The 144,179-nt window shown below is 44.7% G+C and overlaps 4 protein-coding genes across 4 annotated transcripts; 3 read left to right on the top strand and 1 right to left on the bottom strand.

The window, feature by feature from the left end:
• Positions 1-27,432: 27,432 nt before the first annotated feature.
• On the top strand, positions 27,433-30,644 carry SNU13 (small nuclear ribonucleoprotein 13). Its single transcript, XM_063427411.1, has 3 exons — positions 27,433-27,558; positions 29,327-29,447; positions 30,068-30,644. Exons 1-3 carry the CDS (start codon positions 27,556-27,558, stop codon positions 30,328-30,330), a joined length of 387 nt encoding a protein of 128 aa, XP_063283481.1. The 5' UTR covers positions 27,433-27,555; the 3' UTR covers positions 30,331-30,644.
• Positions 30,645-40,258: 9,614 nt separating this feature from the next.
• On the bottom strand, positions 40,259-97,548 carry XRCC6 (X-ray repair cross complementing 6). Its single transcript, XM_063427412.1, has 13 exons — positions 97,486-97,548; positions 94,520-94,613; positions 90,629-90,738; positions 86,904-87,039; positions 85,342-85,596; positions 84,988-85,171; positions 74,810-74,996; positions 73,550-73,718; positions 54,525-54,686; positions 51,609-51,738; positions 44,693-44,793; positions 42,010-42,123; positions 40,259-40,896 (listed from the first exon to the last, which is right to left on the bottom strand). The coding sequence occupies exons 2-13, from the start codon at positions 94,599-94,601 to the stop codon at positions 40,694-40,696; spliced, it is 1,833 nt and encodes a 610-aa protein (XP_063283482.1). The 5' UTR covers positions 94,602-94,613; positions 97,486-97,548; the 3' UTR covers positions 40,259-40,693.
• LOC134568611 (hydroperoxide isomerase ALOXE3-like) lies at positions 61,922-73,211 on the top strand (the record flags this gene model as incomplete). Its single annotated transcript, XM_063427259.1, is given in 4 exon segments — positions 61,922-62,411; positions 71,798-71,803; positions 72,677-72,934; positions 72,937-73,211. Coding segments are annotated over 4 exon segments (1,029 nt in total), but the record flags the coding sequence as incomplete, so codon positions are not given.
• A 171-nt stretch (positions 97,549-97,719) lies between the features above and the next one.
• On the top strand, positions 97,720-113,304 carry DESI1 (desumoylating isopeptidase 1). The gene is made up of 6 exons (XM_063426366.1): positions 97,720-97,947; positions 99,916-99,937; positions 101,578-101,647; positions 103,044-103,153; positions 110,070-110,192; positions 111,309-113,304. Exons 1-6 carry the CDS (start codon positions 97,857-97,859, stop codon positions 111,400-111,402), a joined length of 510 nt encoding a protein of 169 aa, XP_063282436.1. The 5' UTR covers positions 97,720-97,856; the 3' UTR covers positions 111,403-113,304.
• The last annotated feature ends 30,875 nt before the right edge of the window (positions 113,305-144,179 follow it).

Here is a 144,179-nt window from a genome sequence, read left to right on the forward strand (position 1 = left end):
TTTACCACTCAGAGTAGAAGGAATTCATTCTAGAAATCAGAATGTGATTAGATATATAATTACAAATATAGAAACCGTGTAGAGCAGTGGTAGTCAACCTTTTTTTACCTACCGCCCACTAATGCAACTTTTTGGTTGAAAAAATGTCCTTACCGCCCACCAGTTTTCGCGCAAATGCAGAATATTTTTTAGAAAGGAGGGTGTTTTACAAAAAATAAATGTACGTACATTTATCTTTTTATTTCTACTTAATGCAGGTTCATAAGGTTTTTAACTTTATAAAGTTTAATGAGAAAACAATTGAAATTGAAATAACCTTTACTAGTGATTAATGAGATCCTTGAGGTTGATGCTGCGAGACTAAATATTTGATATCTGGTTCGATTTTCGTAAGGAACAAACGAAGGTCTCTTTCAGTGATATTCAGACGACTTCTCTGTTTGCGCATAATATGATTTCTCATATTATCTCTCTATGATTTTTCTTGTGCGTCAGCTCATCTCCTCTCCCTCCTCAATTCCCCTCCCCACCTTTTTTTACCCCTTTTTTATATTTTTTAACCTTCCTTGTAGCAATGCCCAGTAGGAAGGCTGGGCTAGGTAGCCCACTTACTATATAGTCCACTATAACAGACAGACACACGTACAAGACACACATACAGACACACATACGACACACATACATACATACATACACACACACGACACATACACACACACGACACATACATACATACACACACACGACACATACATACACACACGACACACACACACACACACACGACACATACACACACACACGACACATACACACACACACACACACACACACACACACACACATACAGACACAAATACAGACACAGATACACACACACACACACACGACACATACAGACACACACGACACATACACACACACAGACACACATACACACACACACACACACACACACATACACAAGACACACAGGAACACAGACAGACACACATACACACAAGACACATACATACAGACACACACAAGACACACATACCAACAGACAGTCACACATACATACACACACACAAGACACACATATATACAGACACACACACACACACACAAGACATACATACAAAGACACACACACACACACACACATTATATTTAAGTCACCCTCCTGTTTCCTACCTTTTAGATTCAGGAGGGTGACTTTCCCTGGGGTCCAGTGGTGGCTCAGGTGGATGGGAGTCAGAGTTCCCACTCTGACTCCCTGGTCTTCCTCCCGCGCGGCTCTCAGGGTTAGCTGGGAGGAGTGATGTGCAGTCACTTCCTCCCAGCTCTGCGATGTCATCACAGGGGGCCCGGTCGCGCTGTTTAAGCGGCCAGCGCTGACCGGGCCCCCTCACAATCCACATCCATCGGGTGGCCCTGACAGCATGGGCCACCCGATGGACCCCTCCATATGCAGCCCCGGCGGTTTGCCGCGCGGGCCGGAGCCGCAATTTGTCACGGCGGTACCCAGTCGCAGGGGTACCGCCGGCTCGCACCCGCCCGCCCGGTCGTCAGGTCGTCAAAACCTGGAAATCCCTACCGCCCACCTGAAATCCTAAAACGCCCACTAGTGGGCGGTAGGGACCAGGTTGACGACCCATGGTGTAGAGGCTAGCTTACTTGAAACAAAGTAGCTAGTCAAATGCTACATCCTGATAACATTGTATATTAATTGAATGCAGCAAATCTTAATTTGTTGCTGGGCTGGATAAATTGTGAGAGTCAATAGTAAAGTGTAAAGGTTTCTAATAGATATTACCCTACATCACTTACTTAGAGGGACACTATAGTCACCTGAACAACTTTAGCTTAATTAAGCAGTTTTTGTGTATAGAAAATGCCCCTGCAGCCTCACTGCTCAATCCTCTGCCATTTAGGAGTTAAATCCATTTGTTTATGAACCCTAGTCACACCTCCCTGCATGTGACTTGCACAGCCTTCCATAAATACTTCCTGTAAAGAGAGTCCTATTTAGGCTTTCTTTATTGCAAGTTCTGTTTAATTAAGATTTTCTTATCCCCTGCTATGTTAATAGCTTGCTAGACCCTGCAAGAGCATCCTGTATGTGATTAAAGTTCAATTTAGAGATTGAGATACAATTATTTAAGGTATATTACATCTGTTTGAAAGTGAAACCAGTTTTTTGTTTTTTTCATGCAGGCTCTGTCAATCATAGCCAGGGGAGGTGTGGCTAGAAACAAAATGATTTAACTCCTAAATGACAGTGAAATTGCAGCGGAATGATCTATACACAAAAATACTGCTTTATTTAGCTAAAGTAATTTAGGTGACTATAGTGTTCCTTTAAATCTACTAGCTCCTAAGTATTGCTGCAAATAAGTCAAGATTCACAGACATGTGCCCGTATATGAATAGCTTTTTTGAATGTCTTAAAAAGTGCTGGGGGCATTAGATGAAACATATATATATATATATACACATAAATAAATTAATACAGGAGATCAGAATTCTATGGAAGTTCCATTTCACACGTCTATATAAGTGTTACTTAAAGGACTCATTTAGATATTATTAAATATATACAAATGACATCGGACTTAAAACGGTCAGAAACGCAACTAGAATTACAAGTTTTATTCCAAAAATGGGGTATGCGTAAACCCTTCATTGAGGCCTAAGGGTGCTAAGATCTTCAACCTATATATCCAATAGCATTCCCTTTTCTTAAGGAGGCGATCCAAGTCACCTCCTCTTTGATCAAGTTACACGTGTTCAATCCCTGCAAAATGTAGGTCCTAGGATGAACTTTGCTATATACTTTTGCTATAATACTATAGTCTTGTCATATCCGGCAGAAACGAGAATGGATGAGTCTTTAGACATTTCACAGGCGCTGATAGATCCTTCGTGAACTCCTTGAAGTATATTTGGCCCTTGATGACGAAATTCCCCCATATTAATATTCCAAAGTTTCAAGCTTTTGTCCCAGAAAGCTGTGCACAAGAAGTGACCATTTAAACTGAAGTCACAGTCCAAGATGACACTAAAATATGCTTGTGATGACTGTAGGTTGTGCTGCCAAGTCCCAAAATTCTATGGTGCCATCTGAAGACACTGAGGAACCCTCCGAATCTCTCTGGATCGAAATGATACCTGGTTATGGTGCTATAGTGGTGACCTGCTGTACTCTAGCTGTTTGTAAGCCCCACCGCCCCAACTTGGCCATCCAGAAGGCGTGACCGGCTCGGCCAGGGAGAGGAAGCGTTGTTTCATACTGTGAATCAACTGCTCGGACAGACTTGACGGTGGGTCGTCGAGCGCTGACATGTTGGCTGGTTCTGTGCCGTGCTCGCCGGCCAAATCTATCTCCTCTTCCTATGCCAGATGTAGGACTGCCCCAGGACTGGAGCTAAAACTTTGCGTTGGGTCTTGTGTGGTAGATACTGAGGTGGAATTCCCCTTTGTTCCCATTTAGTAGGTTGCTGCCAGAAATCTGTGAAGATTGCATCTAGTGAGGACGGAAAGGCAATTTTCTCTCTGGCATAGGCTGCTGGATTTACGGCTTCAGCCATTTTGTTGGCAACTCCTAGTTTGTGCAGCACTATGGTGGTATCATTGGGTTGTGGAGGCTCAGTCATGGTAGGGACCATGGGGTGTGGACCGGTATAACCCTCGCTGGTCCAGGGGGGGTGAACAGGGTCAGTTTCATATAGCCTTGGAAGTCCAGGTTGATACAGTCGGGCAGGATAGCGGCCGTCAACCCCACTCACCACCTGAGTAGGCCTTGTATAGAATGATGAAGGGTATCGCTCCAAGGGACCAAAACTTGGTGTGCAAGCCTCGCCTCGGAACCAGTACTCCCTTGTGCACAGGACCACAGCTTCTAGTTGCCAGGTAGGTGCAAGATCAGCTTTAGTTGGCTTAAAAATGAGTAGATTGCACAAGCTGCTCTCTCATGCGACTGTTCAACATGGTGGTTCCCCCCCGAGGCCTTTCTGAATTCAAATATGTGTATTTTATTGCAGTAACATCCAACAGTATTAGGACATTCACAGTTGAATCGACACGCAGAACTTAAAAAATATTTTTTTTTTCCCAATTTCTCACACTTTTTAAGATTTTAATCATATTACATTATGTTTCATATATAAATATTTGATATGAAATTAAAGCCCTGTTTCTCCCGAACAAAGTGATATATAATAAGTGTGTGTGCACTTAAAGCGGCACTGTCATGCCGAACTTACATTTCCTCAATCTTGGGACCACTAGTCACCTTGATTGGGGGAGGGGGTGTTTCATTTAGGTCCCCCACCCACCGCTCAGTGGTGGGGGCCGGGGGGGAGGACAGTAGGTCCCCCCCCCTTATTGTTTTATTAGGCCCCCCCACCCACTGCTCAGGGGTGGGGGCCGGGGAGGACAGTAGGTCCCCCCCCATATCTTTATTTATGGCCCCCACCAAGTCTATAGCTGCTCACTGTAAAATACAAAAAACCTAATAACCCTCCCCCCCCTGCGCGGCTGGTGTCCTGCCCCCACCCCTGCGCGGTGGGTGGGGGCCCTAAATAAAGATGGGGGTGGGACCTACTGTCCTCCCCCCCCTGCGCGGTGGGTGGGGGCCCTAATAAAACAATAAGGGGGGGGACCTACTGTCCCCCACCCCTGCGCGGTGGGTGGGGGCCCTAATAAAACAATAAGGGGGGGACCTACTGTCCTCCCCCCTGGCCCCCACCCCTGCGCGGTGGGTGGGGGCCCTAATAAAACAATAAGGGGGGGGGCCTACTGTCCTCCCCCCTGGCCCCCACCCCTCAGCGGTGGGTGGGGGCCCTAAATAAAGATGGGGGGGACCTACTGTCCTCGGCCCCCACCACTGAGCGGTGGGTGGGGGCCCTAAATAAAGATATGGGGGCAGACCTACTGTCGCCCTCCCCCGAGCGGTGGGTGGGGGGCCTAATAAAACAATAAGGGGGGGACCTACTGTCCTCCCCCCCGGCCCCCACCCCTGAGCGGTGGGTAGGGGACCTAAATGACGCCCCCCTCCCAATCAAGGTGACTAGGGGTCACAAGCCCCTAGTCACCCCCACCCCCCCGCCCCACCCCAAAACAAACTATGCCCTACCTACCCCCCTCACCCTAAAAATAGTGAGGGGGAATAAAATAACTAACCTGTAAAAAAAAAAATTAAACTTACCATTTAACGTCTTCTTTTTTCTAAAATCTTCTTTCTTCAGCCCCCAAAAAGGCCAAATAAAAATCCATCATACCCGTCGCACTTAAAAAAAAAAAAAAAAAAAATAGCGCAAAAAAAATTAATCCTTGTTCGCCCTTCGAGGGCACGCCGCGTACTGAGCTCCGCAGGGCGGGTCAAGGCTTATAAAGCCTTGCCCCGCCCTGCAATTAGGCTTAGAACACTCTGATTGGTTGGTTTAAACCAATCAGAGTGCTCTGTGTCATTTTACACAGCGTGGGAAAATTCCAAAGAACTTTCCCACGCTGTGTAAAATGACACAGAGCACTCTGATTGGGTGGCTTGAAGCTCACAGTGCTCTGTCATCCAATCACAGTGCTCTGTGTCATTTTACAAGCGTGGGAAAATTCCAAAGAACTTTCCCACGCTTGTAAAATGACACAGAGCACTGTGATTGGATGGCTTGAAATCCATCCAATCACAGTGCTCTGTGTCATTTTACACAGCGTGGGAAAATTCCAAAGAACTTTCCCACGCTGTGTAAAATGACACAGAGCACTCTGATTGGGTGGGGGCGGGTTGGGGGGAGGACAGTAGGTCCCCCCCCTCATTACCATTATGGCCCCCACCCGCCGCCCAGGGGGGGGAGGACAGTAGGTGCCCCCCCCCTTATTACCATTATGGCCCCCACCCGCCGCCATGGGGTGGGGGCCGGGGGGAAGACAGTAGGTGTCCCCCCCCCCCTCATTACCATTATGGCCCCCACCCGCCGCCCAGGGGTTTACGTTTACATTCGTTTACCATTTTTATTTTTATTATTTTTATATTTTTATTTTCATTTGATCCAGAATCCTTCTCTTTGCTCACCCTCTTATTCTTGCACACCTTTCCCTTTTGTTCCCTTTTATCACCTCATGGTTTTCTATGTTATCACTCTTTTTGTTAGTCTTTTGCCCACATTCAAAGGAAGCAATAGCCATTAATGTAATATTAATTATGTACTATGATATATGTGGGATACTACTGCACAATAAGGATGGTGTATGGACGCACTATATGGGCTTACACTCTGTATTCTGCGTTCTATTTCGATCCTTTATGTGTACTGAAATTTGATTTATGAATGACATTGTTTAGAGAATATATAGAGAGACAGCTATTGATGAAACACCTCTGATTTTATTTTATTTTATTTTATTCCATTTGTTCCATACATGCTTTTCACTCCGGGGACTTTGTGGTTCCTGTGAGATTCGTGGTGAATGAAGTGGAACGCATTGGCGTTCCAGTGATATATGGGACTTCCGCATGGCCGACAAGAATGAGGACACTTCCGGGTTGGTGGAACGCATATGCGTTCCATTGACGTTTTCCGGAACTCCCTATATGGAGAGTGAAAACGGACTTTTAAAAATACAGCTGATCGGAATCAGCTGATAGAGGAAATTGACCCAAAAAAACGGCGGGAAGCCCTATAAAAGGAAGATGGAGTCCACAGAAGATTTGAAGCATCTCATCACTCCTGAGGAAGTCTGGAGGACAGACGAAACGCGTAGAGTGAGCTGTTTATTTGTCACTGCATTTTATTTATTTTATTTTATTGTGTACCTGTTTTTTTCCTGCTGGATATTTCTTTGAGGGTTACCATACTCTACAGCGATGGGACAAACAGATTTGTACTGATGGGCCTTTTTATACCTTTTACATTGTAAGTGCAAACATTAAAAGCTAATTTTATACTTTAATACAGTGCTATACTATGCCATTTTTTATCTTTTTCATGATACACTCATCATTCTAACTGTGAGAAAGTCGTGAAGATCCACGTATTTGATGTGCCTGAAAACCACTTCAATTTTGTGAGTGAGACTTATTATTAAGGGGCAATTTATGTTTTGACGTTAATCCCCTATGAGCGCATTTTCTTTTGTTTTATAGGCTTAGGTATATCCTGTATTTTCTAAAGTTGTATTGAGGATTGAGAGGAATCCTTTTGCTATACCTATACCTAACAAAAGGGAAGTAATTATTACATTTATTTTGTATACTGCACCTGGGTGGTCTAAAACCTATATTTCTCAAATAGTACTAAACCATTTTGACAGGTTACACTGAGAAGACTGGACACAGGGACTGGGTCCGCCAAGCAAGACAAAGGTTAGTTGGTAAACTGCTCTAAAACGGTTTGATTATTTAGTGTGGAATGGTGCCTGGCTATAGTGGTTATGTGTTTGGAGTTTATCACAATTACTGTAAATTTTCTATGCATTTAACAACTTTTTTTTTGCTAACGCCTAATCATCAGAGAACATTATAGAATGCACATTTTGCACACAGTATAGCATTTGTTTAGCCTTGATAGATGTCCTTATTTCTGAAATAAATCTGGCATAGGTTTTACCTAGCAATGTCCTTATGAAGTGGCTACAAACTCTCCGATCTCTGGTCAATATTTCTGTGACCTCAGAAGCCCTTGTTTTCACAACCATTTGAAAGATGGAAAGCACATGTTTCTTACGAACAACCTAAACAGGAAAAAAAAATGCAGATTAAACTTTCTTGATATAAAATCAATGTAACCAGGCATAACATTTATTACAAAGTCTGCAGCTTTATTCTTTAATATATACTTTTTTTTCCACCAAAGTGTGTTGTAATTGTCAAGCATCATTTTTGAGATCACCCACCTCAGTTATGCCTCATTATTTCTTTGAATATGTAACCATAAAAAAATCATCTCTTAATTTATAATCAGAAGATATCATTAAACATTCCTAAATACAAGGCACTGTTGCCACCAATAAGTGCAAAATCTGACATAATCGGCATATAAATGCAAAAGAACAACACCCCAAACAAGCAATGGGTGTGCCTGCACAATCTTCCTCAAGGGTCTCTCACCGCTACACTCCCGTCCTCTACCATCTCAATGACACAAGCCAGACACACAGCTTGGCCCTCGTGTCCAGAGAGCACCCAGTAGGGGTCATGGCGGTAATGGACCCGGTCATATGCTACCAGCTCTGCCATGAAGCCAGCAGTCTGAGACCCGATTCGAAAGTAGAACGCGACACAGTGAGGGAACAGCGCCTTCCAGAGCCAAGTCTTTCCCGCCTTTTTACCTCAAGCTGTTTCTCGGCCGCTGATTGGTGGAAACAGCCATAAACGTTCCAAGTCTAGTGTCTAATTAGGTTCACTGGGGGAGCAAGTGCTGTCAGTATTCACCTGGGAATTCTTTTCGTTTGGGTTTACAGGGCTCCTGGCTAAAGGGACGACAGGATGTGTGCATGGGTTGTATTGGGTTTGAGGATAGTTTGCTTTTAAAGTTAAGATGGTCTTTAAGTTTTTAGGCTGGAAATGTTTGGGGGTAGTGGTCTTCAGGATTTTGTAGTAGTTGGGTTGTTTAGTTTAGAGATTTGGGCTGTTGAAATTCAGGGGCTCTTCAGAGTTGATGGGTATTTCGTATTTGGGGTAATGGTTAGATGTGGAGGGTGTCTAGGGTTGGGGATTTTCATGGTTAATCAAAGAGTGTAAGGAAATGTGTGCTTAATTTAAATGTATATAAAATATGTTTTTTGTCTTAAAGGCACACTATAGTCACCCACACCACTTCAGCTCAATGAAGTGGTCTGGGTGTCAGGTCCCTCGGGTTTTAACCCTACACGTGTAAACATAGCAGTTTCAGAGAAACTGCTATGTTTACATTAGGGGTTAATCCAACCTCTAGTGGCTGTCTTCCTGACAGCAGCTAGAGGCGCATCTGCGACGCTGGCTGCAAAATATGCATCCAACGTGCAGAACGTCCATAGGAATGCATTGAGAAATGCTTTCCTATAGACAGTTTGAATGCGCGTGTGGCACTTGCGGAGAGGTCACCAGCGCCAAGGGAGCTCGGCGCTGGATTAAGGTAAGCATTCCCTTTTCTGTTATTTTCTTTGTTGTACTTTTTACTTTGGATTGTAATGCAAGATATTTCATTTCATGTGCTAATACATATTTTTTAAAATACAGCACTGAGATTATTCCTTACTTTTTAGCTGGTTAGCGGTTTTCCAGTGGTGAGAAATGTTTATCTGCTCTGTACTCTAGAGGTTTAACCCTGACGGGTCATGCTTGTCCTACCGTTAAGGACACAAGATGGAAAATTTCCATATTTTACTAATGTTAACCCCACTTAAAATCCCACCCCCTTTACTCATTTTAAATAAAAATGAAACCCTTTCCTGTCATCTGACCACTGACTACAGTGATCAAAATACAGATCACAGTATTTCACTGTGATCTGATTTTTTTTTATCCCCTAAGGGTAAACTTTTTTTTTTTTAACCAGGTGTTTATTTAATTAATATTTAACCAGGGGCGTATTAGCCGCGAGGCAAACAAGGCATTTGCCTTGGGCGGCATTTTCCAGGGGGCGGCAAAAAACGCCGCCCCCAAATGCCCAAGGCAAATGTCTTGTTAGCCTTGCGGCTAACAGACATGCTGGGCTGGTTGCTGGTTGCTGGGCGGCCGGCGAGGGAGCTCTTCCCCTGAGCTCTCTGCTCAGCTCCCTCGCGCGCCGCCCGCAGAGTGAGACTGGGAGCCGGAATATGACGTCATATTCCGGCTCCGCCTCCCAGCCTCACTCTGCGGGCGGCGCGCGAGGGAGCTGAGCAGAGAGCTCAGGGGAAGAGCTCCCTCGCCGGCCGCCCAGCCTGCCCGCCAGTGCCGCCCTGCAGCCACTGGATCACCAGGGAATGGGAGAACCCCCCCACCCCCAGCATTCCCAAAGGTAAGGAGGGGGGGGGGGGGAGTAAATAAAAAAAAATGTGTTAATGTGAGTGTGTGTGTCTCTGACTGTGTGTGTCTGACTGTGTGTGTCTGTTAGTGTGTGTGTCTGACTGTGTGTGTCTGTTAGTGTGTGTGTGTGTGTGTCTGTTAGTGTGTGTGTGTCCGACTGTGTGTGTTTGTTAGTGTGTGTGTCTCACTGTGTGTGTCTGTTAGTGTGTGTGTGTTTGTTAGTGTGTGTCCGACTGTGTGTGTCTGTTAGTGTGTGTGTCCGACTGTGTGTGTTTGTTAGTGTGTGTGTCTCACTGTGTTTGTTAGTGTGTGTCCGACTGTGTGTGTTTGTTAGTGTGTGTGTCCGACTGTGTGTGTTTGTTAGTGTGTGTGTCTGTTAGTGTGTGTGTCCGACTGTGTGTGTTTGTTAGTGTGTGTCTCTCACTGTGTGTGTCTGTTAGTGTGTGTGTGTCCGACTGTGTGTGTTTGTTAGTGTGTGTGTCCGACTGTGTGTGTTTGTTAGTGTGTGTGTGTCCGACTGTGTGTGTTTGTTAGTGTGTGTGTGTGTGTGACTGTGTGTGTTTGTTAGTGTGTGTCCGACTGTGTGTGTTTGTTAGTGTGTGTGTGTCCGACTGTGTGTGTCTGTTAGCTAGTGTATGCGTATCTGTCAGTGAATGTGTGTGTATTTAGAAGACGGGGCAGGGGGGAAGGGTTGGGTGGGGGTGGCGGGGGGGGGGGGGGTGTCTGAGTTTTGTCCTGCCTAGGGCTGCACAAAACCAAGATACACCACTGTATTTAACCCCTTAACACCGCAGCCAAATGTACAAGTTGTGAACAGAACAAAACGTAAACAAAACCTGGCATTTGCGCTATATGTCTGTCCAACCATAATTCACCTATTTCATATTAAATGCATCCCCCCTTATTATATATCATTTTATTCAGGGGAAACATGGCTTTCATTTAACATCAAATATTTAGGTATTGAACATAATTTAATATAAAAAATATATAAAAAAATGGGAGAAAAAAAGAATTTTTAAATTTTTTTTAGTTCTATGTGACATTTTAACTGTGGATGTCAAAATACTGTTTGCTTTTACTGCAATAAAATACACATATTTGGGGCGTGGCCTAGCAGCGGAGCGGAATGGCTGCCTAATCTCTGAGCTCCTCCGTGCTCGCCCTGCAAATCACTAGAAAGCTGCCCCAAACGCAAATATGGGGAAACACACTAAGACTGGGGGTACCCCCAAACCATCGGGCACCCGCCCACCTGCAATCCAGGCGTCGGTCAGGCAATATATGACCACACAGCCGGACCCATCATCCCAGGCCTCCGCTGAGGCCTTCCTGTACTCGGAGGCCTCATCCATGAGCCCGAACTCCCAGGTCGGCGAAGCGAGCGGAGAGGCCACAGATCACCCACCGGCAGACTGGATGGCCCTGCTGAGAGCACTGCCCACCAGAGCCGACTTGACCCAAGCCACATCAGCCCTCCATGCCTCGATCCGGGCCGACCTCCAACTGATGAGAGCAGACATGCAAGGTATGGCAGACCGCATGGCACGGCTGGAAGAGGAACAAGACAACCTCACCGTGGCCCACACAACCACAGAGTCTACGCTTCACGGCCACACTGCCCACTTGCAAGCCATGGCTCGCCATGTCGAAGATCTCGACAACAGGGGCCGCAGAAACAACCTGCGGATCCGAGGCCTACCTGAAGGCGAAGAAACCTCAATCCGGCTCACTGACACACTTACCATCTTATTCAGAGGCGGCTCTCTAATTAGGCGGTCGCCTAAGGCCTCGCGCTGGCGGGGGCCTCGCAGCCGCCTAAACCGCCTGTTGGCAGAGTGTGTCAGGTCCTCGGTCACTGACCGAGGACCTGACACCAGGAGGGGTCCCGGCGGCTTGCCCGGTATGCCGCCGGGTGCGAGGCCCCTCCTGGCTGCCCGGCCACCATCGCAGACACTGGTCTGCAGCTCCGCAGTGTGCAGAGCTGCAGACCATGTGACTCGCGAGAATTGGCCAATCACAGCGTTGCCGCGGGTTACCACGGCAACGCTCTGAAATCTCGCGAGACTACACGGTCTGCAGCTCTGTGGAGCTGCAGACCGGGAGCAGTGGCCACCGGACCACCAGGGAGCCCACTGGACCACCAGGGAAATCAAGGTAGGCTCACCATAACCCCCCACAACACTCAGCCTCACCCCCCCAGTCACCATCTCCACACCACCTCCCACCACCCTCACCATCATCACCCCTAGCCCCCACCACCCTCAGCATCACCCCCCTCAGTCTCACCCCCACCCCCCCCTCAGCCTCACCCCCCACCAGCCTCACCTCCCACCACCCTCAGCCTCACTACCCCTAGCCCCCACCCCCCTCAGCCTCACCCACCCTCACCATCACCCCCCACCACCCTCAGCCTCACCACCCCCACCACCCTCAGCCTCACCTCCCACCACCCTCACTACCCCTAGCCCCCACCACCCTCAGCGTCACCCACCCTCACCATCACCCCCCACCACCCTCAGCCTCAACCCCCCCCACCACCCTCAGCCTCAACCCCCACCACCACCCTCAGCCTCACCCCCCACCACCACCCTCAGCCTCACCTCCCACCACCCTCAGCCTAACTACCCCTAGCCCCCACCACCCTCAGCCTCACCCACCCTCACCATCACCCCCCACCACCCTCAGCCTCACCACCCTCAGCCTCACCCCCACCACCTTCAGCATCACCCCCTCACCATCACCCCCCACCACCCTCAGCCTCACTACCCCTAGCCCCCACCATCCTCAGCCTCACCCCCCACCACCCTCACCATCACCCCCACCACCATCACCCCCACCACCCTCACCATCACCACCCTCAGCCTCACCACCCCTAGCCCCCACCACCCTCAGCCTCACCACCCCCATCAGCCTCACCCCCACCACCCTCAGCCTCACCACCCCTAGCCCCCACCACCCTCAGCATCACCCCACACCACCCTCAGCATCATCCCCCACCACCCTCACCCTCATCCCCCACCACCCTCACCCCCACCACCCTCAGCCTCACCACCCCTAGCCCCCACCACCCTCACCATCACCCCCCACCACCCTCAGCCTCACCACCCCTAGCCACCACCACCCTCAGCATCACCCCCCTCAGCCTCACCCCAGTCCCCCTCAGCCTCACCCTCCACCCCCCTCACCCCCACCCCCCTCAGCCTCACCCCCACCCCCCTCAGCCTCACCCCCACCACCCTCTGCCTCACCCCCACCCCCCTCAGCCTCACCCCCACCCCCCTCAGCCTCACCCCCCACCCCCCTCAGCCTCACCCCCCACCCCCCTCAGCCTCACACCCCACCACACCATCCTCACCCACCTCACCATCACCCCCACCACCCTCAGCATCACCCCCACCACCTTCAGCATCACCCCTCACCCCCCACCACCCTCAGCATCACCCCCCACCACCCTCAGCATCACCCCCCACCACCCTCAGCATCACCCCCCACCACCACCCTCACCCCCCCACCACCCTCAGCATAACCCTCCCACCACCCTCAGCCTCACCCCACTCTCACTCTCACATTACCCCCCCTCTCACTCTCACATTACCCCCCCTCTCACTCTCACATTATCCTCACTCTCACATTACCCCCCTCACTCTCACATTACCCCCCTCACTCTCACATTACCCCCCTCACTCTCACATTACCCCCCTCTCACTCTCACATTATCCTCACTCTCACATTACCCCCCTCACTCTCACATTACCCCCTCTCACTCTCACATTACCATCACCCCCCTCTCACTCTCACATTACCATCACCCCCCTCTCACTCTCACATTACCATCACCCCCCTTTCACTCTCACATTACCATCACCCCCCTTTCACTCTCACATTACCATCACCCCCCTTTCACTCTCACATTACATCATCCCCCTCGCTCTCACATTACCATCACCCCCTCCCTCTCACATTACCATCACCCCCCGCTCCCTTTAACCAACCCCCCCCGCTCCCTCTCACCATCACACCCCCCGCTCCCTCTCCCCATCGCACCCCCTCTCACCATCGCACCCCCTCTCCCTCTCACCATCGCACCCCCTCTCCCTCTCACCATCGCACCCCCTCTCCCTCTCACCATTACCCTCCCCTCTCCCTCTCACCATTACCCTCCCCTCTCCCTCTCACCATTACCATCCCCTCACCCTTTCACCATTACCCTCCCCTCACCCTCTCACCATTACCCTCCCCTCACCCTCTCACCATCACTCCCCTCTCACCATCACCCGTCTCTCCCTCTCACCATCACCCCCCCTATACACACAACACACTTCAAGCAGCTACCCCATACACATAGGGTCTCAGACAAAAACGCAAACATGCTCACAGAGACATTCATTCACACACAAGGATACTCTCTGTCAGACACACTCTCAGGCACATACACAGGTAGACAGTGCATCAATGTGTATATGTGACACTTTTTTGTTAGTGGGGCCTCATGTTTGCATTTCGCCTAAGGCCTCATAAAGTCTAGAGCCGCCTCTGATCTTATTTAACGACCTTCTGGGCCGTCCTGCGGACACACCGATCGATTTTGTCAGAGCCCACAGGGCACTAAGACCCAGAGGCCCTGAAGGAGCGCCACCGAGGGATGTAATATGCTGCTTAACTATCTTCTCCCTCAAAGAAGACATACTACAGGCGGCTCGCAATGAGGGACCCATCACTCATGAAGATCACCCTATCCAAATATTTCCTGATCTTTGCCCGGCTACATTGGGCTACCGCAGGGCTCTGAAACCCCTCACTCGAGCCCTGACAGCACAGAAGGTGAGATATCGATGGACTTTCCCGACCGGCCTAACTGCTCACACTCCTAGCGGTCCCATGCCGGTACGCAATCAACAGGACCTACGGGATCTCACTGTCGAGCTCCAGCTACCACCCTTAAACATGACTTGGCCTGACCCGCTAGACTTCTACACTGGCCCACCCAGGCCGGCACGAGACGACCCGCTGCCACAAAGAAGAACCAGATCCAGAATGGAGACAGCACGACCAGCCGGCAACCCCCGTTGAGTTCCGCGGCTCCTGAGAGACTCTGAGACCCACCGATCGGGGTATCTGCCTATAGACTATAACCTGCTGGGGAGCTTACCATAAGGTACCTCACTAACCACACCGAACTGCCAGACCCCCTCTTTTGTTTCACTTTTGGGCGGGGGGCTTGAACGGGGGATCTGACGACCCAGCGGCTTACGCTATGCTCCGACCACCACTCCGATAGGGAACATACTCTTAACCAGCCGAGCTGCCGTAAGGGGACTGACTCTGCCACACCACCAAACACGGGCCACAGAGACGTGGAGACTCGATGCCACCGACACATCTTGAGAACACTGGTAACGGAGACATTGAGTCTTTGTCGGAGGGCCCAACCTCTCCCTTTATAGAAGTGGATGGGAATATAGCATGAGGAAGGGTAGGCAGGAGAGGGACACAGCCACCACACACACACTTGCCGCTAGAGCTCAGGGCCACATCACGACACACCACCTAACTAGACACGCCATGAAACTCGCACACACACACGACTCATAAGGCTTGACGCCTGGTTCGCACGACACACACAAATTTTAAGATACCCCACTCACAGGACCACGGATAACCTAGGGGCTAGAGTACTCTTTGGGCGGGGCAGGTAGGGGGACGCTAGACGGGCCTTCCACGTGGGAGTTTTTGTCACCGCTATAGGTGACCCCGCGGGGAAACACCCCGTCCTTTTCTTTCTTTTTTGTCTCTCCCCTCTCTGAACCGCGACCCCGGAGAGGGACCGTGTACACCCGAGAGGCATTTGGTAACCAGTAGGCCACGTTCCCACCTGGCCGGGGTGTCAGGTAGAAAGGCAAGGGGACTCGACCGAACCGCTAGTACGGACGGGACGACTCCACCTCGGCCTACACCCGAGCCATTACTTTGTATATTGTTGTTTATTGTTTGACTTGTGTTTATTTTATTTTATTTTGTCTCTGTACCTACTCCTAGGCACTAAAAGTCCGGCTGCGGTGTCCGCGAGGGGATTCGGGAAGGGGCCTCATCAGGGACCACCCGTCCAGGTAATACTCTCTCCCTACACCCCCGAAACGCACCTCCCCTGAACCCACCCAACACCTGGGTAGTACCACAGCCCGTAGGCCCACCACTTATCTGTCCCTATTACCCCTGACAGTGAGGTAAACCGGAGTTGCGTCATGCAGACCCCGAAACCGCTAGCCAGGGCGGACATCAACATTATCTCTATTAACGCCAAGGGCCTCAACCAACCTGAAAAACGATCACAGGCGCTCCGCCACTTTCACAGCCAAAGAGCCCACATAGTATTTATACAGGAGACCCATTTTAAGGAAGGTCTGACACCTAGAATGACTGACAAAAGGTTCACCCAATGCTACCTCAGCAACAACCCCATAGGGAAATCCAAAGGTACGGCCATCCTCCTTCATAAATCCCTACATTTTACACCTACAGCAACCCTGAAAGATGACTGGGGAAGGTTTATATGCGTTAAGGGAACGATAGCCGACCGTACATACACGCTAGCCAACCTGTATGCTCCTAACACTGCTCAACACCGTTTCATGACTAGATCGCTGAAAGCCATCATGGCCTTCACGGAGGGTTGTCTGATCATGGGGGGAGACCTTAATGTGGCCCTACAACCAAGCCTAGACACATCTGCGGGCACCTCAACGATACCCAGACATGTGTTGACTACTATCAACAAAACCCTTAGAGACCAACGCCTGACAGACTGCTGGAGGGCGATACACCCTGACGACAGAGACTTCACCTTCTATTCCAATCCAAACAAGACGTACTCCAGACTGGACTACTTTTTCATGCAACACTACTACCTGACAGATGTTAAGTCAGTGACGATTGGAACCGCGACATGGTCAGACCATGCACCACTCACTATGACGCTGACATCTCCCCTCTTCAAACCGACGTGCAGCAACTGGCGACTGAACGAAGCCTTACTTAATGACCTAACAGTAACCACGGAATCCCGAACCAAACTTACTCAATACTTCACAGACAATGTTACCCCAGACGTGACACCCCTCTGTGTGTGGGAGGCCCACAAATGCGTTATACGAGGCTACTTCATAGCTAAAAGCGCAGCCATGAAAAAGGAAAAGGCTGCTAGAATGGCGACCATAATCGCGGAGATACAGGTGGTGGAGGCCAGGCACAAACTAACACGGCTCCAGAGCGATGGTGCCAAGTTACTGACACTACGCAGGGAATTGGCATCCATCATGAACGCAAACCACCAAAGGGCACACCTGCGCACCAAAGCTTTCTTTCATACACGCCAACAAATGCGGGGCCTTGTTGGCCCGTATGATCGCCAAAAAGAGAGCAGAATCCTACATACCTAAAATTCGCGACAAAGACGGACGACTGAAACAACTCCCGGGGGACATGGAAGAGACTATACGGGAATACTACGCGGGGCTTTATGCCATACACCCCGACAGGGAGCCACCGCGTCCGGGAGACATCCTACCAGAGACCAGACAATACCTACACACACGCATACATAAACGACTTCCCAAGGAAGCCACGAGTGCCCTTGACGAACCGATCACACCACACGAGCTGGCCTGGGCCATAAAAGAGTCGAAATTGGGCAAATGCCCGGGCCCTGACGGTCTTCCCACTAGATACTATAAAAAGTTTGCTGACGTATTATCCCCACACCTCCTGACTGCCCTTAACGCCCTACGGGACGGAGCCAGCCTACCCACACAGACTCTAGCGGCCAACATCTCCCTAATCCCAAAGGAAGGTAAAAACCCGGAACTCTGTGCAAGCTACAGACCTATCTCCCTGCTAAATTGTGACCTTAAACTCTTCACAAAAATCCTAGCCCGCAGAATACAAACCTACCTCCCTGATCTCATACATAGGGACCAAGCAGGGTTCACGCCCCAGAGAGAAGCGAGAGACAACACCATCAGGACACTCGATCTCATTCACAGGGCACAATGCAGTCGAGAAGGCCTCCTCTTGCTCTCCACAGATGCGGAGAAGGCCTTCGACCGCATAGATTGGGGCTACATGCTAGCGGTATTAGAAGCAATAGGTCTGGGCCCGCATATGATGAGCTGGATACGAGCCCTGTACTCTAAACCCACAGCAAGGGTATGCGTGAACGGGTTGTTCACGAACCCGTTCCCCATTCGGAATGGCACGAGACAGGGATGCCCTTTGTCCCCACTGCTGTTTGTACTGGCACTGGAGCCCTTTCTTAACTCTGTCCGGGACAACCCGGCCATAGGAGGGATGCAAATAGGGCGGACGAGACACGTAGTGGCTGCCTTTGCAGATGATCTGCTGTTTTATGTCACCCAGCCTGAAACGTCAATGCCAGCAATCATGGCAGAGTTCCAGCTCTACGGCCAATTATCAAACTTCAAAATTAACCTCTCCAAATCTTCAGTTACATAGTTACATAGTTAGATAGCTGAAAAGAGACTTGCGTCCATCAAGTTCAGCCTTCCTCACACCTGTTTTTTGCTGTTGATCCAAAAGAGAAAAAAAAAAAAAAAAACCCCAGTTTGAAGCACAATTTTGCAACAAGCTAGGACAAAAAATTCCTTATTGACCCCAGAATGGCAGTCAGATTTATCCTTGAATCAAGCAGTTATTACCCTACATTGAAAGATTATATCCTTGAATATTCTGTCTTTGCAAGTATGCATCTAGTAGCTGTTTGAACATCTGTATGGACTCTGATAAAACCACTTCTTCAGGCAGAGAATTCCACATCCTGATTGTTCTTACAGTAAAAAAACCTTTCCTTTGCCTTAGACGAAATCTTCTTTCTTCCAGTCTAAACGCATGGCCTCGTGTCCTATGTAAAGTCCGGTTTGTGAATAGATTTCCACACAATGGTTTGTATTGGCTCCGAATATATTTGTATAATGTTATCATATCCCCTCTCAGGCGACGTTTTTCTAAACTAAATAGGTTTAAATTTGTTAACCTTTCTTCATAGCTGATATGTTCCATTCCTTTTATTAATTTTGTAGCCCGCCTCTGCACTTTTTCTAGTGCCATGATATCCTTCTTTAGAACAGTTGCCCAAAATTGCACAGCATATTCAATATGTGGTCTTACCAGTGATTTATAGAGAGGCAAAATGATATTCTCGTCCCGAGAATGAATGCCCTTTTTCATGCATGACAATACCTTACTGGCCTTGGCCACTGCTGATTGACATTGCACATTGTTGCATAGTTTGTTGTCTATAACAATTCCCAAGTCCTTTTCGTGTGTTGTTATCCCTAATTCGCTTCCATTAAGGGTATACCTTGCTTGTGTATTCTTTACGCCGAAGTGCATAACTTTGCATTTTTCAACATTAAATTTCATCTGCCATTTGAGTGCCCAGTCCTCCAGTCTATCTAAATCCTTCTGCAGCAAAGTAATATCTTGCTCACATTGTATTATTTTACAAAGTTTTGTGTCATCTGCAAACACTGAAACATGACTTTCAATGCTGTCTTCAAGATCATTTATAAAAATGTTAAATAGAAGGGGTCCCAGAACAGACCCCTGAGGGACACCACTTGCCACCTCTGTCCAGCTTGAAAATTTACCATTAACGACAACTCTTTGTATTCTGTTTTTAAGCCAATGTTCTACCCAAGAACAAGCATTTTCATCGAGACCGATTTCGTCATATTCTTCTCAAGGAATTCTTGAATATTATCCCTTAATAACCTTTCAAATATTTTACCAGCCACAGAAGTTAAGCTCACAGGTCTATAATTTCCAGGCAAGGATTTTGAACCCTTTTTGAATATAGGAACCACATCGGCCTTCCTCCAATCCTCCGGAACACTTCCTGAAAGAAAAGAATCTTGAAAGATTAAAAACAGAGGTTCACTTATTTCTACACTTAGTTCCTTAAGTACACGTGGATGGATACCGTCAGGCCCTGGAGCTTTGTTTATATTAACTTTCTTTAGTTGCTGCAGCACATTGTCTTGAGTTAACCAATTACAATTATTCTGCAAGTTTTTAGTAGCAATCATTTGCACATCTATTGCCATGGGTTCTTCTTTAATATATACGGAGGAGAAATAGTTATTTAGAATTCCTGCCTTTTCTTGGTCTTCATTAACTAACACCCCCGTTTCAGTTTTTTTTTTTTTTTTTTAAATTCTTTATTTATCATGTGCTCAGATTAACAACAGGCGCGCAGAGCCACGACAGCGTCTGCACACATTTTCATAACAGTTTACAGTGTAGACAGCACATTTTTTTTAAATATATATATATATGACATGAGGAATACAGGTAAATAAACAGAAAGATAGAAGCGTTTAGCATGCTAGAGTGAACGTGCATTTGTCTTGTCTAGTAGCGCTGAAGTGTGTATGTCCACGATATTGCTTCACCAGGAATGACAGCTATAATGGTAGGATATATGTTGCACATTATGAATTATTTATGCAGGCTTAATAAACATCATATTGAAGCGTAAAATATTAAACGAGTGAATTATTAGGCGAACCCCTGTGTCGATGTAAGATTATTTGGGAACAGGCTATCTAAGCGCATGCCTAATGAGTGCTGTATAAGATTATAAAAACATAAAAATGAGTGTAATACAGTGCTCTATCTTACTAGTCGGTCTAAATTAAAAGTTCAGTTGACAAACTGCACTTTTTCATTAGTCTAGTAGTCGTTAGAACTGCCTCTTCACATATTAGATGCGCACATAAAATGTATGAGAGTTAGAGAAGCTTAACATGCCACAAACCGCATCAGGTATTAAGGGAAAGTAAATGTATAGGCGAGCAGTGTACAATTTGTGCAGTCAAGGTAGCTGAAACTGTTATAGGCAAAAAACATATGAGTACACTACATTATGTTCTCTGATGCGTCAGGGATCATCAGTGGTGACTGTTGTCCGTGCTTAGTCCCATAATGGCGTTTCAGCTTTAGGCAGCAAGCTTGAGTTCAGCCTATTCCCAAGGATGGGAAGCGTGAGTCCTGTGTGTGGAGGACGAGGGCGGCTGCAGCACTCTGACGGTTCTGTTGGGTATCCCTCCAGCCCCAGGCCGGTTGATAGGCCGGCATCTTCGTGCCACGGACTTGGGGACTCGTGGGGTCCCAGTCCTCCCCTCTGGGGGGTAAGCTGGAGGCTGTGGTGGTAAGTGGCCGCTTGTAGCGCATGATCCTCCGCCTGTGTGGACGATGCCGCGGGATTCTTCCCCTAGTGGCCCTCGGCCTAGGTGATCTCTTGTGGAGGGGTTTGTGTGGTTTGGGTGCTTGGGTGATCGGAGGGGGCCCACTCACCATCCGGCCCTCAGCCTCCCGGTCGCCCCCTTGATGTTGGAGCTTTGGTGCGTTCAGTCGTGCCTCCAACCTGGCCCAGAAGTGGGTGAAGATTTCATCCAGCCTCCTGTGGGTGATCAGAGCTGACTTTAGAGGTTCCGGCTCGGATTGCTGGGAGTTAGCGCCTGTCAGGGCTAGTCTGGACGCCATTTTGTGGAGTTTTGCTGGGGCAGTGTCTCAGCAAGTCAAAGTGAGTAGCTTTGTTTGATGCCGGGTACAGGCTAGTGCGGACCGGGATAACCCCCGCCGGTCCAGGGGGGGGGGGGAGAACAGGGCTGTGTTGCAAGCTTGGGAGGGCACTAGGTCGCCCAGAGCGGGGGATCGGCCGCCTCACCCGTCTGGCGATGCTGCTAGGCCTCACTCCCGTCACCCTCGCTTGGCGCTCCGTGCACCCGCGGGCGGCAGACCCGGGGCACTGTGGCTGGTTCCTGGGGTAGGTAAGGCTTAGTTCCGGCGTTTGTAAGGGTCTGGGCTGGCTGGTGTGCAGTTAATCAGGCTGCATGGGAGGATTGAGCTCGGAGCTCACACGAAGCACGTCCAGCCGCCATGAAGCCCAGGCCCCGCCCCCCCCGTTTCAGTTTTAAGTGTACCTATACTTTCATTTTTGGGTTTTTTGGAATTTATGTACTTAAAAAAGGCTTTAGGGTTGGTTTTGCTCTCTTTAGCTATCATTTTTTCATTTTGAAGTTTAGCAAGTTTAATTGCCTTTTTGCACGCATTATTTGCTTTCTTATATCTTTTATAAGATGCATCTGATTTGTCTGATTTAAATGCTTTAAATGCCCTTTTCTTATTTTTAATCTCTTGTTTTACTTCTCTACTAAGCCACATTGGTTTTAATTTGTTTCTTTTATACTTATTTCCCAGTTCTGAATGTCTCGATCCCACCCAGTAGAGTAGAAGCCTTGAAACACACACTCCCATTCCAATGGTCTGACACCACTATAAGATACTTAGGCACCTCCATACCAAGAGACCTGTCACAAATATACACCGCTAATTTTCAACCCCTCCTGACCACAATACGCAGAGACCTGGAGGAATGGACTAAAGTCCGTCTTTTCTGGTTTGGACGCATTGGAGTATTGAAAATTAACATTCTACCCAGGCTGCTCTACCTGTTCCAGACACTACCAATCCACATACCCAAGGCATATTTCTCAACGCTGCGCTCCATGGCACTCAGATTTACATGGCACAACCTGCAGGCACGGGTCAAACACGACACACTCACGCTACCAAAACGGAAGGGTGGCCTGGCCCTCCCAGACTTCCAGGTCTATTACAAAGCAACCCATCTCCAGAGGGTGATGGAATGGTCCAAATCGGAGGTCCACAAGTTGTGGAAGGAAATAGAGTCAGACCAGATAACCAGACCGATAGGGCTCTTACCGTGGCTAGACCACCACCAGGGCAGACAGCTGGCTAACCCACACCCACTAATTAGAGCGACCTTAAGGGTTTGGCATAAAGTGGGGACACCCTCCTCCCTCACCACACCCATTTCCCCACTCCTCCCCCTGACACATAATGACGCCTTCCCACCCGGACTAGACGCAGGCCCGTTTCAACAAATGTTAGGAAACTTGCTACCTAGACTCTGCCACGCTACCGCCAACGGCACGATACGGACTCTTGAGTCCCTGTTGCCCGTGGAGAGACCAACGTTCATGATGCAGTTCAGATACAAACAACTATTAGCCTACCTACTAATAATCACCAGGGACGTTCACGCACACAGGCCACTCACAGACTTTGAAAGGCTCTGCCACGACCCAAGCCCACTGGCCAGGGGGCTGTCCACACTATATAGCCTCCTCATGGACGCAAGGAGACTTCCCCCACCGAGCTTCATGAGTAAATGGGAAATGGGATCTGTACCCTTTCCCTTCACTGTGCTACATCAAGTGGCATACAAGAAACGGCCTATAAGGTACTATCCCGCTGGTACCGCACGCCACTGGCCACCCATTCCTACGACCCAACCGCCACCAACAACTGTTGGAGATGTGAGAAAGCTCTAGGCACTCTCCTTCATATCTGGTGGACATGCCCCTTGATACAACCCTACTGGGCAGCGATCCACACGATCATCACGAAATTTTCTGATACTCCACCCCAACTAGACCCAGCAGCCTTCCTCCTACACCACACCTCCGCCCGTAGCTCATCTTATAAAAAATCCCTAACGATCAGGATATTAAACACAGCTAAGAGCCTAATTCCCTTATACTGGAAACAAAAAACCCCACCACCTGTGTCTGCCTGGTTTAAACGCATGGAAGAGCTCAGGGCGCTAGAGGAACTTATCTCACACGCAGAGGGGAGAGAACAGTCGTATATGACGACCTGGACACACTGGATACTGACTACGACGAAACCCGACTTCCAGACACTTATCACAGACTGAGTAGACATCAGTGGACACATAGCCCGAGACGAGGGGTAAAGGTGACAGGGAATGACCACAAAGATAGCGCACGTCGTACACGGAGCCACCACAGACAGAGACTAACGCGATAGTCTTAGCCCTGACGGGGACGAGGGGCCACACAGACCCATTGGGCAGGGATGACGCTTCCCCAAACGCTGAAGATTCCCCCCCCCCCCTTGTTTTCTCATCTCCCCTCCCCCCACCCCACCCCACCCGGGCGAACTTGAGGGCCACGCAGCCGGACCAGGATACAGCGGACCACAGGTATGCCATCAAAGGCTTAACTTTACATGCTTCGAACTGGAAACCTGTGCGTTTCCCTGCATTGCTGTACCGATACTTAAGATTCGCTAAAACTATACCTGATAACTTGTACGTGCCATTTACTGGAAACCTGCGTGTTTCACCGAACCACCTCTGAGACATCTACTTTTATTATTGTTCGAATGTATACTCTTGAAAACCTGAATAAAATGTAATTCACAAAAAAAAAAATACACATATTTGTATTCAGCGATGTCTCACGTGTAAAACAGTACCCCCTATGTACAGGTTTTATGGTGTTTTGGGAAGTTACATTTGAAATTCGTCAGATTGGTTACGTTGCCTTTGAGACTGTATAGTAGCCCAGGAATTAAATTTACACCCATAATGGCATACCATTTGCAATAGTAGACAACCCAAGGTATTGCAAATGGGGTATGTCCAGTCTTTTTTAGTAGCCATTTGGTCACAAACACTGGCCAAAGTTAGCGTTAGTATTTGTTTGTGTGTGAAAAATGCAAAAAACGCCAATTTTGGCCAGTGTTTGTGACTAAGTGGCTACTAAAAATGTCTGGACAAACCCCATTTGCAATACCTTGGGTTGTCTACTATTGCAAATGGTATGCCATCATAGGGGTAATTTTCATTCTTGGGCTACCATAGGGTCACAAAGGCAACGTAAGCAATCTGGCGAATTTTAATGTGAAAAAAATGAAACACAAGCCTTATATTTGACGCTGTAACTTTTGAAAACACCATAAAACCTGTACATGTGGGGTACTGTTGTACTCGGGAGACTTCGCTCAACACAAATATTTGTATTTCAAAACAGTAAAAAGTATTGCAGCAATAATATCGTCCGTGTAAGTGCTGTTTGTGCGTGAAAAATGCAGAAAACGTCACTTTTACTGGCGATATCATCGTTGTAATACATTTTACTGTTTTGAAACACTAATATTTGTGTTCAGCAAAGTCTCACGAGTAAAACAGTACCCCCCATGTACAGGTTTTATGGTGTCTTTGAAAGTTATAGGGTTAAATATAGTGCTAGCAAATTAAATTCCCTATACTTTCGGCATGGGTTGTCAGGCAGGTCCCGCTAATTGTAATTAATTAGGATACCTAATTATGTAAAATTATTACATAAATATATGTGTAGAATTAATATATGTATATATATACATATGTGTATATATACGTATATATATATATAATTTTTTTTAAATATTTGTATTTATATATAGGTATATATAGTGATATATACGTATATATTTATGTATATAGATATATATATTATGATATATATATTATTTTGTTCTATGTGTATTTTGATATATATATATATATATTAATATCACAATACAGTTAGAACGAAATAACACACATCTATATATTTTTTAATTATTTATTTTTAAATATTTTTTTAATTTTATTTTTTTTACGTATTTACATATATATTTTTTATATTATATATAAATATATATATAACAATAATTATATATATATTTAATCAGTATCAGTCTACATGTAATTTGATATTAATATATATATATATATATTAATATTTAAATACACATAGTGTATGTGTAAATGTGTGTATGTGTATATATATATATATACTGAGTGAATATTTATGTGTGTATCTGTCAGTCAATTTGTGTGTCTGAGTGATTGTTCGTGTCTGTCAATGTGTGTGTGCATCTTTCAGTGCGTGTCTGAATGATTGTGTGTGTCTGCCAGATTATGTCAAATCAGTGAGTGTGTGTATGTCAGTGTATCTAAGAGTGTGTGCTTGTCCGTGAGTGTGTGTCTGTCAGTCAAAATGTGTGTTAGTCTTTAACAGGAAGAGGTGTAGCCTTGGCAGGGAGGGGTTGGGGAAATTTAAATTAGGGGGTGGCCGAGTTCCGCGATGCCTAGGGCAACACCAATCCAAAATACACCACTAGGCATATATCAAGTGTAAGAAATACCCAGCAAAAATGCAACATCTATGTTAAAATTTGAATTTTTTTTTCCTCACCACAAACATTGACATAAATTGGTGACAAAATGGTGACAAGTTAAGGCACAATATATATGCCATATAAGATATCCTGAAGTGTCTGCTTTCTAAAATCGAAGCCCTTTGTGGGGTTATTTGAACAGTCACACTGTTATAATGTAACAAAATGAGACATAAGCCCATCAAATCCATCTATGAAAATTCTAACTATAGAAACTGTAATAGCCTTGTCTCTTATATGGCATTGTAGCTTCACAGATAGTGCCAAAGGCATACAATGGGGGTATCGTTATACTCAGCAGATGTAGCTGAACACAATATGGGGTTCTGTACAGGGATAGCACACACCAGCTTTACGAAATACACATTACAAAAACCTTGTTATATGTGTATATGCCAAAATAGAGAAAAACACAATTTTACTCCAATATTTAGCAGAGATTGGCGATGAAATGGCTACGTAAAAAGTGTCAGAATAACCTTAGGTAAATAGCCTGTGATATCTACTTTATATAAACACAAACAGCAAAAATTGCTTGTGTCCTTAAGGGGTTAAACTATTTGGGCATAAGTCATTTTATTTTGTTGGTTTAATGCTTTTCTGGTTCACTTTGCACTAAAAATTTTATTATGTTGTACTTTTTTTGTTGTTGTTTCTACAATTACATTTTTTTTTTTTTTTTTTAAAGGATCACTATAGTGTCAAGAAAAACACTATGTCATCCTTGGGGGACCCTTACTCTCAGGGTCCCCCTCCTGTGGCGCTTTAGCAGCTTAACTTAATCCAGCGCCGGGCTCCCTTGGCGCTGGTGACCTCTCCTCCCCGTCGTCAGCTACTGAGTGGAGCGGAATGCACATGCGCGGCAAGAGCTGCGTGCGCATTCTAACAGTCCATAGTAAAGTATTTCTCAATGCTTTCCTATGCATGTTCTGCGTGCTGGATGCAAATTTGCATCCAACGTCGCAGAAGCACCTCTAGCGGCTATCAGGAAGACAGCCACTAGAGGCTGGATTAACCCTGCAATGTAAACATGTGAAGGGTTAAAACCTGGGGGAACTGGCACCCAGACCACTTCATTGAGCTGAAGTCGTCTGGGTGACTGTAGTGTGGCTTTATTTACATATTATTTTAGTGGTCATAGAATAATCAGCTGCTAAACTCCAGCTGTGGGCTAGATTTCCCACAATGCAGCTGGCCTAAGGAGTGCGCGCCAAAATGCCACCCGTGAGAGCAGCGCATCGTTCCAGCCGCATGCCCGCAACGTCACGTGTCCCACTTTCTCCTTGCTTTACTCCCACGTGATACCTCTCGCCCAGTACGTTGGCTGAGCCGCACAAAAGGCGGGGCTTCCTGTTTCCCTCGGCGGAAGTTCCCAACACGTTGTCGAACAGCTCGCTCATTCAGGCTTCATTTTCTTGTCCTCCGTGAAGCTTCCGGGCAGAGAGGACCGCACACCGACCGAACTAGCTGCAGCCATGGTGAGTGCTCCGGGCAGGGTGTCATGGCGGCCTGGATACCAGCAGCCATGGCTCTGCCACAGTCTTGGGGGGGTTAGTGTGCTCCTAACACGGGCGGCCTCACAGTCTGTTAATATGGGCCCTGTATCGCGATTACCGTGCTCGGTGTCTGTACCCGGCTGGTTAGTGTAGCTTTAGATATTTTATCACTAAATGGATCAGCCACTCCACGTGCTGCTCCCCATGCCGGCATATCCGGGATGGTACTAATAGAGTTCCCTGGTCACCGTGCGGCAACTTCACACGTGGGCTCAGGCTACAAAATGCGAACCCTTTCATTGCATTCTGTATTGTCTCCTATAACGTGCTCTGAGAGTCCTGGAGCTCGGTAAATCCGTGTTTGGGTGTATTTTTTTGTATTTCTTTTAGGTATAATTTGCGTACTACATTCCAGACTTTTGAAAAGTCTGCATATAGAAGGCTTTCCCCAATGATACATGTTAAAAAAAAAAAAAGCTTATGACTTATTTCCTTGGTAATTTTGTAAAACTAAAAAATACTAGGAAAATTGATATTTGAGCAGATAAAACCCAATAGTACACGGGTTAGGAGTGTAGCACTGTTTCATAGACTTCCATAGTGATACACTTTGGTAATTTTATGACGTCTATGACCAGAGCATGAAAGTAAAACGAACTTGTGAGACAATGGGTAAATATTGGCGACCTTATTGCAAAGGATTGGGAGGTGTGGGGAGAATGTGGAAGTTAATTCCATTTGTTGTTTAATCACATATCAAATTATTAAGGAATTCCAGAGATCCTTGCTTAGTACATCTCCCTTCAAATCAGGCCATCTCCTGTGTCCCATGGAAAAGTGCTAATCGACTACCTGAGACAGTTGCACTGCAAAATATAGTTTGGATAAAGCAACACCTCTTGAGGTTTTGCATTAAACCATGTGTTAGAAGCTTAGAACTGGATAAGCTCGGCTCCCTTTGTTTCCAGTACTTATCATTGAAGAAAACATATGCTATGAACTATGAATTGATTGAGGAAAAAATGAGACTAAGCTTGATAAGTGGCTTCCTGATTCAAGCATCTAACTGCAGATATTGGTATAATGATATGGTGCCAGGCTCAACATTTTGAGGATAGACTATACACTATAGACATTATAACTACTGCAGCTTATTGCATTAGTTCTGGTGAGTAGCATCATTACCTGGGGCTTTTTTCAGAGAAAAGGCAGTATTTACATTTCAGCCTAGGGATACCACCACTGGCCACTCAGTCTGCATGGAGACACTGTGCTTTCCTCATAGAGATGTTTTGTTTGGCTTGTGCTGGCTCTTCCACTGATCTGCATCCTTGACAAGCTAAGCCAACCCAGTGCTTTCCTATGGTAAATCATTGTGATTGGCTCAGATCATCACTTATGTCTGCGAAGAAGGCAGATCATGAGCATTGCCTGCAGCAGAAAGAAATAAAGGTATGACTTTAATATATGGAGGGAGCTAGAAGGTGGTTTTAACACTATAGGGTCAGGGTCCTATAGAATGTAAGCTCGATTGAGCAGGGTCCTCTTCAACCTATTGTTCCTGTAAGTTTATTTGTAATTGTCCTATTTATAGTTAAATCCCCTCTCATAATATTGTAAAGCACTACGGAATCTGGCGCTATATAAATGATAATAATAGGGATGCATGTTTGTGTTTCTTTAATTATTTGGCTTTTTTGAATTAATATGGAAAATACTACATTCTCATGTATGCCAATTTGTATTTTAGACTGAACCAGAAGTGAATCCTAAGGCCTACCCACTAGCTGATGCTCAGCTTACCAAGACTATACTGGACCTTGTGCAGCAGTCTGCTAATTATAAGCAGCTTCGTAAGGGAGCTAATGAAGGTAAGTTGTTCTATGAAATGTGTATATCAAAATATGCTTCTCTTGGGATTGCATAATACAGAAAGCATTATAAGGGTAAAAATGCACCTTTTGTGTGAAGTTTTGCAGTGATATATATATATATGTGTGTGTGTGTGTGTGTATATATATATATTTTTTTTTTGTTTTGCGGAAGTCTTTAGCTCCAACACAATATCATGTTGCCATCTTTCTGCTATAGGGTTGGCACAAATGAGGTGGCTTGGCTAGTAAAGTAGATGCTGGTGTTTTCACTCTTGGCAACCTACCTGGGGCCTGCATTTGACTTTATGTAGACTCTCATAATATAAATCCTGCTGTGCAGTTCAAGCTTGTTTGCGGAGTATGTCATCACTCTCTGCTGATGAGCGGAGTCCTGCTGAGCTTGGCTCAATACAGATAATTTCTGGCTTTTTGTAGAAGTGACAGCAGACCCATGCAATTTCTCAAACAGACTATATGGGGAAGGGAGCTTCTGCCACCATAACCACTATATTGCACTTCAGTTCTGTATGTGTTTTGTATTTTTAATAGTTGTACGTGGTTCTATGTGTTCCTTGCAGTTGAACTAAATACACCTGACTTTCTTTGTCTTTACACAGCCACAAAGACTCTTAACAGAGGTATTGCAGAGTTTATAGTTATGTCAGCTGATGCAGAACCTCTGGAGATCATCCTACATCTCCCCCTGTTGTGTGAAGATAAGAATGTTCCATATGTCTTTGTGCGCTCCAAGCAAGCATTGGGAAGAGCATGTGGCGTATCAAGACCTGTAATTGCTTGTTCAGTGACCATCAAGGAGGGATCACAGCTGAAGCCTCAGATCCAGTCTGTCCAGCAGGCTATTGAGAGACTGCTGGTGTAATACACATGCGCCTCCAGAATACTGGCCTAAGATTTAATTTTTCATCCATATAACAGATTTACAAATAACCATAGCTAACTGTTCATAGAACCAAAATATGAACATCATGCAGATTTCTTTACATTTGTTATCCAAGAGGCAAACTGTCTTAAAACATTGGTTGATGTTTTTTTTTTTTTTTCCAAATTTCAGTTGTCTTAATGTTTTACAGTAAAACTCCTGAAAAATCTACAATTTAAAAATGTCAGTCTTTTTTCATTACACTGGCTTGTATTATATGTATTTTTAATAAAAACAAAAACCAGTAACTGGAATTTTTCAAGTTGATTTTACTAAAGCAGATGCTTGGAGTGCAGAGTACTGTTATTCTGCTGCAGCCATTTGTGCAGTCAATTTAATAAACATATTGGTGGTTTAAAGAGAAGGTGGAAAAACATGTTAATGCTTGTAATCATTACAGAATGTGTTTACTGAAATTTCATAAAGTAGCACAAATGACTAATCTCCAAACTTACATTTATCAGATGTGTAGGTTTTATAGAAATGTGTTTAACAAATACATGTTTAGTGCTGTAGTTGTTAAAGGGACATTATATGCACCCAGACCACTTCAGCTCACTGAGGTGGTCTGGGTGCAGTGTCCCAGCATCCTTAACCCTGCAAAGGTAATAGCAGGTTTTAAAAGGAATCTCCAGTGCCAGGAAAACAATCTGTTTTCCTGGCACTGGAGGGTCCCTCTCCCACCCCCAATCCCTGGTTACTGAAGAGGTGAAAACCCCTTCAGTCACTTACCTGAGGCAGCGACGATGTCCCTCGTCGCTGTCTCCTCCTCCGCGCCGCTCCTCCTCTGCATTGCGTCGGCCGGTGGGCGAGACTGATCCCGCCCACCGGCCGAGGAGACCTAATGCGCATTAGCGCACCCCTTAGGAAAGCATTGAAAAATATTTTCAATGCTTCCTATGGGGAAATGAGCGACGCTGGAGGTCCTCACACAGCGTGAAGACGTCCAGCGACGCTCTAGCACAGGTTTCCTGTGCTATAGACCAGAAAGTGACCTCTAGTGGCTGTCTAATAGACAGCCACTAGAGGTGGAGTTGCAGTTTATAAAAAAAACTGCAATAATTACACTTGCGGACTTCAATGGGCAGAAGTGGTCTGGGTGCCTGGAGTGTGCCTTTAACACCATCCCCACAGGAGAGCATAATAATGCCGCTGCCCCCCCCCCTGTTAGGGGGGTGCTTGACACGAGGGGAAGCTATTGTGCCAAGAAAATTAGTTTGTTTTCCTGGCACAATAGTTTCCCTTTAACCCCTTAAAGCGGCACTGTCATGCCGAACTTACCTTTCCTCAATCTCTTCCTCTTCTCCCCCTCTCTCAGGATCTGTTATTCTTTTCTTCCTGTCTTCTTTAGTTTTCTTTAAAACCATAAGACAAAGTAGGGACTCTTTGTCTTATGGGATTCCTCCGCTTGACCAGCTCTGACCAGCGGAGGAGCAAAGTGTGCTTCATTTCCGCTGGTCAGAGCAATTTTCCCATGATCCCTAGCTTTCCTCCCAGTTCCCACAATGCTTCCTGTCAGTATTGCCGAACGTCCTGTCACTTAGACAGAACGCCGGCAAAACTGCCGAATTGCATCCTAACAGAATGAGAAGAGTTTCTCCATTGGTGTTAGGATGCAATTCGGTACTTTGTTCGGATCGGAATTTCATTCAAATGAATGAAACTCCGATGCTATTCATTGCTGTGGCTGCATCTTGCAGCCGCTTAGTAGATAACTCCCTAATTCCCACGGTATCAGGGAGCTATCTACTAAAAGGCTGAAAGACCTGAATTGGTCTTTCAGCCAAATTTACTAACACCAAGTAAAAATGACTTGGTATTAGTAAATAATATGCCCCTACTCGCTATACCGCGAGTAGGGGCATGTCTAGTAAGCAGTGAGCAGCCTGTGGCTGCTCACTGTAGAAAAAAAATAAAAAAAATATTGCCCCCCACCCCTAAATGACGGGTGGGGGCCGTAAAGTAAAATAAGGGAGGGAGACCTATTGTCCCCCCCCCCCCCCGCCCCCACCCCTGAGCGGTGGGTGGGGGCCATAAAGATAATGAGGGGGGGGGACCTACTGTCCTCCCCCCCGGCCCCCACCCCTGGGCGGCGGGTGGGGGCCATAATAGTAGTAGGGGGGGGGACCTACTGTCCCCCCCCCCGGCCCCCACCCCTGGCCGGCGGGTGGGGGCCATAATAGTAATAAAGGGGGGGTGGACCTACTGTCCTCCCCCCCGGCCCCCACCCCTGGGCGGCGGGTGGGGGCCATAATAGTAATAAGGGGGGGGGACCTACTGTCCTCCCCCCCGGCCCCCACCCCTGGGCGGCGGGTGGGGGCCATAATAGTAGTAGGGGGGGGGGGGACCTACTGTCCTCCCCCCCCGGCCCCCACCCCTGGCCGGCGGGTGGGGGCCATAATAGTAATAAAGGGGGGGGGGGGGACCTACTGTCCACCCCCCCGGCCCCCACCCCTGGGCGGCGGGTGGGGGCCATAATAGTAATAAGGGGGGGGGACCTACTGTCCTCCACCCCCCGGCCCCCACCCCTGGGCGGCGGGTGGGGGCCATAATAGTAATAGGGGGGGGGGGACCTACTGTCCTCCCCCCCCGGCCCCCACCCCTGGGCGGCGGGTGGGGGCCATAATAGTAATAAGGGGGGGGGACCTACTGTCCTCCAGCCCCCGGCCCCCACCCCTGGGCGGCGGGTGGGGGCCCTAATGGAAAAAAGGGGGGGGGGACCTACTGTCCTCCCCCCCGGCCCCCACCCCTGGGCGGCGGGTGGGGGCCATAATAGTAATAAGGGGGGGGGATCTACTGTCCTCCCCCCCCCCCGGCCCCCACCCCTGGGCGGCGGGTGGGGGCCATAACGATAATGGGGGGGGGACCTACTGTCCTCCCCCCGCCCCCACCCCTGGGCGGCGGGTGGGGGCACTAAGTAAATTCCCCCCCCCCCCCCCATCAAGGTGACTAGGGGTGCCCAAGCCCCTAGTCACCCACCCCCCACCCAAATAAAAAATGCCCCTACCTACCCCCCTCACCATAAAAAATAGTGAGGGGGGAATAAAATTGCTAACCTGTAAAGTAAAATTAAACTTACCATTCGACGTCTTCTTTTTTCTAAAATCTTCATTTTTCAGCCCCAAAAAAGGCCAAATAAAAAACCATCATAGCCGTCGAACTAAAAATAAAATAAAAAACCCGAGCGCAAAAAAAAAAACCCGACGAAAAGAAAAAACCCGAGCGCACAAAAAAATAATCCATCTTCACCCATGGAGGGCTCCGCGCAGACTGAGCTCCGCAGGGCGGGGCAAGGCTTATAAAGCCTTGCCCCGCCCTGCAATTAGCCTAAGAACACTCTGATTGGTGGGTTTAAGCCAATCAGAGTGCTCTGTCATTTTACAAGCGTGGGAAAGTTCTTTGGAATTTTCCCACGCTTGTAAAATGACACAGAGCACTGTGATTGGATGGCTTGAAAGCCATCCAATCACAGTGCTCTGTGTCATTTTACAAGCGTGGGAAAATTCCAAAGAACTTTCCCACGCTTGTAAAATGACACAGAGCACTGTGATTGGATGGCTTGAAATCCATCCAATCACAGTGCTCTGTGTCATTTTACAAGCGTGGGAAAATTCCAAAGAACTTTCCCACGCTTGTAAAATGACACAGAGCACTGTGATTGGATGGCTTGAAATCCATCCAATCACAGTGCTCTGTGTCATTTTACAAGCGTGGGAAAATTCCAAAGAACTTTCCCACGCTTGTAAAATGACACAGAGCACTGTGATTGGATGGCTTGAAATCCATCCAATCACAGTGCTCTGTGTCATTTTACAAGCGTGGGAAAATTCCAAAGAACTTTCCCACGCTTGTAAAATGACACAGAGCACTGTGATTGGATGGATTTCAAGCCATCCAATCACAGTGCTCTGTGACATTTTACAAGCGTGGGAAAATTCCAAATAACTTTCCCACGCTTGTAAAATGACAAAGAGCACTCTGATTGGCTTAAACCCACCAATCAGAGTGTTCTTAGGCTAATTGCAGGGCGGGGCAAGGCTTTATAAGCCTTGCCCCGCCCTGCGGAGCTCAGTCTGCGCGGAGCCCTCCATGGGTGAAGATGGATTATTTTTTTGTGCGCTCGGGTTTTTTCTTTTTCGTCGGGTTTTTTTTTTGCGCTCGGGTTTTTTATTTTATTTTTAGTTCGACGGCTATGATGGTTTTTTATTTGGCCTTTTTTGGGGCTGAAAAATGAAGATTTTAGAAAAAAGAAGACGTCGAATGGTAAGTTTAATTTTACTTTACAGGTTAGCAATTTTATTCCCCCCTCACTATTTTTTAGGGTGAGGGGGGTAGGTAGGGGCATTTTTTATTTGGGTGGGGGGTGGGTGACTAGGGGCTTGGGCACCCCTAGTCACCTTGATGGGGGGGGGGGGAATTTACTTAGTGCCCCCACCCGCCGCCCAGGGGTGGGGGCGGGGGGAGGACAGTAGGTCCCCCCCCATTATCGTTATGGCCCCCACCCGCCGCCCAGGGGTGGGGGCCGGGGGGGGGGTAAGGACAGTAGATCCCCCCCCCCTTATTACTATTATGGCCCCCACCCGCCGCCCAGGGGTGGGGGCCGGGGGGAGGACAGTAGGTCCCCCCCCCTTTTTTCCATTAGGGCCCCCACCCGCCGCCCAGGGGTGGGGGCCGGGGGCTGGAGGACAGTAGGTCCCCCCCCTTATTACTATTATGGCCCCCACCCGCCGCCCAGGGGTGGGGGCCGGGGGGGAGGACAGTAGGTCCCCCCCCCCCCTTTTTTCCATTAGGGCCCCCACCCGCCGCCCAGGGGTGGGGGCCGGGGGCTGGAGGACAGTAGGTCCCCCCCCTTATTACTATTATGGCCCCCACCCGCCGCCCAGGGGTGGGGGCCTGAGGGGAGGACAGTAGGTCCCCCCTCATTCCCATTATGGCCCCCACCCGCCGTCCAGGGGTGGGGGCCGGCGGGGGAGGACAGTAGGCCCCCCGTCCCCCCCTTATTACCCTTTTTTTTTTTTTTTTTTTTTTTTTTTACAGTGAGCAGCCACAGGCTGCTCACTGTTTAGTGGACATGCCCCTACTCGCGATATAGCGAGTAGGGGCATTGGGGAGATTTTAATCTCCCTTGTGCTATTATGGGGGTCATATTGACCCCCATAGAGTGAGGGGGGGGACCTGGGGGGCTTATGAAGTGGTGGGGAGCTCTGCTCCCTGCCGCTTCTATAGTTACATATTACAAGGAGGGAGCTGCACGCCGGTAGCTCCCTCCTTGTAATAAACCGAACGAACAAACTAACACTGATACACAGTGTTAGTTTGTTCGTCTGATTTTTTCTATTCATTCATTCGTCTGTCTGATGAATGAATGAATAGGTGAAATTCCCGTTCGCATGTCCAGGTGTTTCACTGGGCATGTGCGGGAATCTCACAGTCTGTGTAGTGTGGGTAGATGACGTGTCCCATAGGGACTTCACCTACCCACACAAAGATGGCGGCGCCCTGAATAAAGATCGGGCAGAAAATAAAGAATAAAAAATAGGTAATGTGGGGGACATAGGGGCATTTGGGGATGACTAGGGGGTCGATTGGATGTAGTTGAGGCGGGAGGGGGGTTAAAAAAAAAACGGAATTCGGCATGACAGTGCCGCTTTAAGGACGGCAGATGTGCTATGCCATCCTTGGGGATCTGGCTCTAAACACCAGCGGGTGGCATAGTACATGCCCGCCGTCCTATGTACTTGCTCGCTGGCGATACCCAGCTGGCCGTTGCAATGGGGGGGACTTGGACGGAATAGCTGTCCACAGCGGTGCCAGCAATGACAGTCCCCCTGCTGCCTGTAAAATGTAAAAAATGTTCAATTAAATATATACTTGGATCATATTTGGTCATATTAATTACAACTTGTAGGACTTGCCTGACAGCCCAGGCCAAAAGTCCATGGAATTTAATTTGCTAGCACTATATTTAACCCTGTAACTTTAAGACACCATAAAACCTGTACATGGGGAATACTGTCTTACTCTGAAGAATTCACTGAACAGTGTTTCAAAACATTAAAATTGTCAGTGAAAATATTTTGCATTTTTCACACACAAATGGCACTTACACTGTCTATAATTATGTTTTACTATTTTGAAACACTAATATTTGTGTTCAGCGAAGTCTCCTGAGTATAACAGTACCCCTCATGTACAGGTTTTAAGGTGTTTTCAAACGTTAGTCAAATATAAGGCTTGTGTTTCAGTTCTTTTCACATTGAAATTCGCCAGATTGGTTACGTTGCCTTTTAGACAGTGTGGTGGCCCAGGAATAAAAATTACCCCCATGATGGCATACCATTTGAATAGTAGACAACCCAAAGTGTTGCAAATGGGGTATGTCCAGTCTTTTTTTAGAAGCCACTTAGTCACGAACACTGGCCAAAATTGACATTCAAATTAGTTTTTTGCATTTTTTCCACACACAAACACTAACTTTGGCTAGTGTTTGTGGCCAATTGGCTACTGAAAAAGACTGGAAATACCCCATTTGCAATACCTTGGGTTGTCTACTGTTGCAAAGGGTCTCAAAGGCAACGGAATCAATCCAGCGAATTTCAATGTGAAAAAATTTAACGTGCTAGATTTGACCCTGTAATGTCACAAAACACCATAAAACCTTTACACATGAGACATTGCTGAATACAAATGTGTATTTTATTGCAGTAAAAGCAAACGGTATGACATTCAGTTAAAATGTCATGTAGAACTAAAAAAATAACGTATTTTTTCCCCTTTTATATTTTATTCATATTTGTTTCATAGCTAAATATGTTAAATGACAGCCCTATTTGCCCTGAATAAAATGCTATTAAGTGCACCCACATTTATTATATAGCAAGAGGTGAAATAGGGTTGAATAGACATAGTGAAATTCCAGGTTTTGTTTTGATCATGTGTACATTTGGCTCAGTCCTTAAGGGGCTAAAGGGACACTATAGTCACTAAGCTACTGTGTGATTACACAGTTATACACAATTGCAAATCTTTGTCATTTTTATTTACTAGTAAATTCGACTCCATCATTCAACATGCTTCACGTCAGGATACACAAATATGTGGACTTTGTCATCTGCCTTCAGCAATAAATTTGCATACACTCACTTATTGCTCCCAGCAGAAGTAAACATACATGGCAGGTTGAAGAGCAACACTTTTTTTTTTTTTAAAGGGAGAGCAAGGTGTATGACACCGCTTTTTTTTTTGCATGGTGTTCCATGGCTCAAACATTAGATCCACCTCTACAGCGCTCCATATAAAATAGAAGCATATACAAAATGTTTATTTCAAAACATTAACAAAATGAGTCACACGAGAGGTTTCATTTTGAAATTAATGAACAGTGAAAGACCACTACAGCACAGGTGTGACCTACATCTCCCTAATGCTCTAACAGACCTAATACTGGCAAAGCATCAAGGGAGATGTGGTCCACATCTAGAGGGCCAAAGGCTGCCTATTCCTGGACTACACGCTAACTTGCTTAAATGAAATGTTTCTTTGGAGTATAAAAATTAGTAGTTTTAGAACGATAGAGAAATTTCTACTGTAACCCTATCTAGCTTTTTTTTTAATAAATGCACTTGTGGTTGGTTATCTTTGCATTTTCTTCTATTAAAGATACCATGACTAGCACAGTGAAATGATGGCTTGAATGCTACCATTTCATTGCTGTAACTATTTGATATTGCTGCTAATATATGAACGCATAAGCACTATTGTTTACCATGAAACAATCGTACATAAAAAGGTATATGTTTCATTCTAATTAGTTTTGTTTTTAACTGCTCCTGGAAATGTTTATTTTAAAGTCTGAGCTCATGGATAAGATACAGTTGCAGCCACGTTGGGACTACATGGGAAAAAGCAAATCCTTTACTAGTGGATACAAATTTCTGGAAATAGCACTACAAAAAGAATCCACCATGGAGGGGCGGAGCCTGGCAGGGTGGACGTGCTACACGATAGCTCCTGCAAATCAGCCACAAAAACGGGGGATATACCCTGAATCACTGCACACACACCGCTGGGAAGGTGACTACAGAGTGGGGGAGACCCAGGAAAACGTTTTGATACCACACATGTACCCACAACTCACCGGGTCCCCACGATTCCAGCTTGAGGCCTAACTGCAATCGAGCCAGGGACAGGCGGCCGCTCTCCTGGTTGGTAACCTTGCAGATGACAACCTCACCGTACTCACCTCTAACCACCCCCCCCATCTGGACCGGCGGGGGTCATCCCGGTCCTCGCTGGGGACGATCACCCCCATGCCACGACCAGCACAGGAGACAAGACCTCAAGCGAGCCGAAGCAGCCCAGGCCCAAACATGATGGCAGCACAGACACAGTCTATAAAGAACCGCACACTCAACAAGCCTCCCAAATGCACAGGAGAGTTCTATGACAGGCTATGTGCCAGTCTGTGGACTAAGCTTCACACCCGGAGACAGGTCTTCAAGAGGGCAATAAAAATGGTAACGGCATGGATCCGCCCGGCAACACGGCGCAGAGCGGGCCACAACACTGACCGGGAGACAGCACAGCACCACACCCGCTGGACACACATGCGGAGGTCCCCCTCACAGCCCAAAGGAAAGAAAGCATGGACTATTGGGAGAGAGGTGCTACCAATAAGACCTTCACAGCGGGACTTTGTGCTGACCTTTTGCAAACTCACCCATGCTGACCACTTACCACGAACCGGCATGGGCTGAGACAGACTGCTTCCCAGACACATGACCCTCCTTAAGCGTAAAAACTCTTAACTGTTGGAATATCTTGCCCCTTATTATAGCCTCAGCATCATTTGCCACAATTTATTCTATAATACCAGATCAACCTGCTTGTATATAGGTGTATCTCCCTATCATTGCCATAACTACACAGTTCCCTGCTAACGGCCTCCCGTCCCTGGGTATCGGCTGACGTTAATATTTTATTTTACCGGTCCCTTTGCCGGCAGATAGAACGGGGCTTACTTAGTGTATGTACCGACATAGTTGGACGCCCACATAATGGTATTCTTGTTTACCTCCCTACTAGACTTGCCGGTTACAGCACACATAACACTGCCCCCAAACGGTACTTCTCACTATGTTTTATTTGCCTGTTATGCTTGATACTTAACAAAGCGAGACTTTAAGCTATTTAATATGCATACACATCTTGAAATACTCACCTTGGCTAATCATTCACATGCTGTCAGCTAGCATCTTTTACTTATATTGTTTTTATGATTTTTATTTTGTACACCCTCTTAAACCTTTGTAAGTGAATAAATTGCCTTTGGAGTATTCCTTTTGGTTGCTGTTTTTTGGATCTTCTGGCTGACCTGGATCCCCTATTGGCTACCACTTGAGGAGGGAAAATTAAAAGAAAAGAAAAAAGAAAAAAACATTTCCATCGAGGGGAGGCACCCATAATACGCTTAACCTTTCTGGAATATGTGAGTGCATATCAACCACTGAAAGTTTTATAATAATTTTGTAGCAATATTTGTTTTGTCCTCTATTATAGGTATACTAGCAGAAACCCAAAATAGCCCATCAATTACACTGTCAGCTAGCCTAGCCTGTTTCATTATTTACTGACAAAAGCTTATTGTGTCTAGCCTAGCTGTTTTTTGTTCTCTGTTTATTACTTCTCTTTTAATGTAAACTACACTGTTAATCTTTGATAAATAACAAAAAATGTGCCAGACTAACTAATGCCACACATTGTAAAGCAAATGTCTGCCAATTCATCCAGGCGTCGCTGTTGTGGCGCGCCAAGGCTACTTGTTCATTTTGTGCACAAAAAAAATAAAGAATAAAAAAAAAAAAAAAAAGAACCACCATATACCCGCACATAAAGTAGTGGTACAAGACATAAATTACCAAATTCTCAATTGCCACTGTTCCAAAATTATATACTGGCATCTTTTTCACATACGTGGAAGGAAAGTAGCACAGAAAATTACATTTTAATAACTGGGTAGAAAGGCAAACCTAAAATGCAATTTTTAATTTACAAAAAAAAGCATGGCACACTGACAATCAAACTTTTAATGACATGGCTAGCAAGAATTCTTACTTCCATAGCAAGCAGAGTTCATAAGACCTGCTCATCCACATACTGATAGCTTCCAGTATGTAGGAAATGTGATCTTTTTTTAAACTCCAATAATGGTAAAGAGTTGGATGATCAAAGTAATTATAACAGAAGGCTATTTGAATCCGCATATGCTTATACAAGATTATCTCTCACTGACTGAACAAGGTGACTAGTTCTTTTTGAAGTGACCTACAAGGGCATCAACCAACTCCTGTTTCTTTGCACCCTTCAGCCCATACATTCGGCATGCCTCTTTTAACACAGGCACAGTCAGCTTCCCTAGTGTCCCATTCTTTACAAAGTTCCTCAGTTCTTCTTCAGAGACTGAAATGTCTGCTTTGGCTCTTTTCTCACCAGGGCCATCTCCATCACCTGTAAAGATAAGAACATAAACAGTTTTTGATAATCAGATTCCCTAACGATGACTACCTAATGTCAGTAATGCTCTGGCTAAGCATCAAGGCAGTTTAAAAACATTGCAGTTTTTTTTTTGTCTACATTGCAAGGTTAAATACACATCCAGTGCCTGTTACACAGACAGCAAATGGATGCAGAACGCACCGATTTAATCCTTCCTACGTGGAAGCTAGAATGTACGCGTGGCACTCTCTGCACAACGGGTCCTCACTAACTCCTTAATGATGTTGCGGGAAAAAGTAAGAAGCACCAAGGGAGCCTCGGCCACGGAAAAAGGTAAGAAAAACTTTACTTTTTTTTATTACATGTTTATATTCCTTAAGCTGTAGTGTTCCTTTGAGCATTAATCCTGGCTGGGGCCTGCTTTAGATAAATGGGAAGCAAGATGTGAGATTTCAGGAAAATTATACAGAGGTGCTCACTGAAGTATGAATACTTGGGAATTCAAATCATAGACCAAAGTGACAAATATATCTAAATTTTTCCACTTGGCTATTGTGCCCTAAAATTTGAGTCACTTTGAATTCCTGACAAATCACACTTTATTGAATAGTCGTGGACAGTTTAACAGCGTTGGTAACCAGGTAGAGAGAAGTGCACACACTAAGGGTGGATTACTTTTTATCAGGTTCCTCCAAACAGCGAGTGCAGTTCCCCAAGTATCCAATGGATGAGAGGACAGAATGTCCAGGCACATCAGGTAATTTTTTTCTGGAAAGGCAGTCTTGATTTTGAATTAGGAAATAAATTCTCACAGAGGAGCCAAAACGTTATATTTTCAATTTCCAAATAAAGACTGCCTTCCAGAAGAAATTACTCTGAGTGCCTGTACTCTATTCCAGTGTAAGAGTTATTGAGAGTATATATATATATATATATATATATATATATATATATATATATATATACACACACACACAAAAAGACATACATATAAACACAGATATATACATATACTGAAATAGGACCACTCATGTTTTTTTGTAAAAAAAAAAAAAAAAAATTGGAGATATATTATCTCCATCACAAAAAATGAATGCCATTGTGAGTGATGCATATCATACATACCTTGTTTTCTTTTTACAGGTTTGCCCTCTGGGTTGTACCCTGCAGGGTAAACCATTTCCTTAAATTCATCCACCAGAGAGCCCACACGATTATCAATCATTGCCACCTTTGGCACTAGATAAACAAAGATATATATTCAGATAAAAAAAACAAGCTATGTAACTGAAAAGTGAGAATTGAAAATCAAACTCAATTTCAAATCTAAGTAACCAAACTGGAAGCAAAGCAGACTTTTTACAGTTTTACTTTAACAGCCTCAAATATGAAATTCACAATAAATTCTTGATCATTATCACTTTAGTGAATAACCCAGTACCAGTCCCTTTTCAATACATTTCTACATAGGCCCGAAAACGTAAATTTTTAAACAGCAGGAGCTCGTTGAAAAGTCTCTTAGAAGGAAAAATTGGGTCTTACATTCATACTCCAAAAACCCTAGATGAAGCAGAATGCATGCTACCAACCTTGCAAACCAGGAAGTCCTCCAAACTCATTACACAGCTTCCTCGGAGACATCCAACACATTTTCTGCTCTTTGTTCGGACATTCTACAACTTATAGTAGACATTACATGTGAACTCCCAGGTATCTAAGCTGATCTGATGAAAGGATACTGACATCACCTTTGCTTGTATTCATGAGAAGCATACTGCTCCTACATGAGTGATCGGTGTACTTCGTAAATTAGGCGGTTAGAAGATTATACGTGTAAATTTATTTGGGTCTGCTTTGGTGTTTTTTTTTTTGTTTTGTTTTGTTTTTACAGTCTAGATCAGTGTTTCCCAACCCAGTCCTCAAGGCACACCTACTAGTCCAGGATTTAAGGATTAGCCAGTTTTGTCTAAGGTGTTTTTTCTTTTTTTTTTTTCTAAAAACACCTTAGACAAAACTGGGTAATCCTTAAATCCTGGACTGGTAGGTGTGCCTTGAGGACTGGGTTGGGAAACATTGGTCTAGATGACTAAAAAAAAATGAAGTTACATGAATTTTTAATATAATTTTGTAATTCTATCACCCTACTGGTGTAATCTTGTTTGTTATTGAACTAGCATGTAAGCTCATTGAGCATGGCCCTCAACCCCTCTGTTACTGTATGTCCATTTGTCTGGTTACAATTACGTGTCTGTTAGTCCACCCATTGTACAGCGCTGCGGAATGTTGCTGGCGCTATATAAATAATAAAATAATAATAACTATACAATAGTAGATTATGCTAATGTAGTGTGCCTATAAGAGGGTGTAAAAGGCCCTCACCACAACTCATCTTTCTTTGCTGCTACTGCTAAAGCACAGGTCAGAGTATTTTGTATTTTTGATTTATTCCAGTGTTTAGCTAATATACTTATTAATTTGTCATATTTGTGTTGTCTCATTACTTGATGCTGATTTTATTTAGCCCCCACTACTGTCTACTGCCTTTTCAATACCTTATTTATACTTTCTTTCAGCCTTCCATATAGCCTTATGTTTTCCCTACACCTCAGGCTAGAGCCTGGGGATTTCCTGGCTCTCTCCCCCTCACTCTATTCTGTTTGTGGCCTCTATTTAGAGCTTATCAAGGGATTCTGTGAGTGTTGGGGGCAGCCAGCACTAGACTCATGATAGTCAGCGGGCCAGCGAGCACTGTTATATTACTGCCTTCAATGTGTGCCTTTACCCTTACACCCCTCTGTCAACCCACCTTTTAGTGCCCTTTCTGTGTCATCCCTACCTCGGTGCCTCTTATTTCTATCAAAATATACAGGTCTGAGCCTCTCAGCCACTGATGATCTGCTTTGATTTCTTTGCGCTTTGTGGCAGTGGTTGCCACGATCACGATATTTTATGATGGCTTGTTTTCCATCCAGGGAAACTTAGGTAGGGTACTGTGGGTGAAAGGGGCATGGGGCGCACTGTGTTTGCTCCGACGGGTCAGCGTTTTGGCACAAACAGCGGCCATCTTGGTTCTCGCAAAATCCTCAGCAGCCATTTTAGTGTATTCAGATTTTGATTCACACGGTCCTAAATGGGGCTGCGTTTCTTTTCTCCAACTATGACTGATCATCCATATATTTATCTACTAATTGCCCTCTATTGTTACATTATATAACACTGTTATATTGAAATACTCCTGCAAGTCAGATGCTGCACTTATTATTGATTGTGAGAATCACTATCTACCTAAAAGAGAAAAGCATCAGTTTCTTGGTTACCTAATAAAGCAATTACTGATGTATAGGGGTGACCCCCCCCTGCATAGTGCCAATATATGTTTCAGGCTTTACCATTGGTGGAGTTATTGCCAATATCTAGTTGTACCACATGACTCCTATACAGGGGTATGCCCCCTTGTTTGTCTGCCAGCTGATCAAGTAGCTGCATAATAACAGGGTGACCCTCCTTACCAATGGGCTGAACCCAGACTCAGGCATTTTCTCATACTCAAGGGTGTCCCCCTTTTGGATTACATATATGGATTGAAGCCAGACTTCCTGCATCAACAAGTCACTGTATAAACTTGGTATCACAGAGGTACAGCTCCGCTGAGCCTCCACATTCATACGCCCTGACCTCCTGGTGGGCTGTTCATAGTGGGACACTAAAGGGTGACCTCCCTAAATGATTTATGAGACTGTTATTGAACTGTGCAATTAGTTCTACGCATCTGGTCGATATGTATTACAATGAAATAAACAAATCTTACATGTCAGATCCTCAATGGGCTCTGGTTCCATCATATCCAAAGCAAGGGCCTCTAGGTTACGGAAGTGCTGCTGAAGCGCAGGGTTCTCAAAGGCATCACTCCTAAAAAACACAGGAGGAACAGTTACACCAAGCATGACAGAAAACTATAACCAGACAGGCATCTGCATCCAGAAATATGTTCCTAGTGTATTACAATGTTATTTAAGCTGACAGATTTTGTGTGTTTTCTGTATGTGCCTGTGGAGTACTAGAATCACATCTAGGAACAGATGCCAAAAACAACCACTAAAGTCACTCAGGCCACTTCATCTCAATGACTTGGCCCTAGGTGCAGTGCAATGTTTACATTGCAGTGTTAAATCCTCCCCTAGTGGTTGTCCTACTAACAGCCACTAGGGGGTGCTTCTGAGGCATTGACAGAGTAAAACTCGACCCCCATAAGAAAGCATCAATTAAACGCCTTCCTCTGGAAAAAACTTTGATATGTGCGCGCAGGCATGGCGTGAGAAGTTGCGGGTGGCGGAGAGTTAAGCTGCGCCAAGGGAGCCTTGGTGCTGGAAAAGATAAATAATTTATTTTAAAATGTCAAATGGATATATAAAAAAAAAAAACATGTAACAAAGTGTAAATGCTCAACGATGCACTGCATCTTTATTTTCAATGTTGGCACATTGTACTAAGTGCACATTAGACAAAAGAAATAGAACAAAAATATGAAGTTGTGAATCAGAATTGTGTGAACAGATCATTAGCTTTACAGCACAGGATGGTGGTTGTTCAAAATGTGTTTTATATTCATGCCAGACCAAATCATTAATAATTCATAAACAGATGTTAAACCACTCCAGGAGCAGGCATGACCGGTCCATTTCAAATGTGTATTTCTTACGCTATAATGTAATGTATAATGGAAGTCAAACATTTCCAGGAATACTAGAACTGGGAATGTATACTGCCTTTAGCAGTACAATTCCTGTTCGACACAGAATCTGGTGTAAAGTGTACAGGTTTTAAACAAACTCCCCCTCCCCCCCATAAAACTTGATAACATAATGCATACGTATTAAGCAATGTGTCTAGAAAAACAAACACAATCCCACCTGCTACCACGGATTTTATTTCTATGAAATTCATAGATGCATTCGCAAACACTAAAAATCTCTGAGCTCCTCAACAATTTTTAGATAGGCACAAATGGTAGCTAGTTGAGCTCCCGATTTTTACTCTCTCATTTGATCTTTAGAATATCTTTGTGATCGAAATAAAATATTTTCGACTAAAGGTCATAATTGCAGGGTACTGGCATTTAATTTACCTTAGAGATAAAAATGATGGCTTTTTGATTTCCGAGGCAGACAAAGAGTTTGTTGATACAAGCCACTCTCCTTTATAGGGAGCCAAGTCTCAGTAGAAAATATGGAAAGTTCAATGCTATACAGATGATCAAAGCACCCCTGGATCTGAAGAGTTAACCATGTGAATAAAGTATTTTGTAGTGTTCCAACCAAGCCTTCAATGTAATATACTTTGATAAGCTTTCCAAATATTTTGTCTTTCACTTAATGACAACGGCATTTTTTGCATTTTTTGCTATTCGCGTTCAACTGCAATTTGCATTTTACTAATTTATTGCACCGACACATATTATATACTGTTTTTTAAAGGACAGAAAGGGCTTTAATTTGATGTAACACATATATATATATATAAATGCTTATTTATTATAACAAAAAATACAGAAATATGCAAAAAAATGAATTTTTGTGTGTTTTTTTTTTTTTACAGTTTTTGCAATAATAATGTGTACATAATTAGTGCAGGTTAAGGAAAGTAATTAAAAATAAATTCATTTAGTTGTTCTGAATTACAGAATATATAATGTTTCTGGGATTTTAAGTTTTTTTTGGTAGTTACAGGTCACAAAGCACAAGGAGTAAAATAAACTTTTTATGTGGAGCGATTTTAGAATTTGGTATGTTTGTCTTGTAAGCCTAATAGCCATAAAAGAAAACAAAATTGCCACACAAAAGTATATATTTATATAAAGTAGACACCACAGGCTATTTACCTAAGGTTGTTTTGACACTTTCTACGTAGCCATTTTACCGCCAACCTCTGCTAAATATTGGAGTAAAATTGTGTTTTTTGGGGGTTTTCGCACACAAACTTATAACAAAGAACTTCTCATGTGTATTTTGTAAAGTTGGTGTGTGCTATTCCTGTACAAAGTTTTATTATGTGTTCAGTTACTTCTGCTGAGTACAACGGTACCCCCATTGTATGTCTTTGGCACTATTTCGTGAAGCTACAGTGCCATATAGGAGACCTGTCCTTTTCAGTATTCACAGTAGAATTTTGAGAGACGGATTTAATGAGCCTATGCTTCCATTTGGGGTATTATAGTAGTTTGACTGTTCAAAAAAAACCCACAAAGGCCTACCATTTGTAAAAGTAGACACTCCAGGGTATCTCATAAGGTGCATATTGTGCCTTAACATGCCCCCATTTTTTTTACCATTACATGCCAAAGTATGTGGTAAAAAATAATTTTGTGCATTTTTTACATACGGATTGCATTTTTGCTGGGCATTTTGTATATTTCATATGTGCCACTAAGTTCAAACCCCCCAAATTATGCTCAGCTAAGTCTTCTGAGTAAAAGGACACCCCCATTGTATGTCTATGGCACTATTTTGTGAAGCTACAGTGCCATATAGGAGACCAAGCCATATCAGTTTTGACCGAACTTTGAATTTTGACGCCGGGCCTATGTGCAATTTCCAAGCATCTTTGCAGGTTTTAAATGTTTCCACTAGCGTGTACCAGGTGTAGTGGTTATAAGCGTTTTTTTCTGCCTTTTTGACACACAAAGTGAGTTTGCACAGTATATTTTGCAAACCATATGTGTACTACCACTGTATAATACTTCATATTTTGCTCAGCTATGTCTGCTGAGTACAAAAATACCCCCGTATGTACCTTTGCCAGGTATATGTGGACATCGGAGGGGCACATTTGGGACACAGCCATTCCATTTTTTTTTCAAACTTAAAATTTTTACGCTGTGCCCATGTCCCATTTTAGAGTATTTTACCAGGCTATATAATCCAAATACCCCATTAAGCCATACCATTTCTTAAAGAAGACATCCCAGGGTATTTCAAAAGGCATATTTTGAACCTTAGCGTGGGATCATTTTTCCGCTAGCTTGTACCAGGTGTAGTGGTAATAAGCGTTTTTTCTGCCTTTTTGACACACAAAGTGAGTTTGCACAGTATATTTTGCAAACCTTATGTGTACTACCACTGTATAATACTTCATATGTTGCTCAGCTATGTCTGCTGAGTACAAAAATACCCCCGTATGTACCTTTGCCAGGTATTTGTGGACATCGGAGGGGCACATTTGGGACACAGCCATTCCATTTTTTTCAAACTTTCAATTTTTACGCTGTGCCCATGTCCCATTTTAGAGTATTTTACCTGGCTATATAAACCAAATACCCCATAAAGCCATACCATTTCTTAAAGAAGACAACCCAGGGTATTTCAAAAGGCATATTTTGAACCTTAGCGTGGGATCATTTTTCCGCTAGCTTGTACCAGGTGTAGTGGTAATGAGCGTTAATAAATGTATTTTTTTACTTTTTAAAACTTTTTTTACTTTTTAAAACCATTTTTTTAAACTTTTGTTTTGCTTATTAATTTTTTTAAAGTTTCCTAAACTTTCGTAAAACTTTTTTTTACAGATTTAACATTTTTCTAAGCTTTTTTTTTACGTTAACCCCTAACTAGCAGTAAGCAGCACTAACAGTAAATTCCCCATTTTCCCATAACTCCCACCCACCCCAGCTAGCAAAATATTTAATTATACAATATTTAAATTAGTTAAATAAATTTAACCCCTGAGGGTTAAAAAATAAATAAAAGTTAATCGTCAGGGGTTAAAAAAAAAAATTAGATCACAGTATAATACTGTGATCTGTATTTTGATCACTGTAGGCAGTGATCGACTGGCAGGGAAGGGGTTAATTTTTATTTGGACTGGGTAAAGGGTTTATTTTTTTATTTTTTACTTAAACGTTATTAAAACCTTTTTTTTACTTAATTTTTTTACTTTTTAAAGCTTATTTTTAAACTTTTTTTAACGTTAACCCCTAGTTAGCCTAATACTAAATCCCCCCAATCCCCCACTAACTTCCACCCTCCCCAGCTAGCTAAATTTATAATTTTAAAATATTTAAATTAATTAATAAAATAAATTGAACCCCTGAGGGTTAAAAAAAAAAAAAAGAATTAACCCTCAGGGGTTAAAAAAAAAAATCAGATCATATTAAAATGTAATCCCTGCCAATTAATCACTGTAGTCAGTGATCAATTGGCAGGGAAGGGGTTATTTTTTTATTAAAATGGGTAAAGGGGGGTGGGATTTTAATTTGACATTATTTTTTTCCCACCAGTGGGCAGGATCACTGAAGATCCGTCTCCCTGCACTTCACACTGAACCCGGAAGTGCAGGGAGGCGGAGGTGAGTATACACAGCACATGTGCCCGCTCTGGCATGCTGTCAGAGCGGGCACATGTACTGGGACAGCGCGGGTCGGTGCTCCCAGTCTGCCTCTAATGCAGAGGCAGACCGGAGCACCATTAACCCCACGATCGCCGCAATCACGGCGATCTGGGGTTCATTTTAACGGGTGACGGACAAGGTCCGTCACTCGTCATTAACGCATTCCCCTGAGTGACGGACCTCGTCAGTCACTCGTCGTTAAGGGGTTAAAATATCAAACATATGGGGCGGAGCCTGGCAGCACAACTGAATAGACGCCATTTCTATAGCTCCGTGCGCTGATAAACCTAATCCGTCAAATATCACCAGCATCCTGGCGAAAACTAAAGAAACAAGGATAGATCTTACCGATGCCATTTTTACATACCCCGGGCAAAAAAACTCCGACCCGCGGCACTAAGGCCTACCGCGCTATCCGGCACGCTCCAGCAGCCTACGGTGGCCTGCTAGATTGGGACGACCCCGACTACCTGAACCTATCAACGGGCAGCATGGGGAGAAAAACCCAAAGGCCAACTACGTCCACGGCTAAGCCGCAGCACGACATAAGTTACATGTTGCAACAACCGACGCCGGCGAAAACCCCGTTGTTACGTGAGCCCTCACCCACCCGGGAACCCTCGCCCGTAAGGGAAGGCAGCGGGACCAAATGTCAAGGCTCGATGCTGACAGATAGAGGGGCACTAAGCCCAAAGATAGCAGACGCACCGGCAACCAAACGAGAGCTACAAGAAATGCTCACTGGACTTCAAAACAACCTCAGGTTGATGTGGGAGGCGGACCTGCTGAGGCGCACACAAGCCACCGAACACAATGTGACAGACTTGCAAAACGGCCTCAAAGAATTGAGCGACAGGGTGCTCCACATCCAGACCCAACAAGCTGAAACGAACAAGCAATTGCTGATACTGGACGATAGGTGCAGGAGGAAGAACATAAAGTTGCGGGGGGTAGCAGAAACCGTACCCCTAGAAGAACTACCGCACTTCATAAGAAGGTTAGTGGCATCACTACTCTCAGCCAGAGAGGCTAAATATTTATCCTTTGATAGGGCATATAGAATAGCCAAATCCCCAAAAGCCCCCGCGACTGCACCACGAGACATCATCCTTAGGTGTCAATCGATGTCTAACAAATTAACCCTGCTAGCAGCGATGAAAGGGAAGACACCATATGACTTTGAGAACTGTAAAATTTAATTTTTTCAAGATCTCAGCAGAGCCACAATGCAGTGGCGCAAAGCCATGCAACCCCTCACACAAGTCTTACAGAAGACAGGCCTAACGTACAGATGGGCGACACCACAAACACTATGGATCACCAAAGGGGGAAAGTACTATAAAGCCACAGACCCAGCGGACATTCCCGCGCTCCTGACGGCCCTGGACCTACAACCACAGCGGGGCTCAGCTCAAGACCTACAGGACACACAGCTCCTCACGGACATTGGCTCAGACACGTCTTCCTTGGAAATTGGGGCCGCAAGGAGGCCAAAGACCTGAACGGGCCAGCGTATCCAAGTGTCCCAAGCAGCAGTGACATTTATGAGAACTCTTTGAATTCTTGACCTAAAGCAATGTTTAATGTTTACTATTTCATGGTTTACTCTTTTCAACTCACTTTCATGTACGCCAATACCTAATTACACACTCACATAACTCAACCGAGTGGCCCAATGGGCTCACACAGCGCACACAATAAGCTCAGGACATCCCCCCCCCCCCCCCCTTCTAGCCACACCAGGGAGGGACCGATTGGAGGTCAGAGGGACACACAAAGTTGCGGAGTACACAATAGCAACCACCACATAAGACCGGCTCCTCCGGGGATTCAACGATCAACCCTCTTACACACTCTTAAGGAGATTCAGAACCCGCATACCTCACTGGTCCACACCTCACGCGACACTACACATAGAGGGGGCTCACAAACCCAAACCTATCGAAAGCTCAACTCAATACAACCTGACAGACCACCAAACCCCACAAAATGTGCAACATGCCAGCTAGAGAACACAACTTGTGATGTTATACATATTGTTTGACACTTTACGTATATATATGAAACACTTGTATCAAATGGCTTGCAAGCAGTGTATAACCTTCATGCAACTTGCACCAAAAATAAAGATTTATAAAAAAAAATATCAAACATATATATAGAAAATATATCAATACATCAAAAAACCATCATAACATTTTTCACAATATTAAATCGTTTTAAAAGTTTATCCTACCATATTACATCCTTTGGAAAGCTTATCCAATAATATTAAAAGGCCTAAATTGGTAGAAAATTACTTTATCTCAAATCCATCAACTTTATATCTATTAAGGGTAATATACCTGTATTTAAATCTCATCTTTTGCACAATTTCTTTCATTTTATTGACCTGCTCATCACTAGCAGTAATCTTTTCTGGGAAGTCAACTTTTCGTATGTCATCAGCAAATGGTAGGAAAATAAGACTGAAACCTGAATGCAGGAAGAAAAAAAAAAGAAACAAAACATTTTAAATGACTACCGTTAGAAAATCAGAGGCACAACATTTTTTTGTCTTGCATACTGTAAAAGCAGTGACCGCTGTTCTACGGACATACTGGTAGGGAAACCAACAAAGAGGGAAATCATTGCTATAGTTTTTGAAAATAAAAATTACGAACAGTCATCTTCTGTCTATGCTCAATTAGGGCAAATATGTGACACTCGGGAAAGGGCAGTTAAGAGCCACAACATAAACATTTTGTCACGGCGAGACTTACACTGTGAGCTGACAGAGGGAGCTGCACGGACGGCGCGGTGGAGGAGAGAGCTGACAGGAGCTGCAGGACAGGTGAGTTACAGCTCTGCCAGCCCCCCCTTCCCCCCACTGAACTGCCAATGCCACTGGACCACCAGGGAAGGAGAGCCCCCCTCCCTGCCATGTATCAAGCAGGGAGGGGGGACCGAAAAAATAATAATTAGTAATAATAAAAAATAATAATAATTAAATAATAAATACAATAATAATAATAATTACATTAAATAAATAATAATAATAATGAATAATAAAAAAAAATTAAATTAATAAAAATTAAAAAAAAAAAAAACACCCACCCCCCCACCAAGGCTCTGCAACACACACACACACACCACTCATACACTGCACTCATACACACGCTGCACTCATACACACACACTGCATTCATACACACACACACTGCATTCATACACACACACTGCAAATAAATATTCAATTAATATATATTTTTTAGGATCTAGGATCTAATTTTATTTAGAAATCTACCAGTCGCTGCTGCATTTCTCACCCTAGTCTTATACTCGAGTCAATAAGTTTTCCCAGTTTTTTGGGTAAAATTAGGGGCCTTGGCTTATATTCGGGTCGGCTTATACTCGAGTATATACGGTATATATATTCTAAGAAAACCAGTGATGATGAAGGTTCTGCTAAAACGATATTACATTCTAACTACTAGCTGTTTCTAAATTGACAAGTAAAACATAGAGCTATATTTACTAAACTCAGCTTTGTTGCAAATTAAATCTGGATGGTAAGTTTTTTTTGTTTATTTTTTTTCCCTAGGTCAGCTATTTTTGTCTGTTTTCCATTAACATTTATTTTGTGAAAATTTGGAGTTTAGAGAATAATCCTTATAGTGTTCTTTTATTTTACATTTACAAATCTTGTTTTAAACATCCAAAGTGACATACATTTTTAAACAAACTTAATAGAGATAACAAAGAGGAGTCAAAAAGAAAAAGAGGAAGGGTGAAGGATTACAAAAATATGTTATATATCTATATATATATAAAACATATTTTTGTAATCCTTCACCCTTCCTCTATATATATATATATATATATATATATATATATATATATATATATATATATATATATATATATATATATATATATATATATATAACATATTTTTGTAATCCTTCACCCTTCCTCTTTTTCTTTTTGACTCCTCTTTGTTATCTCTATTAAGTTTGTTTAAAAATTTATGTCACTTTGGATGTTTAAAACAAGATTTGCAAATGTAAAATAAAAGAACACTAAGGATTATTCTCTAAACTCCAAATTTTCACAAAATAAATGTTAATGGAAAAACAGACAAAAATAGCTGACCTAAGGAAACAAAAAATTAACAAAAAAAACTTACCATCCAGATTTAATTTGCAACAAATCTGAGTTTAGTAAATATAGCTCTATGTTTTACTTGTCAATTTAGAAACAGCTAGTAGTTCGAATGTAATATCGCAGAACCTTCATCATCACTGGTTTTCTTAGAATAACCTGTACTGTATCATGTATTTACCCACTGTGCAACACTGCAGAACATATTTCTTATTTGTAAATTATCTCAGTGAGCTTGGATTGGCTTAATAATGTTATGGTTAACATTAGAGTGACAGTGAACTGTATCATAGAACACATTGTTTCATCGTGGCTGCTCTAATATAGGACATCTAAAAGTAATACTTTATGTAATGTTGCATATTATGCCTATGAGAAGAGAAAATAAATATATTTCTAATTTGTAATAAATCTGTCAATTTGGGGATTACAAGTCATTAACACAGGAGTATGAGGTATTTGGTACATACTGATGCCATTGTTTAATTTGCATACATAAACATCATTAAGAATGAAATCTAGAATACAACATAAAATGTTTTTTGTACCTGGTATCATTAAATGTATGAAAATGGTCTAGCGGTGTTATGATTTCAAGGTTTAAGTTACGAAGGAATTTTCCATCTTTTGAAGAATTCACTAGTTGTACAGTTTGTGATTTAAAGTGGAAAGATTATCCATTGATACTATAAGTAGTTTCCCCTATTATTGGTTAAGGACTACTGAATGAAGCCAAGGTAGCTAGAGATACAGTTGACTTGTGTTGACAAATTTTTTTATTTTTTTTTACTACACCTGAATAATCCACGAAAACTTGGGCAAGAAAACATACTTTAATGCAAACTGGCATCTTATCAGAAAGAAAATAGCCTAAATGTATTAAAATTCCATCAAACTAGCCAAGAAAGCTGATAATCAAAAACAAATAGGTCTGTGAACTGATCATCATTAACACCAGTAATTAGAGACATTTTTGAATAAACCTACCACCTCCTACAACTAGGCTGGTTCTCAGATTATGACCCCTATATATAAGCAATACACTGACATATCATAATAGTCACCAAGTCTAAGTAACGGTCATAATTTGTTGCCAGGATTACAAAGGTCTAGCTCACCTGGTGGTTTGATCTGCACATTGTTATCATCCAGTACCTCCTCCTGTGGGATCAATGCCACAAACCGAGGGGGTGTATTTCTGCGGGGTATATACCTGCAGACGGCCATAACCTTCCGGGACTGGCACCTGGTCAGCAAAGCGTGAAACAAAGTACTGCTCCCTAAAAGATGAATGACACAATTCTGTTTTATTTATAATTTTGACAGTAATGAACAGTGATTAGGCAACACTACTGACTTTGATAGTAGTAAATATAGATACACACAAAATACAATTATGGATAATATTGTGGCTAGCTGCTAAGTCTGCCGCTAGCCAAAACAGTAACATAGGTTTAAGGAGCACCATTTCTAGAAAGGAACAGGATGGGAAGAAACATACGGTTTTGCATGGATGACATGAAATTGAGAAGTATCAAAAGAAAGAATGTACTTTCACAAAATCTAAACTAATTCAGCAAAGGCAAATCCTAGTAGGTACGGGTTTATTTATAATGTTGAAAAAACAGGCCTTATGTGTGAAAGTGGACCAGGTGATGAAAGCACAAAAACACAAAACAAAATACAAATAATGCAGAAAATTAAGTTAATACACCTGTATGAAGGGGGGAACTAGACAAAACCTCGAAGATTAATGAATGAATTTTGCGTCAAAAGCAGAAATTAAATAAAATACCCACTATGGTTTTAAAAGACTGGATGTAGGAGCAAAAAAGAACTAAACCTCCCCTTCAAATTTAGTTATACACTGCTCAAAAAAATAAAGAGAACACAAAAATAACACATCCTAGATCAGAATGAATGAAATATTCTTCTGAAATACTTTGTTCTTTACATAGTTGAGTGTGCTGACAACAAAATCACACAAAAATAAAAAAATGGAAATACCGTATTTATCGGCGTATAACACGCACTTTTTCTCCCTGAAAATAGGGGGGAAATGATGGGTGCGTGTTATACGCCGATAACACATATTTACTTACCTGTCTTGAAGCGTGGGCCGGTGTTCAGCGCGCACCGCGGTACTGGAACTTCAATTTCAGGTTCCGGTTTCCGGCGGGACTGAAAGGAAGTGTGCACACTTCCTTTCAGTCCCGCCGGAAACCTGAAATTGAAGTTCCAGTACCGCGGTGCGCGCTGAACACCGGCCCATGCTTCAAGACAGGTAAGTAAATATGGGACAAGAGGGAAAGTGCACTAGGGGACACTATGGGGGGGAGGGGGGCATTATGGGAGGGGGTGGAGAATACTATGGGGGGGGGGAAATACTATGGAAAGGGGGGGAACACTATGGGATGAGGGGGGGAACACTATGGGAGGGGGTGGAGAATACAATGGAAAGGGGGGGAACACTATGGGATGAGGGGGGGGAACACTATGGGATGAGGGGGGGAACCACTATGGGATGAGGGGGGGGAACACTATGGGATGAGGGGGGGGGAACACTATGGGATGAGGGGGGGGGAACACTATGGGATGAGGGGGGGAACACTATGGGATGAGGGGTGAGAACACTATGGGAGGGGGTGGAGAACACTATGGGAGGGGGTGGAGAACACTATGGGAGGGGGTGGAGAACACTATGGGAGGGGGTGGAGAACACTATGGGAGGGGGTGGAGAACACTATGGGAGGGGGTGGAGAATACTATGGGAGGGGGTGGAGAATACTATGGGAGGGGGTGGAGAATACTATGGGAGGGGGTGGAGAATACTATGGGAGGGGGTGGAGAATACTATGGAAAGGGGGGGGGACACTATGGGAGGGGGTGGGGACATTATGGGATGAGGGGGGGGAATACTATGGGAGGGGGGGAAATTTCCTGGAATTTCCTTCTGAAAATGAGGTGCGTGTTATACGTCGGTGCGTGTTATACACCGATAAATACGGTAATTTTTTTTTTTTAACCCATACAGGTCTGGATTTGGTCACACTCAAAATTAAAGTGGAAAAACACACTGCAGGCTGATCCAACTTTGATGTAATGTCCTTAAAACAAGTCAAAATGAGGCTCAGTAGTGTGTGTGGCCTCCACGTGCCTGTATGACCTCCCTACAACGCCTGTGCATGCTCCTGATGAGGTGGCGGATGGTCTCCTGAGGGATCTCCTCCCAGACCTGGACTAAAGCATCTGCCAATTCCTGGACAGTCTGTGGTGCAATGTGACGTTGGTGGATGGAGCGAGACATGATGTCCCAGACGTGCTCAATTGGATTCAGGTCTGGGGAGCGGACGGGCCAGTCCATAGCATCAATGCCTTCGTCTTGCAGGAACTGCTGACACTCCAGCCACATGAGGTCTAGCATGGTCTTGCATTAGGAGGAACCCAGGGCCAACCACACCAGCATATGTTCTCACATGGGGTCGGAGGATCTCATCTCGGTACCTAATGCCAGTCAGGCTACCTCTGGCGAGCACATGGAGGGCTGTGCGGCCCCCCAAAGAAATGCCACCCCACACCATTACTGACCCACTGCCAAAGCGGTCATGCTGGAGGATGTTGCAGGCAGCAGAACGTTCTCCACGGCGTCTCCAGACTCTGTCACGTCTGTTACATGTGCTCAGTGTGAACCTGCTTTCATCTGTGAAGAGCACAGGGCGCCAGTGACAAATTTGCCAATCTTGGTGTTCTCTGGCAAATGCCAAACGTCCTGCACGGTGTTGGGCTGTAACCACAACCCCCACCTGTGGACGTCGGGCCCTCATACCACCCTCATGGAGTCTGTTTATGACCGTTTGAGCAGACACATGCACATTTGTAGCCTGCTGGAGGTCATTTTGCAGGGCTCTGGAAGTGCTCCTCCTGTTCCTCCTTGCACAAAGGCAGAGGTAGCGGTCCTGCTGCTGGGTTGTTGCCCTCCTACGGCCTCCTCCACGTCTCCTGATGTACTGGCCTGTCTCCTGGTAGTGCCTCCATGCTCTGGATACTACGCTGTCAGACACAGCAAACCCTCTTACCACAGCTCGCATTGATGTGCCATCCTGGATGAGCTGCACTACCTGAGCCCCCTGTGTGGGTTGTAGACTCTGTCTCCTGCTACCACTAGAGTGAAAGCACAGACAGCATTCAAAAGTGACCAAAACATCAGCCAGGAAGCATAGGAACTGAGAAGTGGTCTGTGGTCACCACCTGCAGAACCACTCCTTTATTGTGGGTGTCTTGCTAATTGCCTATAATTTCCCCATGTTGTCTATCCCATTTGCACAACAGCATGTGAAATTGATTGTTACTCAGTGTTGCTTCCTAAGTGGACAGTTTGATTTCACAGAAGTGTGATTGACTTGGAGTTACATTGTGTTGTTTAAGTGTTCCCTTTATTTTTTTGAGCAGTGTATGTAATATGTAATATGTAATAACACCCTTTGGATGTCTTGCTCCGATATCGTTAAAAAAAACAAATGAGCAGTACACAAAGGGTTAACAGTGAATTCAGGATTCTTTTCCCTAGCAAATATTGCCCTGTTTACTTCATATGGAACAAAAAGGTATGTTTCCAAACGGTTTCATGTTATTAAATACGTCATTGTGTATATAAATTTGTTTCTAAACAAATAAACAGAAGAATCAAGCGTTAATCAGTGACATTGTTTTGTCCTCATGAGTTAAACATGCTACTTACTCATAGACACATATAGAAGATGTTAAAGGGACACTATAGTCACCAGAACAACTACAGCCTATTGAATTTGCCTTTTGCTGTAAACACGGTCTTTTCAGAGAAAAAGCAGTGTTTACATTACAGCCTAGTGATAACTTCACTGGCCACTCCTCAGATGGCTATTAGAGATCCTTCCTGGCTCACGGCTGCCTAAAATGCATCCAAACATTCAGTATCTCCTCCCTCTGCATGCAGACACTGAACTTTTCTCATAGAGATTCATTGATTCAATTCATCTCTATGAGGAGATGCTGATTACCCAGGGCTGTGTTTGAATTGTGCTGGCTCTGCCCCTGATCTGCCTCCTTGTCAGTCTCAGCCAATCCTATGGGGAAGCACTGTGATTGGATTAGGCAACCACTTCTGATGATGTCAGCAGACAGCTTGTTTTTCTGAGGCAAACAGCATGCAGAGTTACAGCTTCAGGCTTGAATACAAGTAAGATTTTGCTATATTTATGGAGGCATGAGGGGCCCAGGGCGGGCTAGATGGTGGTTTTAAACCTATAGGGTTCGGAATACATGTTTGTGTTCCTGACCCTATAGTGATCCTTTAACTAAACAACACTCTAGGTTGAGACTTTAGAATCTGATAAATATTTTGTAGACCATTGAACTTGGATAATAATAATTCACCTAAAGGAAACAAGGAGTACTCAGACTCACAAAAAGTAATATAAAGGGGGCGGGGCCTGATCGCTGAGCCGAGCAGCCGACAGCCTCAAGAGCTACTGCAACAAACTGTAAAAAAGCAACCTTTCGGGGGGCGGAGCCTGCGCCTGAACCGGAGCGGACGCAAATAACATCAGCTCCGATAAAATACTCGGCAAATACCCCAAAATACCCCAAAAAAACCCACTCAAGCAGGCGGAACACCCACAAGCACCGAGGGCGCAACCCCGACACGCCACATGCCGTTCTTCCAAGCGGCCAAGGCGCCACGGAAGAAACGGAAAACCGGGGCCTACTACACCACCCAAGGCCTGGACCTGGCAACTCTGTTCGGCGCATACTCACCGCCGGGTGCGATAGGAGACAGGCCGACACCTCAGGTCGCAACAGCCGCCGAGATGGGACGCAGGTCCCAAAAATCGCCCCCACACACACCATCAGGGGCGCAGAATATTGGAGATATGCTCCAGAGGCAGCCTCTACCAAAAATGGCGCCGTCTGGGAGCAACAGGGCCGTGGATGCACAGGAGAATCCTCCACTGAGCGAGACCAACACACAGCCTGCCCAGCCACATGCAGGGCACACCACACAGGCTACAGAAGAGGGATCAGCCCCAGTCACCCAGAGGGATTTTCAAAACTTGGTGGGAGAAATTAAAACCCTGCTGGCGGCTAATGTGGCAGTTATAAAGGCAGACCTGCAGAGGGTCAATGACAAAGTGAGAACAGCAGAGGGAGACATTGCAGACCTCAAACAAGGTATGACCACAGTACAGGAAGCCATCCAACAACTACAAACCACGCAACAATCACTCTTAATACACCAAGCCACGCTAGACGACAGATCAAGGAAAAACCATCTTAAGATAAGGGGCATCCCAGACACGGTAACCCCAGAGGAACTCCCACACTATGTGAGGCGATTGGTGGCTACCATCCTGCCAGCTGCACATGCCAAAAAAGTCTCCCTGGACGGGACCTACCGCCTGCCGAAGTCCAGCAAGGCCCCAGCAACAGCCGTACAGGACGCCATAGTGAGATGCTCACACTCCCACGACAAAATCTCCATGTGGTCGGCGGTACGGGGTAAGACGCCGCTCATCTTTGAAGGCGCTAGCCTCACCTTCTATCAGGACCTCACGAGGTCCACCCTGCAGTGGCGGAGATCTCTACAACCACTCACAAGCCAGCTAAGAGCAGCCGGTATTAAATATCGCTGGATGTCCCCAAGACTACTAGTGGTGGACCATGAAGGAACGTTACACAAGCTTTCGTCGCTGGCAGACGCCCCGACCCTCCTCATAGTACTGGGCATACCACCCCAGACGATAACCACCGACAGACGGACAAACTCACAGAGCTGGAATCCCTCCCAAGTTGCCCAGTTTGTTCCAGGTGCCAACCCGGCAACTCACCCAGGGACTTGAACCCTTAAGAGACTACACCTGCTCGCAATGTGTTATGCCAGAGCCTGTTATAAGTAGTCTGTAGATATTACGTAGATGTTACATAGGTGTTACAGCACTACACACACGACAGCCCCCTCAAAGGGAACCTACCACCCCTTGACCCACAACACCTGGAAACAGGGCACTACATGGCAAGAGACCGTCTCCACACGGGCCAGCCCTCTCCCTCCCCCCGCTACCCCCTTGGTAAGGGGTATTACCTATGGCGGGCCAGTTCACCCACCTTCATTACATGCCACGATACGATAGCTCCAAAACGAACAGCCCGACCCGACACATCCACACTACCAATCCAGAGAAATCACTGCACAATCTCAGAATACACACTCGCAACCACTCCTATAACCCATCCCAGCTACACCACAACATACACAATCAACCAATTAAAAAGTGCAAAACAATTATCGTAATGACTGACTTTAACCATACAAATGCTATATGTTGTTCAAATCCCGCTGCAGGTGTTGGGGCAAAGCGGAGAAACATGTTGGATGTTACCTTCAATATGCACGAAAAAAAAAATAAAGAATTTAAAAAAGCAACCTTTCATGACCCAAGCGTCGACAAACCATGCCACAAAGGCCAACAATCGAAAGGGGATAATAAGAGGAGCACAATGACACCCCTCAAGCGACAAAACGAGCAGCATCTACCAGACAAGCGACTGAGGCCTACTCGAAAGGCGGGAGCGGGAGGGACGGCCGCTCTCCCCCTGCCTCAAGTGGAGACCACAGTGAAGAAGGGTCCCAGTTCCCCCCCCCTCTGGACCAGCGGGGGTCATCCCGGTCCGCCAACCCACGGAGAGTACCCACCTCTGGGACACACCTAAGCACAAATCTGGCCTAACGGCCCCACGAGGCCAAGCAAAGATGGCCGACGGCGGGGCTGCCGACCAGAAACAACAAACCACTGATGAATGGGCAGCAGCCTTCATGGCTAAGTTCGAAGCTGTATGCCGGAAATTTTGGGAGCGATTGGGGGAAAATAACTCACCTTCTTCCCCGACATCAGCCACAACGACAGAGCACAAACACGCACCCCCTCACAGGCAGCCGAGATGCCCGATCAAGACACGGGCGCCGCAGAAGCGGGTGAATGGAGCCGCGACTCGGCAGAAGAAACTACGAAAGGGCATTATCCGCCCAAAACAAACGAATAGAGCCCGAGTACTGGCGCCAGAGACACACACTAAAGGCGTATTCAGAACCTACTCAATTCCAAAGGGTCATCACAGCACACAACAAGCATGGCACCACCACCAACGTGGCCGCCGACAAACATCAGCAGCCCATCGCACCGCTAGCCTCACCAAGACGGGCCTGAGAGGACTACAGCCACTCACCTCGCATCCAGTCACCAATAGCTCCCCACTACAGCTCGGACTGGAGTCATCACAGCTGAACAGCACCCGAACACACATGGTCCAGCACTCACAGCAAACCTACAAGATAGCACAGGAGATCACTGATGCACCTCCAGAATGCACGAAGTACCTGCCAAAAGCCGGAATCGGATGAACCCCCTCCACAGTTGGGGTCCCAGAGACTGAAACCTCCAACCACAGAGGATTCAGTAATGACCAAAGACTTCACTCTTAATTGGGCCAAACTCCTGGACCAAATAACCCCATCTTCCTATCCAGTGATCCAGAGTGGGATTGGACCCTTGCCAAAATCTGGGCACGCAACTCAGACTTTCAGGTGCATGAAATTGGACCTCATCTACTTCGCACCCATCTCCTTGCTGAGGTTTTTAATATTGCTACAGCCAGGCAACTTCCAATGGGACATCCTCTGTATAAGCTCATTGTTCCTCATCTCCGCTATACTTTGGAAATCAATGTTTTGGCAAGAAACCAACTCATAGGCCCTGGAGATCTCTTTGATGAGGCTTTTGTGACTGGAAATGGAGGTGTACCTGTTCTACTAAAGAAAGCCATGGATGAATTGACCTACACCTGCCTCTGCATCCCTGATGACATCAAAGAACGAGGAATGGAGTCTGTTCCCAATTACTATTACAGAGAAGATGGGATGAAGGTCTGGCTGGCAGTAGAGAGACTTGTGTCTGGCATAGTAAATTATTACTATAAAGATGACAAAATGGGGGGCGTGGCTTGGCAGCCGAAGAACATGGCCGCTTAAACTTTCCCGCCGCCCGGGTCCCGACTCCTGAACCGCAACCTACCCGCTACACTGCCGACATGGGGAGATCAAATAGAATCCCACAGACCGGGAAGACCCCAGAGCCCAAAAAGGGACACCTCACCTCGTCCCTGCGCCAGTTCCTGGTGACCCCCGCAGACCTCACGACGCAGCCGTCTGGCGCCGACGGATTAATGGCGTCGGAGGAGTCCGCGCCGTCCTCACCGGCATCAGACATGCTCACGGGCGGCACAGAACGGCCCCCGTGGTTGGACCTCCTGAGAGCACTGCCCACCAAAGAAGATCTCCACTCAGCCACCTCAGACCTGGGAGCTACCATCAGACAAGACATCCAGGCACTGAGGGCTGACATGCAGGGCCTGTCAGACCGCGTGAGCCACATGGAGGCAGCCTGTGACAGCCTGAGGGAAGCACAGAATACATTAGCAGAGGCTGCAGAGACCTCCTCAGAACAGGTACGTGGCATGGCCCTACATATTGAGGACCTGGACAACAGGGGGCGCCGCAATAACCTAAGGCTGCGCGGCCTCCCTGAAACTGAGGATTCCCCCCAGCAGCTACAAGAAATTCTCCTGGAAATATTTTTTTTTTTTTTTTAATTCTTTATTTTTGAGTGCATAGAGAAAAAACGGTTACAAGTGCGTTTGCCATGCCCCAACAGCATGTGCTCGCTATTTAACAGTTAACATCGGTAAACAGAGGCATGGCATGGAAATACAATGCACATTTTTATATATTATGACATGAAGGCTAGTTGTGACTATAGATGGTTATGAGTTGAGAAAAGTAAATGTAAATGTAGATAACAACTTAATATGTAAGTAGTTAGCATGATACACAGATTATACCAGTTTGATTTTATGTATAGTAAGATGCCTGTCAGGTACAGCTGTCTAAGTATTAACAAACTATAGGCTGGCATATGCAAGAAAATAGGTTAAACAAGGTAAAACAATGTTTCTACGATGTCTACATGTTAGTTGCATCGTTTAATGTAAGATTGCTATGTCTGGGCAAATATGGAGAACAAAGAATCATCTTAGCTTAATATGGCTACGGGTTGATGGGATTGTGAAAATGAAAAACACTGAATTGGAGGTAGGCTGAACATGAGATGAGAAGTAAGAGCATAGTGTCAGCAGTTCAGGTAGGGTTTGATGCATGTCAGTTAGACAAAATAAATGCATAAAATAAAGCAGTAACTGAAATACAGAAAAGTTCACCCTATCCCCAGTTTCGTCTTCCATCCTCCTTGGCTGTTGAATGTCCCAGTGATCCATAACTTGACACTCTGTATGCTCCAGGCTTCATTGGGAACCCGGTTCAAGCTTGGCAGGCTGCGTGTATCTCGGATACCGGTATGTCGATGCGGTTTGGTGTTTGCTGGGACTTGAGGTTTCTCCCTCCGTAGGTGCGCTTTGTGCTTTGGGGGACACCCCTTTGATGCTCTCAGTTTCGTTGTGGTGCGGTGGGTGAGCAAGTGTAGTTGGGGTCGGTTGTTCGCGCCCCTGGGCCTGGATTGAATCTCCCGTGAAGAGGTGGGTGTTTGCTTGAGGTTGGGGATCGTTTTCTGCGGTTTCCTCCTGCTCGCCGCTTTGCGCAAGAGGGGAGCGTGCTTACTTCGCCGTTGAGTGGTTGTAGGCCCCGTCTGAGCTGCAAATCCTGTCAATGCTGGACAGGGCGCTTAGTGGTCTTGCATGGCTGTCTGCTGGCCGCCACGTGGTCTCCGCCATTTTAGGTTGGCCGCTCACCTCTCCAGCCCATGTCTCGGTTGTTTCTCTCGTGTTGGAGGGGACCCTCATGGGTGGTCCGGGATTACCCCCACCGGACCAAAGGGGGGGGTTGCGGGGTGTCCGCTCGTGGCAGTTGGTCTCCGGTTGGTTCCAGGCTGGGAGATCGGCCGCCTCTCCCGCCCGGTGCCCACCAGGCCACATGTCCTCACGGGTGCATTCTGCCGTCTGTAGTCTGCTCACAGGCCGCATCACCGGTTTCCTGTAAGGGTAGAGGACTGGTAAGTTGCTTGGGGTCCTGTGGTGTGGTTTGTAGCGGGACAGGGGTGCCCTCTCAACCATTTTTCCAGGATTAGTGCGGAGCTCTAGTTAGGCACGTCTTCCCTCCATGACAGTCAGGCCCCGCCCCCCTCCTGGAAATATTTAATGGGATACTAGGCCGAGACCACCAGGCACCCATAGAATTTGTAAGAGCTCATAGAGCCCTCCGTCCTAAGGGCACGCCAGATAGCCCACCCAGGGACGTCATATGCTGCCTAGCAAATTTTGCCTTAAAGGAGACTATCCTTCAACAAGCACGAGGCCGGCAATCGCTCACCTACCGGAACCAAGACCTGCAACTCTTTCCAGATTTATCACCGGCTACCCTGACCTACCGACGCGCTCTGAAACCACTCACGAGGGTACTGGTGGCCCAACAGATCCGATACAGATGGCAGATGCCCACGGGACTGCTCGTCCACACGCCGAGAGGTCCGTTCCTGGTTCGCACACACAGCGACTACATAGCACTGGGCACGGAGCTCCAACTGCCCGCCATCAACATGAGATGGCCTGACCCATTGGACATCTATACCACCGCAAGAAACCCCTACCCGAGACCGGCGCTGCCGCAACGCACTAGAAGGGGACGCCAGGAGGCCACTAGGCCCACAGGTACCGCCCGTTAGAGGGCATGACTTTCCCCCCTTCCCCCCCACATTGCGCCCAACATCAGCCTGGCCCTCTCCAGGGCACAAGTAGCCCCGTTCCTGGACATAGACACTGCCCCCAGATACGAACTTAGCCAACCTACCGATTGGACATCCCACATTGGCACCCCGTCTCTCCACCCCACAAAACTGCACCTCTTGCCGGGTGGACAGTTGCACCCCAACTACAGCCAGGCCACACAGAAGCACGACCATGGACATGAGGGCCCTGTCTGCCCCGATGGGGTCGGGTGGGTCGGGGACTGTAGTACATGGCAATGTCCGCCAATGTTGATACTGGCCCGCTGGGAGCACCTCCTGCACCGTGTCTCTGTGGCACCCGCGCCCACGCATGCTGCAACTGCCCACCGCTTTTGCGCCAGCGCATGCCAGAATTATCCACGGCGCCGCATAACATGCGCACGCACAGGTCACAGCTACCCCCACCCCCTGCTGCACACCACTGTCTCTGCGCTCGCCACCACTAAAACTGCTCACTGCAGAGCGGGTACCATGGCATAGACACCCACACACGCCACAGTTGTCCACTGCATTACACTGACCGCTGTAAACGTGCCGGCGCAGGCTCACATTGCCCCATGGCTGGCGTATAGACCCATATGCACGCCCGCGCAAATTGGCCACTGCATTGTATATAACATGAGATGTCTTTCCTAGGAGCTGTTCTCAGGTCTCTATTTGTGGGGCTCCCTTTTGGACATGCACCTCTAGTACCTTTCATTGTTTTATCTCTGTATAATATGGTATATGCGCCTAATCCTGTTGGCCGTGTCTCCTACACTACTTGAATCAATGTGTATTTATATATTATGTATATATGTGTAGATCTGCCAGCGCAGGCCAACAGTGCTCCCTGGTGCACATGTCACCCTCACCTACTGCCAAGCCACACAGAAGCGCGACCATGGACATGCGCTCGCCATCACCAAAACTGCTCACTGCAGGGCGGGTACCATGGCATAGGCGCCCACACACGCCACATTTGTCTACTGCAGTACACTGACCGCTGTAAATGCGCCGGCGCAGGCTCATGTTGCTCCATGGCTGGCGTATAGACCCATATGCATGCCCGCGCATACTCAAATTGTCCATTGCATTGTATATAACATGAGATGTTTTTCCTGGGAGCTGTTCTCAGGTCTCTTTATTTGTTGGGCTCCCTTTTGGACATGCAACTCTCGTACCTTTCATTGTTTTATTCCTGTATAATAAGGTGTATGCACCTGCTTCTGTTAAACTTGTCTACTGCACTACTTGAACAAATGTTATATAATGATATATTGTGTATATAGGTGTAGATCCACCAGCGCAGGCTAACAGCGCTCCTTGGTGCACATGTCACCCTCACCTGCAGCCAGGCCATACAGGGGCGCGGCCGTGGGCATGCGCCCGTCACCACCAAAACTGCTAACTGCAGAGCGGGTACCATGGCTTAACCGCCCACACACGCCACAATTGTTTACTGCATTACACTGACCGCTTTAAACATGCCGGCACGGGCTCGCATTGCTCCATGGCCGGTGGGTGGACGCATGTGCACGCCCGCGCACGCTCAAATTGTCCATGGCATTGTCTATAACATGAAATGTTTTCCCTGGGAACTGCTCCCAGGCCTCTCTATTTGTGGGGCTCCCTTTTGGACATAGCACCTTTCATCGCTTTAGCTCTGTATAATATGGTGTAGGCTGCTTCTGTTAGACTGGTCTATTACAATTCATGAACCAATGTGTATATATGGTGTATATATGTGAATGTGTAAATATGTGTAGACCTGCCTGCGCAGGCGGACAGTGCCCCCTGGTGCACATGTCACCCTGCGCACACACTAGCACACGCTTCTAACACCATGGGACGGGGCACAACACGACATATGCTCCTGCACGTCCCACACCTGGCTACTACTTATACCGCAGGGTCGGCACACGCGCAAGTCCCCAGGGTTTAGGGGCTCGCATGCAACACTGGATAGGCACCTGACCACACTACACCAGAGTACAGTTCTATATGCAACATAGTATGAGCGCCCGCATACACAACCAGAGAGACGCAGAGACGTGCTGCAACCAGAGGGACGCAGCCCAACACCACACAGAAGGGGGAACCAACGAGGGGGTCCGTTAACCGGGTTACCCTCCGGGGGGACGTAGGCTTCCCATAATACTTTCAGGGACGGAGGAACAGCACCACGGGGCTACACTGATGCGCATAGGGGGAATGGGAAAGGGGAGGGGGGATCCACCAACAGCCTAAACATCCGCACGGTAGAAAGGGGGTTACGCCCTGTGTAGGCTAGTGCATCTTCCCTTTAGATAGGACAACGTCGGGACCCGGGGGCGAGTCCTTGCAGACACGCAACAGGTTACAGTTACAGCTGGAACCCGACCATACCCTGGGAGACTCGCCCCGGGGGCGTGACACCAGTTTTCACAAGTTTAAGTTACACCCGTTGGTGTTCTGTTTTGACCCACAACCGCCACTGTTGGCGGGTTGACAAGGCGCCTTCCTCTCCCCGTGAGGTCGGTGTCTATTGCATAGGGGGGGCTATCCCCCACTCCGGTCTCCGGGCCGGGGGATCTCTACCCCCCTGACACCGGTGCCTCGGTTCCATTGCGGGGGCGGCCCCCTCCCCGCTCCGCCGCGCGGGGATATCCGCTCCCCCGCCCTGCTTCCCCCGGACTGGGCTCTACCTACCTGGGCCATCACCCGTCCCCTCCGACCGGGGCGACTAAGACACCCGCAGGACTTGACATCATGGCTACACCCGCAGCCAAATACGTACTGGCCCCACTCAACTTCCTATCCCTAAACGCTAAGGGCTTAAACTCCCCCGAAAAGAGGTCACACGCGCTACGCCTCGGCCGGAAAACCAGAGCCCATGTGATCTACCTCCAAGAAACCCACTTTAAATCCAACGCAGCTCTGAAACTCTGCAACCATATATACACCCAAGGCTTCTACAGCAATAACCCGGATGGGAAATCTAGGGGGACAGCAATACTCCTACACAAATCCATACCCTTCGTAGCTGACTCGACCATGACTGATAACTTGGGCAGATACATATTCGTCAGAGGTAAAATCCTGGACGAAACCTACACCTTTGCCAACATCTACGCCCCGAACACGCGACAGGACAGATTCCTCCGGGACACACTCCGGGCCCTTCACGACTTCACGACGGGCTGTCTGGTCCTGGGCGGGGACTTCAACATCGCTCTACACCCGACGATGGACGCATCCAGGGGCCACTCATCGACACCCCCCCACACACTGCTTAAAATTCGTAAACTTCTCCACCAATACAGGCTTACAGATTGTTGGAGGGCGACACACCCGACAGCTAGGGACTACACCTTCTACTCGACCCCGAATGACTGCTACACACGCATCAACTATTTCTTTCTGCCATACTACTATCTACCCAGACTGCGGGACTCTGCCATAGGGGAGACAATGTGGTCCGACCACGCACCACTCACAATCCAACTCACATCGCCACTACACAAACCCAAAACCATGACATGGCGGCTACACGAAAACCTCCTATCCAACCCGCAGGTGGCCCAAGACGTACAACAAGCCCTGACGAACTACTTCGCTGAGAATTTACCGCAGGACACGTCCCCCCTCATGACATGGGAGGCCCACAAGTGTGTGATAAGAGGGGTCCTCATCTCACACTCCTCTGCCCTGAAGAAGGCACGGGACCACACGATCCGAGAACTAACGGCCAAGATAGGGACCCTAACACAGGCCCACAAGCGAACACTAGACGACACACTTCTCAGGGAACTCACAACAGCCCGTGAAGAACTAGCACGGACCCTGCGGCAATCGTACACTAGGGCCCTCCAGCGCACTAAATCATTCTTCTACACAGAGGGAGATAAGTGTGGTAGGTTGTTGGCCAGAATGATCAACAAAAAACGATCCATGACATATATTGCACGTATGCACGACACCGCAGGCCAACTACACCACATGCCAGATCAAATCGCTACAGCTGTAACCCGCTTCTACACGGACCTTTACGCGATCCCCCCACACACTCCTCGGTCGGACCCTAAAGTGGGAACGACCCACAGGAACGCATACCTCTCTAAATACACTAAAACTAAACTCTCCTCAGACGCAACGGAGGCTCAGGAGGCGGCCCTTACGGAGGGGGAACTGGCCCTAGCCATCAAATCCTCGAAGACCGGCAAAAGCCCAGGCCCAGACGGCCTCCCCCTCAAATACTACAAAACCTTCCTGGCCACTTTGTCCCCCCAATTTATCTCGGCCTTCAACTCTATAACAGAGGGAAATACTATCCCCCAGCAAACACTAGCGGCCAATATCGTCCTGCTGCCAAAGGAGGGGGGAGATCCCGAACGGTGCACGGGCTACCGACCAATATCGTTACTTAACTGCGACCTACGCCTATTCGCTAAAATACTAGCTACAAGGTTGAATCCACACATATCAGACTTAATCTCACCGGACCAGGTGGGATTCGTCCCCCACAGGGAAGCCCGGGACAATATACTGTCCGGGCCCTCTCCCTGATGCACCACGCACAGCGCACCTCGGAGAGCCTTCTCCTCCTCTCTACGGACGCGGAGAAGGCCTTCAATAGAGAGGCGTGGGACTACGTGTTCTCGGTACTGGAACACGTTGGCCTGGGGACCCACATGCGCCAGTGGATAGAAGCCCTCTACTCGTCCCCCACGGCCAGGGTGTGCATAAATGGGGTTTATACAGATGCATTCCCGGTCAGGAATGGAACCAGGCAGGGCTGCCCTCTGTCACCGCTTTTGTTCATCCTGGCCCTGGAGCCCTTCCTACAAGCGGTAAAGGACAACCCAGATATCTCGGGGGTGGCGGTGGAGGCAGACAACCACAAAATCGCAGCATATGCGGACGATATGCTATTTTTTATAACTAACCCAGAAATCTCCCTCCCAAACCTCATGGCAGAGTTTAAGACATACGGCCAAATCGCCAACCTCAAGATAAATTACGCTAAATCCTCTATACTTAACATTGGCTTCCCCCGGAAGAGGGCAGACCAAATTCAACAACATTTTCCCTTCCAATGGCAGGATGCCGCTATCAAATACCTGGGGGTGAAGCTCACGGCCGACCTATCCAAACTTTACCATATGAACTTCACCCCACTGATGGCAACACTACGAAAGAACCTCACGGAATGGGCCACACCTCACTTTTCCTGGCTCGGCAGGGTGGCCATTGCCAAAATGAACATCCTCCCACGGGTACTTTACCTATTCCAGACACTACCACTCCAACTCCCTACCACATTCTTCTCCGCACTCCGCACCCTCCTCATTAAATTTATCTGGAAGGGCACTAAACCCAGACTCAAATACACACAACTCCCACTCCCTAAAACGGCAGGAGGCCTGGCCGTTCCTGATTTCAAACTGTATTACCAAGCATGCCACATGCAACGAGTCCTGGAATGGGCAAAAGAGGGGATTAGCAAACCCTGGAAGGCCATCGAAACACACCACGCAGGCAGGCCCCTTTCAGCCCTCCTATGGCTGGATCCATCGATCGGTAGGCGGCTAGTCCACCAACAACCCTTCACCGCCGCCACCCTAAGCGTATGGCACTCACAAGCGAGGAAACTACGCCTCTCCTCCTTCCCATCCCCGCTACTACCTCTGGCGTACAAGCCGGAGTTTGAACCGGGGGTAACCCCGGTCTTACCCCCGGTTCAAACTCCGGCTTGTACGCCAGAGGTAGTAGCGGGGCCTCCGCTGCGTCCTCCCTCAAACCATACCCAGACTCCGAGACATGACCGCCAATGGGAAAATCGTGTCCCTACAGACGCTCACGGACACACCCACCCAGCCCTTCATGACAACGTTTAGATACACCCAAATTAAGACCTACATCACCGCTATACCACAACATCCAGACGTATATAGGGACCTTACGCCATTCGAACAACTGTGCCAGGACCCGGAGCCCATGCCCCATAGTATTTCCTACCTCTACTCCATGCTACAACGACAACAGGGACACCCCCCACTCCCCTTCATGTCCAAATGGGAGACCACCATAGGGGAAACATTTACCGAGACCCAGTGGCACAAGATCTGCGACCTAGTACACCATTGCGCAATCGCTAGCAAAACCCAAGAAACTGCCTACAAGGTTCTCACACAGTGGTACCTGACCCCAGAACGCTTACAGAGAATGCATTTGGATGCGGACGGCCTCTGCTGGAGGTGTAAGAGAGGGACAGGATCCTTTCTCCACATATGGTGGGAATGCCCACTCATAGTACCGTTCTGGGAGAAAATAGCTGCCATGGTGGCCATGTTCACGGACAATGTCCCACCCTTCCAGCCCGCCCCGTACCTCCTACACCACACGACAATCCCCACATCACGCTACAAACGCTCCCTGACCATCCGAATCCTTAACGTTGCAAAACACCTAATACCTTTGCACTGGAAAAAAGACACAACCCCAACACTCTCCCTGTGGTTTACTAGAATGGAGGAGTTACGAGTCACGGAGGAGATCTGGTATTCAGCCCAAGACCGAACACAGACATACTTAGACACATGGACACCCTGGTTGGCACGGGTGGGTACAGAGGCATTTCGGACTACGCACTTGACCATGGGGGGAGGGACCGACAATTCCCAGGAGGAGACGCTAGGAGACTAGCGGGGCGACCTACACCTGGCCTAAAACGCGATATCCCACTCCCACACCACGTCGGAGCGGGGTGGGGCGCGTGTTCGGGGGTCCCTGGGGGCGAGGGCCGACCCCGCGGGGGCGTGCGGCGGGGGCTGTGACGCCATCTGGGGTGAGACCGCCTGTGGAGCCCGGGGCGGCCTGCAGCCTCGCTAGCGAAGGGGGTGGAAGTGCGCCAGTTCTGTGAGCGAGAAAGCTCATTAGTTTGGAGGGAGTCGCAGGATGCCCCTTAGGTTATTCCCATCAACACCACCTATACCGCTGGGCAGAACCGAAGCACACTAAGGGAGGGGGCCATCATCTCACAATATAGCCACTCAGGGCCCTGGACACAGGGTCACTGGGGGGCTGCGCGTCCTGAAGGGACCATGCACACCAGGTGGCCACATGTCTCACTACTGCCTAGAGACCACAGAGTAGGCATGGGGAATAGACAAACAAAACACAACAACGGTGGGGCAGGCAAAACCACTCAACGTAGAAATGGTATATATCGAATATAACAGAGTACTAAACACCACCATGTAACACCGGACCTGCGAGTCCACAACGCACATGCTATTTACTCATGAAAGCGACCTGCGAGTCGCCCAGACATGTATGTCATAACATGCCTTCCGATGTATAAACTTCTGCGAATGACCAGAGGGACCTGCGAGTCCGCATTTCTCCTTTCAATGTTGCAAAACCAACAAAAAAAGAAAAAGTTTAATAAAAAGATATTTACCAAAAAAAAAAAATAAATAAAGATGACAAAATGGTCAGCAAAGATCTTGAGCTTCAGGCCTGGGTGGAAGAAATCTTCACAAAAGGCTTCTTGGGACGTACATCTTCAGGAGTCCCTTGTTCTCTGGAAACACGGACAGAGCTAACTAAATACCTGACCATGGTGATATTCACATGTTCTGGTCAGCATGCTGCAGTCAACAGTGGCCAGTTTGACTTCTACTCTTGGCTGCCCAATGGTCCATCATCAATGAGGAAGCCACCACCTATTGTGAAGGGTGCTGCCAGACTGTGCTAGATGCTTTGCCAGAAGTAAACACAACCACGAATGCCATTGCTGTTGAGTGGCTGCTTAGTCATGAACCAGAGGACAAGAGACCTCTAGGTAACTATCCAGACAAGCGTTTTACAGAGGAGACTCCACAAGCCATGATTAAGGAATTTCAGGAAAGTTTGGAAGGGATTTCCAAGCAGATCCACGAGAAAAACTCTACTATCCAAGGCTTGACCTACCTATATCTGAATCCAAAGAACATTGAGAGCAGTGTGTCAATTTAACATCTCCTCCAATGCTTCTAGATCTTACGAGCATCTAATCTATGCCTCACGGAAGATGTTGATGGCTTGACACATATTAGATCACTATGCAATAACTTATGGCTTCTGCTACACTTACTAATCCTCAATGTTGCCAGTGTTTCTATGCAAATAAAACCAAAGCATTGCTTGTACAACTAAAAAAAAAAAAAGGAATATAAATAACTGTCACATGGATGATCAATATCAATAACCTAGATACCAGTTCATTACCACCGACAACTGTTGTCACACACTAAATTAGAGTTAATCTTTAACTCTAATTAACTGTCCACCATGGAAGGTATATTTGTGCTTACCAGTGACGAGGGACTCTTCTGGGTACACAAACTGTGCAGGTTTTATGAAATGATGCTTCTTTAATAGGTTTATTGGTTTGAATCCAATTAGCACCAAACTAGGATCATCAAATCGCTTCAGTTGCTCAGTCTCCTCCTTCTCTAGAACAATCTTACGATTTCCATATGTCTGCATACAAGTGAAAGGAAGAAAAATTAGTAACAACAATATAGTGCTCTTTGGTCTTTTAGGGTAGCATATAATACTATTAACAATGTAGTTTATGCTGACTCTTGCCTTTAAGTACACACAATACAATAGGAAGTTAGCGCTAATTAACAGACAATATGTAAATGGAAAGAAACCCAAACGAAGGAAACCCCTCAAATCTTTCAACAAATCAAGAAAGCAATACGAAGAGATGGCGCAGTCCAACTCCATCTCTTCGTATTGCTTTCTTGCCTTTAGATGTACACAATTATTAATGTAGATGCACGTATATCATTCAAGTAGGAAAGAGACTGTCCTGTATTCAAGCGGTACAAGGAATACTGGTCAGCATTACAGGTAAACACTGGTGGAAAGATGCTGGAAGCAGAGATTGGCTTTACATAGGCGCACCCTTTCTTCTAAATGTGACCTCTTTATGTGCACTATATAAACTGTATTAGAAATATATGAAATAGAATGACTTCCTGCAAATGTCTATTTATGGAGGTTTTACACTTGATTAAAGTGCAATAGTTTAATGGACCTGATTGGCAGTACAATGTATGTGAACATCATATTATTCCTGCTGCAGTCCATGCACCGATGGAAGCAAATGCTGAATAATTAATTTGTCGTTACAGGTATCCCTGTAGCAATTACGGTAATTCTTTTACAATAAAATAAGTACCACTCTGCACATTAATTCAGGTAATTTATTAAGTTTTAATATAAAATTATTTATGCATGTGTTACTTAAAGTGGCAGGCTTAGCACCATAGCAATTGAAACCCAGTGTTGTGGCTATGGTGTAGAGAGGTAATAGGCAGTGGCACCATCCCACAGTGTTCCGTCAATCCATAACCCAACAAATCTCAAGCAGTGTTGGCACAGAAATGATATCTGTCATGCAAAAAGTGTAAATTCTGTATTATCAAGTCAGCTGAAGAATAAGAGATTTCTGGGTGCAGTGGAGAGTGCTAGTTTTGTCAAACTATTTCCAAACAAATAAATGTAGTGTTTTAGTGGTTATCTAAAAATATGCTTTATGTTATGATTTGACATCTTTGCACCTGAGATCGTTTTGTATCACTGGGAAGAAGAAGACTTCCTGTTTCCTTGTTGAATGTTCGTGTCTTTGTCTTTACCGGTTCATTGGACTCACGGTACAATTTCACAGGGGCGGGTTTCACGGCTTTCTGAACCAAGTTAAATACCCCCACTGAGAGAGACACTTCATTCCCTAGTTTAAAGATAAGTCTGCCAAAAATGGAGGGGAGGAGAGAACACAGATTATAAAACCAGTAAGGAAAAGTAAAAAGAACAATAAATCCAAACATGGAAAAATACAAGCTGAGAGTAGTTCATGACATGACACTAACAGGGAATTGATGAGGACACTTACATTGGTCATACTGTATCAGGAACATTTTGTAACATAGCAGACAAAGCCATGTAAATAGCAGATTATATTTGGAAATTGTGTAGCTGATATACATGAATGTATGACTTCTGTTATATCTTACTGCTCAGCTAAGTTGTAAGTTTAATAAAAAATAAAATTAATAAATAAAAATGGGAAGTGATTTTAACATATATAATTTAGGTCCTATCTTGGTTAAAATGCATGGCCATTAACAATTAGCAGGCCAAAAGGTAGATCCCCGGATGTTTTGAAACTAAAGTTTCCATGATGCTTTGTTATTCTAAAGGCAATCTAAAGACATGCAAAGGATCATGGGAGTTGTAGTTCTACAACATCTGGGGATCTAACTTTTGGGCACCCTTGCTGTAGGCACTAGAACTATTTAATCTAATTGAATTGGTTATAGTGACTGGAGTCCCAAAGCGCTGTCCCTCCACTCCATGTTAAACTACTATTCAGCAGACTAACATTGAATGAGGGTTCCTGGCTTTACATAGCCCCATCTCCACTGAAGGTCTGGCCAAGGCAGATATAACACTTCCTTCTAGCCATACTGATTCTTACCATAATTATTCATACTGTATAGGCTAAATGAGGTCAGTTGACACTATTAGACAGTAACTGCTGCCCAGGCAACATTTTCACACAAAATATTTAACCACTTAAGGACGTAGCTTCAAAAACTGGACTTACCCTTAAGGACACAAGCCATTTTTGCATTCTTTGCGGTTTGTGTTCAACACATATTATATACAGTTTTTCAGAGGGCAAAAAGGGCATTAATTTGATGTCACATATACATAGACAAATTCTCAATTATAAAACAAATGCCCAAAAAATTAAAAAAAAACATTTTTTTCAAGTGTTTTGGCAATAATAGCGTGTGCATAATATGTCCAGCTTTAAAAAAGGAATTCAAAATCAATTCATTTATGTGTCTTGATTTATAGAGTACATAATATGTATAGGATTTCAGCTTATTTTGAAAGTTACAGGTCACAAAATAAAAGGGCTAAAATAAAATTTCGGGGGCGGGGCCAAGCTGCAGAACGGAGGGGTCGCATGGCACTACAGCTCCAGCGATTCAAACTCAAAATACCCTAAATTAACCTAACCAAAACGGCCACAAACCTAAGCCATAACAGAGGAGCCGAGATGGGACGCAAAAATAAGAAACAGAAGACTGAACAGCCCAGACCTGGCCTCGATATTGGAGCCATGTGGAGACAGGCAGCGACCGGGCCCAAGATGGGCGACTTCCCAGACACTTACTCCGATCTGTCAGACGACTTCTCCCAGGGGGAGGACGCACATAACCCCCCTGGCCAACCGGTAATACCTACCAAGTCTCTGGACCCCAATAATGCACCCGTCACAACAGCGGTGCTCAAGGCGCTGCTGACAGGCCTGCAGACTACGCTCCAGATGGAAATGGTGGGCCTCCGCACGGACCTCCAGGGCATAACCAGGAGACTGGGCAACCTGGAAGACACCTCCGCCACTGCAGCGGCCCATATTACCTCCATGCAACAAGAGATAAGGAGTCTACAGAGCAAAACGGAGCGGCGGTTCGCCGCACTGGAGGACGCACTCCGAGCGGCCAACTTAAAGGTACGAGGAATACCAGACGACATGCCGGCGGAGGAATTACCGCACTTTGTGCGACCACTCCTGGCAGCGCTGCTACCACCACAGCAAGCTAAAGCCATAAGCCTAGCCGGCGTCCACAGAGTCCCCAAACCGGCCAAAGCCCCAACAGCGGCCTCCAGAACACCATAATCCGCTTTAAGCGGAGGGAGGACAGAGCGGCAACTATGGCGGCAGCAAGGAACCATGCCTAGTACTGCTTTGAATACATGTCACTCACCTTCTTCACGGACTTGTCTGGCAGTACCTTGGCATGGAGGAGATCGTTTAAGCCAATCACCATGCTCCTTCAACAACAAGGCATAACATACAGATGGCGCCCATACCGTTCCCTGCTGGTAACAAAGGGTGAGACCACCCACGAGGTTTACGATCTGCAAGGAGCATAGGACTTATTACCCAAGCTGGGCCTGCCTCAGGAGGCCACGCACCCCACGGCACACCCCGAGGCCACCAAGCCACGACACAGGTGGGATCCTGAAAAGGCGAAAACTTTTGTCCCGCGACGACTCGGACATGGCTCCCCTCCCGACAACCCACCGTGACAGCTCCCAGAGACATTCACGAAAAATTAATGGCTGGGACTATTTGACCAAACCACAAATAGTGGTCACTTGCCATGACCCCACGGTTGTTTATGTTATGGTAAATTTACTTGCTTATTTAGCCTAATTAGCCTGTTTTGCTTAATGTTACACTTTTTAGCCTCTCCTCACTACCACACATACGGATGATGCCAGATATCCACACGTAACACACTCACGCCTCTGCCACCCACCCGATCAATTACCTCCCCCTCCCCGTCTGCCCTCAGCGGATGCCAGACGATGCATACCCCCCAAACTGTGGACAGACGGGCATAACTCACACCCAGCAACCAGATACTTCATAAGCCACACACCCACTTACACAGCTACAACAAGAAATCCACATCCCATCACAGCACAATACACTGCCTTACTCAGCCTTCTAACTTTCGGAACAGCCCACTACAAGCATAGTGGGGTATACTTATTGGCACATACACGAACAGCGCAAACTTAACCGCTTAGCATGCCACACATCAATTATCAATTGGTTATTCTAAAACCTCTATCATACTCAACTTTCAAGCACACATAGGTTAACCAGCCGATGTTATAATTAACCTGCTTCACCATGTGTACATATTCTCTTTAACGAACCTACATGTTACTAGTCTATCTCATCAAAATATAAAATGTACAACATCTTAGCTATGCCAAGAAATGCTATGTAATTGCTCGCACTCGCTGTTGTGGCATTGCAAAAGTGAATGTAATCTTATGCACAAGAAAAATAAAGAATTAAAAAAATAAAATGTCAATGTGAAACAATTTTAGAAGTTGGTTTGTTTGTCTTGTAGGTTTAGTAGCCATCACAGAAAACAAAATTGCCACACAAAAATATATATTTATACATAGTAGACATCACAGGCTATTTACCTAAGGTTATTTTGACACTTTATGTAGCCATTTAATCACCAATCTCTGCTAAATATTGGAGTAAAATTGTGTTTTTTCTCTATTTTGGCATATACACACATAAGATTTTTGTAATGTGTATTTCGTAAAGCTGGTGTGTGCTATTCCTGCAAAGAACCCCATATTGTGTTCAGCTACATCTGCTGATTTTAACGATACACCCATTATATCCCTTCAGCAGTATTCTGTGAAGCTACAATTCCATATAAGAGACAAGGCTATTTCAGTTTCTATAGTTAGAATTTTAGTAGATGGATTTGATGGGCCTATGTCTCATTTTGAGGTATTATAGTTGTTTGACTGTTCAAATAACCCCTCAAAGGGTTTCCTTATATGGTATATAGAGTGCCTTAAATTGTCACAATTTTTTCACCAATTTATGTAAATGTTAGTGGTGAGGGGGAAAAAAAAAAGTGATTTTTACATACATGTTGCATTTTGCAGAGTATTTCTTACACTTGATATGTACCACTGTCATAAAATCCAACAAACTATGCTCAGTTACATCTTCTGAGTAAAACAATATGCCCAATGTATGACCTAGACACTATTTTGTGAAGTTACAGTGCTGTAAAAGAGACATGACAAGTTCAGGTTTAAGAGTGAATTTTCATGGAAGATTTTAATCCGTGTACCACTTTGGAGGACTTGAGCAGGCTACATATTCCAGCTACACCATAAAGGCCATTTCTTAAAGAAGACATCCCAGGGTATTTTAAAAGGCACATTTTGAACCTTAGCGTGGGATAATTTTTCCGCTAGCTTGTACCAAGTGTAGTGGTAATAAGCATTTTTTCAGCCTTTTTGAAACACAAAGTGAGTTTGAACAGTATATTTTGCAAACCTTATGTGTGCTACGGTTGTATAATACTTCATATGTTGCTCAGCTATGTTGTCTGAGTACAGCAATACCCCCGTATGTACCTTTGCCAGATATACCGTATATACTTGAGTAGAAGTTTTTTGTGCTGAAAAAGTCCCACTCGACCTATACTCGAGTCACTGTCTGTATTATGGCAACTTACATTGCCATAATACAGACAAGAACCGCCGGGCTCATTACAAGCCCGGCGGTCCTTTTAGGGGCTGGCAGAAAGCTGTAACTAACCTTTCCTGCAGCTCCTGTCAGCTCCCTTCTCTCTCCTCCGGTCAGCTCCCCTGCAAGTATCGAGGGTTAGAGACTTGCAGGGGAGCTGACCAGAGGAGAGAGAAGGAAGCTGACAGGAGCTGAAGGAAAGGTTAGTAAACGCTTCCTGCCAGCCCCCTCCTACACAGTGCACACCACTGGACCACCAGGGAATGAGAGCCCCTCCCTGGCCATGTATCAAGCAAGGAGGGGGGGGGGGGGGGACGAAAAAAAATAAATACAAATTTAAATAATAATAAAATAATAATATTAAAAAAAATAATAATAAAAATGCCGACTCCCCACCAAGGCTCTGCATCACACACACACACACAGCATTCATACACACACAATTTACCAGTAGCTGCTGCATTTCCCACCCTAGACTTATACTCGGGTCAATAAGTTTTCCCATTTTTTGGGGGTAAAATTAGGGGTCTCGACTTATATTCGGGTTGACTTATACTCTAGTATATACGGTATGTGGACATTGAAGGGGCACATTTGAGACACAGCCAAACTTTTTATACTGTGTCCAGGTTCCATTTTGGAGTATTTATCCCAACACCAAATTACCCACTAACTTCCACCCACCCCAGCTAGATATAGATATAGATATATATATAGATATATATATAGATATATATATAGATATATATATAGATATATATATAGATATATATATAGATATATATATAGATATATATATATATATATATATATACAGGGAGTGCAGAATTATTAGGTAAGTTGTATTTTTGAGGATTAATTTTATTATTGAACAACAACTATGTTCTCAATGAACCCAAAAAACTCATTAATATCAAAGCTGAATATTTTTGGAAGTAGTTTTTAGTTTGTTTTTAGTTATAGCTATTTTAGGGGGATATCTGTGTGTGCAGGTGACTATTACTGTGCATAATTATTAGGCAACTTAACAAAAAACAAATATATACCCATTTCAATTATTTATTTTTACCAGTGAAACCAATATAACAGTTCAACATTCACAAATATACATTTCTGACATTCAAAAACATAACAAAAACAAATCAGTGACCAATATAGCCACCTTTCTTTGCAAGGACACTCAAAAGCCTGCCATCCATGGATTCTGTCAGTGTTTTGATCTGTTCACCATCAACATTGCGTGCAGCAGCAACCACAGCCTCCCAGACACTGTTCAGAGAGGTGTACTGTTTTCCCTCCTTGTAAATCTCACATTTGATGATGGACCACAGGTTCTCAATGGGGTTCAGATCAGGTGAACAAGGAGGCCATGTCATTAGATTTTCTTCTTTTATACCCTTTCTTGCCAGCCACGCTGTGGAGTACTTGGACGCGTGTGATGGAGCATTGTCCTGCATGAAAATCATGTTTTTCTTGAAGGATGCAGACTTCTTCCTGTACCACTGCTTGAAGAAGGTGTCTTCCAGAAACTTGCAGTAGGACTGGGAGTTGAGCTTGACTCCATCCTCAACCCGAAAAGGCCCCACAAGCTCATCTTTGATAATACCAGCACAAACCAGTACTCCACCTCCACCTTGCTGGCGTCTGAGTCGGACTGGAGCTCTCTGCCCTTTACCAATCCATCCATCTGGCCCATCAAGACTCACTCTCATTTCATCAGTCCATAAAACCTTAGAAAAATCAGTCTTGAGATATTTCTTGGCCCAGTCTTGACGTTTCAGCTTGTGTGTCTTGTTCAGTGGTGGTCATCTTTCAGCCTTTCTTACCTTGGCCATGTCTCTGAGTATTGCACACCTTGTGCTTTTGGGCACTCCAGTGATGTTGCAGCTCTGAAATATGGCCAAACTGGTGGCAAGTGGCATCTTGGCAGCTGCACGCTTGACTTTTCTCAGTTCATGGGCAGTTATTTTGCGCCTTGGTTTCTCCACACGCTTCTTGCGACCCTGTTGACTATTTTGAATGAAACGCTTGATTGTTCGATGATCACGCTTCAGAAGCTTTGCAATTTTAAGAGTGCTGCATCCCTCTGCAAGATATCTCACTATTTTTGACTTTTCTGAGCCTGTCAAGTCCTTCTTTTGACCCATTTTGCCAAAGGAAAGGAAGTTGCCTAATAATTATGCACACCTGATATAGGGTGTTGATGTCATTAGACCACACCCCTTCTCATTACAGAGATGCACATCACCTAATATGCTTAATTGGTAGTAGGCTTTCGAGCCTATACAGCTTGGAGTAAGACAACATGCATAAAGAGGATGATGTGGTCAAAATACTCATTTGCCTAATAATTCTGCACTCCCTGTATATATATATATATATATATATATATATATATATATATATATATATATATATATATATATATATATATATATATACATACATACATACATACACACACACATTTTTTTATTTATTTTTTTTAATAAAAATGTAAAATTAATAAAATACATTTAAAAAAATAAAAGTTATGGGGTTAAATTTTTTTTTTTTTTTTTTAAATCAGATCACAGTAAAACATAGTCCCTGCCAATTGATCACTGAAGTCAGTGATCATTTGGCAGGGAAGGGGTTGTTTTTATTTAAAATCGGTAAAGCGGGGGTGGGATTTCAAACTAACTATTTTTTTCACAGAGGGAGAAGATCTCTGCTGATCCATCTCGCTGCACTACACACAGAACGCGGAAGCACAGGGAGGCGGATCACAAGTCCCTGCAGCACACGTGCTCGCTCTGACAGCCTGTCAGAGCGATCACAGCTGCAGAGACTGTGCGATCGGGTGCTCCGGGTCTCCCTCAAATACCGAGGCAGATCGGCGGAGCGTTAACCCCGTGATCGCGGCAATCTGGGGTTAACTTTAGTAAATTATGAAAATTTTCCGTCATGCGTCGTTAAGGGGTTAAAGTATCATGATCAGAAAAGTAAACAAAATGTAGAATCAGCAGCCACACCCCATTGATTTTTTTTTGTAGTGTTGCAGCAGTTTTCTGATCAGTAGACTTTGATAACTCTCCCCTAAAAAGTCACATGAAGGGGGCGGAGCTTGGACCTGAAGCGGAGCAGTCGCCATTTCTGCACGCTCCCAAAACTCCTGATAAAAATCTAGAAACACCCTGAGAAGAGACGGACGGATCACCAAACTAACCCCAAAAACGGCTTCTGGGGGGAGAGGCGCACACTTTCATGCCTTTTTTTCAAACCCCACGATCTGGCAAGGTGAAACGGAGGCTTAAGGCCTATCCCACGCCCAATATCACCGGACTGGAGTATTTCCTCAACGGGATCTTCACCCGAGGTGAGCCAGACCCAGCAGACAGCCCCCAGCCGACCCCCAATACTGCCCCAACGAACATGGGGAGGCGCACTCAAAAACCACAGCAGGGACGGCGGCGGAGCAAGCCGACATCGGAACCCTACTGCAGAGGCAGGCGCAATCCAAAACGGCCGCGGAGGCCTCATGGGCCCCGACACCATCCCGCTCTCAACCCCAAACACCTGTACATGCAGAGGGGGAGGAAGAGCATACCTGGACACCAACCCAAGTGCCACCAGATAACACTCTGGCCACTAAACAGGACCTACACAACTGGGTACAAGACATAAAACAAACGCTGGCCACGGATGTGGGCATACTTAAAGGAGACTTACAAATTGTGACAGAACGAGTAAGGGGGACGGAAGAGACCATCACAAACCTGATAACAGACATGACGCAAATGAAAAAAGAGCTTCATCAAATGCAGATCAACCAACAGGGTCTCTCCCTACAAATGTCGACCCATGAGGACCGTGCCAGTCACAATCATATAAAATAAGTGGGATACCCGCCAACGTCACACCTGACGACTTGCCCCACTATGTGAGGAGGCTTCTAGCCACCATCCTACCGCCCGCAACAGCCAGGAAAACCACCCTGGATGGGATGTACAGCCTTCACCCAATATGCCCAACATAAACTCCAGAGACGTCATCCTGCGCTGTGCCACCTCACGAGACAAAATCAACATCATGTCGGCAATACGGGGTAAATCTCCCCTGGACTTTGAAAGTGCACAATTACTATTTTTTCAGGACCTAACTAGAGCCACGCTCCAGTGGCGCCGTACATTGAACCACCTCACAAGCCAATTACGCACCGCTGGGGTGCAGTACAGATGGGGCACACCCAGAGTCCTCCTGATCACCCACAACGGGACTACCCACAAGATCTCCTCGGACAAAGAAGCTCCTGATGTGCTCGCCAAGTTGGGACTGCCAGACAATGGCCACTCTGCACGTGCCCCTACACAGACATGGGACCCAGACACCATAATACCATTTACTCTGCGAACAACGGAACCAGTAAACCGAGTCACCTGACTGACCACGGCGAAAGAGAACCTACCAAAAGTCCACGCGGACCTTGTAGAAGCCTAGGATAACGTTGACTCTTATTTTTTCCTTTTTTCTTTCTTGTTCTTTTGTCCTTTAGTAATTTTCATGCATGTACATAATTATTGTTTTGCCAACCTACGAGTTAAGCACACCCGAATAAGGTTCCTACACTTGTCAACACATAAGACAGCCTCACCTTCCGGAGGCCCAGCAGATGTCGTCAGCTCCGCTGACCTTACGAAGAAGCGACAAACCCCCCCCCCCCTGGTCAGGGGCAACTAACCCCCTTTGGTGACCTGGACTACTGAATACTTTGGTGCCCAGTTTCCCAAAGCATCCCCACCCGAACCAACCACGACTTATTTACTCACCTTGAACTTGTCTGAGATATCTTGCCACAAGACCTATCCCATGAGTTAGTCTGCGCTACCACACTTCATCTTAAGTTGACATCCTAGTTCACATATTTCCTTGAACCACCACAAAGAGTAGAGCTCCCCAGACTAACACACCCACTTGCCTATCCTGCTTAATATGACACATAACTTACTTCAACATGCATACACCTGAACAGTCAAATTTGGCAACTTGGACACACAACCCTGATGAAACCTTATGCCTGTCTTGTTAATAAACACATCTTAGTTGAAAGTTTAACCACGATACAGAAAAACAAAATGTGCGTAAACATCAAAATGTCACAATGCTATACTACTTGTACTGACGGAATGTTTAAATGCCTGCTGTTGTGGCAGAACTCACATGTATGTAACTATAAGCACAATGCAAAATAAAGAATTAAAAAAAAAAAAAAAGTCACATGAAATGATTCTAAAAGGTGCCCATCTACATGGCACATTAAGTTTGTCCTCAACATTTAACACCTTTTATACACAATAAAGTGTATACAACATACAGCACAGATATGCACCTATACCCCAACCTTATGGACATACTCACTATTTTAATAACTTGCAAGTGTAATAAACCTAGTTGCTTACCGATTAGGATTTAAACTTTAAATGTGAAATTGCAGTCATGATCCAATAAAACCACATATGGAGTCATTTGAAAGAGCCTGTCAGTGCTAGTCAATTTTGTACCTGTATATCAACATATTCTGAATTTCCAGCACCATTTAACGTAATGATTCCCTACTTGTTAAAAGCTACATAGGTTGATTAGTAAGATCTGATATTGTACCTGGTCAGTGCCCTCTTCCTATTTTCCTTGGCCCGCACTTTTCTCATGAGATCATCTAGCTTTTCTGAAGCTGTAAACTGCACCCCCAAATCTTCATCATCATCGATGTTTATAATGTCACGGTAAAACAAGGATATATCAAAGCCACCAGGTTTCTCCAGATGCAACAGGTCAAGAAAGATTCCTTAAATAGAGTCATACAGTGATGTTTTACAGAAACACAACACACACACAGCTCCAATAGAAAGCACTGTGAATAACCTATATAAAGTGAACACTTACTTAGGTAATTACTGTCGAATGTTGTTATATATCTGAACAATGGATGCATACTATACACATTTGTATGCTTACCCATTTCCCGAAGATCTTTAGCTTTGGCAATTGCCTGTGTGATCTTGGCAGGGTTCTTGGAATGAGGGTGGTCTTCATTGGTAAATAGCATGATGCGTTTATGACTTGTTTTAGTTTTCACATGGCTAAAGAGGTTTGAGCACTGCCAAAGTGCATCCCCAAGAGAGAAGTCCTCGCTATGTCCTATTGTGTCAGAAAACAGAGATCTCCCCTTCTCATCCTTGTACTTGTCCAGTTCTAAAACTCTTTTTGAACCTGAAGAAGAATAGGATTTGGTTTATAAAATAATTTTTTGTACATTCAACTTGGACTTAAGACTAGTTGGTTCACAATAACAAATATATAGTTAGGGATTAAAAAAAACACAAATAATTTCTGTGAAATCACGTTTTGGTATAAGCACAAAGAGTCAACTCTTGAACTCTGGCTTTCTTATTCTTCCAGACAAACTGATAGTTATCCAATTTTAATAGGTGTTAATGAGTAAGATACACTGTCTCAATGAATCATAGAACATAGCACAGAAACAGACTGACCATAAAAAAATTGAATGTTCAGTGAAAATTAAAAATCCAATTAGCACAAGTACAAAAAGTGTCTCAGTCCAGTAGGCTGTACATATTTGTATGTTGATGCATTGAGAACAGTTAAAGGGACACTACAGTCAACAGAACAACTACAGCTAAATGTTTCAGAGAAAAGGCAGTGTTTACATTACTGCCTACTAGAGGTGCTTCCTTGGTCAGTGTGGCACAATGTGACATAGAATGTTCCCCATAGAGATGCTAATTGGCACAGCGCTGCATTTTTCCGTGCACCTGCAATAGCCCCCCCAATGCTTTCCTATGGGAAAGCATGGGATTGGCCAATATCATCAAGCTTCATGATATAATCCAAGGAGGTGAAGCAGAGACCCGCACAGCACAAAAAAAATAGGTGAGTAAAACCCCTCTTTAACAAGTGGGGCCAGCCACCTAAACAGCATCATTAAAACTATAGTGTCAGGAATACATGTTTGTATTCCTGACACTATAGTGTTCCTTTAAAGTAGATTTTCATTTACTACAGTCATGTCAGGCTGGTACAGAAATAGTTTTGTTTCAACTGCGAGTAATTAAAACAGTGTATACTACAAAAATGTTCGTTGACCTGGAGATGCAGCATATTATTTACCAGTTGATCCCTTATAAGCCTTGCAGTAATAGCTAAAATGTAATCCCCTATCACTGCCTTAAACATGACAAAATGACAAAAATTCCTCTGTATGCTCAGCTTGTCATCAATGCTCAATCGAAATATTTACATGTCAATAGATTTGCATGAATTTCAGTTTGCTTTTATTGGGGATATTAATGTTACACATTGAAATGCTAAAATATACTACATGGCCAAGAGACATAAACCAACCTTCATGACTATACTTTGAAATATACCGTTTTATTTTGTTACAGAAAATACTACAGAACAAAATCTAATATACTGCAATTACATGGTCATATATACAGAAAACAAATACATACGTGTACTTTACTTTAGGGCTAATATTGTGTGCATTTCCCTACCTGGGCTTTCCAGATCATGAAGAACATAGATATGTTTGAAAGCATCAGACTTGCTCTCCTTGGTACCAAAGAACACCACAGATAAGAGGTCTTGCGCGCTGCTTATGATCTTAGTGGTGTAGACGTTACGAATACACTGGTTAAAAAAAAAATACAAAAAATAAAGGACAGTTCACAGCAATGGACTTAAGTTTAATGACTGAATTTTTACCTACTAATATATAAAAATTAAATTTGTACATTGGTGCTAACTCAGTCGAAGCAGGTGTATCGATTAGGAGAGAAACCCATTTAAAAAGAGAAACCTTCCATGACCAGTTCGCGCTAAGCAAAGCACACAACAACCAATAAAGAAAGTTAATCTTAAAACTGAGTTATATGAAGAAGTATGGTTTCATGGTATTTATTGTTTTAAATGACAATACAAAAGAGAAAAGTTCCAAATAAATATAGAGTGTGCAGATGATCATATCTCAAAATGATATTCTGAGCTCCAAAACAACTAGCTTAATGAAGTAGTTTTGGTATGTAGATAAAGCCCCTGCAGGCTCACTGCTAAATTCTCTGCTGTTTTGGTGGTAATAGCTTTGCTTGTGCAGTCCAAGTCCCACCTCATGTAGCTGTGATACCCGCAGCCTCCATGGGAAAAAGAACGGTTTTCAATCAGATAAATAACCACTTAAGGACCACATGACTGTCTTTGCCAAAATTCGGTGCGGGGCTTAAATGCCTGCTGACAGCACAGAACGACATATTAAAAGTACCAACAGTGTTATACCTGGCAGTTGGTATACAGAGGCTCTTTCTGAGGTACACTAAGTGTTGATGATGTTCCCGTTTTCCCGCCGTTAAGCTTTTACAAAAAGTAAAAGTCATGTATTAAAGAGTACTTTGTACAAAAGAAATGGATCAGCGCTGATATATCAGGGAGTAGGCAGCAACCACAACTAAGGGGATATTGTAGGTATCGCTCAGTCTTTTGGATTAACTGGAGCTGAAACGACAATATATCCCGAAGTGGGGATTGTACCACTACCAGCACTAGATGCTAGAGCTGGCTATAGCATATTTTAATGTGGTTCTCAACGTGCTAAATTTTGCTTTAAAACATTATTTCACTCCTTGCAATATTGATTTTAAAACATCTAAAAATTAATTGAAATCCTAGATATACTGCACATTTTAACAATAAGGACTAAGTGGTGAAACTATTTTGGGTTGTTTTTCTTTAGTTGAACTTGTGTAGAAATGATTACATGTAAAACTAAGGAAAAATAGTTTTTAATATTTCATACTGTTACAAATACATATAGGGCATAAAGAAAAAACTATTTCCCATTCTAAAAATATATAACATGTATGAGTGTACCTAAACAGGTTGAAATTCTGGTAGAATGCACGCATGGCAAAAATGCAAAATAAAAAGTCCATGGTCACAAATGTTTAGGGTTTCAAGAGCCTTGGTCCTTGAGATGTTAAAGCATGTTGTATTTAGAAATTCTTATTGCCTGCTCGGTTGATTGAACTTTAATTACACACAGGTGGATAGAAGTTCTAAGTTAAAGGGAAACTCCAGTGCCAGGAAAACGATCCGTTTTCCTGGCACTGGAGGGTCCCTCTGCCTCCCACCCACCAATCCCCAGTTACTGAAGGGGTGAAAACCCCTTCAGTCACTTACCTGAGGCAGCGGCGATGTCCTTCGTCGATGCCTCTTCCTCTGCGCCGCTCCTCCCTGTGCTTCCGCCGGCCGGTGGGCAAGACTGATCCCGCCCACCGGCCGAGGAGACCTAATGCGCATGCGCGGCAATGCCATGCATGCGCATTAGCGCTCCCTATAGGAAAGCATTGAAAACGAATGCGCGGTAATGCGCGGTAGTGCGCTCAGGACTTCAGAGGGCGGCATGAATGCCGCCCTCTGAAGTATGTGCGCATGTGCGGCGAAGCCGCGCATGCGCACAAGGGAGCAATGACGCTTCCAAATGGAAGTGTCTGATTGCTCCCTGCTCGCGCCCGCCTATTTCGTCATTTTGACGAAATAGGGGGCGCGGCTTCACAAGGCTCCCGGCGCTGGAACCAGGTGAGTAAAATTGCTTCCCTGGAGAGTCCCTTTAATATATATATAAAAATAGCACAAAACAGAAAAAATATATATATTTATATCAAAATACACGTAGAACGAAATAATATATATATCTATATACATAAATATATACGTATATATCACTATATATATATATATATATATATATATATATATATATATATATACACACACACACACACACACACACCTATATATAAATAAAAATATTTTTAAAAAAAAGATATAGATATAGAGATATATATATATATATATATATATATATATATATATACACACACACACACACACATATATTAATTCTACATATTTATTTATGTAATATTTTTACATAATTAGGTATCTTAATTCATTACAATTAGCGGGACCTGCCTGACAACCCATGCCGAAAGTATAGGGAATTTAATTTGCTAGCACTATATTTAACCCTATAACTTTCCAAGACACCATAAAACCTGTACATGGGGGGTACTGTTCTTTCGGGAGACTTCGCTGAACACAAATATTAGTGTTTCAAAACAGTAAAATGTATTACAACGATGATTTTGCCAGTAAAAGTGAAGTTTTTTGCATTTTTCACGTACAAACAGCACGGACGATATTATTGCTGCGATACTTTTTTTACTGTTTTGAAACACAAATATTTGTGTTCAACGAAGTCTCCCGAGTACAACAGTACCCCTCATGTACAGGTTTTATGGTGTTTTCAAAAGTTACAGCGTCAAATATAAGGCGTGTGTTTCATTTTTTTCACATTAAAATTCGCCAGATTGGTTACGTTGCCGTTGAGACCCTAGAATGAAAATTACCCCTATGATGGCATACCATTTGCAATAGTAGACAACCCAAGGTATTGCAAACGTGGTATGTCCAGTCTTTTTTAGTAGCCACTTGCATTTTTCACACACAAACAAATACTAACGCTAACTTTGGCCAGTGTTTGTGACCAAATGGCTACTAAAAAAGACTGGACATACCCCATTTACAATACCTTGGGTTGTCTACTATTGAAAATGGTATGCCATTATGGGTGTAAATTTCATTCCTGGGCTACTATACAGTCCCAAAGGCAACGTAACCAATCTGGCGAATTTCAATTTCAAATCTAACGTGCTATATTTGACCCTGTACCTTCCCAAAACACCATGAAACATGTACATGGGGGTACTGAGACTTTGCTGAATACAAATATGTGTATTTTATTGCAGTAAAAGCAAACAGTATTATGACATTGACAGTTAAAATGTCATGTAGAACTAAAAAAACTAAAAGAACTATTTTCTCCCATTTTTTTCATATTAAATTATGTTTCATATCTAAATATTTGATATTAAATGAAAGCCCTGTTTCCCCTGAATAAAATTATATATAATAAGAGGGGGTGCATTTAATATGAAAGAGGTGAATTACGGTTGGACAGACATATAGAGCAAATGCCAGGTTTTGTTTACGTTTTGTTTTGTTCACAACGTGTACATTTGGCTCAGTCCTTAAGGGGTTAAATACTAAATGGCAGAGAAATAAACAGTGAGACTATCACTGTATATCTATGAAAAAGCAGAAATATCAGAAAAATTAAAAAGGTGGAGCAAAATATTATTGTAGGAATGTTGAAATATTTCACCTGAAGAGTAAGGTCAAATGGAGATAACCCATCATTGGTGAGGTGGTTAAACATAGACTTAGAGGCATCAACAAGGAATATTAAGCAGTCTCGACCGCCAAAACGATACTCTAAAAATAAAAAAAGTCAACTTTATATTTGGAAGAAAAAAAAAGAAGAATAAAGAAAGGAAGACAAGTTAGGTTTAACTTTTCTTGTAATACATAGTTTTGGTTTGTTTTCGAGTTACGTTTTAATTAAAGATTTTATACACATACAATCAAAGAATAAGTTGAAAAAATATTACAAAAATAAGAAATACAAATAAAGAACCATGAACAGTTCACACACAAAAAACAACGGCTTTACATTTTACAAGGCTACTCAAAATCACCTATCCTAGTAAACATGGCTCATGTGGGCTTGACACAATGTGGCCATATGACCTAGTTCAGGGCTTGACAAATTTGTTTAGATTCTAGGAGCCAGTTTTTTCAAATTAATTTTAAGTTTAGTTTTCAACGAGAAAAATGCAATTCTTAAGTGACACTATAGACACCAGAGTTATTCTGGTGTCTATAGCCTGTACCTGCAGGCCTTTCAATGTAAACACTGTGTGCAGCACCAACGTTCAGCGTCTCCACACTCTGCATGGAGGCGTTGAATGTTCCCCATAGAGATCATTAATTAAAAACATCTCTATGAGGAGATGCTGATTGGCACAGTTTTGCTGCGGATGCGCAATATCCTCCCAATGCTTTCCTATAGAAAAGTATTGGCTTAGCAGAGATCATAGATAGATGATCTCAGCCATGGAGACAGGACCAGCCACGGCGATAAAAGGAGAGTAAAAGGGGCACACACAAACACACTCTCTGACGGGGCGCACACACGCACGCACTCTCTGACAGGGGCACACAAGCACACACTCTCTGACAGGGGCACACAAGCACACACTCTCTGACAGGGGCACACACGCACGCACTCTCTGACAGGGGCACACAAGCACACACTCTCTGACAGGGGCACACAAGCACACACTCTCTGACAGGGGCACACAAGCACACACTCTCTGACAGGGGCACACAAGCACACACTCTCTGACAGGGGCACACAAGCACACACTCTCTGACAGGGGCACACAAGCACACACGATTACGATTTTCTTTTCTTTGGTTTTTACTATATATTGGGGCTGATGTGTGTTGTAGTCCTTGCTGCTCAAGCGCAGGACTTCTCTTTTTGTATTTGTATTTACTTTTTTATCACACAGCCTTGTTACAATGCTGCTACCCATCCCATGTGTTCCCTATTAAGGGTTAATAAGTATAGGGGTGTATATAAAAAATACCCCTTTCTGTCTCATTAGAGATATTTTTGCCAGAAGCTCAAGGAAGCAGGCTGAAGGGTCAGTGTTAGGACCCGCTTAGGGGGGTCTGCCTTGACGTTGGCAGGCGGGCATTCCCTCCAATGGCCATTGGAGCAACTAAATTACCTCCATTTGTCTAAATATACATAGGGATTAAGGAGAAAGCGCAGGTAACGATTTTCTTTTCTATAGAAAAGTATTGGCTTAGCAGAGATCATAGATAGATGATCTCAGCCATGGAGACAGGACCAGCCACGGCGATAAAAGGAGAGTAAAAGGGGCACACACAAACACACTCTCTGACGGGGCGCACACACTCTCTGACAGGGGCACACAAGCACACACTCTCTGACAGGGGCACACAAGCACACACTCTCTGACAGGGGCACACAAGCACACACTCTCTGACAGGGGCACACAAGCACACACTCTCTGACAGGGGCACACAAGCACACACTCTCTGACATGGGCACACAAGCACACACTCTCTGACATGGGCACACAAGCACACACTCTCTGACATGGGCACACAAGCACACACTCTCTGACAGGGGCACACACACTAACATTTTTATTTTAAATAAAAAATCCACACAGCCTACCTATCTTTGGGAGAGCGGAGTGGATTTTTTCCCTGAGGACCCATGGGGCTACTGTTCCTGCATGAGAGAGAGCAGTAATCTACCTGCAGCTCCTCTCTGCTCCCTCATGTTCTCTAGAGTGATGCAGGGGGCCAGAGTGACATCATATACCGACTCCCGGCATCATTAAACAGTGCGCAAGGAAGCAGAGAGGAGCTGCAGGTAGATAACTGCTCCTTGCACGCCGCCTACAATGCTCCCGCGGGCGCCACGCTGCCCCAGTCATATAAAGATATGGACAATGTAACCCTGAGCACGGATGCGGCCAGCTCCAGTGTTCCCGCCAGCTTTAATGCTTAATCGGGTGGCCTCCTTAATTAAAGGGCTGACATCCAAGGCACCAGGGCGAAATTTCTAGTCGCCATAGCGACCTGGCGCCTGGGATTTGTCGAGCCCTGATCTAAGTGAGTCCCGTGCTTGTTTGCTAGGATAGGTGATTTTGGGTAGCCTTGTAAAATTTTAAACTATTCTTTTTGTGTAGCGCTGTTCCTTGGTCTTTATTTGGTCTTTGCAGTGTACCAATTCTGGGTTGTGGCATTTTCCAGTTGTGACCCCAATTTCCTTTTTTCCTGTAAAAAATTAGAAATATGTCATGATGTGGGGAGGGAGGGGGGTGCACTTGCGTTCATTTGCTGCATCCTTCTTAGTGGATATACTTAAAAAAAATTTGTCTAAATGGTGGGTATAGCAACACCTAAACTAGTACTGAACGCACAAAAACAGTCTTATTAAAGTGCTTGTGACAGAGCTGCCATACTTTTGCAGATTACCTCTGCCAAGTCTGCTTCCTCGCTGCTTTAAGGAACCCTGGAGCACTTCAGACCAAGTCGCAAAAGCTTGACTGAGATCTCTGAGGGTCTTTTCCACCCTGGACCAGGCTACTGTGATTCTATCTCTGGAAACCCTATCTCCAGCAGTGCAGTGATCATAGCTCATTTCCCAAACACCAGGAAACACTTGGTGAAGATTAAAAACAAAAACCACCTTTATAGAAAACAGCAAATCTATTTACACCCCCAAGCCTCATTTACATACAACAGAATTCAAGTGGTACCTAATAGCAGTAGGACATTTCCAAAGTCAACCAATAACAGTATGGACTTTGGATATCAACCAATCATACTACAAAGCTTACAGCCTGTGTGAATGGAGCACTGTAATTTCCAGGAAGGCTGGGGACATACAATAGCAAGGGTTGAGCACCACATGATTTAAAGTAGTGGCAATGCAATCAATTAGAACTGGTCTGAAGGCGTCCCTGGAACAGTGCCCTTCTGAGAGAACAATAAGACAAGAATATGGTAGAGAGGGAAAGGCATATACAACCTGAACAATCAATACATTCAGTTTAATACACAGGACCAAATTATATTGGGGAACATACATGCATTCATAGTAACACAATAAAACAACAGACAAAGGGTCTCTGGGTACTGGGATTTGGATGTAATACAACAAACATCCAGTGCCCATTACCCACAGGGACAACAGCCGCTTTCAGGGGCTTCTGGTACCAGGCCTATAGTCTGTGGGCAGTAAGCTAGTCTTGACACCTCTCCAGAAGGCTGTGGCACGGGAGCTTTCCTCACAAGGCCATTTGTATGTGTAAATACAAAATGGAGTAGCTCTGTGCATATAACCGATATAAGTTAGGGGGATTGCACAGCAACATACCCCTACCTCTTATGAATACATATTTGCAGGTCTAACCTAAACAAATGTGATTAAAAAGTTGCCATGTGTCTTGTCCCAAGAAGATCTCAACTTTTCATCTTAATCAGGAATGGATTTTAATAGCTTTTTTGTCTGATTCTAGAAGTTGTAATGAAGCTATATGCAATAAATTACAATGAATATATATATAAAAAAAATTTTAAGCTATGCCAACATTTTCACACATACCATTAGTTTCTGCTTCTCCATCTTCTTGTTCCTCTTCTTCATCACCCTCCTCCTTGGAATAATAAGACCCCCATTCAGGCATGATTTAGGAGTTCTGCAAGAGATAAGAATATTAGCTAGCCTAATCTGCAAAACTCAATGGACAGACATTATAAAAACAAAACTGCATACACAAAAAGAGAATGCAAATCACATAAAATGCTAAATGTTTGGGGGGCGGGGCCTGACCGCCGAGCTGGCTGGACGTGGGGCACCTCTGCTCCTCAAAGAATCCCCAATATCCAGCGCAAAACACCCTAATCTCTCCTGAATACCCGAACAGCTGCTACAAGAAGGCGAGGGGGGACCCGAGCACAACTTAAGGGGTGAATACTGACCCCCGTCCTGCCGGCAAGGATGATCGCTGGATGGCTGGGATTGTGGCCTGTCGTGAGGCTCTGGCGGGAGATGCGGCCGGTCTCCCGTGCTTAGTCCGGCGGGACCTCCCATGCACTTAACGAGGGCCCCGTTCACCCCCCCCTGTGGGCCGGGGGGGTTATCCCGGACCCCACCGGGGAAGCAGCAATCTCCTATGTAGCCTCAGTGACAAACGGCGCAAATAGGGACCGCATGGCGAAAAACAAAATGGCCGCCGCATCAATCACCAGCGGCAGAACAGGAGACCCACAGGCACAGACACACTCTTGCTGCACACCAAATAACTCTAAGGAGGAAACGCTCAGAAAGTAAGGAAGGCTCACACCTGCATAACATGAGGCAATCTCTCACCATGGTCACCGGAGGATCAGAGGGAACTCAATCGGGACTCTAACCCTGCTGTGTCACAAGCTCCCTCTCTCAAACACCAGAAGCTGCAGCTAGCACAACAAGAGATTAACCCCTCCCTGGCAAGAGACCTGACTACATCAAGGACACTGACCGATCCAGCACAGAGGCAGGGAGGATCAAGCGGAGGCTAATTATATATTATATGTGCCATGTGTATATGTATGTATAAGGTTGTGGACTATGGCAAACCCTGTGTTTCAGCACCTTACCTTTACAAAAATCCCGAGTGTAAACTGCAGCTGAATCTCCTTCTGTAATTCCCCATAGAGAGCAAATATGAAGCGAGACCATGTGGAAAACCTAGCGCTCTGCTGCCCCCTGGTGGTTAAATTTATTTAAGCATACAGAAATACACTCTTGATGTTTACTTTTATAGCCTGTACTAACAATCTAATGTTCACACTACTTAAAAAAAAACCAAAATGTGCATTGTTACACATGCCTCACTAACACTGATCTATGTTAAACGATCTCTCGGCAACAGCTGTTGGGGCATTGCCAGATTATTTGTACTGTTTATCCTATGCACCAAAAATAAAGAATTTAAAAAAAAAAAAAAAAAAAATGCTAAATGTTTACCAAAATGATTTTAGATTATTTTCTTGCATCTAGATTTTTTTTTTTAATCCTCTTTAAGGGGTTACTCCAAGCACCATGTGTGTTCATGGTGCTTAAAGTCTAATTTGTAAACTTAATTTTCTTTTAAATGGAAGTCAAATTTAAATTATCTCTCGGGTTATTTGGAGGTCATGTGAACAGCCCCAAACATATACTTTACTTGCTTGATAGCTAATGTGTATTCCTGTGTATTTGCACATCCATTCACTTTTACCACTAAGTACATAAAAATGTAAGGTATTCTATAGGGCAAGGATTACAAGGTCGTTTCCTTCTGACCCCCAATGCTCTCCTATGGGGATTTTACTGACGCTGGATGTCCTCTTGCAAAACGTGAGGAATTCTAGAGTCAGTTAGGCGATAAAAAAAAGTCGGTTAGCCACTATGAAGTGCCTCTAGTGGCTGTCTGATTGACAGCCACTAAAGAAAGGCTTAGTTTTGCAATGTAATCATTGTAGTTTCTCTAAAATTGCAATGATTTACATTGCAGGACTAAGTGGGACTGAGACAGTGCACCCAGACCACTTCAATGAGATGAAGTGGTCTGGACGACTATACTGTTCCTTTAAATGTCTTGTTTAAGTTATTATTTTATTTATTTTTTTAAATGATAAATACACACAGAAAATAGAAGGCTGAAAGAATTAAATTAGAGCTTGTTTTGGCTCCAAATAATGGAGACATGATCTGAAAAAGGGAAAGAGGTTATTTCGCAGAAATAGAAAAAAAAAAAAAACAAGGTAGTTTATTTAATTGATTTTTTAGTGGGTTATAGTGGGGAATGGAGAAATCTCCTTGAGAATACAAATGCATGCTTAACTGGTAGCACAGGACGAATACGTTTTGGAGCTAAACCTGGCAGCAGAGAAAGGTTTAAATGAATACTGCAAGCACCATAACCAAAGTCTGGTTACCCCTCCATTGTACGGAGTCACCTAATTAAAATGCCAGCCACTTCCTGCCTCCACTACTTTACAAAAAGAGTGTGGGAAGATCTGTCTGAGAATAAGCATTTCAGGGCATAGCTCACTAGCTGAGAATGATCTCCTGACACTCTTAGCAAATGCGCAAGCTTAGCACAAGACAACTGATGGTTCTAAACTTCTAAATCTCTGTCAGAGGTAGTGGAGGCGAGGAGCAGTATCTAGTTAACTCCAGGTCAGACGTCATGGCACACTGTAGTGGTTATGGTGCTTGTTCTTCCTTTTAATCACAATTGAAACCTTGTGAGTGGCTGCACTCAGCAGGTGCTTCTAATAAAATAGGCGAAAATAAGAAATTACTCGGTTTCGATGTAGATAATGCCCCTGCAGTCTCACTGCCAAATTATCTACCATTTAGGAGTTGAATCACTTTGTTTATGCAGCCCTCGTGACGTTTTCCCTATGTCTTATTTTATAAAAGTGCCCAGTTCAGGAATGTAGAGGTTCATTCCCTCAGTATTAGCAGTTTCTCTTGTCCTTGGCCAATACTGAGTGCTTGCACGCTATACACAGCATCCTGTCACTGGGCAGCGGTACCTGGGATCCAGCCACTGCTTCTTACTTGGCGCTCACAGTCACTTCCGCATCAGAGAGCGCCCGCGTACGTACAACGACGTCACTACTCGTCGCCAGAGCTGATGGGCGGGGCATGATGTATCAGCAAGTTCAGTGGATGACACTGCAGCTTCCTCATTGGTAGTGACAGTGCAAAGAGGGCGTGGCCTGCAGCCATGTTGCGTTTTGTTGTTCCATGTGTGGGCGTGACTCGGACCGCTCTCCGGGCGGTGATTGGACAGCCTCGCCGCAGTGGGCGTGTCGCTCGCACGGTGAGGCTGTGCAGTGTTTCCGGACTGTCAAACATTGGCTGGCGGAGCTCGGTGTCTCTGCCGGTATCGCACTGTGCGTGAATGGAGTCAGCGCAGAGCACCCGCCCGGTCCGGCTCTATGTGTACGACCTGTCCCGGGGCCTGGCCCGCAGGCTCAGCCCTGTCATGCTCGGTAAGGGGAGGGAGGGGGTCAGACAGTGTCTGTATGGACAGTATGTCATTCCTGGGTCACGGGCCTCAAGATATCACAGCGAATGAATAATGTATAGAATAATAAAATATAGAATAATAAAATATAGAATAATATATAGGGAGGGGGAGCCAGAGGGACACAGGCTAATGGTATGTGTGATAACAAATTGCAAAATTCAGGCTAAAATAGACATAGATTTGTAGAAACTTCCCCCCAAAATCAACTATTCTGGCCTAAATTCACAGTTTGTCTGTTAAAGGAACACTATAGTGTTAGGAATACAAATAATGTATTCCTAACGCTGTAGAGCCCTAGTCACCTAAACTGTAACTAGTGCCCCGTTCTGTGGCGAATAAATGGTTTAATTAATTGGCATTTAATTCTCTGAAACTGCTATGTTTTCAACTGCAGGGTTAAAACTGTTTGGACCTGGCACCCAGACCACTTCATTGAGCTGAAGTGGTCTGGGTGCCTGTAGTGGTCCTTTAATGTAACACTATGCTAAAGTGTAGACAGTGTCTATCAGATAGACGGCCACTAGAGGTAGTTTTAATGGTCTGGGTGACCATTCCAATTTTATATTCACTTTGAATTCCTGACAACTGTCACTTTAGTGAATAACTAGTCTCTATAGACAGTGTGTTGCATTACTGAATCTGTTGCTGTAATGATATTTAGCAAAGCTCTGTGCTGCATGCACTAATCCACAGAAATACACAAAGCAGTTGTGCCACAGGAATACAATAAAATACTGTTATCAGTAAGCAAGTGAAATAGTCCAAAATAAAAAAGGAATACCCCTTTAAATTAAATATAAACTCTTGGGTAGATGGAATGGATGGATGGTAGATTATTCTACTGGAAAGTAGGTTTCTTGGTAAGATCCGTATAAATATAAAAAACGGGGAATCCAATAGTGCAATAAATCAATATAAGCGTGGTGTATATAGTAAAACAGCAATATCTTAATCACATTTAATGGAGCTATGACCAGCTCCAGTTGTAGTAGTGTACAGTGGTATAATCCCCACTTACGGGATATGTGGATAAGTGTCCGAAGGAGAGGTAGTTTTGTCGAACCCAGAACACCTACAGTAAAGTGCCACTTTCATGCCTAACTTGCCTTTCTCTATTGTTTTCTCTTCCTCTCTCAGAATCAGTTCTTCCTTTCTTTAGTTCTGATCTAGTTTTCTAGTCTGCTCCATTTCCTTTGGTCAGAGACATTTTCCCACAATAATCACCTCTCCTCCGTGATCTTCTGTTGCTTCATTCGCCATTCTAATGTCCTGTTATTTAGACAGGGTGACAGCGAATTCACTACATTTCCTCTTAACAGAATGTCGAACGTTTGTCCATTTGTGTTATAACGAAATCCGTGCATTTTGTTAGGTTCCTATTTGTGCTGCGACTTGTCTACTAAACAGTCAGCAGCTGGCAGATGGGGTCCTAATTGACAATGGGGGGGGGGGAGGGTTGTAATGTCTCCCCCCCTTTGGAATGGACTTAAGCTCCTTCTTTGGAGGTGTGTTAGGCCTCGGCAATGTAAACCTTCTGATTTACACTGCGGGAGAAAAACCACAGGAGCACTGCATGAAGAACACGTCATTGAGAGTTGATTGAGTTTGCAAGTTATGTCTAGGCAGAAGCATTACTAGCACACGAAATATTGATCAAACTGCACGTTTATAGATGTAAAATTGTGCTGCACACTTATAAGGAAAATTTGGACAGAAGTTTATTTTTGTGCCATCTGTACTAATTTTAATATTATTTTACTACTTTAGAAGGTTTAAAAAGTGTTGAACATTTGTTTTTATATGGTTAAGATTTTTTTATGGTCAAGAAAGTGAGTTTCAGAGGGATTTGTAATAGGAAAGAGTGAGAGCAAATGGATGGATGGTCACAGTATGAATGTGTAATAACATCTCTCGTTGTTTTCTTGTCTAGGTAAACAGTTAGAAGGAATTTGGTAAGTATAAATCTTTTTCCCATTTGATAATGATATGTAAAGTGTCCAACATTGGGTTGGAAACATTTTACAGCTTTTAAGTGCCTCTCCAGCTTGGAATATACTAGAATTTTAGATTCATTTTATAGATGATCCATAGAAAAAAATATTCTTTGTGTATACATAACTTGACTTGTATTTGTATGTATATTTTGTCCCCCCAAAACTTTGAATAAACTAATTAAAGTACAATTTCAATCATCATAACCACTACCAATTGCACTGTACTGTTAAAGATCCTATTCTCCTTTCAGGAAGAGGAATTCAAATATTTTGACTCTATCCCTATATTAGTGAAACTACAGTTCACATGATGCTCTGTATGCTTTTAGAATGATAAAGCATCATGGAAGCTGTAGTTTTAAAACATTTGGAGATCTACCTATGGGGCGCCTGTGCCCTAAATTGTATATTTAGCTCTGGCCCAATTATCCAAGAAGATTATTTTCCTGAGTAAGCTGCTAGGTTAAAGGATCACATGGTCAATAAGGCAGAAATCTCCCTTCCAGGCAGCCAAAGTCTACCAGACAGCCACTGGGGGCGCTTCCGGAATCCAAATGGATTTTTGGTCCGTTATCTGACGCTGGATGTTCCCACGGACCTCCAGCTTCAGTTTTTCCCCCTAGGAAAGCACTGAATAATGCTTTCCTATGGAGAGGTCTAATGCGCGAGAGTGGGCAGAACCTGGGGGGGTGCTGGATTCAGGTAAGTTGCTGAAGGGGGTGTGGGGGAGCTATTAACCTTATAGTACCAGGAAACCGGCTTTGTTTTCCTCGCACTATAGGATTTCTTTAAGTAAAATAAATGTGTCTACCAATCGACAAACTAGAGAAAATCCAAAGGGTGACCTGATGCGTGTTTTTTTTTTTTTTTTTTTTAAGGGGAATTGTTAAACTAAAAAGCCATGAAAGCTCTTAATTTATTAACAAAACCAACAGTCCCTAGGCATATTTAGATAACATATTTTTGTAGTACCAGTGCAGAACCATTAACTTATAACCTGACCTGCCCAGGCAAACCTAGGTCAGTATTACTCTACCAATTCTCCTTGCTGATTACAGCAACAAGGCAAGATCTTGGATGATACAGAAAAGAGTATTTTTGTTTCAAATGTTTTTATTCATGGGGTACAAGGTTTCAGTATAAGGGTATTCTAAAAGACATAAATAAAGATGCAGTCCAAAAATATCATAACCACTGTATATGTTCTAGCATGCAATATACCGAGGAATTTTTACGAAGCTGTGGGAAGAGAGTTGTGTGTGTGCAAAGGGAATGACACACATTCTCCACAAATTAATGAAAACTTTGCAGATAAATTAAAACTGGTTGTTTGTTGGTACAGAGCAGTGGGTACACATGCTCCTGTGTCTTCACTCCGTAAGAAAGTTAGTGATGTAAAAACAAAAATCTATGGAGAAAGCATTGGTGGAGTCCCATTTATAAATCATTGTTAAGCAGATATGTGTATAGAAACTGCTTATTCGAATAATAAGTAAAGTAAATAATAAGTAAATGTTACGTTGTTACGCATATGGTATACAGTCTATTCATGTTCTAGTTGTATGTATGTGTATTTATAATATATCTGGATTTCACAGGCACACCTCCATTATAGTTTTTGAGGAAGAATTTTTCTATGGTGGTGGGGGAATAACAAGTTGTCTGCCGGTAAGTGGCTCATTGGTAAACCTATTCTCCATGACTATCACTTCTTGACGTCTACATGGAAACAAGCCAAGGCTCCTAAAAATAACACTGATTCAGCTGAATATTTGAGTTTGTTGAATACATTTCTTCCTTTATTCCCTACAGTTTTGTTTCAGAAGGAAATGCATCTTTGTCTACCCTCTCTTTATTTTCAAAATACAGTGTCCTTTACTTTAGCCACTATTACAACTTTGCACGATACACTGTACCTACATGTTCAAATATGAGTAATTATGAAATAGTTTGTTTTTGTTTTTTCTAGTTTAAGAGTAAACTTATTTTAGTTCAGTTAGTTTGTTTCATCACCATCTATTATCTATTATGGAGATGATCGATTTTAAAGACAAATAATGCTCTTCTTAGAAAAACTCCACCAGAGCACAAGACGCACAGTCAATGGAAAAAATATTTGTATGGCAGCAAGTGATAAGTTCAAATAACCTTTATTAAAGGGACACACCAGGCACCCAGACCACTTCTGCTCATTGGAGTGGTCTGGGTGCCAACTCCCACTACTCTTAACCCTGCAAGTGTAATTATTGCAGTTTTTCCATAAACTGCAATAATTACCTTGCAGGGTTAACTCCACCTCTAGTGGCTGTCTACTAGACAGCCACTAGAGGTCACTTCCTGGGTTCTAGCACAGGAAACCTGTGCTAGAGCGTCGCTGGACGTCCTCACGCTGTGTGAGGACCTCCAGCGTCGCTCAAAACCCCATAGGAAAGCATTGAAATGATTTTTCAATGCTTTCCTATGGGGAGACGTAATGCGCATGCGCGGCATTTCCACGCATGCGCATTAGGTCTCCTCGGCCGGTGGGCGAGATCAGTCTTGCCCACCGGCCTATGCAATCACAAGGAGGAGCGTCGCGGAGGAGGAGGCAGCGGCGAGGGACATCGCCGCTGCCTCAGGTAAGTCACTGAAGGGGATTGGTGGGTGGGAGGGAGAGGGACCCTCCAGTGCCAGAAAAACGGATCGTTTTTCTGGCACTGGAGTTTCCCTTTAAAGAAATGTCATAGATGTTCCCAAAAACAAAAAAAAATCTGAAAGCTAATGACAAGTCACAGTACTGTGGAACTTGCGCAGTGTCCACTTCATTTGTCCTCTGCCATATAAATTGTGCATTTTATATTGTTGTTATTTTTGGAAACTTTTCTGGTATTTATTTAATAAAGGTACCTTATTTGAGCTTATTACCTACTGTCATACAAGTTATTTTCATGGGTCGTGTGTCCTATGGTCTGGTGCATTTAGATGGCACACAATCAAATGTTTGGCAACCTCCAATTTCAGAGAGCTATTTTTTTTCTCTAAACATATCTGTGATAGGCTGGTAACATCTCCTTTTGTTTGTTAGGGTGGTACAATGCTCGGTGATCCAGATACAGTGGTGGATCTTGGGAACACAGAGGTGACCGAAGATATTTTTTTGGAATACCTGTCCTCTCTGGGAGAGTCTGGTTTCAGGTGTGTTTTAGCTTCATGTTTTTTTAGCAAATAAGAATAAATGTTTAAAGGGATATTCTAAGTACTTTACCATTGCGCTTTATTGTAGTGGCTATGATGCATTCCCTCCAGGTTTTGTCAATGTGGTTTGACAAAAAAAACAGAATGTTACCCATTACTTTAAGCTCAGTACCGCAACTGGAGCCGTCAAGGTTTAGTTTCCTCATTCTCCAGCCAAATATTCGTATTTCTGCATTGAGTGGCTTTGAACATTGAGATATACAGAAACTCTCAAGTAACGATTTATTCACCCTGAATTGACAATGGCTCTCCCCGTATCAGTTTAGGAGAGCTGAAAGGGTTAATGGTGATTTTCCTGTTCTAAGATAGCAACCGACAACACTGTGTCTAAAACATACGAAGAAACGAATGATGAATAGGGTAGATCCAATAATTCACATAGCTATATGCAAACCATTGAAAAAGACCCCATTCATTGCCTACCTCAAAGCTGCAAAGTAGGGGGTAACCCCGAGAAAATACACAGAAAAGGAGACCCTTGAGACAAGGGGATCCTGAGAAGCAACTTTGGACACGGAAAAGGCACTTGAATGCCCGGTAACAGGAAAGAGAGAGAGAGTAATAGGAGAATGAACAGGTGAGAGATAATGAATCATAACCTGTACCCCCAACTTGCTTGATATATCATACTAGTACAAAATAATAGTAAAACTAGATGAATAGCCCCGCACGAGGGCTATAGAGGAGTAACAAACAAGAGAACCCCCAAAAATATCTCTCCAATAGCTGCCTAGTATAATATGTGGATACAACCACCTTAACTAGGGCAAACACACTAAATGCCTGCTACCGTTGGCAAACCGAAAAGTCACCTAATAAAAAACTATAAAGTGCTACCTAAAAGTGTGAGACAAACATAAGAAAAATAAAGTAAAGGAAACGCTCGACGCGCGTTTCAGCGTGTATGCACGCCGTCGTCAGGAGCTAGTCAAACACTGTGTGCTCCCAGGCTTCTTAAATATCCGACGTATCATGACCAGATGGCTTGCAGCTGATCGAGGCAAATTGAAGGTGTCATTCTGTCCCACCTCCTATGCCGCATCATAGCCGAGTAGTGCCTATGCATTGGTGGAAGTGTGGGTCAATCATAAGGTGATCCCACAGCGGATCCGCCTATCCTCATTGCTGCACACACTCGGCGGCGGTCATAGGTTCAACAGCATGTCCGTCAAATGTGGGCGGACAAGGGGGAGGGGATGCAGTGACTAGCAATCCAATCGCCATGAATCCTTCAATGCTGGGCTGTCCAGCTAAGTGGGAGTGTGAAGCTCCGTCAAAGAGGCGGGGTTTCATGTCAATCACTCAAATCTGGTAAAAGGGGATTATTCACTAAACTAGCACATCGCACATACACCGATTATGGTGCTTAACGAGGGCTAATAGATAAATAAACAAACCACTTATGAGTGCCCACGATGGAAGATCATATTACGACATCTAACCCAAGCTTAAAGGTGAAATGAATGCTGCAAGACCAACTTTATAACTCCACTATCTTAGAGGGTTATGCTAATGCATAACATGGGTTAATACATCAAACCCATATGCTGCAAAGAGCTACAAAGAAAGACAGAGAGAGGGGCCATTAGTTAAACTGCGTTAAATGACAGTCCCTCAATTAAAGGGATAGTACTATTAAGTCAGATAAAGAGCTAGTGATTACACACAATGTTGTTCCAAAGAACAGATGACAAAAAACAAAAAAACTTTATTATTTACATATATACACCATTGCGCAGTCAGCAATTTAAGGATTTAAAAATAGTTCTAAGAGGGTGACTAGCCTATTAATCGTGGATGTTATAGTACCCTTTAAACTATAAAAATGGAGTAAATGAGAACCCCTCATTGAGTCCTTTAGGGGAGAGTGTTTTTAATTTGTAAATCCAATAGGACTCCCTTTGTCTCAATTTGCGGTCCCAGTCACCTTTACGTTGGGGCTGGGGTATAAGTTCTATGCCCATAAAACGTAATCTGCTGGATGAATTAGCATGATATATCTTCAAATGTCTGGAGATAGGGGTTTCCAGTCTCCTTCTGACAGAGTTCACATGTTCCCTAATGCGGAATTTAAAGGGGCGGAAGGTCTTCCCCACGTACTTAATTCCACATGAACACGTCAGAAGGTAGATGACCCCCTCCGTACGACAGTTGAAGAAAGATTGTACATGATGGACTTCGTGATTGGAACTATCTGAAAACATCTTAGTGTCTTTGGGTATAAATTGGCAGGCACTACAGTGTCCGCAACCATACGTGCCTTTAGGAAGATATGGTTTGGCTAAATTGCCAATTGGTCCAAAATGGCTAGGTACCAATAAATCCCTAAGGTTTTTCCCCCTCCGAGCTGTAACTGACGGAAAGGGGGAGATCACTGATTTTAGTTGTTCGTCTGCCGTCAGGATTGGCCAATATCTGCCAAGGATCGACAGCATGGTATGCCAACCTGCATCAAAAGTTCCGATGCAACGGATTTGGTGACTAATAATTGGATTGTTGTCTTTAAGAAGGTCACTTCTTTCGGACTTTAAGGCCCTTGAGTAAGCCCTTTTTAATACCCTGTTGGGGTACCCTTTATCTTTGAATGATTTTCTTAAGTTGGCTGCTTTGATTTTAAAATCATCCACCGTAGAACAGTTCCTGCGTAAACGCAGGTACTGTCCAATCGGTATGCCAGCCTTTGAAGGGTAGGGATGATGACTCTGCCAGTTCAAAAAACTGTTTGTGGCAGTCTTTTTACGGAACAGGGTAGTGGATATGTATTCATCCTGCAGGGACAATGTAATGTCCAAAAAATTTAAATGTTTACCCCCAATTTCACTAGTGAAATGTAGATTTAAGTCATTATCGTTAAGCAGTTGTACGAACTTGTTAAAGTCTTCTGTAGACCCCAGCCACACTACCAGCACGTCGTCAATGTAGCGTTTCCAACAATATACCAGAGTCATATATTGGGTCAGACGAACATCTATTGACAGTCTGTGCTCCCAGGTGCCCAGGTATAAATTGGCATAAGATGGAGCACAAGATGTGCCCATAGCTGTGCCAACGATTTGATGGTAGATGGTCCCATTGAACAAAAATATGTTTTTGGTAAGTACAAAATTCAAAATAGCACATACAAAATCGATATATTCTTGAGCAAATTTGGACTGTTGTTGTAAAATAAGTCTCAAGTTCTTAATACCCAAGTTATGTGGGATGGAGCTGTAGAGAGCCTCCACGTCCAGACTGCATAGTACTGCATCTTTGGGTACTACTAGACTCTCCACAGTTTGAAGCATCTGTTTGGTGTCCCTTACGTACGAAGGAAGTGCTAAAACAAAGGGACTCATTACTTTATCAAGATAGATACTCATATTTTGAGTTAAGTTTCCTGTACCAGAGACTATTGGTCGTCCCGTAGGGTTTGTCATGGATTTATGGATTTTTGGCAAACTATAAAAAGTTGATATCGTAGGGTGCCTAGTAAACATAAAATCAAGCTCATCTTTAGTGATAAGTTTATTGTCAAATGCCAGGGACAAAAGGCCCTTCGCCTCAAGGATATATTCCCCCGTGGGGTCCGTCTGTAAAGTGCGATAAGTTTTAGTATCGCTCAATAGTCGGTTAACCATAGTTATATAATAAGGGCGGTCCATTATTACAATGTTACCGCCCTTATCCGAGGGTTTAATGATAATATGCGGATTATCACGAAGAGATTTAAGGGCATTCATTTCGGCATATGTTAAATTACCGTTTGTTTTAAAGTCCAAATCGTTAGGGTTAATACATTCAATGTCCCTGCATACCATTTCCAGAAAAACCTCTATACTTTTATAATCCTTAAAATGGGGAGTAAAAGTGCTCCTGGGTTTCAAACCAGTCTGGGGTACGTCAGGCTGTCCACCTTCCTCGTTGCATTGCAACAAATCGACCAGAGTGTCTAGGCATTCTAAGTCTTTCACCGTTAGCCCTAAATTCTGTGCCTTATGCTCTTTCCTAGTGGTGTGATATTTAAATAAGGCTAATTTACGGGCAAACAAATTCAAATCTTTAGTCCAAATAAATTTATTGAACGAAGGGGTAGGTACAAACGTGAGGCCTTTCTGTAAGACAAAAAGTTCTATTGCTGTTAAAGGGATAGAGGACAAATTGACCACTTTAAGATCATCGGAAGCTAGTTTCGATACTTCCGTTGGCCCCTGCCCCTTTGAGATTGTCTGGTGTTTGGACCTTTGAATTCCTCGGCCTGTCTTAGGCCTAAAAAATCCACACCTTTGCGTAATATACTTTTTGGGAACTGGGTTTGTGATGTCTGGCTAGAGGAGGTGGACGGGTCTGACTCATTATCAGTTGATTCATATTCTGAGGTACTAAATCTGTCAGAATCCGTTCTTATTCTTTTATTGAAATGACGGTATATTCTACCGGTATCGAAATCATTAGTATCTCTTAAGAATTTCTGATGTTTCTTGATCTTAATTTGATATGAGAACTTATCAAGATTATTTTTTAATTTGACTTCCAGGCCCTGGAACAGAGGATCCGTGTTAAAATTCTGGATTGCCTCTATCTCAGTGTCTAGTTCCTTTTGTATTTTATCAAGTTGTAAGTTCTCATATTTACAAATGATAGTCATAAATGTAGTCGAGCATTTAGACGCTGCCTCCTCCCATTCTTTGTTAAAACCATCGATCTCTATATTCCTAGAGGGTGGCACAAGAACTCTTAGGCCCCTCGGAATAATATTTTTAGAGATATATGTGTTTAGTGTCGAAATTTCCCAGCTGGTCTTAATTTGTTTCTTAAAGGTCCTAGTTAATTTGTTGAAACTAGTATGAATATTAGGAGCAAAGGGGGATGACAGGGAAGTGCTATTAGAAAAGACCACATCTGCATCAGTGCACCATTGATGTGCATCAGGTTTGTTGGACAAAAAGCCTGCCATATAAAGGGATTATAAATAGTGCTACTGGTAATGATAATACAATTATAGAGTAATGATGGGTACGAAAAGGATGTAGGCTAAATGGTGAAATAACACCTAAATAAAATATACGAAGAAACGAATGATGAATAGGGTAGATCCAATAATTCACATAGCTATATGCAAACCATTGAAAAAGACCCCATTCATTGCCTACCTCAAAGCTGCAAAGTAGGGGGTAACCCAGAGAAAATACACAGAAAAGGAGACCCTTGAGACAAGGGGATCCTGAGAAGCAACTTTGGACACGGAAAAGGCACTTGAATGCCCGGTAACAGGAAAGAGAGAGAGAGTAATAGGAGAATGAACAGGTGAGAGATAATGAATCATAACCTGTACCCCCAACTTGCTTGATATATCATACTAGTACAAAATAATAGTAAAACTAGATGAATAGCCCCGCACGAGGGCTATAGAGGAGTAACAAACAAGAGAACCCCCAAAAATATCTCTCCAATAGCTGCCTAGTATAATATGTGGATACAACCACCTTAACTAGGGCAAACACACTAAATGCCTGCTACCGTTGGCAAACCGAAAAGTCACCTAATAAAAAACTATAAAGTGCTACCTAAAAGTGTGAGACAAACATAAGAAAAATAAAGTAAAGGAAACGCTCGACGCGCGTTTCAGCGTGTATGCACGCCGTCGTCAGGAGCTAGTCAAACACTGTGTGCTCCCAGGCTTCTTAAATATCCGACGTATCATGACCAGATGGCTTGCAGCTGATCGAGGCAAATTGAAGGTGTCATTCTGTCCCACCTCCTATGCCGCATCATAGCCGAGTAGTGCCTATGCATTGGTGGAAGTGTGGGTCAATCATAAGGTGATCCCACAGCGGATCCGCCTATCCTCATTGCTGCACACACTCGGCGGCGGTCATAGGTTCAACAGCATGTCCGTCAAATGTGGGCGGACAAGGGGGAGGGGATGCAGTGACTAGCAATCCAATCGCCATGAATCCTTCAATGCTGGGCTGTCCAGCTAAGTGGGAGTGTGAAGCTCCGTCAAAGAGGCGGGGTTTCATGTCAATCACTCAAATCTGGTAAAAGGGGATTATTCACTAAACTAGCACATCGCACATACACCGATTATGGTGCTTAACGAGGGCTAATAGATAAATAAACAAACCACTTATGAGTGCCCACGATGGAAGATCATATTACGACATCTAACCCAAGCTTAAAGGTGAAATGAATGCTGCAAGACCAACTTTATAACTCCACTATCTTAGAGGGTTATGCTAATGCATAACATGGGTTAATACATCAAACCCATATGCTGCAAAGAGCTACAAAGAAAGACAGAGAGAGGGGCCATTAGTTAAACTGCGTTAAATGACAGTCCCTCAATTAAAGGGATAGTACTATTAAGTCAGATAAAGAGCTAGTGATTACACACAATGTTGTTCCAAAGAACAGATGACAAAAAACAAAAAAACTTTATTATTTACATATATACACCATTGCGCAGTCAGCAATTTAAGGATTTAAAAATAGTTCTAAGAGGGTGACTAGCCTATTAATCGTGGATGTTATAGTACCCTTTAAACTATAAAAATGGAGTAAATGAGAACCCCTCATTGAGTCCTTTAGGGGAGAGTGTTTTTAATTTGTAAATCCAATAGGACTCCCTTTGTCTAAAACAACCTACACTAGAATGCTTACAGCCCAATCATTAAATGGGTGCAAGTCATCCTGAAATATCACTTCAAATGGTTGTTCATATCATGACGTAAATAAGTAAATATGGCTAGTAAATTGTAAAATGTAGTTCTGAGCGTAATGCCTAGCAAGATATTGTATTGAATAAAAATGAATGCAGTTTAAATTTTGGTAACTTTAGATTGCTGATGAATGTATGTCATACCCTTTGTGTCCACAGTGGGGAGTCCTACCACTTGTTTGATCACAATTGCAACACTTTCTCCAATGAGGTGGCTCAGTTTCTGACAGGGAGAAAAATTCCTTCATACATCACAGAACTACCTTCTGAAGTCCTGTCCACGTAAGTGTCTTCTGTGGTTCCATTAGACGGTGGCGTACATTTCATGTAATGTAAAATTTACAAAATGAATAATCCTATTTTGCATCATGCGGTTAATAAACCTTTGCTAATATGAATTTTTATTTGGACTAAAACTAAAAGAAAAAATAGCTACTTTGCAAAATCCGACTCTATATATTTTGCAAGCAGAGTTAGCTACTATCTTCCATAAGTTATTTATATTCTGCCCAAGTCAGAGGCAATAATTTTAGAGCTTTAGTTCTTAAAGGGACACTCCAGGCACCCAGAGCACTTCTGCCCATTGGAGTGGTCTGGGTGCCAACTCCCACTACCCTTAACCCTGCAAGTGTAATTATTGCAGTTTTTTATAAACTGCAATAATTACCTTGCAGGGTTAACTCCACCTCTAGTGGCTGTCTACTAGACAGCCACTAGAGGGGCACTTCCTGTGCTAGAGCGTGTGTGAGGACCTCCAGCGTCGCTCAATTCCCCATAGGAAAGCATTGAAAAGCATGCGCATTAGGTCTCCTCGGCCGGTGGGCAGGATCAGTCTCGCCAACCGGCCAACATAATGACTGGGAGGAGCGGCGGCGAGAAGAAACCACCGCAGAGGGACATCGGCGGGGTCTCAGGTAAGTGACCTGAAGGGGTTTTCACCCCTTCAACAACCGGGGGTTGGGAGGGAGAGGGGACCTGAAGTGCCAGGAAAACGGATTGTTCCTTGGCACTGGAGTTTCCCTTTAAGACCTTAGCTATTTTGCGTAGGCAACCTTCAGCACTACAGATGTTGTGGACTACATCTCCCCTAATGGTTTGCCAGCATTATGTCTGTAAGAGCATTATGGGAGATGTGGTCCAACACCTGGCATGCTGAAGGTTGCATACCCCTGATAAGACACAGAAGTACTTTATCAGGGGTATAAGAAATAAAAAAAACAGAAGTAATAACAAATTATTACTGCCTACGGAGTACCATTCTAGAGTATAATACATTTATTTATTTTTTATTTTATTTTTTGACGCCGTCTGCAAGAGCGTGATAAATTATCATTCATGTAGATCATATTTTATTCACATGCCTTAATAACTATATTTTTCTTCTTTTTTTCCTTCCAGACCATTTGGACAAGCCCTCCGTCCTTTCTTGGATTCTGTTCAAATCCAGCCTCCTGGTGGGAACAGTTTCAACAGGCACAATGGACCAAGCTAACTGGAGGAGCACCTCATCGAGCGTGGGCAGTGCCCTACTTTTTAACTTAATACATTTTTTAGTATATGTTTTCACCCATAAGTGTTCATTGTATCATTCATTTAACTATAAATGGGGCCATACTGAAATTGTTGATATTTTTGTATTTAAATGATATAGAAAGAGTTAATTAATTGTTCTAATGTATAAATCAAATGGTATTATTTTAAACAGTTTGTTAAATACTACAAATATAACATTGTTCTTTCAAGGTTGAAAACTATTTATTTATTTATTTATTTACAGTATACTCTGCTTGGGCCGAGCACCGAGAAAGTCTAATGCTCACTTTTGATGGTGTCGCTGAATGATATTTTATAAAGAGCAATTTTAAAGCAAAGTTCTAGAATTTGTATAATCGACACCGGAACTGAATAGAATTTTCAGAGGTGTCCCATTTGTTAAAACTATGTGTCTAAAATACATACACTCTTTTTATGTATTGTGAATATCAAAAGGACTTTATTGTGACAAATCTGTCAGAATTCCTGTTTTGTAGGGTTGCAGATTTTACCTATAAATTTTGCTATCCACATGGGCCTGTTTAATAAACTTTTAAAATGATTAAATACTGTTAGAAGAACTTTCCAAAAATGTATCTTCCGAAGTCCCTATTAAAGACTATGGGGATTTTTGTAAATAAATCATTTGGTAAGTTTTTCTAAGAGCGTTGATTCGTTTGGAAAACGTATTCAACTTGAGACAATGATTTGCAAATGTATAGTTAATAGTGTGTTGTGTGCCTTTTAGTACACATCAAATGCTAAGTGTGCAAAATTTCCGGACACCGTACCTACAAACACGGCGCCCAGAAAAGGACACATTGCCACAAGGCACACATCATTCATTGTTGGATGCCAAAAGCTTAATTTTCTACAGCCAGTTTAACTTTTTCTTTAATGTATCCATTTACTGGAGGTTATGCTAGAAAAATACATGTCCTTACTTAACCCCGTAAGGACACATGACGTGCGATATGTCATGATTCCCTTTTATTACAGAAGTTTGGTCCTTAAGGGGCTAAAGCTAATCTGTCATCCACATGATTTCTCTTGAAGTATAATTCTGAACCATACAATCTAAGTTGCTTTTTGTGTGCATTCAGTGTGCTCAAATAAGGCCTTCCAAAGACTTGCAAATATCAACGCAAAGTAGTGTATGCTCCAGTTTGTTGATCTCTGCCCCCAGTGACCTCCATGTTATACAGGTTTTACAAGTGCTATTCTCCATAGACAGAATACTAACTGAATGCTATAGCATTTAAATCATTTTAATATATTAAGTTGTTTTCTGGTGCTGTGGCAGCAATGCCTTTTAGTTAAACGTATAATTTTCCACTTCTTGTGTCTCATGACTATAGATTACAATTAAAGCCTGAAAGAATATAAATAAGGATACATTTATATGATTAAAGGATTAATGCTAGGCGGGGTTTGGCCGTAGAAATGTAATGTAGATGATCTTAATTCTATGTTTTGTGAAAATTGGTGTTTTTAGCAGATCTGGAACAGCAACTTTAACCTTTGACCACGATTTACTCTAATTATAGCATTCCTGTATGAGTTCTTAATCTGCTAACTGTAAATGTGTTTACACATTTGTTTTTGTTTCAAAACGGTGCTCTTCTCTTGGGTATGTTAAAGGTCCAAGACAACTGATTGCTCTCAGCCAATGCGTCAAGCCCTCTGACAGTTTCCAGCTCACCATCATCCGTAGTGGTGGTGGAGCACAGCACTTGGCACATCCCTGGTAAGATGTCAAACCATTCAAAAATGGTTACACTCCTTACAATGGGCACTTCTACAGCAATGCACACTACAGCGTACTGTAGTGGTTTATAGTGCTTGTTGTGGTCCGTTTAATTGGATATTATATATATATATATATATATATATATATATATATATATATATATATATGTATGTTCCATTCAGTGTATTGTGGGTATTAGTGTAGCAAATTTGGGTTTGGTTATATCCAGTATTATGGATCTGTCTCTGTGCTAAACAAAACAGGAAACTTGTCTCATTGTAAACCTCTTCATTTTGACATTTCTGTGCCAGGTCTCACTATGTCTGGAAATTGTCATGTTTGTATTCTTCTTTTACCCGATTTATTGCCAGAATGACCTGCGTTCATTTGAAATGTATTGGGAAACCTCTCCGCTACAACTCACCAATACAAAGTAATGTGAAAGTGAATTACATTGTTAGGAATATTAATATTTAAAATGGAACCGCAGTATCTATTTCTGAACAAACCACTAATTCCTTATTTTTGTGTAATAGTTCAAGACCTTTACATATAATCATTGATGCAATTTGCATGTGCATTTCAATCAAAAGCCATCATAGAGACCAGTGGCAGATGTTAAATGGTGGTCGGCTACATAGAATGTCTTACAGTGGTTCATAACTTAATACTGATGAGTAACAATTCGTATTGGAACCTATCATTTAAAGGAAAACACTACTTATGTTTTATTTAAAATGAGAGATCACATGTATTATAGCTTATGTGTGTATTACTTTGCAATGCATGCATATAAGTAACTTCTTTCCACTGCATCTCCTGACTTACTCTTGGTCTGTGAAGCAGCCATCTTTGAGTCCTTTTGGGTCTTAAGTGCCAGTTATTTGAACAAAAACTATGCAGGAATGAAGAGCTTGTGTTTGTTCACAAATCCTAACATGTGCAAAAAAAATGGGATGGTTTAGGCTTTTTTATTTATTGTGCGGGTGCTTAGAAGAAAAATACTGTTTCTGACCAAAGCAGGCTAAAAATGGCCACCCACACAGAGAATGGCTAAACTAGGAGATGGACTAAATGTGCATTAAAATAATACACAAGAAGGCGTTGTGATATGGAACATTTTTACTTTTTTTTTCTCATTACAAGGGTTTTTTGGTTTTTTTTTTAAAGTGAGTAAAGGTCTGTTGGTATTATATCAACAATTGTTGTACATGTTATTATTCCTAAAATAAAGAGAGTACATTTGTATGTGTGTGTTGGCAGGTGTAATATGAATTACCAGTTTAATAAATGATAAACCTTTCCCTAATTTGCAGTACTGCTTTAGTGGAGTTGAACTTTTGTTATCAACAGCCCTGCACAATCCGTCCCCAGAAGGGTTTACCTCTTTTCTACTACTATGGAATGACGGCTTGGGGTTCTACATATGTAGCGTTACTTACTGTATTGAGAAGCGTACCATATGCACAGATTGTTGGCTTAGTACATAATACTCAAAGATCTTGACTCGTTTAATAGTGGGTTCCTATACTAATTCATCAGTTATAAGCCTGCTTGATACTATTATATTGAATACAGATATTGTTGTCCCTGTTATCATTTATATTATTCTATAACAATGATTAACAACAATTTATTTTTTAGTAGCTGTGGAGATGCTAATTCTAATTTTTTGAATACATATTTATTACACGGCATTAGCTTTCCATCATTGACTGTATTGACATCAGAACCTTAAACCTATAATAAAGATGGTTTCATAACGCTAAACTGTGCATTTGTATTTTTGCTTTGTTCAAGTTTAAACATGCACCCTTTATGGACGGTACCAGACAGGGTAGGAGCAGATTTGGTTTTCTTGTAGTGCTGTATCATTTAGACAAATGGGGTGTTAATAGTTCTTATATTTACATACTTTATGTGATTATTGTTAATTGATGTCATGTTTCTCATGATGACATAGGATGTGAAACTATAATAAAATATTACTAAACATTTATCATATTATGAATTTATGAACTTCATAATGTAGAAACCACAAGTGGTGTTTACAATACCTTGATCTTTGTCCCAGTTTTTATTCAGTTTTAAAATCCCGTGTAGTTATGTACGAAATATGCAAAAATATAATTTGTGAATGTTGCTATTAAGAAGTAATGACAATTCGGGGGGGCGTGACCTGGACACCAACTGGAACAGTCGCATGTAAACGCAGCTCCGCGCCTACAGGCCTAAATTGAGCAATTGCCACACAAAAGAACGGCAGAAAACGAATACCACATCCACAATGTCTCACCCCAAGACCAAGAGACAAACTGAAAAGGCGGACAAGACGCAGTTATTTGCCCCAAAGCAGAACACGCTACGAGAGTCCTCTCAGCCGGCGGGGAATCAAGATGGCGCCGACGACATCACCGAGGCAGCTTGCGGTGCGCCCAACGATAAGGGGCCTCTGACCCAGGCAATAATGCAAAACATGCTGGATGGGATGTCGCTCAAAATTATGAAAAGTGTACAAACCTCCATAGGCGATCTGCGCAAAGAACTCATGGATCTCGGCTCCAGAACCTCTAGAATTGAGGAGAAAATGGCCGACGCTGAGGAAGCACATAACGAATTAGCAGACAGATTGCAGCAAATGGCGGAGCGCCTCGCAACGCAGGAGGTAAAATTGGCTGATATAGAAGACCGAAGCCGCCGTAACAACCTGCGGCTAAGGGGGGTGGCAGAATCTGTGGGCATAAACGACCTGGCTGCACATGTCACGGCCTACCTGAAGTCATTGGTGCCAGACATCCCGAAGGACATGCTTCTCTTTGACCACATCCACAGGACGGCGAGACCTAAGTTCCTGCCCCAAGACGCTCCCAGGGACATATTGGTGCGTATGCACTACTATCACTCCAAAGAGGCCATTCTGAAGAGCAGTAGAACACGCAAGGACTTACCAGAGCTCTACCGCAGCATCCTGATGTTCGCGGATGTCTCCGCATACACCCTTCAAAAGAGGAGAGAATTCCAGGACATCACTGCAGCATTAAGGGAAAACCGCATATTATACCGCTGGGGATACCCAGTTAAGCTGCTGGTGCAGAAAGCAGGAAAGACCACGGTGATAGCAACCCCAGAGGAAGGTGAAGACGCATTGAGAGAATGGGGCATAGAAAGAGGACCCCAGAACAACTGGTCAAAAGAGCCCAGAAGGTTGACACCGGATTGGAAATGAGCGAAACACGCATAGACTGTATGAACATGGTGCCTGAGAGGGCCCAACTCCACGGACTTTGCCGAGTTGCAAGTATCATTACTATATTAATGTTTATGAATGACACTGCAATATCGATTACCCATGAATATGCTCATACCCAGTTAATTCCCTTATTGCATGTACTGTAGGCAGGGCGGGTAAAGCATCAGGGAGCAAACACAGTGGGTGGAGATGTAAGGGATAATCTATATTGAAGGGATTGGGATCCCTAAAAGGTAACCACAAGAACCCCGACACCTAATCTAATGGTCAACAAGTTTTTCTTAAATATTTATACAAAAAAATAAAATTTATTTACTTAAGTAAGCATACTGCCATAGCCAAAAAGGCCGGTGCGTAGCACACCTACCCCACAGGCATAGAAGCGATACGCTTCTACCCCCAAGGCACTTGGATGAAGGGCCGGCCAAAAACAGGGCATGGTTCAACCTTGTAAATACTTTCTTTGTTGTTTGGTTATGTTTTCAGGTTGTAATGCTCAGTGGGATGTGGCCTGTTGCCCGCACCATTGGGAACTGGGATTGGGACCGAGTGGGTGGTCTCAGTCCTACCAATCACAATAGAGCACACGTTATTCGCAGAGGCGTGACACTACGTAACACTTACTACCAGGGCACCTGTGGGAAGTCGCTACAGACCCTAGGGGTAGGCCCGCTCCGCTTGATAGCACTGGGAGGAGCGAGCTATCCCGTAACAAACATACACTCTCAATAAGCAGCACAACCATTCCTGAATGACCCTCCATGAAAATATACACACATAATATAAGGGGATTGAATATCGCAACAAAAAGACACTTATTACAACGAGAGCTCAAACAGCAAGGCGCGGACCTGGTGTGTTTGCAGGAGACTCACTTCCGCAACAATGACCACCCTAAAATCGTGGAGCTGGAATTTTTCGCCCGTCCACAACTCATACTCCAGAATAGATGGATTTCTCCTCCAGGGTTCACACCTCAACCAAATACAAAACTGTAACATAGACCATATTACATGGTCAGATCACGCGCCAGTATTACTGGAAATGAAAGACCTATATGACTTCAAACACCGTAGCCTATGGAGAATCAATGATTCTCTTCTTCTCAATCCGCAATTCGTGGCTGACCTGACCACGCAAATGAAACAGTACTTTGCGGAAAATGAGACACCTGATGTCTCACCTACAACGGTCTGGATGGCCCATAAGCCAGTAATCCGGGGACTGCTGATACGTAGGGCCTCATACCTCTGAAAACAGTCACAAAAACTAACACTTGAACTACAAAAAGAACTCTATGACATAAATCTGAAGAACCAACTCTCCCCCACTGATGACAGCCGCCGGCGCATAATCCAAATCACTAGGAGTCTGCACACACAAGCCCTAGAACGCACAGAACACAACATGAAACGCTTGAAAATACATCAATATGCCCAGGGCAACAAAGCTAGCAAGCTACTAGCGCAAAGGCTTAAGACACGACAAGCCTCGCAAAAGATGGCTTACCTCGCCTCACACACAGGCCTGAAACTCAACACTCCAAAAGCCATTAGCGACGAGTTTGCACAATATTATGCCAAACTGTACAACTTGCGACTGGACCCCACGACCCCACAACCAATAGAGAGAGACATACGGGAGTACCTGAGAGACGTACACTTGCCCCGACTAACTGCTCAACAACAGTTGGAACTCACAAAACCGCTATGTGAAGAGGAAATAAGAAATGTAATTAGGACCCTACCATCGGGCAAGGCCCCGGGACCTGATGGGTTAGATAACACTTACTATAAGAAGTTTAGCGCCACCCTGGCACCATACTTGGTCAAAGCCTACACACAGGCCACTACACTCAGAACTCTACCGCCTGAGATGTTAACTGCACACATTGTTACACTACCTAAACCAGGGAAGCCACGCACAACCCCACAGAACTTTAGGCCCATATCCCTACTGAACACTGATGCTAAAATCCTGGCCAAAACCTAAGCACTCCGGTTGGGATCAATACTGCCGACAATTATCCATAGCGACCAGGTGGGCTTCGTCAAGGGGAGGCAAGGGTCAGACAACACTAGGAAAGTGCTAAATATTTTACATTATCTCTGTAAACAGAAACAAGGGGGGCTGTTGGTCTCCTTAGATGCAGAAAAGACCTTTGATCGCCTAAATTGGCAATTCTTGAGTGCGGTGATGCACAGGTTTGATATCCCAGAAGGGTTTGTTTCAGTAGTGGAAGCCCTATATAGCTCCCCAAGCGCCCAGGTACTCAACTCAGGGTTCCTTTCAGAGCCGCTAAAATTGTCGAATGGCACCAGACAGGGGTGCCCCTTGTCACCCCTGTTATATGTACTAGCCCTAGAACCTCTAGCGGTGAAGATAAGGACTAACCCGAACATACACGGCGTCAAGATCAATGAACGGGAATATACTACCAACCTATTTGCAGATGATGTCCTGTTGACGCTTACCCAACCCCAGATTTCCCTCCCCAACCTACTGAAAGAGATAACCACATATGGCACCCACTCATATTACAAACTCAACATTACAAAAACACAGGCCATGGGGGTGGGTATCCCGACAAGCACACTGGACCTGTTACAGAAATCATTCACACTAGATTGGAGGCAGGACCACTTAACTTTCTTGGGAATCAACATTACAAAAAATCCGACAAACCTCCTAGCTGCGAACTATGACCCACTGCTGAAAACTATAGCAAACACATTGAAGGGGTGGGAGGGCAAGTTCCTGTCATGGCTGGGCAGGATGGCCGCAATTAAAATGATAGTGCTGCTGAAGTTCCAATATTTAATAAGAACCCTACAAATCCATGTACCAAAAAGATACCTAGATAACCTACAAAAGCTCTTTACAAGCTTCATATGGGCCTATCGAAAAGTAAGGGTGGCAGCTAAAGTGTGGCAGCTAAAGTGTGGCAGCTAAAGGGTGGCAGCGAAAAGTGCAGGCGGCAGGAGAATGGTGGCCTGGGAATGCCGGATGTTAGGCATTATTACAAAGCGGCTGTCCTGGCCACTGCTATACAAACACACGCCAGTGAAGCAGTACCACAGTGGGTAGAAATGGAGGCCTTTTGGGCATGCCCCAAGGGCTTGAGATATCTGTTTTGGATACCTCACAGGCACAGGAAAATTCACCAAGAAGACGTGCCACCCACAACACAACTCCTATTGAAAACGTGGGACACCTCCATGAATCAATGGGGACAAGACAGGGGGTGGGCGCAGGCGACCCCCTTATACAGTCTCCATCTGGCAAACCCAGCTTTTGACTATCGCCCATGGATAAGTCGGGGGTGCAACAGGGTCGGCCACTTATATGACAGCGACAGACTACTTGACTTCCCAGACATACAACGGAAATACACGCTACCACATAACACAATTTTCCAATACCTACAACTGAAGTCCATGCTTCAGGGATCCAAAAACAGCACCGCAGCGGCCAACGCAAAACACATTGAACAGATGTGTACGGCCATCACACAGCCCAAAAAACTACTATCCACCCTTTATAACATGTTGATCCAACCGCACACAGACCACCCAGATAAATTTAAGGTAGCTTGGCAGGAGGACATAGGAAAGACCTTCACTGAACAACAATGGCGAAAAGCATTCTTAGCGCACAAAAAGAGGACGAATTGTGCCTCTCACTAGGAACAGATGCGCAAAATCCAATACCGCTGGTACATGGTACCGGAGCGATTGGCGAGAATCTACTCAAATACCTCTAGTGAATGCTGGAGATGTCAGGGAGACAGGGCAACAATGTATTATATATGGTGGACGTGCCCGAAATTAGCAACCTACTGGAGGGTAGTAGAGGAAATAGCGAGCTTGGTCCTAGCCAGAGAACTCAAAATTACTCCGGAGTGCGGACTCCTATTTATGGGTTTAGAAGAGCTCAACACCACAGACTCCTGTTTCATATCCTCATATCAGCGAATACCCTAATAGCTAGGGCATGGAAGCAAGATCTTGCACCTACTAGAGAGGCCCTGCTTCAGCAAATTACTATGAATCTGGTATATGAAAAGGGATTGAACAGGCAAAGTCTCTCGAACAAATATGCCACATTGTCCCATACTCAATGGGTAATAAGGGTGGGCAGGGAGGGGGAGTGAAACACATAAGGGAAGGTGGCTGCCGCCCATGCGGTGATTAATGGATCATTGAAAGTAGTAACCCACTTGTACATAGTTGTATAGTTTACAGTTTTTAAATTATAAAAAGAAGGGAGCCAGTGTGCAGGACCACGATTCACGATGAAGCCCAATGGAGCATAACTATAGACGATCACTAGTAAGATAGGCCGAGACGCGGCCATAGCGAACAATGGCTCTAAACACAAACAGGGAATGCATACTGGATAATTAAGCAAACACCGAAAGGTGACTCATGTTAGAATAACAGTTGTTTGTTCCCCTTGAACCTTCCTCCTTCCTCCCCACCATCTTCCAAATCCATTTCTGTACCCTTGTGTCCCCCCCCCCCCCTTCTCTCATTTGCCACTGAACAATAGTTCATTAGTAAGACAAAACTGCAATGTGGTACATTGAATATCGCAATTGAGTTGTCAAAATGTGTCGAATTGTCAATTGAAAGACGGGTCATGCACAGCTGTTAGCACAGCCTAGACACCTTGTATCACAGCAGAGATAACCACGTGGACTAATTAATTGTGTATTGTGCATGTTCTACATGTTTTATACAGGTTTTTCATATGGCTATAGCAGTCATATAGCATGGATATGCCGATTAAAGCTTACAGAGAGTTCGTTTGGATATAGGCCCACATATAGGTGTGTGCTTCTGTAACCACTATAATGATATTCCCCACTACCAGGGCACACAACCTGAGGGTGATGTCCTATCGCAAACATATTACCAATGTATCTGATAATGCACATACCAGAACATCATTCGTACAGTACCCTTGTATAAGCCTGAGATGCGTAATTATGTAATGGGAAAACCAGTAATAGATCAATTTGTATTAGCTAATCTGAACTGCCAGACTTGATGTAGATACTTGATATACAAACCATGGAATGACAAACTTGAAATAATGCACACGAACTGTCAATGGCAGCCTACCCTCCCTTTTTTTCTTTCTGTACCCTGTTTAATGTGAAAAAATCAATAATAAACTACAAATTGAAAAGAAAAAAAAAAAGAAGTAATGACTATTCTTGGGTGGAACACTACTTTTTATAGTCCGGGGTAATGGCCCTTTCTAGGTACCATATGAACTATAAAAATCTATTTTGAATACAAAATTGCCTACATTAAGTTATACTTTGCAGTACTTAAAAAGTAACCATTTTACATCGTACAAAGTAAATATACATAACACTAATAAACCCACAAATGTGTTCTTTTATATTCCATAGGGGCCCTATAAATTGGTTATAGAGCAATATAACGTAGGTAAAACAAATATAATATTTGAAAAGAATAGAACCTAATAAGCCGAAGAGTGGAAAAACATACCTGTCAAATATTACTTATAATGATAGCTAGCATATCATTGTTATATACTTCCATAGCTGAAAAGAGAACTGCGTCCATCAAGTTCAGCCTTCCTCACATATGTTTTTGCTGTTGATCCAAAAGACGGCAAAAAACCCAGTCTGAAGCGCTTCCAATTTTGCAACAAACTAGGAAAAAATTCCTTCTTGACCCCAAAATAGCAGTCAGATGTCTCCTTGGATCAAGCAGCCATTACCCCACTAATTAGAAATTATATCCCTGTATGTTATGTTTTTGGAAGTATTTATCCAATTGCTGTTTAAACATCTGTATGGACACTGGTAAAACCACCTCTTCAGGTAGAGAATTCCATATCCTTATAGTTCTTACTGTAAAAAAACAAAAACCTTTCCTTTGCCTTAGATGAAATCTCCTTTCTTCCAGCCTAAATGCGTGACCTCGTGTCCTATGTATACCCCTGTTTATGAATAGATTTCCAGATAATGGTTTGTACTGGCCCCGTATATATTTTTAATATATATATATAATGTTATCATATCCCCTCTGAGACGCAGTTTTTCACAAACTAAAGAGATTTTCCTTTTTTAACCTTTCTTTGTAACTAAAATGCTCCATTACTTTTATCAGTTTTGTAGCTCATTTCTGCACTTCTTCTAGTGCCATGATATCCTTCTTTAGAACAGGTGCCCAAAATTGCCCAGCATATTCAAGGTGTGGTCTTACCAGCGATTTATAAAGAGGCAAAATTATATTTTCATCCAGAGAATTTATGCCCCTATTTATACATGACAAAACCTTACTGGCCTTAACAACTGCAGATTCACATTGGATATTGCTGCCTAATTTGTTGTCTATAACAATTCCCAAATCCTTCTTGTGTGTGGTTATCCCTAATTCACTACCATTTAGGATGTAAGTTGATTGTGCATTCTTTAGCCCAGGTGCATAACTTTGAATTTCTCTACATTTGAGCGCCCAGTCCCCCAATCTATCTAAATCCCTCTGCAGCAAAGCAATATCCTGCTCACATTTCATCTGCAAACACTGATACATGGCTTTCAAGGCTTATTTCAAGATCATTTATAAATATGTTAAATAGAAGCGGTCCCGAAACAGAACCCTGAGGGACACCACTTTTGTCCAGGTTGAAAATGTACCATTAATGACAACTCTTAGTCTATCCTTAAGCCAATGTTCTACCCAAGAACAAGAATATTAATCTAGACCAATTTATTTTAGTTTGAAGACTAACCTATTGTGAGAAACCATATCAAATGCCTTGGCAAAATCTCCTCCTCTCATATTTCCTGTTGTTCTTGGTATGTATCTTTTTGTTTATCAGTATATACAGGTATCTAATATACTGTTGCTCTGAATTAGTGGTTATACCACTTTAATTGGATAATTTTTTGATCAATACTGTTTTTTTTCCTATTTTGACTTGATCTGCAATTATTGTTTGCATATTGGATAGAGATGTTTTAACATTTCCAATTACCGTATATACTCGAGTATAAGCCGACCCGAATATAAGCCGAGGCCCCTAATTTTACCCCAAAAAACTGGGAAAACTTATTGACTCGAGTATAAGACTAGGGTGGGAAATGCAGCAGCTACTGGTAAATTTCTAAATATAATTAGATCCTAAAAAAATTATATTAATTGAATATTTATTTACAGTGTGTGTATATAATGAATGCAGTGTGTGTATATGAGTGCAGTGTGTGTGTGTATGAGTGCAGTGTGTGTGTATGAGTGCAGTGTGTGTATGAATGCAGTGTGTATGAGTGCAGTGTGTATGAGTGCAGTGTGTGTATGAGTGCAGTGTGTGTGTATGAGTGCAGTGTGTGTATGAGTGCAGTGTGTATGAGTGCAGTGTGTATGTATGAATAAAGTGTGTGTGTGTATGAGTGAGTGCAGTGTGTGTATGAGTGCAGTGTGTGTGTGTGTTTATGAGTGCAGTGTGTGTGTGTGTATGAATGCAGTGTGTGTGTATGAATGCAGTGTGTATGAGTGCAGTGTGTGTGTATGAGTGCATTGTGTGTGTGTATGTATGAGTGCAGTGTGTGTGTGTATGTATGAGTGCATGAATGCAGTGTGTGTGTGTGTGTGTGTATGAATGCAGTGTGTGTGTGTGTATGAGTGCAGTGTGTGTATGAGTGCAGTGTGTGTGTGTGTGTGTGTGTGTGATGCAGAGCCTTGGTGGGGGGTGGGCATTTTTTTATATTTTTTTTATTATTTTATTTTTATTTTTGTTATATTATTTTTTTTCATTATTATTATTATTTTTTAATATTATTTTATTATTCTTTTTTTCGTCCCCCCTCCCTGCTTGATACATGGCAGGGAGGGGGGCTCTCCTTCCCTGGTGGTCCAGTGGCATTGGCAGTTCAGTGGGGGGAAGAGGGGGGGCTAGCAGGAAGCACTTACCTCTCCTGCAGCTCCTGTCAGCTCCCTTCTCCTCTGCGCCGGTCCGTGCAGCTCCTCTGTCAGCTCACAGTATAAGTCTTGCGAGAGCCGCACTATGACCCCGCGGCTCTCGCGAGACTTACACTGGGAGCTGACCGAGGTGCTGAAAGGACCGGCGCGGAGGAGAAGGGAGCTGACAGGAGCTGCAGGAGAGGTAAGCGCTCGCTGCTAGCCCCATTGTCTGTATTATGGCAATGTAAATTGCCATAATACAGACACTGACTCGAGTATAAGCCGAGTTGGGGTTTTTCAGCACAAAAAATGTGCTGAAAAACCCGTCTTATACTCGAGTATATACGGTATTTAATATCTATGCTGATACCTGTTATACATGTGTTTTTTGTGTAATAAAGCTTTTTTTGGATTTTACTCAGTTGTGCTCCTCCTTCTAGTATTATATGATTATATGTATAGCCTCTTGGAAATGGGGCTTTTGGAGTGAGCACCTTGACTTTCATTAATTTTTCTTATCTAATGGTGACGACTATTTTAACGGGTGTGCCCACCTGCGCTTTGTTAAATCCAAGTAGATAACATCCACTGCAACACCCTGATCTATACTTCTACTTACTTCTATGACCTATGTTTCATAAAAGTATGCTGACTATTGCTAATAAAGTTCTTCCCAATGAATTCCTGAATATTATCCCTTAATAGCCCTTCAAATGTTTCCCCAGTAATACAAGTCTATAATTTCCAGGCAATGATTTTGAACCCTTTTTAAATATAGGAACGACATCTGCCTACCTACAATCCTCCGGTACAATACCTGAAACAAAATAATCCTGAAAGAGTAAATACAGAGGTTCGCTTATTTCCCCATTTAGCTCCTTAAGTACTCGTGGGTGAATACCGTCCTGGAGCTTTATTTACATTAATTTTCTTTAAAGGGACTCTATAGTCACCATATAAAAGCAAGAAAGACAGGTCCCCCAGCCTTCCTTCTTGCTTTTATATGAACTTTCATTAATTAAAAAAAAAAAATTCGATGTTTTTATATTAAAAACTTACCTCCGTTCCAGCGCCGAGCTCCCCGCTAGGCCGCGCCCCCTTTTTCGTCAAAATGACGAAATCGCGGGGCCCAATGGGACGGCTTCGCGCTGGACCAATCGCGTTCTTCATAGAGCGGCATTGAATGCCGCCCTATGAAGAACCTGAGCGCTTTACCGCGCATGTGTGCGGAATGCGCGTTCGCGAGCTGAGCTGTCTGACTGACAGCTCAGCTCGCTTTCTAAAATTATCAATAAGGGGGGGGACCTACTGTCCCCCCCTGGCCCCCACCCCTGTGCGGCGGGTGGGGGCCCTAAAATTATCAATAAGGGGGGGACCTATTGTCCCCCCCCGGCCCCCACCCCTGAGCGGTGGGTGGGGGCCCTAAAATTATCGATAAGGGGGGGGGGGGCTACTGTCCCCCCCCGGCCCCCACCCCTGAGCGGCGGGTGGGGGCCCTAAAATTATCAATAAGGGGGGGGACCTACTGTCCCCCCCCCGGCCCCAACCCCTGTGCGGCGGGTGGGGGCCCTAAAATTATCAATGAGGGGGGGACCTACTGTCCCCCCCGGCCCCCACCCCTGAGCGGCGGGTGGGGGCCCTACAATTATCAATAAGGGGGGGACCTACTGTCCCCCCCCGGCCCCCACCCCTGTGCGGCGGGTGGGGGCCCTAAAATTATCAATAAGCCCCCCGGCCCCCACCCCTGTGCGGCGGGTGGGGGCCCTAAAATTATCAATGAGGGGGGGGACCTACTGTCCCCCCCCCGGCCCCCACCCCTGAGCGGCGGGTGGGGGCCCTACAATTATCAATAAGGGGGGACCTACTGTCCCCCCCCGGCCCCCACCCCTGTGCGGCGGGTGGGGGCCCTAAAATTATCAATGGGGGGGGGACCTACTGTCCCCCCCCCGGCCCCCACCCCTGAGCGGCGGGTGGGGGCCCTACAATTATCAATAAGGGGGGGACCTACTGTCCCCCCCCGGCCCCCACCCCTGTGCGGCGGGTGGGGGCCCTAAAATTATCAATGAGGGGGGGGACCTACTGTCCCCCCCCGGCCCCCACCCCTGAGCGGCGGCTGGGGGCCCTAAAATGATCAATAAGGGGGGGGACCTATTGTCCCCCCCCGGCCCCCACCCCTGTGCGGCGGGTGGGGGCCCTAAAATTATCAATAAGGGGGGGGACCTATTGTCCCCCCCGGCCCCCACCCCTGAGCGGTGGGTGGGGGCCCTAAATACAAAGGGGGGGACCCTAGTTAACCCTCCCCCCCCCCCCCCCCAAAAAAAAAATATCTCCCTACCTACCCCCCTCACCCTAAAAATAATGAGGGGGGACCATTAACTAAAAACCTGTAAAAAAGAAAAAATGAGATAAAATCAACTTACCATTCGATGTTTTCTTTCTTCTAAAATCTTCTTTCTTCAGCCCCAAAAAAGGCCAAATAAAAATCCATAATAACCGACGCAATTAAAAAAAAAAAAAAAAAACCGAGCGCCAAAAAAAATAATCCATCTTCACCCATGGAGGGCTCCGCGCAGACTGAGCTCCGCAGGGTGGGGAAGGCTTATAAAGCCTTGCCCCGCCCTGCAATTAGGCTAAGAACACTCTGATTGGTGGGTTTGAGCCAATCAGAGTGCTCTTTGTCATTTTACAAGCGTGGGAAAGTTCTTTGGAATTTTCCCACGCTTGTAAAATGACACAGAGCACTGTGATTGGATGGATTTCAAGCCATCCAATCACAGTGCTCTGTGTCATTTTACAAGCGTGGGAAAGTTCTTTGGAATTTTCCCACGCTTGTAAAATGACACAGAGCACTGTGATTGGATGGATTTCAAGCCATCCAATCACAGTGCTCTGTGTCATTTTACAAGCGTGGGAAAGTTCTTTGGAATTTTCCCACGCTTGTAAAATGACACAGAGCACTGTGATTGGATGGATTTCAAGCCATCCAATCACAGTGCTCTTTGTCATTTTACAAGCGTGGGAAAGTTCTTTGGAATTTCCCCACGCTTGTAAAATGACACAGAGCACTGTGATTGGATGGGTTTCAAGCCATCCAATCACAGTGCTCTGTGTCATTTTACAAGCGTGGGAAAATTCCAAAGAACTTTCCCACGCTTGTAAAATGACACAGAGCACTGTGATTGGATGGCTTGAAATCCATCCAATCACAGTGCTCTGTGTCATTTTACAAGCGTGGGAAAATTCCAAAGAACTTTCCCACGCTTGTAAAATGACAAAGAGCACTCTGATTGGTTTAAACCCACCAATCAGAGTGTTCTTAGCCTAATTGCAGGGCGGGGCAAGGCTTTATAAGCCTTCCCCACCCTGCGGAGCTCAGTCTGCGCGGAGCCCTCCATGGGTGAAGATGGATTATTTTTTTTGCGCTCGTTTTTTTTTTTTTTTTTTTTTTTTTAATTGCGTCGGTTATTATGGATTTTTATTTGGCCTTTTTTGGGCTGAAGAAAGAAGATTTTAGAAGAAAGAAAACATCGAATGGTAAGTTTTTTTTATCTCTTTTTATTTTTATTTTTTTTTTACAGGTTTTTAGTTAATGTTCCCCCCCTCATTATTTTTAGGGTGAGGGGGGTAGGTAGGGAGATAAAAAATTTTTTTTTTGGGGGGGGAGGGTTAACTAGGGTCCCCCCCCCTTTGTATTTAGGGCCCCCACCCACCGCTCAGGGGTGGGGGCCAGGGGGGGACAATAGGTCCCCCCCTTATTGATAATTTTAGGGCCCCCACCCGCCGCACAGGGGTGGGGGCCGGGGGGGGACAATAGGTCCCCCCCTTATTGATAATTTTAGGGCCCCCACCCGCCGCACAGGGTTGGGGGCCGGGGGGGGACAGTAGGTCCCCCCCTTATTGATAATTTTAGGGCCCCCACCCACCGCTCAGGGGTGGGGGCCGGGGGGGGGACAGTAGGTCCCCCCCTTATTGATAATTTTAGGGCCCCCACCCGCCGCACAGGGGTGGGGGCCGGGGGGGGACAGTAGGCCCCCCCCCTTATCGATAATTTTAGGGCCCCCACCCACCGCTCAGGGGTGGGGGCCGGGGGGGGACAATAGGTCCCCCCCTTATTGATAATTTTAGGGCCCCCACCCGCCGCACAGGGGTGTGGGCCGGGGGGGGGACAGTAGGTCCCCCCCTTATTGATAATTTTAGGGCCCCCACCCGCCGCACAGGGGTGGGGGCCGGGGGGGGGGGACAGTAGGTCCCCCCCCTTATTGATAATTTTAGGGCCCCCACCCGCCGCACAGGGGTGGGGGCCGGGGGGGGACAGTAGGCCCCCCCCTTATCGATAATTTTAGGGCCCCCACCCACCGCTCAGGGGTGGGGGCCGGGGGGGGACAATAGGTCCCCCCCTTATTGATAATTTTAGGGCCCCCACCCGCCGCACAGGGGTGGGGGCCGGGGGGGGGGGACAGTAGGTCCCCCCCCTTATTGATAATTTTAGGGCCCCCACCCGCCGCACAGGGGTGGGGGCCGGGGGGGGGACAGTAGGTCCCCCCCCTTATTGATAATTTTAGGGCCCCCACCCGCCGGGAAGGAGAGTAGGTCTCCCCCCCCCCCCCTTCAACCACTATTGTGGACAGTAAGCGTCCCTGTGGGTTCGGGCTTCAGCTGTCAGCTGAAGCTGAAGCTGTCAGCTGAAGCCACGCCCACAGCAGTGCTGACAGGCTATCAGCACACAAAGCGCATTCACAGTGCTTTGTGTGCTGATAGCCCGTCTGATGCATTCACCCAGAATGCATCGGACGAGAGGCCTTTTTAGGGCCTCTGAACTCGGAAGTCCCTCTGGTGGCCGTCTGATTGACTGCAACAAGAGGTGTTCCAAGCTTCCAATGTAAACACTGCATTTTCTCAGAAAATACAGTGCTTACAAGAAAAAGGCTCCGGGTAGCTGTAGCACTCACCTGAACAACCTCATTAAGCTGAAGTTGTTCAGGTGACTATAGTGTCCCTTTAACTGCTGTAGCACCTTGTCTCAAGTCACCCAATCACAAGTTATCTGCAAGTTTTTTGCAGCAATCATTTGCATATCTCTTGCCATGGGATCCTCATTAATATATACTAAAGAAAAATAGTTATTTAAAATGTCAGCTTTTTCCTGGTCTTCATTAACTAACAGACCCATCACTATAATTAAAACCATCATATGTAATCAAACACTTATAGTAGTGTATGACCTCTCACGTAAAGTCTCTGGAACGGAACCACTTCAGTCACCATAAAATAAAAAGAATCCGTAGAATATATTTTAAAAAAAAACCACCTTCCTCTGTAGTATTCCTTCCATTGTTTTAAAAATGAACAGTCTGAATGATCCATAAGCTCATGTTCAGCATTTACAAATAGTTTTATTCATCAGACATGAACACAACTACTATACAAAGTAGGGGAAGCTACAGGGTGGCTTTTTCTTGCAGAGTTGTTAATGATTTCTCATTAATCAACGTCTTCTGGCTTTGTGCGTCCTGCATAGAAAACTTAGAAAAAGCCCAGTTTCTGGTGAGAGCCAGGGAAGACATGGCACTTGTCTCCCATGGTGGGTCAAACTGAAACAAAAATTAAACCCGAGTATTTTAAAGCAGAATAGCCCTATAGGTAGTGGTATGTTCTACCATCACTGACCAGCACATACCCTTGTTATGGTACTTTTTAGCAGTAAACCAAAATGTTTAAATGTCTATCTGTTCCTGTCCAAATCAATAAAATCAAATTGCGTATATACGCTGAAGTAATTAAGTCTGACACACAAGGTTCAGGTTAAAATAACTTCGAGAAAATTTATTGGCAAGTGATTAAAAAGCGGGCACGCAGGCCCTTTTAAGAGACATTTTACGTCATCATTGATTATTAGAATATCAGCAAATAAACATCATTAATTGGATTAATTGTTAAGTGTCGGGATTAGTGTCCTCCTATCAATATTATTAATTGGCTCAAAAACTAAGTGGTTAGTCCCGTGTCCACCCACCAAGAGGTGGGATTGTTCTGGACACGGGTGGGGACAAGGGGGTCTTGAGCGTCATTTTACACGGTCGGTGATCTCAGGCCTCGTGGCCAGGTGCAAGGTCTCTTATGAATAGAACATTTCATTACTACTGTGTTCTCATGGCCTTCAAATTATACTATGTTGCAAGTTAAGGAAAAGTCAGCAATTCCTGTGTTAATCATGTCTTTATAGAAAATACAGTCTTTGTCTATTGTATTAGATGTGCTGGGAAATTCTGTCATGTAAGGTAGTTTTAAAATGAACAAGTTAGGTTATGAGGACAAAATGGAGGATTGAAGAAGTCAGGTTAGGAGGACAAAATGGAGGATTGTCACAGTATAAAGTTAAAATGGAGTTAGTGCAATAATTCAATACAAGTACAATAAGGATTTTTTAATAATCCCACATCAGTCCCCCCTATGAAATGTTAGATTCTAAGAGATAAAACTTTATTAAGTTAGTACCAGGAAGACGTGTTAACCCAAAGGCACAGAAACCCCGTGGCCGCTAGCTAGGTGTTAATGCAAAGTGCAAGTCTGTCCCTAGTGCTGACCCTAATAGGCTAACTCATCCGTCAGTATGGCTCTCGAACACTTCACACCCATGGGTGTCCCATGGCAGCTAACCCACCACTTCTCCACACGGGGTCTTTACCATTCACTGACAGATGCTGTCCCTAAGCTAGTCCCTTCCTAGAATTCCTGCACTTTATCAACAAAAGGGATTGTTTGCAGCGGCAGACAGGGTGAGTTGATGTCTTGGAAATCTTGGTCATCAACTTCGAGATGGGTGAAAGTGGGTGCCGCTTGGTCAACAGTCTTCATGAGGGATTTTCTCAGACATGGGAGGATACAACAAAAGAGAAGAGCAAAGATAAAAAGAAAAATTAGTATAGCCATACCAATATGCATTAAAGCCTTTTGCCATCCTGTCATCCAACCAAACCATCTTTCCCAGGGATCTTTTATCCCAGAATTCCTTTTTAACTCTTCAGACAGGTCATTTAATTTCTCTATGGCTAATGTAACTTTACCATTAGGGCCTGTGTTTTCTGGGATATAGGTACAACATGTCATGGTGTCGGGCAAAATTTTACAAACCCCTCCTTTTTCGGCTAAGATCATATCTAGGGCCATTCTATTCTGAAAAGCCATTTGGGATGTGGCCTGCAACTGTTCGGCCAATCCCTGGAGGGCGTCTCTGGTATAATTAACAAAACGCTGTTGATTATAATAAATGTAATTTATCCAATTTAAATTCTTGTTTGTGGTAACTATGGCAAAAAGTGATTCAAATCCTGCAGCAACTTCATCTCTTGCTTTAAACTCATTGGGCACCCCCCTAGGCACTCCAATGGCATCAATATACACATGAGGATCAAAACTTCCTTTCACTGGGGCGTCACGCTTAACCTTAGTGTGCCTGGACTCATGGGTGACGAGGTGTGTGTCAGAGATGATATGTATAGGCATAATGGCTTTAGCCAAGGTACACTCCCCCCACCACTCCTTGTCCATTCTGGATCTTAGCTGTAAATCCCCACACAACCAGTAGATATCCCCTAATGACCTGGTGTGAAACTGCAACAAGTTCATAGAGACACTTCTGTAGGTAGCACAATACCCCTTTGAGAAGTTACCCAAGAATTTACCAATTCCATCATAATTAGCATAACAAGTGTAATTACCTTTATACACGGTAATACCATCTGGGGGTTTGACATCCTTGGTTAGGAGAGGATACTCCTTTGTCCATGCAATACATATGGACCTATTAAAATCATAGTGATAGGCAAAAAGGCTTAAAACACATTCCTCTACATCTACAGGCAGGATTAGAGGTACAGTACCCAGGTGAGGCCGGGCACCACCACACACATAGCATGCAGTCTTATTATGCTTATTAGCATTATATTTCATCCATTCTAACCATAAATTTACATCATTAAAACCTGTTTCAGCGGCCATGGTATCTTCAAAGGTGGGGTTAGCAATGGCCATCATGTCTTGAAAGGTCTGGATATGAGGTTTTAATGGGTTAGGGACCATATGGGTAGCCCCTTGCCACTCAGAAGAGTTGCACATATCTTTGAGGTAGAAATGCCCTAATTTACGGTAGGAACCCTTTTTCCAATACATTCCCATCACATACTGGTCTGCATCCGTTGGGCTTGGATGCTCAATGTTAAGGATTAATTTCATTGGTGTACCCCCCCCAGGCTTTCTCAAAGTCATTCTTTGGAGAAGGGATCTACCTTGATCATCTACTTTAGATAAGGCACTTTTTGGTTTGTAACCCCAGGCAGGCCCGGCATTCCATCCCGCCGCCCCCCAATGGTTACAATTGTGCCCCCATTGCTTGTCAACTACACAAACATATGGATCTTTTGAATGAGGGATATCTCTATAGATACTCTGGATTTGTGATGTGGGAAATGGGCATTCTACGATATCACAATAGTCAAAGGTATACGTAGCCACATGGGTGCACGATGAATTATACCAGAAGGTGTACCCACTAACATCTTTGGTAATGGCTACTTGCTGGGCCTTTATGAGGCTAATTAAGGAGAAGGTGTACCAGAGGTACATGCTTGTGCGGTATCTGCTTCCTCTGGGGCAGGAGATTTCTTGCAGTGGGAAGCGTGGATCCAATTTGGCCTACCGGCCAGTTTGACGGAGGTTGCGGTAATCAGGAGAACTTGGAATGGACCGTCAAATCTTGGTTCCAGGGTATTTTTCCGCACAAACTTCTTGACCAGAACCCAATCTCCGGGAAGCAGGTTATGGGTACCTGTATCCAATTCGGGATCTGGAATTGAAGAGAAAACTTGGGCATGTATTTTGTTCAAAGCACTTGCAAGTTCAGTTACATAATCTACTAAAACATCTGATTGGAGCTGTAACTGCTGCGGATAATAACAACCTAGTCTGGGTGCTGTCCCAAATAGAATCTCATATGGGGACAGTGAATGCTTCCCTCTAGGTGTGTGCCTAACACTAAATAAAGCTATTGACAGGCTTTCTGGCCAGGGCATTTTTGTTTCTTGTGACATTTTTAACATTCTGGCTTTTAAAGTGCCATTCATGCGCTCTACTTTACCACTACTTTGTGGGTGGTAAGGGGTGTGGAAGGCTAGAGTCACCCCTAGAGCAGTCCAAATTTCTTTAGTCACTGTCGCTGTGAAAGCTGGGCCTTGGTCACTTTCAATGACTTCTGGGAGTCCGAACCTACACACTATCTCTGTAAGTAGGCGTCTTGCGGTTGTTTTTGCAGTGATATTGGCCACTGGGTAGGCCTCTGGCCATCCTGAGAACATGTCCACTATGACTAGTGCATATTCATGGGGCCCACTCTTGGGCATTTGGATGTGGTCAATTTGAATTCGCTGGAAGGGGTACATGGGCTTTGCCAGATGTTTTGCAGGCACCTTGATTGGTCTTCCTGGATTGCATTTTGCACAAATGACACAGGCCTTACAGAAGCTGTTGATCAATGTTGTGATTCCGGGTGCTTCATAATACTTCTGTATGAGGGCGGCCATCAATTCCTTTGACAGGTGTGCAGGCCCATGTGCCCATTGGACAACTGCTGGATATAAATTTTTGGGAAGACAGAATTTGAAGTTGTTGTAATATACTCCGTCCTTTTGGACAGCTTCTTTCTTTTTCCATTTCTGGATTTCTTCAGGAGTGACTGCAGCTTGCTGTTCTCGCAAAATTCGCAAATCAGTAGGAAGAGTTTGCAGAGCAAAAATAGGGACTTCTTCTTCTTCTTGTCCGGACACTTCTTCATCCACTTCCTGCAGATCCCTGGCTGCTAGCTTAGCAGCCTGATCAGCCAAATGGTTGCCCTTTGCTTCATCTGTATCCAATTTCCCATGGGCCTTTATCTTCAAAACGGCCACTTCTTTAGGGAGTAGGAGGGCATCCATTAGCTCCTTGATTGCAGTGCTATGCTTGACTGGTGTACCGGCGGTGGTAAGAAATCCTCTTGTCTTCCAAATTAGGCCGAAGTCATGTGCCACACCCAGAGCATATCTTGAATCTGTATAGATGTTGGCACGTTTCCCTTCGGAAATTTTGCATGCTGAAGTCAGAGCCTGTAATTCAGCTTCTTGCGCAGACATTGCTGGCGGTAAGGATGATGATTTGATAACTTCATCTGTTGTGGTTACGGCATATCCTGTATGATATCTTCCTTCTTCATCAGCATATCTTGAGCCGTCCACAAACAGGGTAAAATCTGGATCTAGTAATGGATTCTCATGCACAGTTGGTAGGTGCACTGTCTCCATTTTCATCTGTTCAAAACAGTCATGAGGTGTTTCAGGGTCATAATCATTCACTATGACCAGATCTTGAAATTCTTTTTCTAGGAAGTGGCGTGGCCATGCTTCCAGAAGGTCAGTTGTTGGGTATTTGGCAATACCATTTTCCTGTAGCTGTTCTTCATCCATGGTGGCCCATAACTTTGCCATGGGCCCAAGATCATTCCATGACCTTGTCTTCAATTTGGTAACAGGAATATGTGGGATAGCAGTATCCCAATGGCGGTAGAGGTAGTTAAGTTGTTGGGGTAGTTGGACCAAGACTATGCTATTGCCTTCAGAGTCACAATAGAAATCTTGAGCAGTGAGCTTCACATCAGTCCAGTGGTAAAGCTCATCTTCATAGCAAGGTTCGGGAGTAATGTTTGGTTTGTACCACATGGTACAGAAGGCGTAATCTGGGCCTTCACAGAGAGGCTTCTCATCTTCATAAAATGTCAAATGTGGATGCATGACTTTCTTGATACATCCACAGAGCAGGTAAATGTAGGTTTCATCCGTGATAAATCCATAATAGATACCCCCCTCAGGGAGTGGAAGAAGAGTGGATGGGTTAAGAACTTGACATCTTTGGATGGAAATGTTGTCAGGTAGAAGAAGATGGCACTGGAGGCGTAGGTGTCTGGCTGGAGACACGTGCTTGAGCTGGACTTGGTTGATGATGGCAGAAATGTCATGAGGGGCCAAAACAACCAGAGGGTGGCCAAGGACCAGGTCCGAGGTTCTTTCTATGAGCTCTCTTGCAGCAAAAACAGCCCTGAGACAGGAAGGAGTCCCTCTGGCCACAATGTCCAGTTGACATGAGAAATATCCAATAGGCCTCTGGCGGCCTCTTAAGTCATTAGTTTGGGTGAGAACTCCTGTTGCATGGCCTTGTCTTTCAGAGACAAATAATTTGAAAGGTTTGGAGTAGTCAGGTAGGCCCAAGGCAGGAGCAGAAGCAATGGCATGTTTGAGAGCATTGAAATTGTCCAGAGCTTCATTAGTCAAACAGAATGGGTCAGACTTAAGTGCGTCATAGAGAGGTTGCATGAGCAGGGAGGCTTCTGGGATCCATGCTCTGCAGTAGGAAATGAGGCCTAGGAAGGCATGGAGAGATTTTGAAGTCCTTGGAGTTGGAATATCCAGTACAGCTCTTACCCGGTCCCGAGTAAGATGTCTGGTACCTTGAGATAGGCAATGTCCAAGGAAAACTACTGAGGGTTGGCAGAATTGTAGCTTGATGAGCGAAGCTTTGCATCCTTGTTCTGCCAAATAACAAAGAAGACTAATTGAGCACTTTTCAGTAGTGGGTATATCATATCCACAGAGCAGCAAATCATCCACATACTGGAGTAGAACAACTTCTGTGTGCTCAGCTTGCCATGGGTCAAGGATGGTGGCCATGGCCTTTGCAAATTGACTTGGAGAATTTTGTGCCCCTTGGGGCATGACAGTCCAGGTATATTGTTGCATTTCATGGGTGAAGGCAAACAGGTATTGACAAGATGGGTCCAGTGGGACACTGAAAAAAGCATTTGCTAGGTCAATGACTGTGAAAATTTTTGCAGATGGTGGGACTCCAGAGAGCAGAGTATGGGGATTTGGTACAAGAGGGGTGTCCAGGACAGTGGCTTCATTGACGGCACGGAGATCCTGAACCATCCTGTACTTCTCTGGCTCACCTTTTGGAGTTTTCTTTTTCACAGGGAATAATGGGGTGTTGAATTCAGATTTACATTTTACCAGGGCACCCTTCTCCAAGAGTGCCTTGATGTGGATAGAAATGGCAGCAGCCTGTGCTGGTTTTAATGGATATTGTGGCTTTCTTGGTAATTTAGCTCCTGGAATAAGCTTTACCACCACAGGGGGAACATTTAGGTGACCTATGTCCTCTGGGCCTGAGGACCATAACTTGGCGGGCACCTGTGTTTTTAATACCTCTGGGAAATTGGACCTTAATTCTGCTGCTTTCTCACGGGGCTTTTCCAAATGCAGCATCAGAGGCAAGGAGCACAAGGCTGAAGTGTCTGATTCAGATAGAGGTGTAGTCATTTCTATTTGGCCATCTGGGGTGAAGGTGATGGATGCTTGCAGACGTGAGAGAACATCAGCACCTAACAGGTTAATTGGGCAAGTGGAGGATACCACAAAACGAGCAAGCAGGCTAGAGCCAACTCGTAGTGGAGTTGTTAAAGGGCTGTGTCTTGGCTGGCCATCCACTCCAACACAAGAGACATCAATATTGGACAGGAAAGATGGGTCTGGCAGGTCTTGTTCTCTCAGAACACTACGGGCTGCACCTGTGTCAACAAGGAATGTGGTTGGTTGGCCCTCAATGGGTAAAGTCACTGTAGCAAGTGGCCCCCCCCTATCCCCTGTAGACACTGCCATAACAGGAGTTAATGACACAGGCTTGCCAATTTCCTAATCATCTGGTTCCTCAATTATTGGAACCTCCTTCTCGGCCTTAGGGGCCGGGGCAGGCCTGGATGGCTTTCTTGGCTCTCTCTTGGGTTCCGGGCAATCACTTTTAAAATGCCCTTTGACCTTGCAATTAAAACAAACACCATCCTCTGGTCTGGTACCCTTGGGAATAGGGGTAGTGCGTGCCACCATAAGAGGAGCAGAGCTTGGCCTTCTGGGGGTCTGGGCAGACTCTAGGCCCCTAGCAACTAGGAGTAAAGTATCCAGGGGAACAACCTTATATTCAGGGCGGGCAGCGATAATTCCCTTGCGTATTGGGTCTTTAACACCTTGGACAAAAGCACCGGACAGCATTTGTGAATGAATTTTGTCAGTAAGATCAAACCCCAAATCTGTGAACATTTGATACAGTCTTGCATGAAACCTTTCCACTGATTCTCCTTTATCTTGTATAACATCAGTAAGGCCAGCAGCCTGATCTGCAAGTTTGTCCTTAGCCCAGTCTCTTAATTGGCTACAAAAAGTTACTCCAGAGGGGTAATCAACGTCACTGCTGAGCAGATCTGTACTGAGGTGTCGGGCCATGCTTGGCCAATATGCATCCCCTGCTTTAATAGCACAAATGCTCAATAAATCACGCCATGCGGCGGAATAAGTCTTTTGAATTTGAACTATCCCTCGGTAGAAGGGCATAGGCTGTTTTTCTGGGTCAGGGAGTGATTTCATTAGAGCACTAGCTTGAGTGGGGTTGAAAGCAACATATTTAGGAGGGGCCCGTTCTCCCCGACCCTTGTGGCCAAAGGGATCATCGATAGAACGATGAACTGAGGCTCCCGCAGCAACCTCCGATGAGACATGGGACACCCTGTCCTCCTCTTCGTCATCGAACTCTATGATATTGGCTCTCTTACGCGGTGCAGGGCCCGCGTGGGGTGAAAGGATCGGGGGTTGTGAAAGAGCCCCAGATGCAGGGGTGGCTAGCGAGTCATAACCTGGGGACAGGTAGTCACCGGGGATTACCGGCATCAGGGCTGAACTGGGGGCCGCCATATTGGAGGCGGGGAAAGGAGTTGCATTAGGATTAAGGGAAGAAGTGGCGGCCATGTTTGATATGGGCACTTCCGGGGCGGACTGAGCCGGACTGGGCATGACCGGAACCTGGGGAGTGGCTTGGGGAAAGGGGTAACCGGGGTAGGGCAGGGCCATAGGATATGGGAAGGGGTAGGGCCAGGCAGGGGAGGGCATAAGAGTAGGGTGGGTAGGTACATTTAAGGAGGTAGGATATTGGACTGGGGCGGAGTTGGTTATGGGAGGAGACAGGACGGGATTGGTAGGGATGGGTGCAGAAGGAGGAGCCGGAGCAAGGGAGGGAGGGGTAGTTAGTTGGGCGGATGCTGATGGGAGGGGATTAGCTACGGAGAGGGTTTGCAGGGAGGAAATGGTAGATGAAATGTTAGGATTAGGCATGGAAGGTAGCGTGGGGATGGATGAGGATGATGGGACTGTTAGAGAAGGGGAAGGGGTGAAGAAAGATCCGTCAGAATTCAGGACCGGGCAGACAGGGGAGGTGATGGGATGGGATTCGGGAGGATTGGGAGTGGGGAACATAGTCAGCTGGCTATCACCTATTGCTGACTGAACCTTGGGGATGGACATCCCCTGGGCGCCATTTTGGGGCGCTGGCTGAGGGTAAACCCCAGCCACACAATTCTTATGATACACAAACAATTTCACACCTTTGTGATTTATTTCTTCCTCAACCCAACCTTCTAGCTGAATAGCCTTCGCTACTCTGTACCATGCTTCAGCAGTCTTTAATAAATCATTATCTGTAAGCTTGCCTTTCATTTCTGCCAGTAACTTGCGCCAGCTTTCTGGTTGCAATCTTCCACAAGTCGGTACAGCAATTTTACATACTTTTGCAATCTTCTCAACACCTTTAACCATCTCTTCACCCTCTCTGTTCTCTACTAAATCACATGCTAACCAGCCCTTGCTGGGCTTATCTAAATCCTGTCCCATAGTCCCTTTACCCCTATACCAGCGTCCTAGATATAGAGAGAGAGAAGGAAAATTGAACAGGAACGTCTACAATGCTCGACTGCCACCCGAGAACCGTGGGGCTTTCTCAGGTGCGTCTTCCCAAAACGTAGACTAGTCACTGAATCCGCCTACCCGGGGTGGTAGACACGGATTGGAGCGAGGTGAGAAGTGTGTGACCAATCACTTCTCTTTTAAGAGGAATGGGAGTGGATAGTATAACAATATAGGAGGTGTAGAAAAGATGAAAGGCAAGGAAAATCCTTAGAGACAGACACAGGAGTTCATGAGACTCCTCATTAAACATACAAGACAACAATACAGTTGAAATACAGTGCATGCATCACAGTTCAAATGAAATCAACAGTAATTCCTTTCCTTTGCTCGTGTGCTTACTCCAAAGTCACCTCCCTCAACCCCGTAGTGTCTCCGCTCGGAGAACAACTTTCATAAGTCTCACTACCAGTGGCCACGGAAAACAACTGACACCGGTCCGAGTTCCGTCAGCCTCCCTCTGCACAGTAGTCCACAAGAATGTGGCCACCTCTACCCTCACTCCCGTAGTGCCCCTATAAAACCCACTTATAAGTCTCACTACCACGTGATGCGGAAAACAAGCAATGCCCACTTGAATCCCCCCAGGAAACAGAGTCCCCTGCCACAAGACTAAGCCCCCCTCACAAATAAAACAGAAAACTGGAATTCCACCAGCCCCAGCGCTCAGGGTTGTGGTTACCAAAACCGGACTCCCCCCAGCCGAAGCTGTGGGTTACCAAAACCGGACTCCCCCCAGCCGGAGCTGTGGGTTACCAAAAACCGGACTCCCCTCAGCCGGAGCTGTGGGTTACCAAAACCGGACTCCCCTCAGCCGGAGCTGTGGGTTACCAAAACCGGACTCCCCCCAGCCGGAGCTGTGGGTTACCAAAACCGGACTCCCCTCAGCAGGGCCGGACTGGCCCACCGGGATACCGGGAAATTTCCCGGTGGGCCGCGGCTCCTGGGGGCTGCTCTGGCAATATGTGCCACCGGGTGGCCGGTCCGGTGGCACACACTTTGAGGGGGCCGGCCGGCCGGCCGGCAGGCAGGCGGCCGCATTGCACGCTGCAGCCTCACCGGTCCGGCGGCACACCTAATGCTGAGGGCTGAGGGAGGAGCATGTCTCTCTACCATGCTCCCTCGCGGTTCCCACAATCCCCAGCAGCATCCGTGCTGGGGATTGTGGGAACCGCGAGGGAGCATGGTAGAGATATGCTCCTCCCTCCTCCTTCAGCCCTCAGCGTTAACAGTGCTGCCGGACCGGCGAGGCTGCAGCGTGCAATGCGGCCGGCCCCCTGACTCCTCTCAGGTGGGTGGGGGGGGGTGAATAGAGAGAGAGACAAGGGGGGGGGGTGAAAAGAGAGACAAGGGGGGGGGTGAAAAGAGAGACAAGGGGGGGGGGATGAAAAGAGAGACAGAGGGGGGGTTGAAAAGAGAGATAGAGGGGGGGGTGAAAAGAGAGACAGAGGGGGGGTGAAAAGAGAGACAGAGGGGGGGGGGTGAAAAGAGAGACGGGGGGGGTGAAAAGAGAGAGCGAGACAGAGGTGGGGTGAATAGAGAGAGAGACAGAGGGAGGTGGAGAGAGAGAGAGGCAGAGGGGGTGAATAGAGAGAGAGTGACAGAGGGGGGGGAATAGAGAGAGAGAGACAGGGGGGGTGAATAGAGAGAGAGACAGGGGGGGGTGAATAGAGAGAGAGACAGAGGGGGTGAATAGAGAGAGAGACAGTGGGGGGGTGAATAGAGAGAGACAGTGGGGGGGTGAATAGAGAGAGACAGTGGGGGGGTGAATAGAGAGAGAGAGAGAGACAGGGGGGGTGAATAGAGAGAGAGACAGAGGGGGGGAGAGTGCCACAGGGAGAGGGGGGAGAGTGAGACACAAGGGGGGAGAGAGGGGCGAATAGAGAGAGACAGAGGGGGAGGGAGAGTGCCACAGGGAAAGGAGGGAGAAAGAGACAGAGGGGGGAGAGTGAGACACAAGGGGAGAAAGAGGCGTAAATAGAGAGAGACAGAGGGGGAGGGAGAGTGCCACAGGGAAACTCTAGCCCTGGAGCTACGGGCTAGAGTTCACTCTCACCACTGCGACCACCAGGGATTCCTGGTGGTCCAAGTGGTGAGAGTGAACTCTAGCCCCATACAAACACTGCCCACACACACCATACACATTCACACACTGCCCCCCCATACACACACACAGACCCCCATACACACATTCCCCTACACACACAGCCACCCATACACACATTGCCCCACGCACCCTACACACTGAACCTTTCACACACATTGCACCCCTCACACATTGCACCACTGCTCCTATACCCTACTACAGCCCCATATCCCAGCAGACCCCAGGTAAGTTGTCAAACTGTACTTAAACGGTTTGACTACTTACTCTGGGAGCGGGTCCCGGCACTCCTGGCACCATACCCACTACACAGAGCAGTAGTGGTTATTGTGCATGGATTATTTCTTTAAATAATCTATAGGTGCCCCTCCTGAGATCAGGCTCTGGATCTGCCACTGATTTATAGTATAATATATAATATATATTATATATATTATATATTTAATATATAATATATAATATATATATTATATTATATTATATATTTATAATATATAATATATATATTTATAATATATATATATTTATAATATAAATCAGTGGCGGATCCAGAGCCTGATCTCAGGAGGGGCACCTATAGATTATTTAAAGAAATAATCCATGCACAATAACCACTACTGCTCTGTGTAGTGGGTATGGTGCCAGGAGTGCCGGGACCCGCTCCCAGAGTAAGTAGTCAAACCGTTTAAGTACAGTTTGACAACTTACCTGGGGTCTGCTGGGATATGGGGCTGTAGTAGGGTATAGGAGCAGTGGTGCAATGTGTGAGGGGTGCAATGTGTGTATATATATATATAATTATGCCTATTATATTTACACATATATTAATGTACATTTATATATGCATAATACACTAAGAAATTTCATTGATATGTACAATATGTAATAAGCAGATATTGGCCCAGTCTTGTTGCTAGGTGCATAATCCAGCACAATAACATATTTAAAGTGAAGAGTGCACCCACAGGACCTCAAAATAAACAAGATAACGTCATTTTTTACAGTTGTGCCCTACATACATTCACCATTTCAGTCCCATTACCAAGCTTTCCTTAATATGTCATGGTAGTTGGACTGAAACATTGGCTATATGCAAAGGCACGTCTGCTTAAAATAAATCTGCACTCTTTTTTTTTTAAGCCTATATGTGCTTTTTTTCACGTTGGAGTAATAATTTTAATTTTAAGTTATCTTTTCTAACTCTGTATCTGCACACTATGCTGGCGCGACGCATTATGGGGCTGGTAAATAATTTTTTTCCAGGGCTGCTTTTAATTCCCAGTCCGGCCCTGCCCCTCAGCCGGAGCTGTGGGTTACCAAAAACGCTAGCTAGGCTGCAAAACAGGCAACAGAAGACCCAGGCAAATCCCCTCAGGTCCACCCCCCTTTATCCCAAAAGGGGTAAAATACAAACAGATAGACTAACAAACTGAAGACCCAGGCAAATCCCCTCAGGTCCACCCCCCCTTTATCCCAAAAAGGGGAAAACAAGCAAGACAGAGAACCCCAGGCAAATCCCCCGCAGGTCCACCCCCCTTTATCTCAAAATGGGGAAACAGGCAAACAATTCAAACACACCCAGGCAACAGATAGACTAAAATGCAGGTAAACAAGTGAGTAACGAGGCACCGGGCAAGATATTACCTGTCTTTGATGTCCTCCCGGGAAGCAGTCACAGACACGTGGACGGGTCAATCAAAGGGGCCGGAACATACCGGTGGCTCTGCAGAAGTCTCTACCGTGTACCTGGAGGTGATCAATCTCCTTTCCTTCCCCCCGGATTCCTCCGTCCACCCTTGTCTTCCTTAGGACGGCTCACCGGCCGGACATAGCCCGATGCCCCACGTTGGGCGCCAAGTTGTTATGGTACTTTTTAGCAGTAAACCAAAATGTTTAAATGTCTATCTGTTCCTGTCCAAATCAATAAAATCAAATTGCGTATATACGCTGAAGTAATTAAGTCTGACACACAAGGTTCAGGTTAAAATAACTTCGAGAAAATTTATTGGCAAGTGATTAAAAAGCGGGCACGCAGGCCCTTTTAAGAGACATTTTACGTCATCATTGATTATTAGAATATCAGCAAATAAACATCATTAATTGGATTAATTGTTAAGTGTCGGGATTAGTGTCCTCCTATCAATATTATTAATTGGCTCAAAAACTAAGTGGTTAGTCCCGTGTCCACCCACCAAGAGGTGGGATTGTTCTGGACACGGGTGGGGACAAGGGGGTCTTGAGCGTCATTTTACACGGTCGGTGATCTCAGGCCTCGTGGCCAGGTGCAAGGTCTCTTATGAATAGAACATTTCATTACTACTGTGTTCTCATGGCCTTCAAATTATACTATGTTGCAAGTTAAGGAAAAGTCAGCAATTCCTGTGTTAATCATGTCTTTATAGAAAATACAGTCTTTGTCTATTGTATTAGATGTGCTGGGAAATTCTGTCATGTAAGGTAGTTTTAAAATGAACAAGTTAGGTTATGAGGACAAAATGGAGGATTGAAGAAGTCAGGTTAGGAGGACAAAATGGAGGATTGTCACAGTATAAAGTTAAAATGGAGTTAGTGCAATAATTCAATACAAGTACAATAAGGATTTTTTAATAATCCCACATCACCCTAAAGTTGGTATGTCGGTTCAATGCCCCTCTAGGGCAAGCCATATACAGAGCACTGTTAAATAGCTTTCACATTTGTAAAAAAATGTCCGTTGCTTAGTGCAGAGCAAGCATTTTTAATAAGACGCTAGGTCTGCATTTGTTAATATCTTGTATCCCAATAAATGGAACAAATGGGCATAGTTCGAAGAGGTTGGAGTGTATTGG

This window comes from Pelobates fuscus, chromosome 7 (assembly GCF_036172605.1).
Source record: "Pelobates fuscus isolate aPelFus1 chromosome 7, aPelFus1.pri, whole genome shotgun sequence".
NCBI lineage: Eukaryota > Metazoa > Chordata > Amphibia > Anura > Pelobatidae > Pelobates > Pelobates fuscus.

Excerpts from the sequence above, each read along its gene's own strand:
- SNU13 (XM_063427411.1), top strand. Across the intron at positions 29,448-30,067 it reads TCGTAAGGGAGCTAATGAAG|CCACAAAGACTCTTAACAGA; the intron begins GTAAGTTGTTCT and ends GTCTTTACACAG.
- XRCC6 (XM_063427412.1), bottom strand. The coding sequence starts at position 94,601 with ATGCCTGAATGGGGGTCTTATTATTCCAAGGAGGAGGGTGATGAAGAA. Across the intron at positions 54,687-73,549 it reads AGAAGAGTCCCTCGTCACTG|GGAGCAGTACTTTGTTTCAC; the intron begins GTAAGCACAAAT and ends TTCATCTTTTAG. Across the intron at positions 51,739-54,524 it reads TGTGCAGATCAAACCACCAG|GTTTCAGTCTTATTTTCCTA; the intron begins GTGAGCTAGACC and ends TCCTGCATTCAG.
- DESI1 (XM_063426366.1), top strand. The coding sequence starts at position 97,857 with ATGGAGTCAGCGCAGAGCACCCGCCCGGTCCGGCTCTATGTGTACGAC. Across the intron at positions 97,948-99,915 it reads GCTCAGCCCTGTCATGCTCG|GTAAACAGTTAGAAGGAATT; the intron begins GTAAGGGGAGGG and ends TTTCTTGTCTAG. Across the intron at positions 101,648-103,043 it reads GAATAACAAGTTGTCTGCCG|GGTGGTACAATGCTCGGTGA; the intron begins GTAAGTGGCTCA and ends TTTGTTTGTTAG.